Raw genomic sequence first — 144,179 nt, 5'->3', positions numbered from 1 at the left:
AACGCTGAGTACTATGAATAGTACGAGAGTGCGGTTGGAACACGAATGAGGTCCGGGCCCCTGCGCTGCTAGCTTTGTAGGACGGCCGCGGACCCGAGCCTAGAGCTGAGGTGGCGACAGCTTCGCTCGCAAATATTGGGAGCGCTGCCTAGCCGCTGTCGTCTACATCTATGCGTTCCGGGGGGGGGGGGGGGGGCGCTTCTAGGATACCAAATCCTTCTTCCCCCCCCCCCCCCCCCCGAAATGGAGACCGCGGGCCTGAAGTGCCCTGGATGATGTTTCAGAGGGTGAACTGGCGTCCTAGTTGGTGTCCCAGCGGAGGAGCACGCCAGCTGGAAGAAGGAAAGCGGGACATCAACCAGTGGGTAAAAGGACGGCAGTATGGGAGACAACTGTTGAGACGATGGATCCTGCAGTGAGCAATCAACCTCCATACCCACTGAAACTGCCAACGTTGCCTTGAAGTGCAAATTGTAACCATCTGGTTGAGGGATTTGCAAGGTAAGCCTTCCAACTTTGAGTGACCCACCAGAGGCGGCATAGTCAGTAGGTGTGGACAGCGTTGGTTGGTGTGTCGATGCTCCAAACCCCTTTGAGTATCAACTGTCATAAGGCGCCGTCCATGTGTGGCCATCATCTTAGCTGGCATCCACATAGGTTTTGCTCCAAATGAAGGCACCCTGTTCGCTGAACCTGAGGGCTCTCGTGCAGCTTGTCGGATCCGAGCTTCCCAGGGCTGAGGAGGTGGAGGAGGAGATGAGGCTGTCGCCCATAAAGGAGCTCTGCCGGGCTGCAGTCATGGACAGGTGCTCAGAAACATTGTGAGTGCTGCTGCAGTGTTGGATGTGCCCATTGCTTTCAACTTTTGTTGGTTAAATGTACGCAACATTTGCTCCATTTTGCCATTAAGGATGATTGAAAAGGTGGGCTAAACAGTTGTTTAATACCACTGGCCTTGCAGAACTGTCCAAAGGCCATCAGCATAAATTGGAGCCCCTTGTCATACATGAGGATGAGGAGAGTCCATAGATGGCTAGAATCTGGGTAAGTGCATTGAGTGTGGCTGTCGTGGAAGCCATGCTATCCACATATGTGTAGTTGGAATAAGTGTCCACGATAATAAGCCACATAGGGCCCAATAAAGGACCAGCAGAGGCCAGGTGAATGCAGCCCGTTGGATGATAGGGAGTGGGCCAGGGGCTAAAAGACTGAAAAGTAGCAGCTTGATGTTGGGCACATACAGAACAGCTGTGCACCGCGGCCTCCATGTCTTTGTTCACTCCTGGCCAGTAGGCATGTCACCTGCCAAGGCTTTCATCCATGATACACCTGAATGCCCACGATGGAGGAGTTCCAAGATGCAAGGGCGTAAGATCGTTGGAGAACATGGTGGGTATCTATCTCTACATTCAGCAGGAAAACAGACAAACGATGAGAAAGGCGAGCCGAGGCCTAGATTCTGGAGCAGCACATTTGGAAAAACAATGGGACAACTCATGTAGCACATAGTGTGTGACATGCCATAAGATAGGGTCACGTCAGGTATATACAATGATGAGATTAGCAGTAATGGAAAACCGATCCAAGGTGTGGTTGTTCCGTGTCAATGTGGAAACACAAGATCTTCTCTTAGTCAGATACCAGATATGGTCCAAGCATAGACGAGAGAGCACATCCGCGTTCACATGTTTTGCAGTAGGCTTATACTTAATGGTGTAATTGTAAGACTAAAATAAGAGCCCAATGCTGGAGCGTTAGCAAGGGTTTGTGCTCTTTAATGAAGGTAACTTAGTCTCAAAGAGGTACATGTGGAATTTCTTAACGTCAAAGATGGTCGCGAAAGCCACTTTCTCGATCTGTGAGTAGTTTCTTCAAGCACGCGTGACTGTCTTCGATGCATCATCGTTATGGTGCGCCAGCACTGCACCAATGCCATAGGAGGAAGCATCAGCAGCCAAAACAAGGGGAAATGACAGAGAAAAGGCCGTAAGGCAGGGGTGTCGAGAATATCATGTGCTTCAGCTTGCTGAAAGCATGCTTATAGGCAGCTGACCACTGGACTGAACACACGTCTTCTGCAACTGGTTAAGTGGGTGTATAATGTGTTCTGCCAGTGGGAGGAGCTTAGAATAATAACATACTTTACCCACAAGAGCCTGCAGCTGCTGTAGGTTTTGGGGAAGTGGCAGTCAGTGGACTGAACCCATCTTTGTTGAGCAAGTGTGCAAGCTATTCCACTTGCTCTTGAGAAAAACTGGAATTTTTTTAGGCAGCCCTTGAGCCCTCCATCATGCAACATAATCAAGAGGGTGCCGGGGTTGTGCAGATGGTCTTGGCATGTGGTACCCGTATCTATTAAGTCATCTAAGTAATTGGTGCTAGTGGGAGTGGATATGGTTAACTGTTTCAGGTATCTCTCGAAGATTGATGGAGCAGAAGGCATCCCAAATGGCAAATGTTTGTATTAGTACAAGCGAAAGGGCACATTGATGACCATAATGCATTGTGATTCCTCATCCAGTGGGATCTGTAACTAAGAACTGGTAGGGTCTATCTTATAAAAATATTCACTGCTGACAAGCTTTGTGAGGAGGCTCTCCTGACATTGTGTGGGGTAGATTCCACATGCGTCTGGGCATTGATTGTTAACACAAAAAATCCACAGAGCCAGAGGGAGTCATTTGTTTTCTTAACCACCACTAGGCATTGTGGCCCAAGCACTGGTTTTGACAGCTTCAAATAGGCGATCGAGTTCGAGCTTAACCTCCGTCCATGGGGAGACCCAACAGAAACAGGACACTGCATCTGGACGTAGAGAAATATGTTCCTTGAAATTGGTGGCACACGAAAGAGCCACAAAGGTCCTCAAGTTCCTGGAAGGGAACCATGTCTGAGACGACCTCAAATTCGTCCATGATGATGAACCCAAACAGCTAGAAGGCTTTCAGACCGAAAATGTTACCATCCAAGTGACTATTAGCAAAAAACAGTGTTATCGGCCATGTCACCTTCTTGTACACTGGTGTAGTTGTAAACTGACCTCTGAGAGGAATTGAGCTGTCACCATATGCAACCAACGTGCAGGAGGGTAACCGAAACAAGCATATATTGGGACTTTTATATTTGGAGCCTCATTCTTGTGTCTATTTGTAAACAAAGCGCATTCTTCTGTATTGGAGACCCATAGGGCCATCAAGTCTTCAATCAAGGAATTTGCATCTGAGGTTTTGCAATGTGGGTTTGTGCAAGTTGAATACTCCCTGCACATCCATCACCCATGAGCACTATAACAGACCAGGTTGCTTTTGGTATTGATTATATTCAAGATGCGTGAAACTTCTACGTTTTTACTTAAACTGCTGAATGCTTACTGAATGTTCTTAAACTGCTGAGTGAAACTCAACGTACTGTCTCGTTACTTATTTTTTATCATTTCAACACTGACCTACAAAAGTTTCCCTGACAAATACAACTCAAACTTATCCTATTCATTTATTGCCCATAATATACAAACGCAACGCAATCTGCAAATAACTAACACAAAAGAATGACCCTGAATTAGAAGAAATCCTAAAAATAACCTACACTTTTTATAAGTCATTTACCTCACAGAGAACCTTCATAACATGAACTACAGCAAACAGCAACTACAGCCAGGTAAATAAAAGGATTCTAACTACTGTAGGTTCTAACTACTAATAGGCATGTGGTTAGCAAAGGAATGATTTTGTTGCAGAGCAAAAAATGTATTTAGCAGATTTTACCTTAATCATGTGACATCGAGTTCCGAAATTATAAAATCGTCAATAATTCCATTTCCCAGACATTAGCAAATACATCAATCATCATTTTACAATCCTTTCCAACCAACACTAAATCTCCATGACGGAAACACGTCCAAATCGTCTGCTTGCACTAACACTACTAACCTCCCTCACTGCTAACTATTAACTCTTAACTGCGAGTCCGTCCAGCCACAGAGTCTCTTAGCAAGGGCGCAGAGCGCTGTCAGTGATATTAATGCAGTCTATAGCGCTGCCAACATACAAACATATAAACAGGTTACTTACAAGCGATGCAACCACATGGAAACATTGCGAATAATAGCTCCACAGCAACGAACACAACTCGTCAAATGTGAGTACAAACAGATTTGAGAGGGGAACCAACTTCTTTAATAAGAGAAATGTCTCTGAGGGTGAAACCAGGTTGGTAGGTAGTCAGAGAGCGCACAGGATAAGGTTATGATTGTGGATGGTGCCATAAACAGATACTGTGAGTTGCACAATCAAACACACAACTTTATTTTTATAGGAACCACTCATTTATACATTGCTTTAAAAGGTCACAATTAAACAATACAGTTGATGGCCTAGTTAAAGAACTTGAGATGCCTTCTGGGCTGAAGGCCCAAAACCACACCAAAAACAAGAACAGCTGAAGGTCTGGCTTAGAAAACAAAAGCAATTAAAAATAGAAGGTAATTTTTTCCCTGTTAAAATAAACATGCAGTTGAAAGCAACTAGTGGCTGAAGGCCTACACTACACATCTGAAGGTGAACTATAATTAAAACACATTAATAAACAATTTTTCCAACCAAGAAATTTCTTTCACCACAGAATGCCCAAAAGTCTAACTAAAGAAATATGAAGTTATTGCACAGCTGAAGGCCATGAACAAATTTGGAACAACGGCTGAAGGCCTGAACAACAAGTCAAACAAACAATTTAAAATAAACCCCCTCCTTCTTATGAAAAATTTTCCTTTAAAGAATACACACAACTGAAGGCCTTTATGTAAAATTTAAAAAGAACTGAATTAATACATGGCAGAAGGTCTCACATAATACTTCAGACTAAAATGAAAATCACAATCTAAAACAAACAGAACAAGTGGTGCTCAGAAGTGTTCCAATGGTCGGCCTGAGAAGGTAGCTCAAACGCAAGGTGAGGTGAGACAGGCAGCCAAGAGTTGAAGTTAAATAATCGGGTGGCAACCCAAACTAGGGACGGCCCAAGGACTGAGAAGCAATTTAACCAATTCCATTCTGTCCGACCGACGGCACAATGATGGAAAATATCGGCCGAGAACGAGGATACGAACAGCACTACGTCTTCAGAAATTGGCGTTTAAAAACAGCCAAGGGAACAATAACCACTCTAAGCAAATATGAACCCAACGGCTTAAAAGGCTGTCGAACTACACGCCGTGCCAGACAGCATCAACACGACGAGGAAAGGCACACTGCCGGAAAAGTACGTTAATGACCAGGGCAGGTAACTGGGGCGTTGACGGCCCTAGGGCAGAAAATACCACTGATGCACTTCACTGGTAAGTAACAGTCAGTTTAATAATTAATCACAATATAGGGAGACGGCCGCAAAATTTCGCCAACCCCAACACATCCTACGTTGCTGCTAGCCCGAACGGCCCAGGGAACAACAATCTGCAAATGAACGAAGAGATGTTACAGTAGTTGAGACATCATAACAGGTTAACTAATCACTCAACTTCAGCGTCCAGGTTCTGTGGGCAACGAACTTCCGCGCTCTCACAGCTAGATCCTCACGATTCGACAGTGTGTGCACGCTGCCAGCAGTCCCGGCCTGGTCTCACGGCGTGGTGAGTTCCTCGCTGATCCGTCCCAACCGACTGACTAGCAGACACCACCACCACCCGGAAATACTAGTGGTCACACCAAAGATAGTACAACAGTACTAGTATCGATAAGCGCTGCTGCTGCCACTCAAGGAGGCAAGCCAGCAACTTCGTTACGCCAGTAAATAAGGAAGGAACAAGACGCCACTCAATGTGACAATATGCCAAAGAACAAACGGCATGAACGCGACCCGCACTCGGCTTAGAGGGAGCTCAAGAAAGGAACAGCATCATCAGAAACAGAAAAGCAGCGAAGTACCGTTTCAGCTGCAGCAAATGTATGTCCCAATCTTCTTTGGTGTCGTTGAACGGCGGAAACACAGGAGGCCGGGACTCCACCTGGGAAGCTACCAAAGCCTGAACAGGTATTGAAGCCCACACCTGCAAGCGCTTCGGCAAAAACTGGGTTAGCTGACGTAACAAGTCGGTTTGCTGCTGCAACTGCTGATAGAATTGCTATTGCAACTGCTGCTGTAGGAGCAACTTATGCTGCTGTTGTTAAATGAGTTGCACGAGTTTCACGTCCACATCACCAATTGTAGTAACCGTAATCAGACATGACCAGAAGCTACTGGCCGGTCGGCGGTGAGTCGCCGAAAACCACAGAAAACAACGGTGGTGGATGAACAATGAAGGCAAGCGACAGAATGCCAAGTCTGGAGAGTGAAGCTATTTGAGACCCTAGACGTAGCAGTATCAAGAACCAAGTAACGCTGAATGCACTGAAAGTGCGAGAGCAGAGTCGGAACACAAATGAGGTCCGGGCCCTTGCGCTGCGAGCTATATAGCGCGGCCGCGGGCGCCGATAGGTCGGACGTGGGGCGTGGCCCGCTGCTAGCGCTGAGGCGGCGACAGCGGTGCCCGAAAATACACTAATGGCCAATAAAACTGCTACACCAACAAGAAATGCAGATGATAAACGGGTATTCATTGGACAAATATACTAGAACTGACATGTGATTGCATTTTCACTAAATTTTGGTGTATAGATCCTGAGAAATCAGTACCCAGAACAACCACTTCTGGCCGTAATAACGGCCTTGATACGCCGAGCATTGAGTCAAACAGAGCTTGGATAGCGTGTACAGGTACAGCTGCCCATGCAGCTTCAACACGATACCACAGTTCATCAAGAGTAGTGACTGGCGTATTGTGATGAGCCAGTTGCTCGGCCACCATTGACCAGACGTTTTCAATTGGTGAGAGATCTGGAGAATGTGCTGGCCAGGGCCGCAGTCAAACATTTTCTGTATCCAGAAAGGCCCGTACAGGACCTACAACATGCGTTCGTGCATTGTCCTGCTGAAATGTAGGGTTTCGCAGGGATCGAATGGAGGGTTAAGCCGCGGGTCGTAACACATCTGAAATGTAACGTACACTGTTCAAAGTGCCGTCAGTGCGAACAAGAGGTGACCGAGACGTGTAACCAATAGCACCCCATACCATCACGCCGGGTGATACACCAGTATGGCGATGACGAATGCACGCTTCCAATGTGCGTTCACCGCGATGTCGCCAAACACGGATGGGACCATCATGATGCTGTACACAGAACCCGGAATCATCCGAAAAAATGACGTTTTGCCATTCGTGCACCCAGGTTCGTTGTTGAGTACACCATCGCAGGCGGTCCTGTATGTGATGCAGCGTCAAGGGTAACCGCAGCCATGGTCTCCGAGCTGATAGTCCATGCTGCTGCAAACGTTTATCGAACTGTTCGTGCAGATGGTTTTTGTCTTGCAAACGTCCCCATCTGTTAACTCAGGGATCGAGACGTGACTGCACGATCTGTTACAGTCATGCAGATAAGATGCCTGTCATCTCGACTGCTAGTGATACGAGGCTGTTGGGATCCAGCACGGCGTTCCATATTAACCTCCTGAACCCACCGATTCCATATTCTGCTAACAGTGATTGGATCACGACCAACGCGAGCAGCAATGTCGCGATACGATAAACCGCAATCGCGATAGGTACATTCCGACCTTTATCAAAGGCGGAAACGTGATGGTACGCGTTTCTCCTCCTTACACGAGGCATCACAACATTTCACCAGGCAACGCCGGTCAACTGCTGTTTGTGTATGAGAAATCGGTTGGAAACTCTCCACATGTCAGCACGTTGTAGGTGTCGCCACCGACGCCAGCCTTGTGTGAATGCTCTGAAAAGCTAATCATTTGCATATCACAGAATCTTCTTCCTGTCGGTTAAATTTCGCGTCTGTAGCACGTCATCTTCGTTGTGTAGCAATTTTAATGGCCAGTAGTGTATTAGGAGCTTCGTCTAGCGGCTGTCGTCCAGATCCATGCGTTCTGGTGTGCTTTCGGTCTCATTGGACCAGGGTATCAGATATAGACAGTCATAAGTAAGAGTCGACTATGGTAATTTCCCTAGTATTGGTCAGCTAAGATCGTAACCTCGTTACCTGTCCATTAGATGTGCTGTATACCTATCAGGCGTTACCTCATTTCGACTGCTTTGTTATCATATCCGATCAATGTGTTACTAGATTCCCCTAGAAACTGGAAAGCGGTGAACCTTCTAGAAACTGAGTGAGGATATATAAAGATATATATAAAGTTTACTACATGGCGCTAGAAAGCACAATTTGATCAAAAAATAATATTTTTAAAAAAGTCGTAAAACCAAAATATATCAAACATCACATCAATACTATGTCGAGCTTATATAATGTACGTTTCTGTTATTCATAAACAACTTCCACACTTATCGATAAGTTGCCTTTAATCATGATAATGAACGGTCTATTGAGTACAAAATAATAACAATAATTATATATTTTTTTGTGTTTGTGCATGTAAACTGTAGTTGCATCAAAAGCAACTACTTTGATCAAATAAAAGCGCATAAGTTAAGCTAATTACTAACTTTTATTCCCTGTAAAAAAATTAAAAAATTTTTATTCCCTGTAAAAAAATTTATATTTTGAAAAGATATGAAATCCACAATGGACTAATACTGAACGATCTGTGTTTCTAATTATGTGCAAGACAAACAAAAAACAGAGAAGTCGTCGGCTTCTAGTCTCTTTCTCAGGCATTCATCTATGTTTCCTTCTCGGCCAATGCTACTATACTACCGGTACTCCTACAATTTATTACGTCATTTTCCGCTGTACCGTACCTATCTTACAGTATTCTTGGAAGAGCGCAACTCGAAACACATTTAAAGACGCGAATAAGTTTCAGCTGCATATCAAGCACTTCAGTTACACGTTCTGTAAGTGTTACAAGATGCCTGTATTTCGCGAATGAACGAGTCCTAGTATGTGTTCACTAAAAGGAGTAACTTTCACGGACAACAGGAGAAAACTGGCCTGTTTTATCGGATTCGATCACTCCAATTTCCATCAGATATCTGTGTCTTGAGGCGAAATTTCTTCGCACAGAAGGAGCTTTTATCCAGCGATCGTAAAATGTGCCTTCAGCGAATGCAAAGGTTTCTTTACGACCTCCTGTCTCAGCAAGTGCCCCGCGTCAGTAACGGTTTCGGCCGAGCTGCAAATTTTCCGGCAGACACGAACGGCCGCCTCTAGCCCTTACGCCGACTGAGAAAGGGGACAATTTATTGTTATCGTCACCGGCGGGCGAAATTTATAGCGGCTAATGAATGGAAACAACTGAGTGCTAATAAAACTACGATAAAAATGTCATAAAACACAGCTGGTCGGCACGTCTTCCCGGACTGAATATAACAGACCACCGTCCTGAAGACGTGCCGTCTGACTTGTAGGAGAGAAACTTCGCAGCTTTACCCGAATAGTAGTACGAACAACAGTGCTACGAGCTGTCATTAAATAAAGTAGTGTACGGTGTGCGTGTTAACATTTTCTGTTTTATTCATACCGCACACCGGCAAGAAAAGTGACCCAAGTCAAAAACAACAATTTTTAGTATATGTCACTGAAAAGTTTGTGTGAAGCGATCCAACGTGCATGATAAATGCTACATCTCTGTCCCGCTATTTGTCCACTTGAGGACAGTTATGTCACTTGCAGGCTACTTCGTGATTAGCCACAGCATGAACAGTGCCTCTTCAGCGTTGCTACTAGTAATGTAACGTGTGCGCGAGTCATTCAAGAAGAGCGGCACATTGTGAATTGTGACACTTTTCGTTTATAAGGTAAGTTGAACGTAATTTTAATATCACCGATTATTACAATCTATGCACGTATATAGGACATTTTAATGTAAGATACAGACACCGTATAAACATAGACATGGTAATAATCAGTGCTATCAAAGACTTTTATAAATGTGTATAAACAAGACATCGTAATAATCAATGATGTGGATGACTCGATGGGCTAAAATGACGATAATAAAAAAATGTTTGTCTCTGTGCGGGAATCACAACTGTGAGTGTGTATCAAGTGATATAAAAGTACTCTAAGTGGAGAAGTGTGCTCCAGGTAATCTTTTCGTGGAAACCACATATGAGCAAAAAATGCTCGCAGATCACTGTCGACAATACCAGGAGAAAGAAACTGAACATCGCTGCAATGCAGTACATTGCACCGTACAAGGAAAAGAATGGAAATTTCTCGCATAAATAAAGCTCACAGAGCATCCCTGTATTTCTACATTACAGAAGGCCACTTACGACTCTATGTTTTCGTAATTTGTATTCTTGAATTGTACTTAATTGATGTTCCTAATTAAATTGTATTAATTTTCATAAACTATAATTTTGCATTTTGTATTTTTATTTAACTTTTTTTAATATTTTATTCTAACTGTAATTATAACGCCTGATGGATGTTCCAATGTCGTATTATATTACAGTTGGTAAAAAAAATAATTTATCATTCGTGGTAGAAAAATGACAAACAAAACAAAAACAGAAAATTGTTTTAGAAAAGCAAAAAAAGTGACACAACACAAAGAACTAATTAATATGCACCTAATAACACTTCATATTCGACGAGAACAGAACTACATGTCCATATTAGTGTTGTTTATAATATAAAGGAATTTATTATCAGAAATACTTGCTTGAAATTTAAAGGGCACTTATACTATTTCAATATTTGTTTCATAGAATTATTTAAGTCGATTTTTGTCAAGTATTGGGTTTTTTAGTTGCGTCTCTGTTCTTGCCGTGGTGCGATGTGTAATCACATACCCGAAAGTCACTGTCAAGCAAAAGACCCCATCGCATACCCCTCACATTTAGTGGTAAGGTAGTCCAGCGGATAACCCGTCAAATACTGAACGCAGATCAAGCATCAAAACAGGAACACGATGTACTGAACTATGAAAAAATAAAGCAAAATATACACAGTGAAGATATAAGTTGAACATGTGCAACATCGATCGAGATTTCGGAGCCACATCGTTGTGGTTATGTAGTCACTATGTTGGCCTGCGAAGGGGGAGATCTGTGGTCGAGTCTCCATTTTGGCTCATTATTTTTTTCTCACAAAATTATCAGCTATCCGTCTGGTCATTGACGCGTCTGTTCGCTAGATTCAAACTGGTGCCTGTGTCGTGATGTAATGTACGTCTGCAACATCAAGCTGTAAGGAAAGGACCTCCAGACGTACGTACCTCCTATTTGCTCTACATAAGTACCACATGTTACGATTTTTGCGTTCGGTTTTGAAAGTTTTATCTCTTGAATTCCTTTGTTATAATACAGTTCACAACCGCTAATTTGTTGTTTTCATTTCCGTGAGAGGCATATGCGCCATCTCACTTGCTCTCGCTATTCGGCACATTTACTTGTGACGGTAATATAGTCTTATCCCACATGACTTATATTCTGAACCTATGTATAGTATGACAATTGCCAAGACTACAGAAGGACAACAGACACGTCAATGGCCGGACTGACAGTTCATAATTTTGTGGGAAAAAAAATAATGGGGCGCAATGGAGACACGAACACAGATCTCCCCCTTCGCAGGCCAACATTGTGACCACATAACCAGACACGAACACAGATCTCCCCCTTCGCAGGCCAACATTGTGACCACATAACCACAACGAGTTGTTCTTTCATTTCTATTTTGTTTTGTTTCACAGTTCAATATACCTTCTTTCTGTTTCAATGCTGTGTTCAGTTTTTGATGGATTATCCACTGAGCTATCTTACCACTAAATCTGAGAGGGGGGCGATGGGAAGTTTCCCTCGTGAGTAGGTAAGAAAACGCACAAGCAAGAGTATGGATACAGTGTCTCATGGCTTGATATTCCTGGCAACTTATTAATGCTGGTTGGTGGTCGCTGTTTGATATAGGCAAGATTTTTAGTATAGAGAGAATATTCGAAAGCTAAACGTCAATATAATCTATTCAAAAAAGTAGTGCCTCCTTTGTGTTTTTTGGTCGGAAACGTCTCTCTCATTGATGAAATCTTCTCAGGCTTCCAGCAGCGTGGCTGCGTTGAAATTCCGCGATGTTTCGATGCGTGTCACTATTATTATTTTCTAGCAAAGTATCGAGATTATGCGGGCGTCCAATATCATAGGTGTACACAGTCCGCTTTTTACCTGCCCATGCTTGCCTGTGAGAAAGGCAGTCAAACAGCCGTACGTTGTCACCAGAAGGGGCAGGCTGCTCTGCCCCATCCGAGCCACACTATGCCTAGACCAAGCAGAGTTAAGGAGTCTTGCATGCCTGCCAGTCTTCCCGCTGTGCTACGCTACGTAGCAGTTTATTCTGTACGCTTTCAAAAAATGTTCAAATGTGTGTGAAATCTTATGGGACTTAACTGCTAAGGTCATCAGTCCCTAAGCTTACACCCTACTTAACCTAAATAATCCTAAGGACAAACACACACACCCATACCCGAGGGAGGTCTCGAACCTCTACCGGGACCAGCCGCACAGACCATGACTGAAGCGCCACAGACCGCTCGGCTAATCCCGCGCGGCTGTACGCTTTCACTGTGCTGTTATGAGCAGGGTTTCGAAGTCGACGAAAATGCTCCATTATCATAAGACAAGGCTCTATGGAAAATATATTCATTTGTGCTCATTATAGGCCAGAAACTGGTGGATTTTTCTTTTTCCTATTTCAGCGTATTCAGGCTTATTTATTTACTTCGTTATGAATGGTTTTCTCTGCGATTTCACCTTCTTTCGACCAGTATTGACTATTCTCAATTCGAATGGTCATCAGGTCACCTCTAATACATGTTTCTCTCATAATGAGAACCATCTCTGAGAGTCGAGAACCTTTGCATCCAAGAACCAGCAGATATCTATAATACTGCAACGTCAACTAATGTAAGTTTTAGATATGTTATATAATTATACCAATATTTATTATTTTTTTCTTGACGTGTATTGCGGATTCGCTGAATTCATTGTGGCTAAAATAGTTCATTCTAAATTCTCCATTTTAGCAAACACAAAGTTCATTTTTCATATAATATTAATCTAAAAAGTATGAGGCCGTATACCAAAAACAAAAAACCGCAATAATATTGCCGTGGGCGGAGCTTGTGTATTACGCATTTTTGCCCCGCTAGGCGTATAGAGCGCAAGTTACTGTCAGTTCAGTGCCACCTGTGTTGTCGACCTAACTTGTTCTATTCATCTGCAGTGGCTGTTTCTGCTAGCGCTATTTTGTTCTTGTTTCGTTTTTTACGATGACAAGTTAAAGTGAAAACAACGTGCAGTTGTGAAATTTTGTTTCCTACTCGGTAAAAATGCTGCTATGGGAAAAACTCAAGTGTACGAGTGGTCTGCTCGATTTAAAAATGGCGAAGTGCCGATTGATCACAAACCTCGTTCTGAACGTCCATCAACTGCCCGAATGAAGAAAAATATTGAAAAAATTCGAGAGCCTGTGCTCACAGACCGTCGACAGGCAACTGATCAACCGTCAGAGATTAATGTGTTATCTTTGAACTCGGTTCAGCGAATTGGGAATGAAAAGCGTTACTGCCAAGTTTGTTCCTCGGGTTCTGGTTAACTATCAAAAGGAACTTCGAGTTGCAACATGTCGTGCTTTGAAACAACGGCTTGAAACTGATCCAGATTTTCTGTCAAAGATCATCATTGGTGATGAGTCATGTGCTATGATTACAACTCAGAAGAAAAGCAACAGTCAAGCCAATGGAAGACGTCATCGTAACCCATCCAAAAATATGTCGTCGAGTCAAATCGGACATCGAAACAATGCTGATTTGCTTTTTTGATGCCAAGGGCGTAGTTTAGAGTTTGTTCTCCCCCCCCCCCCCCCCCAGATCAGACCGTCAATCAGCTCTTTTATGTGGAAGTTTTAAGAACATTACGAATAGTGTTCGTCAAAAAAGACCCGATTTGTGGCAGATAGTAGACTGGTTCTCCCACCAAAAAACAAATCTGCTCACACCGCGATCTCTGTTAGACAGTTTTTGACTAAAAGAGGCATGGTCCCGCTACCCCACACACCTTTTTCGTATGACCCGGTTCCGTGGGATTTTTTCTTATTTCCACGCATGAAAAGGGGCGCGAAAGGACATCGATTGACACCATTGAAGAAGTCAAGAAATAAAAGAAGATGACTACGAAAAACGTTTGAAACAGTGGAAGCACCATTGGGATAAATGTATTAGTTCTAATGGAGAGTATTTTGAAAGAGTAAGGTTGGTTTGTAAGCAATTTGAGAATATTTTAAAAAAGAATTCCAGTTTTTTGGGGCACCCCCTCATATGTATCTGAAAGGAGGAACTTTTCTTTCATACTAAACTTTCTCCGCACAAAGTTGCATACCACCAAAAAGTGGTTTTTACTATCCACTCAGCCATTTTTTTCCTATTTCAGTCAATGTTTGCTCTAAATTTAGAATGCCCATGTACTGCTAAACGGCTTCAAGTCCTTCACACACATTTCCACACTTCGTCCTCTTTCAAAATATTTATGGAAGGAGGAAACTGCTAGTCAAATTTAGAAACGGGGCCTTTACTCGAGGTCCCCAAATAAGTGTTTAGTAACTTTTTACAGAATTTGCGTTGAGACAACTACCAAGTTATTTCAAACTGTCTGATAAACAAACAACAACTTGTCCCCTACTGGACGTGGGCTCTGTTTCGTAACTGGAATATATTTCCCATCCTTAATATTTCTCCTCACTCTTCTGTAAGTGGGGATTGTTCATTTTCCTGGTTTCACTGTTATAATAAATGAGCTGCACAGAAACTACCTGCACAAACATATACCTGTCTGATCACGTTGGATGAATACTGCAAGATATGTAACCAATTCTTCACGTTAATTTCCTCCAAATGACTCAAACACAAATCTCTTGTCATTATTCTTATATCAGTGTATCCAGTGCCTCCCAATATTATCAGAAATATTTAAATTACTATTCCAGATTCAACTATTTTTGGTTCATTGGGTAATTCATCAGCCATAAAATTACCATCAAAGTGCTTGATTTTTGACTGTTTAGCAGGTTTTTCTATATCATAATTACTTAATGCCTTGGATAAAGCACCGATTACTTTTTGGAAACTTTTTTGCTCCAGAACCCTCCTTCACCATTGACATATTGTATCTTTCTTGTTCTTCCAGTTATTTGCCATCTTTCTTCTTATTTCTTACTGCAATTCCAGCAGCAGCTGCTCCACCAGCCAATGAGCCAGCAGCCACCGAAAATGGTAGTGCAATAGTCCAGAACCTTCGTTGTTTTTTTTGTTAGATATTCAATAATTTTTTCGCCACAGTTATATTTAACGTTATAAGCAATTTTCCACCAGTTTTTTATTTGTCTCTTTTTTATGCAATAGTTAAAAATTATTAATACTATGTAACTGTTCATTATTGATTTAGCTTTAGTTTTGCCGCTAAGTAGCACAGAACAATCAACACTGAAATTATTAATTTATAAATAATAACATTTTTATCAGGATAAAAATTTTTCAAAAACGCCTACCATTATCATCAACATCTAAACCCCTTCCAAATTTTCGTTTTCCATGTATTATTCCTCTAACTGCTGCAGCTAACTTTTCTGCTAATGAAGCATCACAAGCATGTGTTTTCTCTTTTCCATTTAGTTGAAGCTCTACAGCTACATCCACATGGATACTCTGCAAATCACATTTAAGTGCCTGGCAGAGGGTTCATCGAACCACCTTCACAAGTTATTTATCAGCTTCATGCATTTTCTCTAAATCTTTATGACCTCTATATCCAGTATCATGTTGTTTACATGCTACATCTCATGGATTAATTCCTTGATCTACTCTGGTTAACCTTTCATCTAATTTGGTTCCAGGACCACAGAATGTATAACATGTTGAGATACATTTCAAATGCAAGCTTCTTGACAAGTGTGTTTACTAACCCTATTCCATGTTTTTCGCTCTTCTGGAATGTGTGAGGGAAATTATTGAAATAGCTGATCAAATAATGAATTTCTTTTGGATTGTTGAAAATAAAATCACTATAAGGGGGCTGTTTTAGTTATTGCCCAGGATGCTAATTAGGTTAAATATTTGTCAGGATTTGTAAGTGGTGGGTGCTTGAGGTACTGCAATATGCGAACATGAAAAGTAAGTTTTAACAGTTTTATTAACAAAGGCTGATTATAAAATACACATGCTATGCGCACCCATCATCACTGTGTCTGACATCGTAATTACGGTCATGTCGAAAGGCTCCATGGTGAGCTAAGAAAGAGACATGTTCGCGCCCGAGGCCACGCTAGTTAATACCGTGCGCTGCAGACGATGGCCAGTGGCTTACTCGCCCATTGCACTGTGGCCGGACACACATGTACTGACCAAGCAAACTGTCAGCATTCCAGACATGTCAGCTGGCTAGCATGTGTTAGATACCGTACAGCTGCATACAACCCGTAGACCCTTACATCACTAAATTTATTTCTCAATATTCGTGTTATGCCATCTGTTTCATTATGATAATTTTTATCTCCAGCCAATTCATCTCCATGAATGACTGCTAAGCTATCAATTAATTCAGGTACATCATTCATCAAAATGTATTCCACTGATTTGCCAGTATATTTTAATGAGATCTTCATCTGCTTTTGGAACTGAATAATTCAAATAATCTGATTGTGGTTGTTTTAATTTTTAAAAACGAACTTCAACAATATCTTAAATCAGATTATTATATTTAATTCCTCTACTTGATTTTCTTTTATTTGGATAATTTTCAGTATAGAATGTTCCTGTATCAAATAATATATTAGCATAATTTGATAAATAGATAGAATCAAATTTTGTATTTATATTGCCTACAGTAAATTTTTTTTAAAGATATATTGATCCATCTTCATCTCTATATTCTCTGTCCCCAATAATTAATTTATGTTCACCAAATTTTGCTATTAAATTACCAATATATGTAAACATGCCAACAGGTTTTAATCCAAAAACTTTATCCTCACTATTGTTAATACACTTCAACATTCTTTCACTTACACTTATGTTTTTTTAACATTTAACTTTTTTATTCTTTCCTCCCCCCCCCCCCCATGAACCATGGACCTTGCCATTGGTGGGGAGGCTTGCGTGCCTCAGCGATACAGATAGCCGTACCGTAGGTACAACCACAACGGAGGGGTATCTGTTGAGAGGCCAGACAAACGTGTGGTTCCCGAAGAGGGGCAGCAGCCTTTTCAGTAGTTGCAAGGGCAACAGTCTGGATGATTGACTGATCTGGCCTTGTAACAATAACCAAAACGGCCTTGCTGTGCTGGTACTGCGAACGGCTGAAAGCAAGGGGAAACTACAGCCGTAATTTTTCCCGAGGGCATGCAGCTTTACTGTATGATTAAATGATGATAGCATCCTCTTGGGTAAAATATTCCGGAGGTACAATAGTCCCCCATTCGGATCTCCGGGCGGGGACTAGCAAGAGGATGTTGTTATCAGGAGAAAGAAAACTGGCATGCTACGGATCGGACGTGGAATGTCAGGTCCCTTAATCGGGCAGGTAGGTTAGAAAATTTGAAAAGGGAAATGGATAGGATAAAGTTAGATATAGTGGGAATTAGTGAAGTTCGGTGGCAGGAGGAACAAGACTTCTGGTCAGGTGACTACAGGGTTATAAACACAAAGCCAAATAGGGGTAATGCAGGAGTAGGTTTAATAATGAATAGGAAAATAGGAACGTGGGTAAGCTACTACAAACAGCTTAGTGAACGCATTATTGTGGCCAAGATAGATACGAAGCCCACACCTACTACAGTAGTACAAGTTTATATGCCAACTAGCTCTGCAGATGACGAAGAAATTGAAGAAATGTATGATGAAATAAAAGAAATTATTCAGATAGTGAAGGGAGACAAAAATTTAATAGTCATGGGTGACTGGAATTCGAGTGTAGGAAAAGGGAGAGAAGGAAACATATCAGGTGAATATGGATTGGGGCTAAGAAATGAAAGAGGAAGCCGCCTGGTAGAATTTTGCACAGAGCACAACTTAATCATAGCTAACACTTGGTTTAAGAATTATGATAGAAGGTTGTATACATGGAAGAACCCTGGAGATACTAAAAGGTATCAGATAGATTATATAATGGTAAGACAGAGATTTAGGAACCAGGTTTTAAATTGTAAGACATTTCCAGGGGCAGATGTGGACTCTGACCACAATCTATTGGTTATGACCTGTAGATTAAAACTGAAGAAACTGCAAAAAGGTGGGAATTTAAGGATATGGGATCTGAATAAACTGAAAGAACCAGAGGTTGTACAGAGTTTCAGGGAGAGCATAAGGGAACAATTGACAGGAATGGGGGAAAGAAATACAGTAGAAGAAGAATGGGTAGCTTTGAGGGATGAAGTAGTGAAGGCAGCAGAGGATCAAGTAGGTAAAAAGACAAGGGCTAGTAGAAATCCTTGGGTAACAGAAGAAATATTGAATTTAATTGATGAAAGGAGAAAATATAAAAATGCAGTAAATGAAGCAGGCAAAAAGGAATACAAATGTCTTTGAGACATAAGCAGGGATGGCTAGAGGACAAATGCAAGGATGTAGAGGCTTATCTCACTAGGGGTAAGATAGATACTGCCTACAGGAAAATTAAAGAGACCTTTGGAGATAAGAGAACCACTTGTATGAACATCAAGAGCTCAGATGGGAACCCAGTTCTAAGCAAAGAGGAGGAAGCAAAGAGGAGGAAGGAGTATATAGAGGGTCTATACAAGGGCGATGTTCTTGAGGACAATATTATGGAAATGGAAGAGGATGGAGATGAAGATGGAATGGGAGATATGATACTGCGTGAAGAATTTGATAGAGCACTGAAAGACCTAAGTCGAAACAAGACCCCGGGAGCAGACAACATTCCATTAGAACTACTGACAGCCTTGAGAGAGCCAGTCCTGACAAAGCTCTACCATCTGGTGAGCAAGATGTATGAAACAGGCGAAATACCCACAGACTTCAAGAAGAATATAATAATTCCAATCCCAAAGAAAGCAGGTGTTGACAGATGTGAGAATTACCGAACAATCAGTTTAATAAGCCACAGCTGCAAAATACTAACACGAATTCTTTACAGACGAATGGAAAAACTAGTAGAAGCCGACCTCGGGGAAGGTCAGTTTGGATTCCGTAGAAATGTTGGAACATGTGAGGCAATACTGACCTTACGACTTATCTTAGAAGAAAGATTAAGGAAAGGCAAAACTACGTTTCTAGCATTTGTAGACTTAGAGAAAGCTTTTGACAATGTTGACTGGAATACTCTCTTTCAAATTCTAAAGGTGGCAGGGGTAAAATACAGGGAGCGAAAGGCTATTTAAAATTTGTACAGAAACCAGATGGCGGTTATAAGACTCGAGGGATATGAAAGGGAAGCAGTGGTTGGGAAGGGAGTAAGACAGGGTTGTAGCCTCTCCCCAATGTTATTCAATCTGTATATTGAGCAAGCAGTAAAGGAAACAAAAGAAAAATTCGGAGTAGGTATTAAAATCCATGGAGAAGAAATAAAAACTTTGAGGTTCGCCGATGACATTGTAATTCTGTCAGAGACAGCAAAGGACTTGGAAGAGCAGTTGAACGGAATGGATGGTGTCTTGAAGGGAGGATATAAGATGAACATCAACAAAAGCAAAATGAGGATAATGGAATGTAGTCGAATTAAGTCGGGTGATGTTGAGGGTATTAGATTAGGAAATGAGACACTTAAAGTGGTAAAGGAGTTTTGCTATTTGGGGAGCAAAATAATTGATGATGGTCGAAGTAGAGAGGATACAAAATGTAGACTGGCAATCGCAAAGAAAGCGTTTCTGAAGAAGAGAAATTTGTTAACATCGAGTATTGATTTAAGTGACAGGAAGTCATTTCTGAAAGTATTTCTATGGAGTGTAGCCATGTATAGAAGTGAAACATGGACGGTAAATAGTTTGGACAAGAAGAGAATAGAAGCTTTCGAAATGTGGTGCTACAGAAGAATGCTGAAGATTAGAGGGGTAGATCACATAACTAATGAGGAGGTACTGAATAGGATTGGGGAGAAGAGGAGTTTGTGGCACAACTTGACCAGAAGAAGGGATCGGTTGGTAGGGCATGTTCTGAGGCATCAAGGGATCACCAATTTAGTATTGGAGGGCAGCGTGGAGGGTAAAAATCGTAGGGGGAGACCAAGAGATGAATACACTAAGCAGATACAGAAGGATGTAGGTTGCAGTAGGTACTGGGAGATGAAGAAGCTTGCACAGGATAGAGTAGCATGGAGAGCTGCATCAAACCAGTCTCAGGACTGAAGACCATAACAACAACAACATTCTTTCCTTTTCTTCATATTTATTGAATTCAGCCTGTATTTCTGATTCGCTTACTGCATAATCTCCATTATCACAATCATATTCTTTAATTTCTTGTCTATCTCCAAATTCCTGTGGATGTGCATAAGAAATCATTTGTTTTTAAGTGCCTCTGTTTTCTTCAATAGCTTTCAGAACGTCATCGTGTGAACCTGCAATTCCTTGTTTTGTGTGTTTGATTGCATGTATAACCAGTTGCTCATATTTTTTATATTTTTCATATTCTGTTCCCCATTGTTTCTTAAATGTTTAAATGCTACTTTTCCTCTTTCTTTCTATTTTGTATAGCTTTTTCAACACCTTCTCGTTAATATTTCACAAACATTTTAATAAAGAAAATCTATTAATAAAATATTCTAATGTTTTACATTCTTTGTAAACATTTAAAGAATGAGTTAAATAATTAATATTGGTTTTAACATATTAATTAGGTAACATGTCTTGCTCATACCCCTATAAAGAAACAACAACCATAAGTATCTGGTCCACATTGAGCACCATCTGTAAACCATGAACAATTTCTATAATTTTGACCATACTTAGATTCAACTTCTTCCAATTTCTCATATTTTTATGTAATCAAGAGTTCCTGTAAATTCATTTTTTAGTTCAAATAAAATACAATCACCATGGTTTTCTAATAGATGCGTACTATCTTCCTTTAAACTACTATTTAATTAAAATAAAAAATGTTAGTTGTTACATAGTTTTAATTCTATCTCTGTACTTGCCTTCTTTAGCTTTCCTAGTCATCCCTAATGTTAAAGAAACCAAATTGATTCCAATTCCAACATTTCTTTAAAATTTTCAATCTCCACCAACAAATTCATAGTTTGTTGTTGTTGTTGTGGTCTTCAGTCCTGAGACTGGTTTGATGCAGCTCTCCATGCTACTCTATCCTGTGCAAGCTTTTTCATCTCCCAGTATCTACTGCAACCTACATCCTTCTGAATCATAGTAAGTATGATTTATATTTGTGTCTAAAATATATTTAAAAATTATATTATCTCTGAGTAAATGTTTAGGTATTTTTGTATATAGTTGATGTAAATGAAAGGAGTCTATTCCTTTGTGTCTACCTCTAATAAAATATTCTCGAGCTACACCCTGATTTTGAACATTGAAGTCATCAAATACTCCAAGTAAATTACCCTGAAGTCATCTAATGGTATGATATGCTTATTATTTTCAATAAAAGTAGTAATCATCTCATTATTTTTATCTTCCACTTTTTTACATTTTTTTATCAATACTGGAAACGTTGGATGATCTTAACTTTTAGAGTAAACATACAAATGTTTGATTTTATTCCAGTTCACCATTGTGGAGCTAGAAGATAGCTGTCAATCATTAATGTAATTTTTCCACAACAGTTGGTCCACTTACTGTGCATCAAATAGAATTTAGTAAAAGTTTATTGTGTCTATCTTTTGATTCCTTCTCTGGAATTGTTAATTCAGGTCCCCAATCTGTTTTCATTCAGATAGTAAAATTTAATAGTAGTAAATGAATCGCCTGTTTAAATTGAGTCAGCAGTCATCTGTTCTCAAAAAAAGAAAGACTGGCTATACCTGTGCATCCCCCTCCACTAACCACTGGTAGCCAATAATATTCATTCTCTTTCCGAGCAACCTAAGAGAGAGCTAGAACTAGAGAGCGATAATCTCGCACCTACATCCTCCACTGTCGTACGTCGTAACAAATGAATTATTCATTCAAATCTCAGTTTTATTTCTTTTTCCTTGCAGCAGTGTAGCTATGAATGTATATCTGTAAATGTTTAAGTTCAATTTCCGGACAAGTCAAGTGACAACAAAAAATGCGAAGTGCTTCACAAGCAGGTGAAGCGGATTATTTACTTCATTTATAATTTTTTTCAAATGTGAATTTATAAGCAGGTATCATACTATCGATATTTGAAACACAAGAACGGATTCCAGAACCATGTGGTGTCAGCAAGAGAACTGTAAACAGAATTATAAACGAAAGTGTCAGAGCTGTAGGAACTGTAATAGCAGTTGGTTTCTTGTCACCTGGAGAGCGTCGAAATCTCAAGGAACTTGTAACACAAGTGGATGGTTATGAACAATAATGTTTTAAAGAGCTCCATTGAATGATGAATACCCAACATCACAAAAACGTGTTACAGTTATGCAGGTGTCAATGGTAAGCTCTTCGCCAATGTACAGTATTATGTGTTAAGAAGAGAGTTTTTAGTTCAGAGAAGTGACATAGGTGCAGCACGAACTATATCCCATATAAAGATTAACGAGAAAAGAGAAGGAAGTAGTTCAACAGTGTATTACCTTCATGAAACATGTGTCAATTAGAATCATTCGAGGAAAATCTCCTTGGAAATGAGTGATGCTACTTGCGGTTTTAAAGTTCTCATAGGAAGAGGACTATCAGTCGGAAATTAACGCTGTCAGTTTCATGGCACAATTCACAATTTTTGTCATACCTTGCTTTGAAGCCAGTCATTGCCAGTTATAATTCAACTATTGCAGAGAAAACATCAAGTACAAACACCAGAAAATTGATATTTTTACCTGGCTTAAAAATAAAAATATTAAGCACAGTATAAACCAGACTCGTGCCAGTCTCCTGCAGCTCATTAATTTATACAAGTCTCATGTCAAAATTTACAAACTTGACTTTGTTGCGCGTGTATGGAGTCACACACTTTTGCGTTTACCCACGTGCCACTATCAGTGCATCCCCATGGAATTAATTTGGGCAATGGGTTTTAAGGCTATGTGGGAGAAACAACAAAACATTCAAGATAGCATACAGTGAATAACTTGTGCATAAGGTTATAGACAACATTCCACCTGTAGTGTGGGTACAGTCTGTGCAGCATGCTGAAAAGCTTCAGAAAGAAGAGTTTCACAGGGAAGTGATGATGGGTATAAGCCTTGATCCCATCTTCATGAATTTACAATCAGATTGTTTGGAGAGACAAATAGAATTGATGATAGTATTACAAAGTAGACTTTGGAACAAAGTAATAATATTTCTTAAAGACTCGTGGTTTAAAAAATGAGTTGTTAACATATCAGTTGCATACATAGCAATGAGAACTCTGTAGCTTTTTTCATTAGGACTTTTTATCCTTTTAATTATGCATCCTATAATGTTCAATATGTTGCCCAACGAGAGGTTAAGCTTCTCCCACCATGTTTTATGCTCTAATAACACACTAAAATGTAGCTGAATTTCCACATGTAAATCTCTGTCATTTTCAAGGCACAAACGGGATAAGGAGCTAAAATGACAGTAACTGTTACTTGTAGAAATATCGGTAGTTTTTTTGTGTTATCGGTCAGCATTCCCTGGAGTTATTTGTGTATGATGTTTAATTGTTTGCTTGTTCAATGAATTATAAATGCGGTCTCTCACTGTAATGTCAAACGCGTTACTTTACACTCACAGTGCCTGTTAACAGTGAAAAACATGACAACATGTCGACCATTTTTATGACAGTCTTTTACGTTACTCTTTTCTACCACTAATTCTTTTTTACACACAGTGATTGCACTTAACTGTAGTCAAAGACATCCAAATGCACACACCTTATACTTTTCAAAAATTCTATTGAGTAGAAGCACTGACCAAGCAAATATAATGATTTCACTTTGTGCGTGAAGTTAATTTTGTTGTGTATTAAATTTTTACTTATAATGCAGTTCAAATTGGAGTAAATGATAACTACTGGAAACAGATTCAATGACCTTTTCGTTGGACAATTGTCATTTTGAGAAAAATGGTACTTCACAAAGCTGTGTCAGCTGTTCTCACCTCCTGACGTCATGTAGAGTAAATCTGTGGAGCAGTGGACACAGTGTGAATTAATGTTTCTTTCATAACGATTGATCGATACTGACTTAATGTTTATTATTCCTCTCATAAATCTGAAGGTCTTCTACGATGTACCATAGGCAAATGAGACTGACTCTTGTCCACAGCAATGCAGTTCAGCAACATGAACTTCCTCTGCCTGCTCTCTGCTGCTGCACATGCACAGTTCTCATTGCCCCCATGCTTCCTTTCCGCTCTGCCTCTATATGTGGAAGTGCCATCCTAGGTGACAGGCTGTGTAGTTGGTTTTTTAACAGTCTTTTTGACTCCAAATGTTACATCAAAAAATAATAAACTCTATTGTGATGAAGAAACAATAGAAATTCCTGTCGGTCAACATAGTTTAAGACCTTTATAAAAACTTATTCATACAGAAAACCTAATCTAGCCATCAAAGCAGATGAGAATTTTAATTGAGTTATTATTGAGGATGATGGTGAATTATATATGGAGATAAAAGACAGTGTCAGAAGTGAGTTAGGAATTAATAATAAACTATTCCTGCTAATGAAAAAACTGTTGCTAATAATATTCCTAAAATAAATCCATTTAAATTAATTAATATTAATTTTAATTTAGCTGATGGAATGTTTGTAAGAAATGATGATTATTTTCATAAAGAGACAAATATTAGTGCTTAATTTAAGCCTAAAGTTGAATTTGGTGCCCTAATAATTTATGAAGTAAATTATTGATAATTTATTGGGATTTAGAAATAAATATTACTGAGGAAACTGATAATTTGATTTACTCCAATGGTGCTACTGTAACAGGTGTTTTAGGAATATGGTAGATTAATAGATTGTAGTTGATAACATGGAATTTCTAAAGGCAGTCGTTAAATGTGAACCTGAATATGAACTTCAACTAGGATATAAACTTCAACTACACCAAGAAAGACTCAGAAATCCAAAAATACCAATATCTTTCTATAAATTACAAACTATAGACATAGCTGGATTGAGTGGTACAAAAAATTTTGATCTAGATATCAAAAATTACTACAAGTCAGTATAATTTTATATTCCTTATTTTATTTTTGTTGTGTTTTAAACTAAACAAAAAATAATCATTTGATTGATTCTTCATTATACGATCATGTTAAACTTCATAAATTTATTTTAAAAATGGAAGACAAAAATTACTTTGACAAAAAATGTAGATTTTAGATCCAACAAACAAGTTTTTGAAAACTTTCCAGAATGAGATTTTCACTCTGCAGCGGCTAAGCCATGTCTCCGCTATATCCTTTCTTTCAGGAGTGCTAGTTCTGCAAGGTTCGCAGAAGAGCTTCTGTAAAGTTTGGAAGGTAGGAGACGAGATACTGGCAGAAGTAAAGCTGTGAGTACCGGGCGTGAGTCGTGCTTCGGTAGCTCAGATGGTAGAGCACTTGCCCGCGAAAGGCAAAGGTCCCGAGTTCGAGTCTCGGTCGGGCACGCAGTTTTAATCTGCCAGGAAGTTTTCTATTTCTCGTCTTCTGCCATGTTCACTGTTGCCATAATCTCGGAGATGTTTTTACTTGCCGCCATTCTCTCTGTCACTTACCATTATGTTTCCGCAACATACGGACAGTGGCGCTTACCATTAACCTCGGCCCTGACGTCTGTTGAGTGAATTTGGAACTACTAGTAAGATTACTGCATTGTGCATCCCACCGCAAAATACACGGCAATGGCGCTTACCATTGTGTTCCCCCGAGCAGCTCATATAGTATACTTTCAAAACCCCTTATGTTGTTATAATTAGCAAGTTTTCTCTCTATGTGCTTTTCACTGACTGTATACTTCTGATTGTTTCCATTCATTAGTATTATTTTCAAAGCCATTTGATCGGAAAACCCATTATCTGTTACTTCAGTATTATAGCCACAGTTTTGTTTGTTGCTAAATATTTTATCAAGTGTTGTATCTGCCCCTATCCCTGTACGTAATCATTTATATAAATAAGGACAAGAGAAGATCCAAAACAGATCCCTGAGGTACACCCTTCACTACTGGAAGAAATTTTGACTTTTGATTATTTACCTTGTTGTTATTGTGGTCTTCAGTCCTGAGACTAGTTTGATGCAGCTCTCCATGCTACTCTATCCTGGGCTAGCTTCTTCATCTCCCACTACCTACTGCAACCTACATCCTTCTAAATTTGCTTAGTGTAGTATATCTTGGTCTCCCTCTACGGTTTTTACCCTCCACACTGCCCTCCAATAATAAATTGGTGATCCCTTGATGCCTCAGAACATGTCCTACCAACCGATCCCTTCTTCTAGTCGAGTTGTGCCACAAACTCTTCCCCAATTCTATTCAATACCTCCTGATTAGTTATGTAATCATTAGCATTCTTCTGTAGCACCACATTTCGAAAGCTTCTATTCTCTTCTTGTCCAAACTATTTATCGTCCATATTTCACTTCCGTACATGGCTACACTCCATACAAATACTTTCAGAAACGACTTCCTGACACCTAAATCAATGCTCGATGTTAACAAATTTCTCTTCTTCAGAAACGCTTTCCTTGCCATTGCCAGTCTACATTTGATATCCTCTCTACTTCGACCATCATCAGTTATTTTGCTCCCCAAATAGCAAAACTCCTTTACCACTTTAAGTGTCTCATTTCCTAATCTAATTCCCTCAGCATCACCCGACATATTTCGGCTACATTCCATTATCCTCGTTTTGCTTTTGTTGATGTTCATACCCTCCTTTCATGACACTGTCCATTCCGTTCAACTGCTCTTCCAAGTCATTTGCTGTCTCTGACAGAATTACAATGTCATCAGCGAACCTCAAAGTTTTTATTTCTTCTCCATGGATTTTAATACCTACTCCGAATTTTTCTTTCATTTCCTTCACTGCTTGCTCAATATAGAGATTGAATAACATCGGGGAGAGGTTACAACCCTGTCTTACTCACTTCCCAACCACTGCCTCCCTTTCGTGCCCCTTGACTCTTATAACCGCCATCTGGTTTCTGTACAAATAGTAAATAGCCTTTCGCTCGCTGTATTTTACCCCTGCCACCTTCAGAATTTGAAAGAGAGTACTCCAGTCAACATTGTCAAACGCTTTCTCTAAGTCTACAAATGCTAGAAACGTAGGTTTGCCTTTCCTTAGTCTTGCTTCTAAGATAAGTCGTAGGGTGAGTATTGCCTCACATGTTCCAACATTTCTACGGAATCCAAACTGATCTTCCCCGAGGTCAACTTCTACCAGTTTCTCCATTCGTCTGTAAAGAATTCGCGTTAGTATTTTGCATCCGTGACTTATTAGACTTATTGTTCGGTAATTTTCACATCTGTCAACACCTGCTTTCTTTGGGATCGTAATTATTATATTCTTCTTGAAGTCTGAGGGTATTTCGCCTGTCTCATACATCTTGCTCATCAGATGGTAGAGTTTTGTCAGGACTGGCTCTCCCGAGGCAGTCAGTAGTTCTAACGGAATGTTGTCTACTCCCGGGGTATTGTTTCGACTCAGGTCTTTCAATGCCCTGTCAAACTTTTCATGCAACATCGTATATCCCATTTCATCTTCATCTATATCCTCTTCCATTTCCATAATATTGTCCTCAAGTATATTTCCCTTGTATAATTCCTCTATATACTCCCTCCACCTTTCTGCTTTCCCTTCTTTGCTTAGAACTGGGTTTCCATCTGAGCCCTTGATATTCATACAAGTGGTTCTCTGTTCTCCAAAGGTCTCTTTAATTTTCCTGTAGGCAATATCTATCTTACCCCTAGTGAGATAACCCTCTACATCCTTACATTTGTCCTCGAAACATCCCTGCTTAGCCATTTTTCAATTCCAAATGGTTCAAATGGCTCTGAGCACTATGGGACTCAACTGCTGTGGTCATAAGTCCCCTAGAACTTAGAACTACTTAAACCTAACTAACCTAAGGACATCACACACATCCATGCCCGAGGCAGGATTCGAACCTGCGACCGTAGCGGTCGCACGGTTCCGGACTGCGCGCCTAGAACCGCGAGACCACCGCGGCCGGCTTTTCAATTCCAGTCGATCTTGTTTTTGAGACATTTGTATTCCTTTTTTGCCTGCTTCATTTACTGCATTTTTATATTTTCTCCTTTCATCAGTTAAATTCAGTATTTCTTCTGTTACCCAAGGATTTCTACTAGCCCTCATCTTTTTACCTACTATGTCCTCTGCTGCCTTCACTACTTCATCTCTCAAAGCTACCTATTCTTCTTCTACTGTATTTCTTTCCTCCATTCCTGTCAATTGTTCCATTATGCTCTCCCTGAAACTCTGTACAACCTCTGGTTCTTTCAGTTTATCCAGGTCCCAGTTTTAATCTACAGTTCATAACTAATAGATTGTGATCATAGTCCACATATGCCCCTGGAAATGTCTTACAATTTAAAACCTGGTTCCTAAATCTCTGTCTTACCATTATGTAATCTATCTGAAACATGTCAGTATCTCCAGGCTTCTTCCATGTATACAACCTTCTTTTATGATTCTTGAACCAAGTGTTAGCTATGATTAAGTTGTGCTCTGTGCAATATTCTATCAGGCGACTTTCTCTTTCATTTCTTAGCGCCAATCCATATTCACCTACTACTTTTCCTTCTCTCCATTTTCCTACTACCGAATTCCAGTCACCCATGACTATTAAATTTTCGTCTCCCTTCACTATCTGAATAATTTCTTTTATTTCATCATACATTTCTTCAATTACTTTGGCATCTGCAGAGCTAGTTGGCATATAAACTTGTACTACTGTAGTAGGTGTGGGCTTCGAGTCTATCTTGGCCATGAGTTCACTATGCTGTTTGTCGTAGCTTACCCGCACTCCTATTTTTTTATTCATTGTTAAACCAACTCCTGCATTACCCCTATTTGATTTTGTATTTATAACCCTGTATTCACCTGACCAGAAGTCATGTTCCCGCTGCCACTGAACTTCACTAATTCCCACTATATCTAACTTTAACCTATCCATTTCCCTTTTTAAATTTTCTAACCTACCTGCCCAATTAAGGGATCTGATGTTGTGACTTGGCAAGACAGCCAAGCCACTCGGAGGTAGCCGAAAGGCACGCGTTTAATCTCACGCAGACTGGCGTGAGGTCTGGAACAAGGTAAAGTAATTGAGTCTAATAAGAAAAGAACGTAGTTCTTGGAATACTTAACTTTAATCCATAATTGGTGTACATCACTCTTGTTGATACGTTAATAATAATCTCAATATAAACTGGTAATGGCGCCTTGCTAGGTCGTAGCAAATGACGTAGCTGAAGGCTATGCTAACTATCGTCTCGGGAAATGAGAGCGTAATTGTCAGTGTAGCATCGCTAGCAAAGTCGGCTGTACAACTGGGGCGAGTGCTAGGAAGTCTCTCTAGACCTGCCGTGTGGTGGCGCTCGGTCTGCAATCACTGACAGTGGCGACACGCGGGTCCGACGTATACTAGCGGACCGCGGCCGATTTAAAGGCTACCACCTAGCAAGTGTGGTGTCTGGCGGTGTCACCACATCTGACATTCCACACTCAGATCCGTAGAACGCCAGTTTTCTTTCTCCTCTTGAGTAGTCCCCGCCCGGAGATCCGAATGGGGGACTATTTTACCCCTGTAATATATTACGCAAGAGGACGCCATCATCATTTAATCATACAGTAAAGCTGCATGCCCTCGGGAAAAATTACGGCCATAGTTTCCCCTTGCTTTCAGCCTTTCGCAGTACCTGCACAGCAAGGCTGTTTTGGTTAATGTTACAAGGCCAGATCAGTCAATCATCCAGACTGTTGCCCCTGCAACTACTGAAAAGGCTGCTGCCCCTCTTCAGGAACCAGACGTTTGTCTGGCCTCTCAACAGATACCCCTCCGTTGTGGTTGAACCTACGGTATGGCTGTCTGTATCGCTGAGGCACGCAAGCCTCCCCACCAACGGCAAGGTCCATGGTTGACTGTTTTATATTGTCCAGGTAGTCAGAGAGCATTAAAGCCAATTTACAATTGCCATCACATCACATCAAAAAATTTCCCAGTGCATTTCGGATGGCGGCATTTACACAGGCCGACAACGGCACTGAATGCCACGTCAGATTCGTGACGTTGGTGTGCGAGAATTGTGTCGACGTTTGCTAACATCGTGAGTTAACCAAATTTCGATGTGATCACTCATGTCATAGTACTGGATTTTGTGCTGCTGTATCTTCTTAATTGTTTATTTTGTTATTTTTCGTTCCTATGGTGGCAAATTGCTAATTTTCCATGACGACTTAGATATTTTTCCGTAGAGCTCTCTTCCATAAGTGAGGCCATATACCAAAAACGAAAAAGATTTAAGTTTTACAATAACTTTTTATGTCACAAATAGTATCACATAACCTCAATTTCACCTGCTGGTATTGGGCTAAGCGAACTGATGTGACCACACGCTGACGTGATGACGACGTCAAATGATGTACTGGTCCATTGCCACCTAGTGTCAATCGACTTCCAGATATAGAGCATTCTCTCGCACTCCTTAGTGGTGTTTTTTTATGAGAATGCTGTGGAAGTCCATATCATATGCTTTGCTAAGGTCTAAAAGTGTTACACAGATTTCGTTTTTTTCTTTCAAAACATTTCTATATTTTTGTTGCCATGCCCCAGACTGTTTTGGCTACAGAAATGCTGCATCTCAGGGCAGGGCCACACATGTAACAAATGGCGAATACCAAGGACCTAGCATCGAGCAGTCTAGCAACAGATGTGCTCATCATGACATTCACCAAATAGTCACAAAATGACGAGTACATTGTGCGAAACATGTGCACCTTGTTAAGTAATGAGCATTCTGGGAACAACGAAAGTTCGCCAAGCTGCAGCTGCTCTGTGCAGGTAGATGTGGATGGTCATTCTGAACTTGTAATTAATAGTTCAGATGATGGCTCTTGGCAGTATGTTGACTAAGAAAAAGAAAAATCTGAGAAGACAACAGTGTCTCTGAACCAAGGCAGAGAAATATGTCATCCTATTTTGACATAAATATTTGCATTAACTTCTTCTTCTTCTCCTGTGACTCTACAACTCATGATAAGTCTTGGCCCTTTCAAGTATCCCCTTCCATTCATCCCTGCCCCTTGCAAAAATTTTACATTTCCTGTAGCTCATCTCCCTAAGGTCTTCTATGACTCCATCCTCTCATCTAGTTCACCAGGTCCATTGTGTTTACACAGCTTTCCTTGTAAACTCTTTTGGTATTTTCATACCATTCATCCATGCCTCGTGTCCAGCCCACTTCAGTCTAGAGGACCTCACAATTCTTCTAACAGGCTGATCTTTGTAGATAGTGCATGACTCATGGTTGTATCTCATCCTCCATCTTTCCCTTTTGCAAACTCGGCCAATTATTCTCGTGAGTATCATCTCTCAAATGCATCCAGCAATTCAGCATCCCTTGCTGTCGGAACCCATGTTTCAGAGATGTCTGTAAGCATTGGTATGATCAGTGTTTTATAGATGGTTAGTTTCGTGGTTCTAATCAGGAGCACTGAAGATAGCTTTGTTAAGGCCAAAAATCTTTATTGGTTGCAATTAGTCTCTGCTTTACTTCATAGTAAGTATTATTTTTGCTTGTGATCGACATCATCAGTTGTGTGTTCACATATTGCAGGTGAAATTCACAGTAACTGCTTCTTACTGCTAATTTACTTTATATCGACTTTGAAACATTATCATTTTATACAGAATGTCTGTATGTAGGTATAGATGTGCTTGTATCAAGAACTGACAGCCATCAGAGAATGAAAAATAACCAGTTGGCACTGTTTCTCAGAATAAAAATAATCATCCACAGCAAGCGGTCATTTATGGAGAATTTCACCTAGTGACCCGAAAATGCACAACAGCTGTTACATATATAAACACTGTTAGTTCACTATGTCAACAAAAATCATAAATAACAGTCCTACATATCCCAATAAAGTACTACAAAAAATAATGTACCATACTTACATAGAAAATAATAATGAGCTACAAAAAGTTCTCAGTTTATTTGATGCAGCAAAGTCGGATAAAATTCCAAGATTTTGATGATTTCCTCCATCATTGTCGTCTGAGGCTGAGACTGACCATCGTCAGCTGTTTAGCTTACAATTTTATAGCCAGAGGATGGCATCTTATTGACTGCATTATGTCATGATGGCAACTTGGAAATGTGGTGTACCGAAGTAGCGCCATTTCTTTCCACAGATTCTGTTTCCACACTCTATCCAATGTTGCTTGTAGCATCATCCATCGCATCAGGTGGTAAAGTGCAAGAAGTCTTCCTCTGTACTCTTTCTTTATCAAGTGTACACTTCTGCACACTGCTAAATGCATACCTGATGTTTCTATTGGACCAGAAAGTATAATTTCAACTGCTTCACTAATCACAGAGTTCCAATAGGTTGATGCGAGAGCAAGTGTTGTCGTTTCTTCAGACCAGTCAGATGCTGTCCCCTGAGTATGAAGGTGGAAGCCTCGCAATTTCAAGACAATCTGTCTTAGCCCCCGACGATGACGATGGAGGCAATGATCGAAAGCTTCGGATTTTATTAGAATTTGACACGGCAGGTAAACAGAGAACTTTATGCGCAATAACGAGTAATGGTTGTTACATGCCTGTTTACCGACGAGCACTTGCAGCAGCACGAATCTGCAGATGTGGATCCAAAGTACTGCTTGACGAACATTCGCTCCCTTTGAAGTGAGACAGAGGAGCAAAACGCACCAGGTATGGCGAGCACTGGCCTATTGGTGCTCAGAAAGCAGCAAGTGATCCTACCAGACTAGATGCCATTCAGTAAGCAGACGCTCGGTAATCGCCTTAAAACCATATTAGATTCAACATATAGACTCATTTGTTTATGCAAGCAGTGTTCTTTTATTTTTATGTTTTTTTTTTGTAAATTACAACGTAAATGTCCACTTCATTCAAAGGAAATAATAGCTTACACCATGCACAAACTTATGGAGCCCAGCAACAGGTTTTCTACAGTGTATCCACCAATACTTTTTCCAAAACAATGGTTGTTGAGCACCAAGACTGCACATTCAGCCACTTGAAGACACAACAATAAGATTTTTTTTACTTTACTTATCCATAATGTGTTTGGGATTTCGCCATTTTCAGTTGACCTGACAGAAATCTTTCCTTTGCAGCATTTTGACTGATATGGCTTTAATACTGCAGTCAATATTTTTTCCGCGGCGAATGTTTCTACATGCTTGTAAGCACTCTGCTAGAAATTGTACACTGGTGCAGTGTTGCATTTGCCAAGCTTAAGGCCTGTCGATACACAATGATATGTCTGCACAAATATCTATGTAAATGTCTGTGTATGCAATTAATTACTGCTAATTTGATGTGTGAACGCACCAAATTCAATCCAGTCTACTGTTTATCCACCATCTGTCGGTGTAGAAAAGAAATTTCAGCAGCAAGCTATTAAGCATTCGCAACTTCAATATTTATTTCATTTTTTCAGAAATTCGCAATAGAGGAAATTTTTTTGTAGTTTATGTTGGCAAAAAACATACATCAAAAAAGTTTTACATCACCTGGTTCCCAGAACTCCTGAAGATAGACGTTGACTGTGGATATTTTATCACAGACACAGTCCCTCTGACTGTTCAGAGATGTCACTAAACCCACTCAAAGATGTAAACAACCTTGCATGAGCAGTGCCTATTAGATGGAGAGGGTCTGACAGCCGATCAGTTCCAGTCATGCCACCAGGAAGGAGGTACACAGTTCGTGTTGTCTATAGTTCAATCATGTCAGACGGTCAATACCGCGGTTCCATCACGTCCACTTTGTTACTTTGTGCCAGGAAGGGCTCTCAACAAGGGAAGTGTGCAGGCATCTCGGAGTGAACCAAAGCGATGTTGTTCGGACATGGAGGAGATACAGAGAGACAGGAACTGTCGATGACATGCCACTTTCAGGCCACCCAAGGGCTACTACTGCAGTGGATGACTGCTACATACGGATTATGACTCGGAGGAACCCTTTCAGCAACGCCACCATGTTGAATAATGCTTTTCGTGCAGCCACAGGACGTCGTGTTACGATTCAAACTGTGCGCAATACGCTGCATGATGTGCAACTTCACTCCCAACGTCCATGGCGAGGTCCATCTTTGCAACCACGACACCAAGCAACGCGTTACAGATGGACCCAACAACATGCCGGGGACGTGTTTAGAGGCAACCCAATCAGGCTGAACGCCTTAGACACACTGTCCAGCGAGTGCAGCGAGGTGGAGGTTCTCTGCTCTTTTGGGGTGGCATAATGTAGGGCCGATGTACGCAGCTGGTAGTCATGGAAGGCGCCGTAACGTCTGTACGATATATGAATGCCATCCTCCGACCAATAGCGCCACCATATCGGCAACATATTGGCGAGACATTCATCTTCATGGACGACAATTCGCGCTCCCATCGTGCACATCTTGTGAATGACTTCCTTCAGGATAACGACTTAGCTCGACTAGAGTGGCCAGCATGTTCTCCAGACATGAACCCTATCAAATATGCATGGGGTAGATTGAAATGGGTTGTTTATGGACGACGTGGCCCACCAACCACTCTGAGGGATCTACGCTGAATCGCCGTTGAGGAGTGGGACAATCTGGACCTACAGTGCTTGATGATATTGTGGATAGTATGCCACGACGAATACAGGCATGCATCAGTGCAAGAGGACGTGGTGCTGGGTATTAGCGGTACTAATGTGTACAGCAATCTGGACACCACCTCTGAAGGTCTCGCTGTGTGGTGGTGCAAAATGCAGTGTGTTTTTATGAACAATAAACAGGACGGAAATGGTGTTTATGTTGATCTCTATTCCAATTTTCTGTACAGGTTCGGGAACTCACGGAACCGAGGTGATGCAAAACTTTTTTTTATGTGTGTATGTTTAAAAAAATGCAAACCAAGTGCAAGAAAGAGGAAGACCGATCAAAATGTCTAGACAGTGGTAGCATAAGTGAAGGCAGTTTTCGCATGTAAATTTACTCGCTAGCTGCAGAGCATACCCAACGACTAGCGTAATTATTTGCGGATAGACTTGGAAACACACAGTTATCTTTTGATGCTTATGACCCGTCTATAACGCGAAAAAGTACTTATGTGAGGAGAGGAATTTCTCCACTTCAGCGGCTGATGCTGATGTTGAGGTTCCTGGCAACAGAAAAAAGCTATAAAGAGTGAGATTTCGCTACTACAGCCCCGAAGCAAGCATTGAATGAAATCATATCCAATGCATGTGATACTATGTATGCTGTCCTGAAAGAGAATTTCACAGAGAAAGTAAAGTACCAGTATCTGAACTCCGTAATACATCAATTATGAGAAGTTACAGATAATATTTTTACAGGTCTAGACGTGCTTGAAACTTAGCAGAGTCTTAGAAATCTTAGGTGGGGCCAATGAGTTGTTGTTTAGTTTGTTCCTGAGTCAGGATTTTCATTTCTGTGCCTGAAGTCTTCCAACAACCTGTGTAGACTTTTGTACCAAAATATAAAACTCCAGTCTGATCTCTGGACAGGGATTCATAGTATATCTCGAAAGTTTTACTTCTAGTATTGTAGTAGTGAATTCTATAGGTTGTCTCTGATTCACTCTGGTTGTAAACCACATAATATTTTTTGTAAGAAAAACAAGTTTAAGAATTCTTGTGCCCCTGAAGGCACTGCTGTAACATCTTCAATTACGAACTTCATACGGCATTATTAGTGCACTTTCCTTTAGAATAAAGGGGGCGTTTTTGGTACACTGTTACGTAAGATTATAGTATAGGACAGTAGTGAGTGAAAGTATACTAACAATTAGTTTTGCAGATCAATGTAATGAGAGAGACTCTCAGTGCAAAGCACGCAGAACTGCGCATTTAGGTTTCGTCATCCACAAGCTAGCGCCATCTCAATTTGATGAAAAGATTTCCATCAGTAGCATCTAGAAGAGGAATCGGGTAAAACTCGGTGTTAATATCGGCAATCGCTCCCTTCATTTCTTACTTGTATGATTTTTGTGGAGTAGATTAGTGAATAGGGTTGCAAAAGACATTTTGTAATTAGTTTTACCTACAAGATAAACAATAAATGTGTTTCATATGAGCCACCTTCATAGGAATCAAGCAGAAAGCTGAGGAGGTCAAAATACCACAAACTTGGCTTTCTTATCGTCGCCCCCAGCTTCAGATCAAATATATTTCTTTACTTTGCTTAGCTCTTTGCGGTGCATAGTCCGCAGCGAATTTATTATTTCTATTGCCTCTTCGCTGTTTGGTGTAGGGCCAGTCGCACCTAATTTCTCTAATAAACAGTTAAAAGCTGCAGTCTTCTTGTCTCTGTCGCTGATTCCTTGTTCTTAATTTTCCACAGTAGTGTGATTTCTATACAATTCAGTAAGTTCAGCAATGAACACTCTAGAACATCCATGCATGTCTGCCACTTTAAAATTCACTTCGGGACCACAGACGAGAAACACTCGACTGATTAAACACCTGACTCAAACACGTTTCGCTCGTCAGATTTGCCACGATCTTCTGTTCACACGCTAGGATTTGTGAGCGCAGATATGGTTGGTGCCCCATAGACTTGAGCAATTTCGCTCAACCTCCAACTTCAGCTTTCCAGTTTGCGCAAACTTCCGACAGGTCGGCGTAGATGTGATTTCTACAGAAATTTGTGCAGACAGATCGTTGCACGTGAACGGGCCGCCTTCAAATAAAGTGGCGTATCTCCGACGTTATCTAGTTGAGTGACATATCTTCCAGAGCCTCATTGAAGAACTTTGTATTCGACGCGGAACGTGAGCGCTGAGCGTTGTTGGGAAGAGCGTAATTAAAGCAGTGTTAACTCTAAATCCTCAGTGAAGCGAAAATATTCGCGGAGAGGTAATTCCAAGTCTCTCATTCCGAACCACCAAAGCTGAAGAAATGGTAAAGCATGATTATTATAGTATCGTAATGAAAGAAGCACGTGTTTCTTTCCCCCTTTAAAAGACTCATAACAGTGTTTATTTACTTGAATACTTTTTTTTTAGGTCGAGGAGGTTAATCCAAAGGCGTACCCTTTGGCAGATGCCACACTCACAACGAAGATCCTTAACTTAGTGCAACAAGCCATGAATTATAAACAGTTAAGAAAAGGCGCTAATGAAGGTAAGCAAATCCCAACTCTGATTGATGTTATGAAGTCGTAAGTCACTGGCAAATTTTAGTGTTCCACAAGTGTAAACACATTTGGTTCAAATAGCAACAGAATATATTAGAGTTGCACGTGTATCCTCACGCGTTACACATAGGGGGTACACGCGCTGATCATGAGAAAAGTACGTATATTTGAAGGAAACATGAAGATATGAGCACAACCACAAATCACGTGGCGTCAGTCTGGCAAAAAACTAAAGAAAGAAAATAAAAGGCGTTTCGGAACTGAGTGCTGGCGGAATTTTTTCTGGCCTCAACATTTTGAGGAAAATCCATTCCACAATTTCATTGAGCATGTTCGAAAAATCTATCGTAATGCTGCAAATTAACTTGAGGTAGCTGTTTTTATCTGATCTGTGATTCGAGCTCTAATGTATATCTGTACAAAATAAACAAATGATTTTTTGGGAAAATCTTGTTATTGCAGCTTGTTTGCTAAACAAAAAGTTTTCGAAATTCCGTGCATACGTATGCAATAGATTATTTTTGATTAGAAAAATGTTTTAGACAGTTAATTGATCTCTTTTTCATCCATATGGAAATAAGTACTTTTTTGGTGACGAACGCATCAGATATGACTGTAACACACAATTTCTGAAATAAATATTTTTGGTATTCTGTGCATATATATGCTTATACCTTCAGAAACAAGCGTTTCCTTCAAAAATAGGTACTTTTCTCGTGATCAGCGCATATACCCCCTAAACAGCATAAGTGCCGTAAACAGTCACTAATTTGAAATTAAATATAGACACAAAGAGTAACGCAAATCAGCTTTTGCAGAATTTCGTTGTGCTTTTTTTTTAATATCGAGTTTTCTGGTGTTAGGTTTTGGTTGATGTACTTTTATAATAAAATTTAAGGTCAAAAGGTACAATTATGTAGTGTCCATATGCCCCAGAAAGAACAATGTTCTTTCGCACTAGAATACATGTCTAGCACAAAACCATGCTCATTTTAACTGTTACTTAATTTAATTATTTTTGTCATTTGTGTCGTCTTAATAGATATGTGCATAAGTTGTTCCATGGTTGTGACTGCTAATAAACTGGTACGTAAAATATATGAAGGAAAAGATCCTACATCTATCATCTTTATACCTATAGAAAACTGAAGGAGATGTGGGACTGGGGTGTAAAAATAATACATGGAAATAGCCTCCACATTATTCCCATTTGTTCGTGAAGTTTCTGCAAACATTGGTTTCTGAATATTATTGTGTGATGCTCATATATTCAGGGACAGTGCTGTAAATATTCATGCAGGTTGATATTTTATTTGCAGAAATATTGAAACTGTTATTCATCGTTTCATCTTACACAATTAAGAATAATATGTGAAATTGCTGAGTCCCTTGGTTAAGAGAAGAGCGTCACTGTGAATGTAGGAAGGTGGAAGAAGCCAGTACACAAGTTGGGTGGGGGAGGTGTGTTGTGTACAAAAGAGGGAAAGAAGTAAGGTGAGGCAGTGGAAAACTGGTTAGCAGAGGATTAGGCCAGGGTGTTTGTGAGAGCATGGGATATGCTGGAGAGAAAACTCCCACCTGCAAAGTCTAGAAAAACTAATGCTGGAATGGAGTATCCAAATGACTCGCACAATGTAGTTGTTAAGTCATTTGTGGTGTTGTGCGCGGGATGTTCACTAATTGGATGGTAAAGTTTGCAGTTTGGCGGTGGCCGTTTATGTGAGTAGATAGTTGGTTCCCCATATATGTTCATAGAGAAGGCTGCACAGTAATTGCAGCATAGCAGGTATATAGGGTGTTGCAGAAGGAATAGTAAAAATGCAGGTATATGACAGGAATGTTCACTCAATGCAAAATTGTCTCGTAAACAGGAATTCTAAAATGCATATCTTAAAAGCTATGAACATTTCTTCAGTAGAAGAAGTGAAGAGGCAAAGATAAATAATTGCACATAGCTTTTAAGGTATGCATTTTAGAGCCAATTTTATTAGACTTTTTGCTTCACTGTAACTTCGTATGATATACCTTAATACAAACTGACCATTCTTCCAGGGATACACTGTGTAACATCTTGCTTTCACACATGGCCCTGCCTTCCATTGGGTAGGAAATACCTGTGACTGGATTGCAGTAGGAGAGGTGATGTGTAGGTGTAATAGACAGGTCTATGGTGCAGAGATGGAATAGGGATGGGCAGGGATATTATGTATGTTGGGAGGGCAGCGGAACATTCCTTAGGGTGACGTATGTAATATTGGGTGGGATATCCCTCATATCTGGGAATGGCGAGAGTTAGATCCATAGTATAGGACGAGGTTGAGCTTTCCAAGGTCAGGCTGAAACTGGATGATCAGTTTCAGCCTGACCTTGGAAAGTGTGTTGTTTGGTGGCTGCTTAATAGGTTTACTGGTATAGAAGGACGGGGCAAGGTAAATCTGTTTATGGATGACCTGGATAGGATATTGTCAATCAGTAAAGGCTCTGGTAAAGTTTTTGGTATATTTCGACAACTCCTGCTTTCTATAGCAGGTACAGTGTTCACATGTGGTGAGGCGGTAAAGACGACTTTATGACATTGAACTGGTGACAGCTGTCAAAGTGGAGGTAATGTTGTTGCACTTTATGTGAACAGATGTATTTATGTAGCCATCTAATAGGTGGAGATAGACATCTAAGAAAGTGGACCATGAAGCAGATACGCGAGTAGATGTAGAGGTTATGAAGGAAAGAGCAAAGATTGTCGCTGCTTTGAGTCCAGATCATGAAAATATCATAAATGAATTTGAACAAGGCGAGGCATTTTAGGAAGATATTATCCAGGTGGCCCATATATAGGTTGGCATGGGATGCTGCCATGTGAGTCCCATAGCAGTATCACAGATTTGTTTAAAGATTTGGCATTTGAAATTGAAATCATTGTGGACCAGGATGTGGTTGGCTAGGAACATTAGGAAAGAGGTGGTAGTTTGTGTCAGGTGACGTTAGGGGAGGTAGTTTTCATGGCCACAAGGCCATGTATCAGGTTGTCACTTCCACAGCGAACAGGGAGTGTGGTGGTAGCGGACAGGAACAGTGGAAAGATGGTTAAGGAAGAGGGTGATGTCATGCTTCAAGAAGTGGGCGTTGTTTTTAATATTGGATCTGAGGTTATGGAGAATAGTTTAGAAGTTTAGGTCAATAAAGCCATAGGTTTGTTCTGCGAGAGCATTGTAAGCAGCATCAAAGGGGTGATCAGTAGGGTGCTGTTTGGAGAGTAGGTAAAAGGGGGTGTGTGTGTGTTGGAGGGAGGGGGGGGGGGTGCTTGTGTGAAGAGTGAAATGGAATCTGGTTTTGGGGTGAGTCTAAGGCATTTAGAAGTTGCTGGAGATCCTGGACTTCTGTAACGGGATCATTGTCATTTGTTTTGTATGCAGAGGTGTCCAGAAAGTTGTCAGACCTCCAGCCACATGTTACTAAGATTAATGACCACTGTAGTGGAGCCTTTGTCTGTGGAAAGTATAAGGTTTGGACTTGTTTTCAGGTCACCCATAGCAGTGTGTTTCATAGGGATGATGTTGGATTCACTGGGGAGGTACTTACGGAAGGAAGCTGAGGCCAGGTTAGAGGTGAGGAATTCCTGAAAGAGTACTGAGGAATGAGTTATGTGTAGGGGAAGGAGATGGGAACTTTCTTAATCCAGGTTCTTTGTGGGGTTTTGGTTGGCTGTTACCATTGGGGTGTGTGGCGAAGAAATGTATTTACTGTAGACTGCAGGTAAAGGACAGATCTCCTTCACAAGTCCAGCAAGGTTGAACTTTGGGTTTGCTCTAAAGGTAAGACCTTTAGAAAGTACTGTGATTTGTGCTTGGGTTAAAATGGAGCACATCGGCTGCAGGTAAACTCAGCCAGACATTGAAGAGGAGTAACTGGGACACCTATTTCAGATGGTGCTGGGAAATCTGTTGCAATCGTTGAAAGGCAATAGTCTTTTTCAGTAATAGAATGAAGGATTCTGTGGTCAGAGTAACAGGATTTTGTGAAAGGAGTAGAGGCCATAAAGTGTGGTTTGAGCTTATGATTATGTAGCAACAGATAGGTAAGTGTGAGGGACTTAAGGAATTGGAAGAAGTGAAGGTCCTTGTAGGATGGGTGACAGCCAGGGATGCCAGTTTTAATGTTGGAATATCATGTGCCAGACAGTATTTCATAAAGAGGATGTGTGATTGGAGTTTCACCCAGGCAGAGCGGAGTTTTTGAAATTAGGTAGAATGGGGAGGGATTTGTGGTTGGATGTCTGGGAGACCAAAAGGTTGACTGAAAAAGTAGCTAAACACATAATAAAAATAAAGTCTGGTTGATAGTCACTGGTGACATTTTTGTGATCTGGACTCGAGAGAGGCAACATTTGTTATTTTCTCCATAACCTCAACCTCTGCTCTCAAATCTGTTTCACCTAGTCTTTCTTAGTTCCAACAGACAACCTTACTACATTTCAATCTCCACGTCTCGGATGGCTTGATATACATCTGTTTCATGTGAAAATCTCTTCTTCACAGCCTCGCCACTTCTAGAAAGCAGTAGTAGATGGAGTACACCAGTAACCTTACTAGAGTCTTTGACAGATAATACCCTGTCCAGGTCATCCATTAACATATTTCCCTTACCATCACCTCTGACAACAGTAAACCAGTTAACAAGCCATTGTTCAGCACTCTTATCACCCAGCCTCACCTTGGCTTTCCCCCAGCGGGCTCAAGGTTCTTTCTTGAGTGCACATGGGTCCCCTAGCTGTTGTAGCCCATTTGTCCATCCCTGGCTGTATTTCCTTCACTGTGCTCCTCCCTCCCCATCCTTGCTGCTTTCCCACTGCCCCCTTCTTCCCTTCTCTCGGTGTTCTGATTTATGTCGACCTGGCTACCTGACTCCCTGTATTCTTTGCAAGTTTGTTTCTCTTGCCTGTTCTTTCATCCTTTTTGGTGTTTTTGTCCCCCCCCCCCCGGGGGGTGGGGGGATTTGACCTCCACTTATAAATTTGTCTTTAGTATGAACTATTTGAGGAAGAACTCCCTCCCTAGCATCTAAAGTGGGGACTCCTCCTGCCTTCCCACTTCCTTCCACACCGTATGCACCCCCTCCACACCATTAGGTCACCAGCACGTGCAGCCAGTCCATCTGGTGGAACTGTTAAGTAACAATCTGGTTGATCCCCCTGACAACAGTGATTACACTACTGATACCTGTGCAGTTGCCTCGCCTTGTATACCAAGGAGTGGCTGCTTGTCATCCTTGAGCATCAGAACTCCCGGCAACAACTGCCGTGATAGACAGCCCTTGCTGTGGCTGGTATGCCCATGGGGAGAGCCCATGATCATAATGGGTGGTGTCAGGATGGATGCTTGGTGCATGAAGCATATCCAGCTGCAAAGTGTCTGTATATGTGTGGATGGATATGTGCGAGTGTATACCTGTCCTTTTTTCACCGTAGGGTAAGTCTTTCCGCTCCCGGGATTGGAATGACTCCTTACCCTCTCCCTTAAAACCCACATCCTTTCGTCTTTCCCTCTCCTTCCCCTCTTTCCTGATGAGGCAACAGTTTGTTGCGAAAGCTTGAATTTTGTGTGTGTGTTTGTGTTTGTTTGTGTGTCTATCGACCTGCCAGAAAGATGATGTGACTTACCAAACGAAAGCGCTGGCACGTCATACCATATATATATATATATATATATATATATATATATATATATATATATATATATATATATATATATATATATAGAAAGATGATGAGACTTACCAAACAAAAGCGCTGGCAGGTCGATAGACACACAAACAAACACAAATATACACACAAAATTCAAGCTTTCGCACCAAACTGTTGCCTCATCAGGAAAGAGGGAAGGAGAGGGAAAGACGAAAGGATGTGGGTTTTAAGGGAGAGGGTAAGGAGTCATTCCAATCCCGGGAGCGGAAAGACTTACCTTAGGGGGAAAAAAGGACAGGTATACACTCGCACACACACACATATCCATCCACACATACAGACACAAGCAGACATATTTAAAGTCTATTCAGACACCCGTGTCTGAATAGTCATGACCGCCACTCTCCACACTCGCCAGATTGCCCAGTTTAAAAGAGAGAGAATAAGATGCAAGAGTAAAAGACCCTGGGTCACCTATCTTATGCTGAGGCTCATCAAAAATGACAGACTCCACCCAGTGTAAATTTCTTCAACTTTTGCTGCTGCCCTACTACTTAGGCACCCTCCAGTGCTGGAAGCCTGCTACCACAACTCGGCCATGAGACACACCATCTATGCGCTCCAAGGTCGCTTGCTCTCTTTTGGTCCCGGATCTTGCAGAAGCCTGCTGTCCCTCTACACCCTGCCCCCCTCATCCTCCAAAAGAGATGATGATGATGAAAGACATGTCCTAGAAGACCATCTCCCCCTCGTGACTTTAGTCTGACATCTTATTTATGGAAGTCACCCAATCTTCCTCAGTGACGCACAATGCCAGAGTGACATGACCGTCCCTCGGCTTCTTTGTGTCTAACATGGACCCTCACCACATGAAAATCCAGTTATCTACCGAAATCACGAAACCTTATTTCCTTTTATTTTGCATTTTGTCTTGCTCTTAAAGAAAAGTACTTCTGTGGTGATCACATTCAAACATCTTGTGGTTATCAAGCGTTCTGTCGGAACTGTGCCGGCCCTGGGATATCATCTGGAGGGGTCTACACTTTAATGGGTCACACCAATGTCATTAGTAACTGCATCCCCCTGTGTACCAACCTGGTAGCAATAGCGGTATGAGTGCGAACAACTCAAGCAATCACGATTTTAAATATCTATCTCCCTTCGGGTAGGCCGCTTCCTTACATTGCACTGCATACCTTAGTACAGTAATTAAACACACACCAAACAGGCCGTGAAGGCCCAACGGTGCTGACTGGTTGTTGTCATACTCAGCCCATAGGCGTCACTGGATGTGGTTATGGAGGGATGTGTGGTCACCACACTGCTCTGCCGGTCATATGTCAATTTCAGAGACCAGAGCAGCTATTTCTCAACCGAGTAGCTCTTCAGTTTGCCTGACAAGGGCTGAGTTCACCCCACTTGCAAACAGCGCTCGGCAGACTGGATGGTCACCCAACCAAGTGCTAGCTCAACCTGGCAGCGCTTAACTTCGATGTGACGAGAACTGATGTTACCACTGCAGAAAGGCTGTTGGCGTAATACAGTAACTCCTGCCCCCATATCTCCTCCTCAGGGTTTTCAGTGCACACCACCTCGTAGGTGGGGAGTGCCACTGTAACAGATGGGGTCTTCTAGTTGACCAACTTATTACAGACTTTGATTTAAGTCTCCTCAGTGACTGCTCCCTACCCACTTCAGTCCCACACATAGCACCTTTTCTACTATCAATCTCAAGATCTTTTCCCCTGCTCTCATGGCTTCTCTGCATTGGTCATCCCATGATGGTCTTTGTGACAGTGGCCACTTTCTGGTGATTCTACCATTCCCCTGCCACTGCCAGGCAGACAGGCCCCCACTTTGGGCATTCTGCAGAGCCAGTTGGTCTTTATATTCATCTTCTGTGCACTTTAACACCTCTCTTTCAGATTGCATTGGTGTGATTGTGCAAGACATATCTGACACTATCCTTCATGCTGCTGGCACTGCTATCCCCCTATCCACAGGTCGCCCAGTACCTTGGGGTCCAAGGAGGTAGCAGTCAATATCCAGAGCAACCGACAGGTGCTGCGGTGATTTAAATGACACCCTTCACAGACCAATCTTGTTGCTCTTAAACACCTCTGTGTTAAGGCTCATTACTTTATTAAGCAGGGTAAAAAGGAATGCTGGGAGTGCTGTTTCCTCACTGGGGATGCCTCTTCATCACAGGTTTGGTCCGAGCTCCGTAGCCTTCTGGGGTGCCAGTGACAATTAGCTTTCCAGGGCGCTCTGTGTACTGATCCATCGGTCCTTGCAGAACATCTCGTGACACACTTTGCTACAGCATCAGTATCTTTTTCATATCCTATTACCTTTCCCAATAAAAAACAAGAAGTTGAAACTTCTCTCTGTTTCAACATCCACTTTTGTCCTTGAGTCAGTGTGGCTTCCAGGAAGGATGATCTACAGCTGACCACTTACTCAGACTGGCAATCCAACTGGCTTTTACTAACTGCCGGCAGCTTGTCGCAATCTTCTTTGACTTACATAAGGCTTACTACATTGCTTGACACCATCACATTTTAGTTACCCTCGATGGCCAGGGCTTTTGTGGCCCCCTTCAGATATTTATGCACAAGTTTTTATCCTATCAGCTCTTCTGGGTTCAAGTTGGCAACTCACTCAGCACCCCTCAGATCCTGGAGAACAGTATCCCAAACAGTTCTGTGTTAAGTGTCACGCTCATCACCACCATCAGTGAGCTTGTGCCTTCTGTTGGGCCTCTGGTTACCTTGGTGTTGTCTGTTGACAATTTTTGTATCTGGTGTAGCTTCCACTCTGTAGCATCTGCTAGACGCCACCTCCCAGGCACCATCTGATGGGCCTCTGGATGGGCCCATTCCCGTTGCTTCCAGTTTTCTCCCTTGAAAACATGGGTTATGCATTTTTGCCTTAGACCTACAGTACACGCCGGTCCCGACCCCCAGGGGGTCCACAACTCTTTTGTGGACACGTGCGTAGCGAGCACGGGACCCCGAGCTAATGTGGCCCTCCTTCCTTTCCGGGCTGCATCCCTTCCCTTTCCGCATCCTTCCCCATCCCCCATCTTCGCCCCCCCCCCACCTCTGGCTCTTTCCTTCCCTTTCTCCCCCTCTGGGAGTATGGTTTGTGCCTACGTCCGGAGACGGACGCTCGAAACTGTTCCAAATTCCTTGCTTTCTACACTTGCAAGTCCTCGTCCTTCCTCTGTCCTTCTCTTTTCCTTCCCACTTCTCTTTGCCTTTTTCTCTGCTGCGGCGTTTGAGACCTCCTCTTCTTTCCTTTCCCTTTCTCATTTTTCCTCCCTGTGCGTGTCTGAAGGCCGACCCACGCACTTCCATGCGTAGCCGGTGACGGGGTAACGCGTAATTCCCCGCCCCGGGTAGACAGGTAGGACACGTACGTACCCCCTGGTAACGGCCAGGCCCAGGGAGGGGTGATTACCCGAGCTGATACCTTCCGAAAGTGCCGATTGGTCCCTCCGTCCGTTTGTCGGGAGGTGTGACCTGAGGTGTGAACAATCACCTAAGGCGGGTGTGCCCTCAGTGAGGGCCCCCACAAGGGAGGAGCGCGCCATCGGAGACGCCGGTAATCATGGGGGATTCTTCCGCAATGGTTTTCTCACCTTCCACTATGTCTGCTCACAAACGTAAGTTCACTGAGTCTCAGCCACAGACAGTTCTTCCATCGTTGCCACAGTTCCTTGTTGTTTCTCGGTCTGACGAAGGTCACGACTTTTCCACGGTCAACCCTTTCATTATTCAGAAAGGTGTCGACGCAATTGCAGGTCCTGTAAAGTCTTGTTCCAGATTACGGAATGGCACCCTGTTGTTAGAAACACACAGTGCCCTCCAGGCACAAAAATTGCTGCATACTTCTCTGCTCCACATCTTCCCTGTCCGGGTGGAACCGCACCGTACCTTAAATTCCTCGCGTGGAGTCGTTTATACACGCTCCCTCGATGGATTGACTGACGAAGAAATTCAGCATTACCTGTCTGACCAGGGCGTAACGACTGTTCATAGAGTTATGAAAAGGGTTGACACGAACATTATTCCAACCCGCACTGTCTTCTTGACATTTGACAAAGTTCAACTCCCATCGAAAATCAAAGCAGGCTATGAGATAATTTCCGTTCGCCCTTACATACCAAACCCTACGCGTTGCTATCGATGCCAGCGGTTCAATCACACCAGCCAGTCCTGTTCCAATCCGGCCAAATGTGTTACGTGTGGCAAGGATGCCCATGAGGGTGCTTGTCCACCTCCATCCCCTCGCTGCATCAACTGTATGGGTGACCACGCTGCTTCCTCTCGAGATTGCCCCGTTTTTAAGGACGAAAAACTCATCCAGGAAATAAGAGTGAAGGAAAAGGTGTCTACCTTTGCTGCTCGAAAATTATTCGCCAGTCGACAGCCCACCGTGCCTCAGACAGGAAAATACAGCACCGTCCTTGCTTCCCCTCGGCCAACAAAGGAGGCGGCCACGCAGACTTGCGACCTCACCTTTAGTACCACGGTCGTCAGATCGGCCAGCGCAAAGATCGCCCGTTCAACCTCACCACTTTCGCCTGCCCACTCTATGGCTCACCCTTCGTCGGGTTCTGCTAAATCTCGAGCCCAAAAGTCAGACGCCAAGTCTTCGAAAAAAGAGCATACTCGTGAAGAGTTTTTACGTACCGCAACTTCCCAACCATCGGTTCCTCCTTCCTCTAAACATCATACTTCCAAGAAGGCTACAAAGAAACCCAGTTCCTCTCCTTCTCCGCCAAGGCGTGTCCCATCTACAGCACCACCTGGCGGAAATCGCCCTCGGCCGTCTTCTGTGTCGCCGAGGCGCACTGCTGGTGGCCGGTCAACTGGCCGATCGCTGGTGGCAGGAGCTGCTCCTGACCAACCTATGGATCAGGATCTTCTGCCTTCGGCTGAATGCCATTCCATGCTGTCGGTCGCAAGCTCTGAGCAGTCGTTGAGTTGACAGCACCCTTGGTCACATTCCTCCATTTTCTGTTCACCCTATGTCCATTATCCACTGGAATATCCGCGGCATTCGAGCCAATTGGGATGAATTGTCGATCCTCTTACGATCCTACTCGCCGGTCATCTTCTGTCTTCAGGAAACAAAGCTGCGTCCCCATGACCGCTTTGTTCTCCCTCATTTTCAGTCCGTCCGATATGACCTCCCCTCTGTTGAAGGCACTCCAGCCCATGGAGGACTCATGATTCTTCTCCATGATACTCTCCATTATCACCCAATCCCCTTAAACAGTTCCTTCCAAGCTGTCGCCGTCCGTCTTTCCCTTTCTGGATACACGTTCTCTCTTTGTACTGTATACATTCCATCGTCCACACCAATGGCACGAACTGATCTCCTTCATCTTCTTGGTCAGCTTCCACCCCCCTATTTGCTGGTTGGGGACTTCAATGCCCACCACCCGCTTTGGGGATCTCCACATCCTTGTCCACGTGGCTCACTATTGCTAGACGTCTTCCACCATGTGGATGTAGTTTGCCTCAACACTGGGGTCCCCACATTTTTGTCTGCCTCCACGACAAATTTATCTCATTTGGACCTTGCGGTCGGTACTGTTCCGCTAGCTCGGCGCTTCGAATGGTTCGCCCTTGATGATACACTCTCGAGTGACCACTTTCCATGTGTCCTTCGACTGCAGCCTCAACTGCCATATATGCGCTCGCGATGCTGGAAGTTTGCCCAAGCCGATTGGACACTTTTTTCGTCTCTAGCGACTTTCGATGACCGTCGCTTTCCCAGCGTCGACGATGAGGTCACACATCTTACCGACGTTATTCTTACAGCTGCGGAACGTTCAATACCACGCACCTCCGAATTTCCCCGGCGCCCCCCAGTTCCTTGGTGGAACGAGGCATGCCGTGACGCAATACGTGAGCGATGACGTGCTCTTTGCAATTTCCGTCGCCATCCTACTTTGGCCAACTGTATCCGCTATAAGCAGCTCCGTGCGCGATGCCGTCGCGTCATCCGCGATAGCAAGAAAGCAAGCTGGAAATTCTTTATTAGCTCATTTAACACCTTCACTCCCTCCTCGGAAGTTTGGAGTCGGCTTCGACGGTTCTCAGGCGCGCCTAGTTTCTCCCCGGTCTCTGGGCTCACTGTCGCACATGATATCTTAGTGGGCCCCGTCGCAATTTCTAACTCATTGGGTCAGCACTTTGCTGAGATTTCGAGCTCTTCAAATTACCCGCCAGCGTTTCTCCCGAAGAAACGTGCAGCGGAAGTGCGACCTCTTGCTTTCTCCTCTCAAAATCACGAAAGCTACAATACTGTTTTCTCCATGCGGGAACTCCAACATGCCCTCTCTTCTCGCTCCTCCGCCCCAGGACTGGATGGCATCCATGTCCAAATGTTGCTGCATTTATCAACCCGTAGTCTGCGTTACCTCCTTCGCCTTTATAATCGAATTTGGACCGACAGTACCTTTCCCAGACAATGGCGGGAAGCTATTGTCGTTCCCGTTCCGAAACCTGGAAAGGACAAACATCTCCCGTCTAGCTATCGCCCCATTTCTCTCACGAGTAGTGTCTGTAAGGTTTTGGAGCGTATGGTGAATTACCGTTTAGCTTGGTGGCTGGAATCCCGCAGTCTTTTAACACCAGCCCAATGCGGATTCCGAAAGCATCGTTCTGCAGTTGACCATCTTGTTGCTCTCTCCACTTATATCATGAACAATTTTCTCCGGAAACGCCAAACGGTAGCAATCTCTTTTGATCCGGAGAGAGCATACGATACCTGTTGGAGGACAGGCATCCTCCGCACACTGTTCTCTTGGAGCTTTCGAGGCCGGCTGCCCCTTTTTCTTCGCGAATTTATGACAGAGCGCACATTTAGGGTGCGGGTGAACACTACCCTCTCCCGTACTTTCTCCCAAGAAAACGGGGTACCCCAGGGCTCCGTGCTGAGTGTTGTACTGTTTGCCATCGCCATAAATCCAATTATGGATTGTCTCCTTCCTGATGTCTCGGGCTCCCTCTTTGTGGACGATTTTGCGATCTACTACAGCTCTCAACGGACCAGCCTTCTTGAACGACGTCTTCAAGGATGTCTCGATCACCTCCACTCTTGGAGCATCGAAACTGGCTTCCGTTTCTCACCCAGTAAGACCGTTTGTGTTAATTTTTGGCGACGTAAGGAGTTTCTTCCGCCCTCCTTACATCTAGGTCCTGTCAACCTTCCGTTTTCAGACGTCGCTAAATTCTTGGGTCTTATGTTTGACAGAAAACTGTGCTGGTCCTCCCATGTTTCCTATCTTTCGGCTCGCTGTCTGCGATCCCTTAACACCCTTCGTGTCCTGAATGGTACCTCCTGGGGAGCGGACCGAGTGGTCCTTATCCGCCTCTATCGCGCCTTAGTGCGCTCGAAATTGGATTATGGAAGCATAGTCTACTCCTCTGCTCGGCCGTCTATTCTTCGGCGTCTCGACTCTATCCACCACCGTGGATTACGTTTAGTGTGTGGAGCTTTTTACACTAGCCCTGTGGAAAGCCTTTATGCTGAGACTGCTGAACCTCCGCTGTCCAATCGGCGAGCAGTCCTTCTGAGTCGTTATGCTAGCCATCTGTCTTCCATGCCTGCTAATCCAGCCCATGACCTTTTTTTCGACGCCTCCTTTGATGTAGGGTATGCAGGCCGCTCCTCCTCCCTACTACCCCCGGGAGTCCGCTTCAGTCAACTGCTCCCTTCTCTTTCCTTCCGCTTTCCTAAAACCTTCTTGACAACTTGGGGTACAGCACCGCCTTGGCTCCGTCCCCGGATCTGCCTGCTCCGTGACCTTTGTCGATTTCCCAAGGATGGTACCCCCTACACTTGTTTATCGTCGGGCATTTGCTGCTCTATGTGCACAAATGACGGATGCCGCATTTATTTACACCGACGGCTCGAAAACATCGTTAGGTGTAGGGAGTGGCTATATAGTTGGCGACACCCCAAATCACTTTCGGCTTCCCGACCAGTGTTCGGTTTATACTGCGGAGCTTTACGCTGTTCTCCAGGCTGTCCACTACATCCGCCGCCATCAGCGGATACAGTACGTAATCTGCTCAGATTCTCTCAGCTCTCTCCTTAGTCTCCAAGCTCTTTACCCTGTGCACCCTCTGGTCCACCAGATTCAGGACTGTCTGCGCTTGCTCCACCTGGGGGGCGTCTCGGTGGCATTCCTCTGGCTCCCGGGACACGCTGGTATCTGTGGGAATGAGGCGGCCGATATAGCGGCGAAGGCTGCAGTCTCTCTTCCTCGGCCAGCTATTCAGTCGATTCCCTTCACCGATCTACGGAGCGTTTTATGTCGCAAAGTTGCTCATTTATGGCACGCGCATTGGTCAACACTTCCCCATAATAAATTGCGGAAAGTGAAAGCCCTTCCTTGCTCTTGGACCTCTTCCTCCCGAACGCGTCGTCGGGAGGAGGTAATTTTAGCTTGACTCCCGATAGGGCACTGTCTTTTTAGTCATCGACATCTTTTAAGCGGCGATCCTCCCCCACTCTGTCCCCACTGCTCTCAGCTGTGGACGGTAAGACACCTTTTAATTGAATGCCCCTATTTAAATCCGTTACGCTCCCGTCTACAGCTATCGCCTGATCTATCGTCGATTTTAGCAGATGACACGCACTCAGCCGACCGCGTTCTCCAGTTTATTAGTGACAGTGAAATGACATCAGTCATTTGAAGCCTTTTTTGGGGACAACCAACCCCTTTCTGTAGTGGATTTTGAAGCATTCCTTCTGCTTTTAGTTTCTCCAATTTTATGACTTTGTTCCCATTGCTGCTGGTTTTCAATTTCGGTTTTTTACTGTTTCCTAAGTCACGGGCTGGGCGCTAATGACCATAGAAGTTTTGCGCCCTAAAACCAAAAACAAAAAACGCCGGTCCCGAAATTTATTTAGGTGACCAGTGCCTAGATATTGTAGCAGTCCCATTTCTTGGGCCTTCTTTTTGATAAAAAGTTGACATGGCTGCCCCATATTTGCCACCTGAAGACTAAATGCTTGTGGAATCTTAATGCTCTCCGCATCTAGGCCCACAAGTGTTGGGGTGCAGACTGTGCAGCTCTTCTCCATCTTACTGTTCTCTGGTTTTGTCCAGACTAGATCATGGCTGTCAGGATTATGGCTCAGCGGCTCTTTCCACTCTGAAACTACCTGACCTTGTTCATTATTATGCAGTGCATCTGGCTATCGGTGCCTTTCACACTAGTACTGCAACAGCCTCCTCGCAGAAGCAGGGATTCCCCTTAACAAATACGAAAGTCAACTCCTGGCTTGCACAATCGCCATTCAATAATTACCTGACCACCCTCGAGTGGATTTGCTGGTTGGAATGTGTCTCACTTTCATCTGTCAGTATCTCCACTCTCTGGGAAGTGTCCTGTGGTACCTCAACCATAGATTAGGACTGATCTGTTCCAGGGTCATAAGGTCTCTGTTGTCATTAAGTTATTCCTATGTCCTGTATGTTCCATCCTTGAATACAAGGTACTACCATCTTCTACACTGATGGTTTTTTGACAGATAAGGTGGGATATGCTTTTATATCTCCTATTGACATGCAACACCATTTACTGCTGGGATTGTGGAGTGTCCACAGCATAACTGATAGCCATTCACAGGGCCGTCCATAGTGTTTTAATATTTACCAACTCAGTGAGCAGCTTGCAGGCTATTGACTGATGCTAATCTCGTCACACTTTGGTCACTGCTATTCCACGACCTCCTCTCTCCCATTGGCTGTGCCGCCTACCTACTGAGTTGTCTTTCTCTGGGTCCCAAGTCATGTGAGCATCCCAGGGAATTAACTGGCTGGCTGTTTGGTTAGGTGGGCAGATACTTAGCCCTATTGTCTTTCGTGATTCCAGGTATGCAGATTCACATAAAACCTCATTTTGCTCAAAAGTGGAATGACATCTGGTTTGCTGCTGCTCTTAATAATAAATTCAACACAATCAAGGGGACTACTGAAGTTTGGCACTGTTCCTTCCGCTCCTCTCAAGAGGAGTCCACTGTCTCATGCCATCTACGCAATGGTCATACTAGGCTCATCCATTGTTTTCTCTTGCATAACAAGCCACCCCCTCAATTTGGTTCTGGAGCCAGATTGACAGTATGGCATATATTGGTAGACTGTCCCCTCCTTTTGGGCCTTCGTACTAAATATAGCCTTCCAAATACCTTGTCTTTAATATGAGCGGACGATTCAGATTGTCGAACTGATACTCAGATTCCTTACTGAAAGTGGTTTTTATTTTCAGTTATAAGGTTTTGCTTTCCTCCTGGAGCAAGGGCTGGGTTTTTGTGGTTGGAGCCTCTTCGTGTTTTTGAGTCTGGGACCCGGGACCCATTACCGTTCCCCCGTGCACAGACAGCTCTTTTTTCCCCTATGTTTTTCCAGCTTTTAGATTTGACCTACCCTTTTATGCCTTCTACTGTGTGTGTGTGTGTGTGTGTGTGTGTGTGTTCAGCTTTGTAGTTTGACTCCTTCTGATTAGATCCGCCCGCTTTTCGTGGACACATTTATCTTATGCACTAAACTTTTGAAGTTTAGTCCCATAACCCCCCTCCTCCCATTAGTCAATCGCTCACTCTAGTCTTGAAAAGCTTAAACACATCATTCACTAAGGCTTCGACTTCTCGTCATGATGTGATATAAGGGATAGCCTACCCGACATCCTATCAGTATCGGCCAAAATAGTGTTCTGTTGCCCACCCAAATTTCGAAGTATTCTTCATCCATCGTGCACCCTGTGGATCCATTTCCTTGCTGTCCCCCCCCCCCCCCCCTCCCTTGCCTGTGACCCCCATCCTGCCCTCTCTCCATTTCCCTTTTCTTTCTGCTCACTCAAGTGGTTATGTTAATATACACAAATGTAGAATTTGGGGCAGTGAAAATCCACGAAAATCCCTGGAACGTGAATGTGACAGCAGAAAATTGAATGCATTTTGTGCATTGAGCAACAGCAAAGTTAATGAAACTTTGTTTTTCCAAGCAAAAACGATCAATGGAATAGTAGTGTGCATAGATATGTTGAAAACTTCTGAATCCCTCAGATGGATGTTGATGACAAAGAATGCAGAACAATGTCCAGGATTTTCTAAATACCCACTACGTCTACTCTTAATAACTGGCTTAGTTTGATGAAGAGGGTATGCTGGAGCCAGTTGAAGCCACTTCTTGATTACATCCCACAGAGCTACTAAATTTTTGGGACATTGACTGCTAAGTTTCACCCATTCCAAATAGTCCCAGGCATTTTTTTGTGAGATTAAGGTTTGGCGATGTAGCCAGTTAGTTGGCGTGCCATAGGTTGTTACGATGTTAATCAAACCAAGCGTGCAGCCCTTCGAACACGGCTGTTACCTCAGAAGGCATGAGTGTCCACAGCATACTCACCACGAAGATATAGAAGAAGACACAACACTATAAGTGTTGAAGTAAACACCCTGTTTCCTGTTCTTGGTACCTTGAATGAGATGAATGACTTGGTCCAGGTTTTAATATGAAAACACCCCTCAAAGCATCACAGAACTACCTCTGACCTGAACTACATCAGCACTCTGAGAGTTAAGTAGACCATCAGAGCACTCTGTGCCTTGCATCATTTACAAAATTAATCAGGTCCTACTTCTTGGAGCAGAATTAAAGCACTTTTCTTCATAATTAAATCTCACAATTTTTATATGATGTTACTTTGTACTTTTTAAACTCAGAGTGGGCAATGATAATTGTATTAATTTGTCTAGCCCAAGCTTCCACATAGGTTTAACCATGATATAGAGTCGTTCGCTCAAAGTTTCATGGAAGCATATAATAATATCAATTGAAGTATAAAAAGTGACACACTACAAAGCAATTATACCTGCGGTTTTTCACATTTCTCACACTTGCCAAACAGTCTCTGTAAAAAATGGCAAGTGGCCAGTCACGTAAGACTGGTCTAATGCAGATGCCCTTCTTGTGTTTGACAATGCTGTAGTATGCATAACAGACTGCAGTTTGTTGCAGCTGCTACCCATTGTCTTTGACTAAGCCTTAAATAAGTATGGTGCAACATTCCACCAAAAGGTTTAGCTGATTTGAAGTATTTAGTGTCCAGGGAATTATGAAATGTTAAATGTCAGCTTATTGTGTAACATTAAAGTTTCAGCAAAATTAAACACAATAATCATAAAAATAGCCTGTGATGTAATTCTGACTCAAGGTAATTATTCCTTAAAAGTAAATTGCAAAAAGGAAGAAAACAGCATTTATACAGCCTGGAAATGATGGCAGAGCAAATGGGTATGCTCCACTTAGCTATGTTTCAAAATCTAAGTTGGCTTGAAGGTCTGTTAAACTTGGCGATTCAAGGAGATGTATGCCAAAATTGACACAGCAGCACAGTTTAACTTGCATTTATGCTTATTTTCAACATAAGACACCCTTATCACAATACATATATTCAATCTTTGTAGGTGTAACATCTGTTTCTGTTCCTATATGTTGTCTTAATTTAATTTTGTTTCAGCTACAAAAACTCTGAATCGTGGACTGTCAGAATTTATAGTAATGGCTGCAGATGCAGAACCATTAGAAATTCTGCTTCATCTACCTCTTTTATGTGAAGACAAAAATGTTCCTTATGTGTTTGTGCGCTCGAAGCAAGGTAATTTCTTACTCGTATCAACTAAATTTGCAATAAATTCATATACCTTTATAATATATTGACTTCACTTTGTGTGAGGAATTCTAATTACTCAGGGTGTTTCACAATCCAAATTACAGGCTTCTAGAGGTTGTAGAGTGGACTTTGTGCCGATCACTTTCCAATCTGGTGTGTGTGTGTGTGTGTGTGTGTGTGTGTGTGTGTGTGTGTGTTCTGCATTCTCAGTAGTCAATATCGGAATACTCTCCCACCATTTTCTGTTCCTTTATTCGTTCTTCGTTCCATCTTCTCCTATTGTTCCTCCACTTCAGCGTTTGAGGTTCCTCTTTTTCTTCTTCCTCTTTGTGCACTTGTGAAGGCCGGCCCAAGCATCTGAATTATTAACAGGTGACTGGGTAACGTGTAATTCCCAGCCCCATGTTGACAGGTAGGGTTCATGCCTACCCCTGGTATAGGCCAGGCCCAGTGTGGGTTGTTTGCCTGCGCTGCTACCTTCCCAAACTGTCGATTGTTCCCCCCCCCCCCCCCCCCCGTCAGGTGTTCTGGAGGTGTGAACAATCACCTAAGGCGGGTGCACTCCTTGTGAAGGAGGCCCCAGTTGGAAGGAGCGTGCCATCAGAGATGCTGGTAATTGTGGCAGTTTTCTCACAGTGAGCCAATCGTCTTCACAATCAGTGCCTATGAAATGTAAACAGAATGAGGCTAACGATTCAAAGAGCCTCCTAGTAGCACCATAGTTCCTCGTTTCATGTACTGAAGATCAGTCCTTCACTACAGTAAATCCGTTTATTATTCAGAAAAAATGCTGATGCAGTTGCTGGCCCTGTGAACTACTGCTCTCGTTTACGCAGTGGCACTTCGCTTTCGGAGACTTTTGATTCTGAAGCACAACTACTGCTTGCAACTACACTTCCCCATGGCTATCATGTTCGTGTTGAGGTCCATTGAAAACTGCATTCTTTCTGTGGTATTATATACACCAGGCTGCTCGATGGGCTGACAAAGGCAGGGATCTAAATGTACCTCTTATCAGGATGTCATTGCTGTCCATCAGGCCTCCTTAGTGGCCACAAGCACCCTTTCTCACTTTTGATAGTGGTTCGTCCAAAAAGATCAAAGCAGGTTATAAAGTTATCACAGTCAAACCTTATGTGCTGCTACCAGTGTCATCGTTACAACCACACTTGAGTCCTGTCAACATACAGCCAAATGTGTAACCTATAGTAGGGATGCTTAAGAGGGCGATTGTCCACCTCCATCTGCCCGCTGCATCAACTGCAATGGTGACCATGCCGCCTCCTCCCGCGATTGTCCTATATATCTTGATGAGCTGGCTGTCCAGGAGATCTGGGTGAAGGAAAAAGTACCTTACCCGGTCGCTCGCAAGTTGTTGGCTAGTCTGAAACCCTGTGTTCTACCATCTGGCACGTACAGTACTGTTCTTGCTACCTCACTCCACGCAGACATGTGACCTCAAATTCTGGATTTGTTTGCTAAATTTCAAGTGCACGTTTTTATCTTCTGGCGTGTGTGGCATTATACCGTAATAAAGAGCCAAACGTGAGGTCATACAATATTAGTGCACCAAGAAAAACTGTGTCGAAAACTGCACTGAAGAGCTTAATATTCGGTGTATTGTTAAGTGGGAAATCAGAGACTTTTCTCCCCTTGTCCTCATATGGAAATGAAATCCTATGCTTCTTTACAGAGCATAAGGAACGGTGTGGAAAACCTGCACTGCCGTACTAGGCAAGGTCCTAATGGAGGTGGTTTGTCACTGCCTTTCTCCATCCATAATGGGAATGAATGAAAATGATTGAGATGACACACCACCACCCAGTGCCGGTGAAAAATTCCTGAAACACCCCCCACCCCCACCCCCACCCCCTCTCCCCAATCGAACCCGGGATCCCGTGCTCAGGAAGCGAGAATGCTACGGCAATATCACAAGCGGTGGACTTGTCCTTGTATACAACGTGTGTGTGTGTGTGTGTGTGTGTGTGTGTGTGTGTGTGTGTGTGTGTACACACACCACGAAATGTTTCTTTGTTACATCCAAACAGTAAATTTCCAGACATGGGTTCATTATCAAAACTTCATACAACCTCTAGCAGCCTGCATCTTTCATAAACACCCTTTACCCAACTGCCAGCAAGTTTGTTCTGAAGCAGACTGTCAGTGAAATGCAGTTAATATTCATAATTACGCAATAACTTCAAGTGTATTTCCCTTTTTGTGCAGTTTGATGCATTTCTAGTATATTGTCAGTGTAATCTTCTCAAAAACACCTAAAGTGTTCTTTGTGTTGCAGCTCTGGGGAGAGCGTGTGGTGTGTCACGTCCTGTCGTTGCGTGCTCTGTAACTGTTAATGAAGGCTCACAGCTGAAACCACAAATCCAGGCTATCCAACAAGAGATAGAAAGGCTCCTTGTGTGAACATGTTTATGTAATTTTGTTACAAAGCATTCATTTTATATCTAGTTTCATAAATAAAGTTTAAAAAAATATGAAAGTTATTTATTTAATTTGTAAAAATGGGCATAACATTAAACTTCCAATTTTCATGCCAACGCAGTTGTTGAAATTTCCTCAATTCATAGCGAAAGGATTCAGCAATTCTTTGTTGTGTCTCATTCTCTGGAAAACGATAAAACCAAGTCTGCAATTGTTCAGAGAGCTCAGAACTGTTTGTAAATTCATAGCCATTAATTTTGTGCTTCACCAGTTCATGTAAGCTGAAAGGAATAAAAAATTTAATTAGTATCACATTACTTCCATGAAATGAAAATTAATCGTCTGCAGTACAAGTTGGTTCCAGTTAGACATTTTATGCCATATTAATTTAATCAAATTGTTTTTAATTCCACAGATTTAGAATTGAGTACAATATAATACATTTTTAATAAATATAAACAGGCTTACCAGCCATAACTGTAGGCACAAACAGGAAGCCCGCAACCAAACATATCAACTACTTTCATTGGCAAATCCAAGCCACTGGATGATGTGTGAAGACATACACCTAGGTCAGCACTTGCTGAAAGAGAAAATGTATTATGGCAATCTAACCAGAATTGTAAATTCAGTAACATACGAGGGGGGACCCAGAAGAAACCGGACTTGGAGGGCGCTGCCACTGGTAGACGTAGTGCAGGGTTTTCACGCTAGATGGTGTTCGTATAGACCTTCATGAAACAGCTGTGCAGACGGCGTCAGTGTACAGCTGAACGTGCAAGTGTGGTATTGTTTTTCTCTGACCGTTGGCGGGTTACCTTTTCGAAGTCGTTATGGCAACTTTAAAAGAACGAGTGTGTGTGAAATTTTGTTTCCTGCTTAAAAAAACTGCAACGGAGGCACACCAAATGCTTCAGGAAGCTTTCCAGGATGCTATGAGCCGCACACAGGTTTTTGGGTGGTTTGGGCGCACTTTAAATGTGGTGAGATGTGTGTTGAAGACCAAGCTCGTTCTGGACACCCTTCAACATCGCGAAATGAGAACATTGAAAAGGTCCACCACACGATCGACTAAATTTCGGCAGAGACAGGAATCAGTTGGAGCTCGTGCCAGCGGATTTTGAGTGAGGATTTGCACATGAGACGTGTTGCTGCTAAATTTGTTCCGCACATTCTCACACAGGAGCAAAGAACCATCCGCATGAATGTGTGTCAGGACTTGAAAACAGAGACTGCACGTGATCCAAACTTCTTGAACAAAGTCATTACAGGGATGACCTAGAAACCAAGCAAGCTGTCAAATGTGAAGACGATGATCATTGTCTTTTTTGATGTTCGTGGAATTGTGCACTGGGAATTCGTACCCCCTGGCCAGACTGTTAACCAGCACTTTTACTTGGATGTTATAAGGCGTCTGCGAGAGGATGTGAGGAGGAAACGCCTGGAACTTTGGCGATCCGGTGACTGGTTTCTGCATCACGACAACGCTCCAGCACACACGGCCTTATGAGTGACCCACTATTTGGCATCTGAGGTGGTCTGTCATTCCCCACGCTCCGTATTCGCCGGACCTAGCCCTTTGCGACTTTTTCCTATTTCCACGAATGAAAAAAAAATGCTAAAAGGGGAGTAAAAACAGCTTCGCAAAGGGCACTGGACAATATCAAACTTAAAGAGTTCCAAACATGCTTCCAACAGTGTAAAAAGGTTCATCAATAAAATTTTTATGACAATCCGGTTTCTTTTGGGTCCCCCCCTCGTACAAATCATGTCAGGCATTTAAGATCCATAATGATTTTGATATTTCTGTAATACATACTGAACACAAGATAAATTACCATATCTGCCCAATAAATTTTTTCCCAAATTTGTCATTAAAAAAACAGGGTTGTTATACTCCCAGATTAAACTACTGCTGCCAAGGTCAACATTTTTTGTTTGGTAGTGTGTATGGTATTTGTAGGGGTCATCTTATATTTAGAGAAGCTTTGGGTACTGAGTTCAGGTGCACATTTATTTTGAATAATTTGGAAGGGCAGAGCTCAACAAATGATCACATTCCAAGAGGATCAACACTAGCAATCACATGACACTCGCACGCCACTAGTGCCAGAAACTACACTGTTGTCCAAAATTAAAGCAACAAACTGCAATTTCCCTGTCTTGTGTCTAATTCATGGTATAATCATATAAAATGTCAACTGATGTCCGTACAATTGTGTTTCTACATGGAATATGGCATTCCGGTCAATGGATAACCACACTAACGATAATGTCAGGGCACCTATCAAACGTGATAGTGTGTGCCAGGTAGTTCCACATCCACAATAGCTGTGTATAGTCGCAGACTGGTCAGTATGGCACAAAGAAGGTCCCTACCAGACACTCTGCTGTGGAGAGCCATAAGAAGAATTGTAGCAGGACAGTCGCAAACTGATGGGGCCCGAAGATTATTGTGAATCATTCTGTTGTTTCTCAGGTGGGGCGAAAATATAGAGCGACTGAAACAGTACCCCAAAGATAGCAAAAAAGAGAGGACCATTAATTGGCAATAAAGGCACGATGGTACTGCCTTAGTAGTGCACTGCAACTTGGTCTGAACTCGCAGCATTCAGTGGACACGTCGTATCGTGATAACGATGTACAGAAGACTTTGTTGGAGACCTGTATGTGTACCTCTGATGCATCTTCACAGAAGGGAACATCTTAGAGTGAAGTCGTCAACATGCCATCTGGAATGTCGAACAGTGAACCAATGTTCTCTTTGCAGATGAGTCCTGAGTTGGTGTGGAGAATGATTCTCAAAGCATTTTCATCTGGAGGAACACGATTTCGGGACCCAAACATTGTGGAAAGAGGCCGATATTGAGGATAATCCTTAATGGTGTGAGCAGAGATTATGTGGACCATAGAACCCCTCTTCATGAAATTGTACAGGTGAATCGGCAAGGTTTATCTGTTGCTGGGTATCGCGACAAGATCTTGGGACCTTATGTGTGGTTGTTCCAAGGTGGGGTAGGCTCAGACTTTGTATTAACGGGCAATGACACTCGACCTCTTAGAGAATGGGTGGTTGATGTTTTCCTGGAAACAAAGATGGTGTGGCCTGCTCGTTCTCCAGATTTGAACCCCATAGATCATATGTGGGTCCACTAGGGAACAGTGTGCATCACGTCAGCATCCAGCAACCCCTCTCCTAGATCTGTGAGCCAGCTCTGCAGGAAAAATTGGTGTTATTGTCTTAACATAAAACCGATGACATCACTCACAGCATGCCCCGTCGTCGTCAGGCCTGTATTGGCGCGGGAAGTGGTCACACTCCATGCTGAGCACATCAACCAGTTTCAGGAATGTGTGTGAAAATCCATTACATTGGAAAAAATAGACATTTTTGTCTACCATTATGCAAGTTGCAGTTGTTTACATTGTTTTTCTACTTTACTATCAAATGTTTACACTGTTTTGTGACAAAATAAATGTAGCCTTGCAAAATTTTCATTTGTTGCTTTAATTTTGGACACTAGTGTATGAACTAGCCACAACAGTCTGCTGCCCTGATTAAAATTTGCCAGTTTTGTAAAACACACGAGGAAATTGCGTTAATTATCATCTTAACTTCTGTTGTATTTGAACAGGTTTGCAATAAACCTCATACCTCTATTCAATGTTTATTGCTCTTTAAGAAAAGGTAACATTCAAGAACGGAAATGTCCTTCAAAAAACCTTAGTTGCTTCAGAACCCAGACCAGTATTGTATTTAGTTATAAGATAATTCTTATAATTTACTAAGTAGTGGATTGCAAATGAGAAATTCGGTCACTATTCACATATCAGAATACCACCAGGTAAAAATGTTACCAGCTTTAGAACATAGTGACATTCAGTTGAAACAAGATCGAAAATTAATCGAGAATGAAATGTCTGATGAAGGAAACAAATCATATTAAACAGGGTGCAACTGTTATCATGCGAGAGTGCAAAAAGGTGTCACTAGATTATGGGACAAGCGAAAGTTCGAGAATGGGACTGCATTGTAATTGTGATCATTTATCTATTAGTTGTTGCTGCTGTTACACATGATTTGCACACTATACAATACTGCAGTCTGTTTTTTCACAGTTCCTCAAGCTCAGCACTACAGAATGACTAGAAGGAGAACAGTGACACCAGCTTGGCTAAGAGCCAGGATGATTGCAGTGTGGGGAGCAAGTGGCAAATTTTGTCATGTTGCCAACCAACTTTGGTGGGTGTTTTTTCACATCTACCACATTTAAACTGCAGTTTGCTTGAATCAATTTGTAGTCAATCAAACTGACTTTATATAAAATACTCAACAATAGTACTAATTTCTGCAGAAGACTGTAAAGTCTAGATAGCGACCAGTGGCATACTTACGTATTTCTTGATGCAATGTCATCAACACTAACCATAACATATGAAGACAATGAAATGGGGTGCATCAGGTGGTTCTACAAAAACCAATAAGAGAGCAAGGGGCAGGGGATATGTTTGGCAGCAAGAGACAATGTAACATGCTCACATCATTATAGAAGCAAAATTCGATACATATTCGGGAAAAACAGTTGTGTTCTTAGGTCACACCCTAATGACAGCCTCAGAAACAACATGTTCAAAAAAAAAAGCAGCCAAATACTTTGGACATTGAAGACATAAATTTAACAGCTGTTCCATTAGGGGGGGGGGGGGTGACAGCGGCAGCACCAGTGGCGGCAATGATTAAAAATAATACCACATGCTGCAGGGTTAGAAAGCAAAAAAGGTAGAAAAGAAAATATTCCAAAAGTTAATGTAAACCATTTATTTTTGTTCGTTTTATTTCTTGTAGTATCATGAAAATGTAGACAATCAATAAATTGTGCATGTCTAAAACACGTATAATGTTAACTTTCTGGCAGATACTTTGCCAATAAAACAGTTTGTAATCCAACTAGTCAGAACATGTCAAAAATAATTTTTTTCTGAATAAGTGTCTTGAAGGGGGATCGTCTTATATGCAGAGTCATCTTACACTCAGGTAAACATGGGATGTATTTTTAAAAGTTGCACCCAGCTAATAATCACATTAATATGATGATATTTATATTCACATCAACCACATCATTTTTATCTCCTAAAATAAAACACAGTATTTCAGTCCAGAGATAGTTACAAAAATTTGCACAGCTAAACCACCCTCTCATATGAAGGCTAAACACAAATGAAAACACTTATGGAATGTATATAGATGTATACAGAGTGGTCCATTGATAGTGACCAGGCCAAATATCTCACGAAATAAGCATCAAACAAAAAAACTACAAAGAACGAAACTCGTTTAGCTTGAAGGGCGCTATGGTTGGCCTGATAGATGACGCTGCCATATATCAACTCCGTTTTTAAAAAAATTTAAACCCCCATTTTTATTACATATTCATGTAGTACGTAAAGAAACGTGAATGTTTTAGTTGGACCACTTTTTTCGCTTTGTGATAGATGGCACTGTAATAGTCACAAATGTATAAGTATGTGGTATCACGTAACATTCCGCCAGTGCGGACGGTATTTGTCGTGATACATTACCCGTGTTAAAATGGACCATTTACCAACTGCGAAAAAGGTCGATATCATGCTGATGTATGGCTACTGTGGTCAAAATGCCCAATGGGCGTGTGCTATCTATGCTGCTCGGTATCCTGGATGACATCATCCAAAGGTCCGGATAGTTTAATTTAAGGAAACAGGAAGTGTTCAGCCACAACCTGCAACAAATGATGATGCCCAAGTAGGTGTTTTAGCTGCTGTCGAGGCTAATGTGCACATCAGTAGCAGACAAATTGCGCGAAAATCAGAATCTCAAAAACATCGGTGTTAAGAATGCTACATCAACATCGATTGCACCTGTACCATATTTCTATGCGCCAGGAATTGCATGGCGACGACTTTGAACATCGTGTACAGTTCTGCCACTGGGCACAAGAGAAATCACGGGACAATGACATATTTTTTTGCACTTGTTCTATTTAGTGATGAAGCGTCATTCACCAACAGCGGTAACGTAAACTGGCATAATATGCACTATTGGGCAATGGAAAATCCACGATGGCTGCAACAAGTGGAACATCAGCAACCTTGGCGGGTTAATGTATGGTGCAGTATTATGGAAGGAAGGATAATTGGCCCCCATTTTATCGATTGCAATCTAAATGGTGCAATGTATGCTGATTTCCTACGTAATGTTCTACCGATGTTACTACAAGATGTTTCACTGCATGACAGAATGGTGATGTACTTCCAACATGATGGATGTCCAGCACATAGCTCGCGTGTGGTTGAAGCGGATTGAATAGCATATTTCATGACAGGTGGATTGGTTGACGAAGCACCATACCATGGCGTGCACATTCACCGGATCTGACGTTCCCAGATTTCTTTCTGTGGGGAAAGCTGAAGGATATTTGCTGTCGTGATCCTCCGACAGCGCCTGATAACATGCGTCAGCGCATTGTCAATGCAGGTGCGAACATTACGGAAGGCGAACTACTTGCTGTTGAGAGGTATGTCGTTACACATATTGCCAAATGCATTGAGGTTGACGGACATCATTTTGAGCATTTATTGCATTAATGTGATACTTACAGGTAATCACGCTGTAACAGCATGCGTTCTCAGAAATGATAAGTTCACAAAGGTACATGTATCACATTGAAACAACCAAAATAAAATGTTCAAACGTATCTCCGTACCCATATAACATTACAAGCATTTTTTTTTTTTTTTTTTCTTCAAGAACTGCTTGTTGCAGCTCCACTAAAGACATTTCCAGTAAATTAGGATTACAGTGACAAGTTATTTTATCAGCAGCTGGAAAGACAAGAATTTACTTCAGCAGTTCATTTGTTGTTTATAGTGCGTAGGTACATCATCAGTTTAAAAAATGTCAATCAACCTTTAACAAGCTGACCGCCGCACACTTAGCGCTTCAGTGACAGGTGTTTCACTGTGATACCAGGTACATGGCGTCTGGCATGAGGTTCTGATGTGACCAAACAGCATTGGATTTGCGGTTGTGTTGCGGCCAGCCGGCAGTCAACTCATTAAAGATGGCAATAGCAACACAGTGTAGCTTAGGAATGAATGAGCTTGTCTCGTGTAACTTCAACTTCTCAGTGCTTATCTCGTAAAGTGTGTCTCATGAGAATCTCAGTAATGTAAGCAAGCTTCTAGTGTCACTATTCTCCTGAACTGAGTCACAGACCTGATTATTCCATTAAGTTTAAAGGTTCCTTCATTTGACCAAAAACAAATCATATATATTCATTCTCTTCATATGTGTTTCAACAAAATTCAATTCGGCTATCAAGATCATTCTCATTCAGAGCAAGGAGAATGTAAAGCTTCCACCTCAGAGTCCACAAAATTCTGGGAACAGTTGTTATGCTGACTGTTGAACATCTTTCTTCCACTACATTCCTTCGCAACATACACCATTCCAGCAACTTCAAACTTGTCTCAGATTCTATCAACTGTGAACTATGAAACTAGTTATGTTCCAGATTCAATTCTCCAATGTTGCTGATCCTCACAGTCTCTGTTTTCCAGTAATTCTTTAGCACCCACTTCCATTCTTCAATTTATCAGTTTCTCACTGCCTTAGTTTCAAAGAGTGTATGTGTCATTTTTGAACACACTGTAATGCGATTGCTTTTACTGCAGGAGTTTACGATGTTCCACAAAATTCAACAAATATTAATCAAGAGACTGGAGTGTACAGTATGCTTAGTACCACTGTCCTGATGGATGATTAACAGTGCAAGACATGTGTGGCAGAAGGTTCTTAATGTACCACAGTTTCCAAAGTAAACCTAATTTTTTAATACATGTGTGTGTCTGCTTCAGTTTATCAGTAGTTCATTTTGCCAATTATTCCTTCAGTGAAACGTAAGTTTCTCGATTTCACCCCAACTTATTATATGCACCCAAACAAGGACTGACTTGTCTTTGTAATTTTGACTGGAATTACTGTACATCTATGGACTGCAGATCTGTGTATGTTTGGTGTAAAGTTTCTGAATTTCATTTTCAAATTGTGTTCCAAAAACAACTACTTTTTAATGAAAAACATCCTATAATGAATAGTATTACATATGAACATATAAAGACGGCTTTTAAGGCTAAAAATAATAGGTTAGAAAATTTTGAAAATCACCAACAATAAACTCCCAAGTATACACCTGCACTGGACTGACTAAAATATCCTGAACCTGAAATCAATTTTTAGCTTCTGTGTAGCTCTCAAGTCTAACCATGTATTTCACAACAGTTCGTGGAGGAGCTGGCTAGAACACAGTGGATTTATTTATCTTGTAGCAATGGCGAGCAGTTGCCGCTCAACTGACAAACTGTCGTCACCTTCAGTGTCTAATGAAGTAACATTACATTCTTCTTCACTATCTGAGCTGCTAAATTCAATGTCAGACTCACGATCACTATAGTAATCCATTTTCAAAGCACTGCCTGGACATCAATATACACTACATGATCAAAAGTATCTGGACACCAGGCTGAAAGTAACTTACTAGTTTGTAGCGCCCTCCATTGGTAAATGCTGGAATTCAATATGGTGTTGGCCTCCTCTTAACATTGATGACAGCTTCCACTCTCAAAGGCATATGTTCAGTCAGGTGCTGGAAAGTTTCTTGAGGAACGGCAGCCCATTCTTCACCGAGTGCTGCACTGAGGAGAGGTATTGATGTCAGTCAGTGAGTCGTGGCACGAAGTTGGCGTTCTAAACATCCCAAAGGTGTTCTATAGGATTCAGGTCAGGACTCAGTGCAGGCCAGTCCATTACAGGGATGTGATTGTCATGTAACCACTCCGGCACAGGCTGTGCATTATGAACAGGTGCTAGATCATGTTGAAGGATGCAGTTGCCATCCCCGAATTGCTCTTCAACAGTGGGAAGCAAGAAGGAGCTTAAAACATCAATGTAGGACTGTGCTGTGATAGTTCCACGCAAAACAACAAGGGGTGCTGGCCCCCTCCATGAAAAACACGACCACACCACCCACCGCCTCCGAATTTTACTGTTGGCGCTACACACACTGGCAGATGACGTTCACCGGGCATTCGCCATAACCACATCCTGCCATCAGATCGCCACATTGTGTACCATGATTCGTCACTCCACACAGTGTTTTTCCACTGTTCAATCGTCCAATGTCTACGCTGCTTGAACCAACCGAGGTGTCGTTTGGCATTTACTAGCGTGATGTGTGGCTTATGAGCAGCCACTTGACCATGAAATACAAGTTTTCTAACCTCCTGCGTAACTTACATAGTACTTGCAGTGGATCCTAATGCAGTTTGGAATTCTTGTGTGATGGTCTGGATAGATACCTGCCTATTACACATTACAACCCTCTTCAAGTGCTGGCAGTCTCTGCCAGTCAACAGACAAGGTCGGCCTGTACGGTTCTCTGCTGTACGTGTCCCTTCACGTTTCCACTTGACTATCACATCGGAAACAGTGATCCAAGGGATGTTAGGAGTGTGGAAATCTCACATACAGACATACGACACAAGTGACACCCAATTACTTGACCACATTTGAAGTCAGTGAGTTCCGCGAAGCGTCCCACTCTGCTCTCTCACGATGTCTACCTGGCAGCACAGTGCACCTAATATGGAAAATGTATGTTTTTGGGGGTGTCCGGATACTTTTGATCACATAGTGCACACAGTAAATATAATATCTAGTGGCAAACACAATAGCAATGCTACAAATGTAGTACCAGTGCTATCCAGCAGCCAAACATTTACCAATGAGTGCTGAAATAGATGTAAGTGGGGTCCCCCCACCCCTCCGCGAAGGTCTCTTCTCGAGGCACTTGGATAGACTCACGATTTTAAGTTTCTGTCAAAAAGGAGTTCTATGTAATGGATTAAAAACACACTATTTGATCAAAAATAACTGGACACCTATTAGTGGACGTTAATACGCGGCGTGTCCACACTGTCTCTCTATAACAGCTTGAACTCTGCTAAGGAAACATTCAGTCAGCTGTGCAGGAATAGCAGTACATTACTCTTCAAGAGCCAAAACTGTAACATAGGGGTGTTGGGGACTTGGATCCAGAGCCAAGCTGACGTTCTAACTCAACTCAAAGGTCCACTGGGTTCAAGTGGGGGATATGGGCAGGCCAGACCATTTCAGGAATGTTACCATACACAAACTATTGTCTTACAGATGTCGCATTATGACAGGGCGCATTGTCATGCTGCTACAATCATCTCCAAACTGTTCCTCTATTGTACACACTATTGTAAAATATGTTCATATCCTTCCACATGTTGTGTTCTCAAAATGGCTCTGAGCACTATGGGACTTAACTTCTGAGGTCATCATTCCTGTTGTGTTCTCTTAGCTGGAATAAAGGGAAGACATCCACACCATCTCCCTCATATTTCACAGATGGTAGGTAACATCGCTAAATCCCAAACCCTTCCATTAGACTGCGATAATGCACATTGTACTTCATCACTCTAAATCACTCATGTCCAGCCATCCACAGTGGCATCACTCTTGAGAGCACCTCAAGCTTTGCTTAGCATTGTCTACAGAAATGAGTGGCTTATGACAAACTGCTCAACTATTGTACCCCATTCTTTTTAACTCCTTGTGCACAGCATTGTGCTGGCTGGACTCGGGTAGCATTTTGGAACTTGAGAAATTCCTTCCACTAACTCCCAATTTTTTACAACCACTCTCCTCATGCTCAGTATATCAGGGCTAGCTCTGATTGTTCCTTCGTGTTTCCACTTCACAACTACATTTTAACGTGTGACTGGTGGCTTTGAAGGGATTTAAATGTCCGCAAATGATTTCTTACTCAGATGACTTCCAGTGACTTAGACCATGTTCAAATTCACTGGGCTCTCCCATTCTGCTGTTACCATTATCCTACTGCCACGACACTAGTCCCTGCCTCCTCTTGTACTGATGGGTCTGCCTCTTATTACATCAAGTGATCAATTCCACATTACACAGGGGTATCTGGATACTTTTGATAAGATACTGTGAGAGACATCTGATAGAAAAAATTATTAAACTTCGTTAACAGCTGCATAAATTATTTTTGTGTGATTTATTTGATTTGGTCTTACTGAGCAAAACCTGTTCTGTTCATCTTTGTAATCAAAACAAAAAACAAATCAGTGCAAAATGAAAATAAAATGTATTTGTTTTCTTTATTTTCTGGAACATAGGACATGGCATGAATATGTAGGCTAGGGCATCATTACAGAATTATTTTTGGCCAAAAATTCACCAACAAACAACACAATGTTCTAAGCATTTTATCGTGGTACAAAAACTGTCAATTGTTACGCCACAAATTCACACGTATTCTTCAGACTGCTTCGCACAAAGAGCATTGAAATTTTAGCTAGTACTCTTTATTGATTGTGTCAGCTTTTGGCAAGAGAACACGGTGCAGTATACTGTTAAAATCGAATAACACAGCGCGCATAACCTTCACATTTGACCGCACTTGTCAATCATTTTTAGGTCTTGATAATCCAGAATGCTTCCACTGGGATGATTGAGTCTTTTAGTTTCAACATCATATAGTTGTTTTAAGTAGTTCGGCATTCTTTCTGGCTTGATGTAGCAACTCCTGACCAGTTTGCATTTGCTGCTGCTGTTGTTCAAAATAAAAGCTGTGGAACAAATTTACCCAGAACGTCTGCCCGTGCCATGATCCAACTGTTATCCTAACATCAAAAGCAACTTCGACTGTGATTCAGCACTCGCTCATACCTGTATTAATTTCTTTCACTTTTTCTGCAATTTCATCAATTGATGTGCTGGGGCATCCAGGGTGCTCATCACCTTCAGAATACTTATATCACTCGTACACCCTTTTTTTACTAATAGCAGACTCACCAAAAGCAATATTTAAGATTTCTCTGCTCTTACACAGGGTGTATATGCAGACAAGGAAAAAATATTCCCAGTTAAAAAAACACTTTTGCCCAGGTGAAAACACACTTTTTCCGTGTTAAGTGACAGTATATTTTCCCTCAGAACTGCAAACTTATCAATCCGTTGAATGGTCATGGTTTTATACACAGGCGTAGAATTTCCCAGCACTTTAGAAAACGAAACTCAGGGAAAAAGACACATTTTAGAAATATGTTTGATGTACAGCAACATGTATGCTGCTTATTTTCGTATTATGGAAGTATACATTGGAATTCCACCACACACTGCATGCTGCTTTCTGAATCATTGAAATGGAGAGTGCGATGTGCTTTTGTAAGCCAGTCATAGCTCATGTCACGTGATCTCGCCAGCCGATGACAGCGGATATTCAGAGCATAGGTCACGTGATGTAGTCAGGCAACAGCAACACACAAACAGGGAAAGTTAATAGTTTGAATTAATATAAATAGTGTTGCTACAAGAAAAGAAAAGCTTTCACATGTAATATTGGTCTCTAAGGTTAATAAGCTGCAAGAGAAGCTAAGCTTTCGCATATAATGTTGATTTTTTTTTTTTTTTTTTTGCGCGTGTTACACTTTAAGATATGTCACACAAATGTGCCAGTAAAATTTTTAATAATGATAGAAATGTCTGATCTTCAGGGTTTGAAATTCTTCTAAATGGCTTGTCATCAAAGAGTTGATTTTTAAATCAGAGTCAAACGCTCTGTGATTAAGAAATTCGTGGTACATTCTCGCAAATAGTTCAACTTACGTAAAATGATATTTACTTTGAAAGTAACGCTTTTCAAACCACCATTCGCAATATTTTCCTGCAACCTGTAAGAAATAGGTTTGTTTCAGCAGTTGCCAGAGAGCACAGATAACAGGTGACACTGCGCTTGCGCAGCTACCATGACATAGGAAGCCCATATGTACGTACGTGTAAAACATTGAAAGATCATACTTTATGTCATAAAAGAAACAAGATATCAGAGGATACTCCAAGATCATCGGAATTTCGTGAACCATACTAAGATGTGCACATTTAAATTCCATACTTAAAGTGCACACTCACATGTCCAGATTCCCAATGAAGTAGACCACCTCCTGATATTCAGCTTTTCAGTGTGGTTTTCGGGATGTAAATTTTCTTGGAGCACCGGTAGTGTATTATATCATGTTTGGTTCTTTATTATGGCACAATGCCATACATGCTAGAAGACGAAAACGTGCACTGGAAATGCAGCGAACAGTTGAAACTAGCCAGTACTGTGGAATTAAACATTTTGTTTCAAATACATTGACTGACTCTGCGGAACAGGTTAATAAAAGTCAAATTTCTTTAGCAAACAGACAAAAATAACTTCATTGTTCTGCAAGGTGATTAATGCTTGACTGTCAGAAAGGTGGAAATAAAATAAAATCTGAAACTAATAACTTATTTCAGCCTTCCATAGTTATGTGAATGTATTTTAATTCACTTGATAGCTCCCAGCCACAGACATCCGTTTTGTTTTCATTTGACGTGAGAGTATACGAAAGGGAGACAGCAAAATTACTAAATGTAAAAACGGGTCACATGGAGACTATCCACTATAACTCAGACTGCTCTGCAAATCAGCCCCGGATCTGTGATATTTGCTAACCAGGTCAATACTAAAAAAATCAAATTTTCAAAAATATGTCCATCTTGTAGTGCACATCTTTCTGAAAAGTCTGAAACATAAAACATATGTGTTTGAGGAAATGTAACATGTTATTTGGTCTTAATAGTGCCAAAGTGCAGTGCCACGCCTCTTCATACAGCATTCTTCTATCGCACATCACTGTAATTCATTCTGTGGCATTGAAACGTGTATATTTTGTACTGGATGCCATCAAACTATATTCAGGACAGTGGAAATTAAGATGTCCTGTGGTGCCTCTCCTGCTCCCAGTCACCAGGTTTGACATCCTGCCCCTTGCTGTTGTGTGTGACAAAATTAAATACAGGATACATAAAACCAATGAAGACAAAAGACAAACAAGAAAGTACACATTTCTTCAGTCCGTAGATCCTAGCATTTTTTCTCTCTAATTTTGCCAAAGCTTTACATGGCATGCTTTCCTTGCTGCAAAAGAATCTATTACGGTACCTCATCAAAGTTTATCACACGTTTTGCTACATGAAAAATTGAAATGTCATTATCTAATACTGAAAAAGCTGTTAATACAAATAATACCCACGACTGGTGTGGTTTCTCGACCTGATTATGTCTATTTTGTTACCGTCTGCTAGATAAAACAAAATAGGCCTTTCTAATATTGCAGAAATTTTGTAACACACACCAAATAAATGAGCTGTTTTGGCGCAAATGGTCATTTTTATAACACAACAGAATATAATTCACGAAGTACCAATATCAAATGACTATTATGCCTACTACAAGCAAAAAGCTTTATGTTAGGAAATAGTTTCACATTTCATTCATACGCACCCGTTTCTCAAGCATAGGATCAAAAAATAGTATTACGACATTTTTATATGAATTTGGAATCATCTTATTCTTCCATAATTTGTGTGATGTCCCCGTTTCTTCTCCTTCCCCGTTCTAACAATCATCACCAATTCTGTAGCTATTCCTGCCATTGTCAAAATTTGTTCGCCGATTAACTTCACTAACCTTGCCAGAATCACAGGTTTAGCTATCCTGCTATTATTCTCCGGTTAGGTGTTATTACGTGTTCGTACAACACGTTTTCCATGGTAGTTCCAGAATTGAACTTAAGCGGCTGCTAGCCGTAGTCTGTACAACTGGTCTTACTAGTGTAGCGATCTGGCCAAATATTTTCTGTCAAAATTTCATTTCTTGGGTACACCGAAAAGATAATACGTAATCTTTCTCACCTGTTATTCCTATGTTAGTTGTTTATTTCCATTCTAGTAGTCTGAATCTATGGATTTCAATAGTAACAATGTTGATCATTCGCAAACCCAATCAACCACATAATCAGACAGCGATTGGCATTCATCCGTTCGGTTTTATTCCGCTCAGCTCGTATAGCCCCGCCCCCTTCTGTCAGTGGAAAGTTTATTTCTAGATGCAACGAGTATTCTCCTGACAGACACATGTACACTATGCGCGCATTCAAAAATCAACTTATGATTCTTTCAGAAATCAACTTAAAATGTCTCACAGACTGAATTTTTCTATTTTGCATTTCAAACCAGAATTTTGCAGAAGATGTATAGTTTCTTGACTTCCTGTCATTCATTACACTTCTTATAGGTGGCCTTTGTAAAAATTTGATTTTTTTTAAACAAAGCAGTATTTTAAACACTTCGACAATTAAAACAAAGCAAAATATGGAGTATGTATTTATTTTATGAGTTACAAAAATAACAGCAAATAGTTAGCTCTCTACTCACATACAGATTTTCATCAGAGGGATTATATTACAAATTGGCAATATAACTAGGGGGAAAAATCCAACATGACTTACGATAAATTGTGTGCGAAGTCAGCTTTCAGTTTATGACTCATCTTTGCACTGTAGAGCGAATATTTCAGTCCATAAGTCTATGAATGGAGAAACTTTGCCACATTTTACTTCTAATATTACAAGTAAAAACTAAATACTTGTTCTCATGCATCACTGAATCACACTTTAGTCAATTTCCACCTGCAAACACTTCACGCAGACCTTCCTGGAACACTCCAAACAAATCAGAACACCACACTGTTGACATAGATACCTTGTTTTCCTCCTCAGATGAGGAGGGCAAAAGGCACACGTTTTTCTATTTTCGAATCCTTCTTTCAGTGTTTGAGGCTCATCTTGTAAGTGAAATATTCTTCTGATGGTGTCACTTAACTCTCATGGCAAGCGTTCAATAGAAATTCTACGCTTCATATGAGGTTCAACTACGTCTCTTGCTAGAGTCTTCATGAAGTTCAATCTCGTCATTACCTCTTCCTTTGGACAAGCTTGATGTACCACATAACAATTTACATGGCAAGCAACAACTACTAATTTGAAGAAAATGGCCAAAGGCGATCTCCTTGCTGGCGACTTGACAAATAAGCTGCACACCTTTGGTCGAGACAGTCCACACCACCTTTTGTTGTGTTATAAAACAGGATGATCTCAGGTTTTCCTGATTCAGGATCATTCTTTACTGAATGGTGCATAGAAGATATCAGTAGTGCAGCTTTGGACTTCTTGGGCACGAAGGAAACCAAAGTCGTGTCTTCTGTAAAACCGTAAACAGATGTCTTCACACCACGTTTCTTATTAGGTAAGAAGTTCTGTGGGATCTCCTTTTTGTTCTTTTTCAGCATACCAACGTATGTGAGACCTTTTTTTGAAAGTTCATTGTCTAGTTCTACTGATGAGTACCGGTTGTCAACTGTAACATTTCTCCTTGTGTTTTCAATGGGTTTCACCAATCGAAGAACAGCCTGTGTGGGAACACTGTGATCTTCCTCAAGGCTATGAAGGGTGTGACCGTCGCTGCCTTTTCCAGAATATATGTATGCATTGTACAAGTAATTTGTACAAGCGTCAGTCAAACACTGAACTTTCAGGCAATACTTTGCCGGTTTGTTTGGCATGTACATTCTAAACCCACACCTTCCACAAAAAGGAACAAGCATTTCATCGACACACACTGTTGCACCTACAGAGTAACAAAGTTGACTGTTTTCGATGAAACGGAAAAAGATTTGTGAAATTGCTGCTGCTTTGTCTATTTTCTTTCTTTCCACCTGATCATCTGGATTGTCAAATCGTAATGCAGACAATAAAAACAGAAATCTTTCTTTGCTAACAGTGCATCTGAAAACATCTCTGCCTGTTCCATCGGCAGCAAACAAGCTGTAAACAGACTCGTTCCCTGACTTGAAAATGGCTGAAAACACTAATAGACCAATTAGATCCTTCAATTCAATGACATCAACATCTTGTAGATAGGATAAGCGATTGTTAGCATACTGTGCTCTAAGCTTAGATATTTTCAGATTTGTCCATCGAATGATTTCGTCTAGAATGTCTGGTGTAAAGAATAGTTTCCATACCTCCAAAACAGCAGGGTTTTCTCCAAGACTTTTCGCCATCTGTCGTAGTCCAGGAAGCTGCAAGATGATGATGTGTTGCCTTGTTCTTACTTTAGCTGGTGGCTGCTTTTTTCTCCATCAAAAACATCTATTCTTACCGAATAAGTGAGCTCCATCGTCACCAGCTGTCACGTTTTCATCACTTTCGGTTTCCTGCTCTGAATTAGTGTCATGATCACTAAATATCTCAAAATCAGGGTCATTATCACTGTCATCAAAGTCTTAATCCGAAGATTCAACGGGGCGATCTTGAACATCAACATCTGTCTCACATAACACACGTTGCACAGAAGGCCCAGCTTTCCCCTCCATGGAGAAACAGTAGCATGCAACAGTAGCACGCAAAGACTATGGTACGTCTGTGAGACCTCTCAAGGCTAATAATTACAAAACAAAGAGCAGCAACAATGCAAGAATGCTGGCATGTGTAACTTGTAGCCAATAGGAAGGTACACGGCAGAGTCCATTTGGCTTTACAGGAGTGTAAGAAATATCTCGACACAAAAATTAGTAGCGGTCTGAGAGACGGTCGATAGTAGTTAAGGGTTAATGTAAACAGTTGTGAATTCACACTCATCGGAGGCAATTTGTTGTTATGAAGCACTGCATAGTCTTCCTAAAACCTCTGACACATTTTGCTGTTGGCAGACGCTTGCATGAGCAGTGTGTGTCGTTGCTGTATATGGCACATTTCCTTTGCAATTTAAGCTATTTTCGTTTTTTCTCTCGTTTATGTTTTATTATTGAAGTATTATTCTGCAGTAGCAGGATACAGTAATATCCTTTATTGGAGTACCGGTTCTTACCAGTCAAAATTACAAAAATTTATGAGAAAACTCAAACAATGAAAAATTCCCGGAATTCTAAAAAATTCCCGGGTTTTTCCCAGTTTTCTCTCGGATGAAAAAAAAAATCCCAGGTTTTTCCTGGATCTCCCGGTTGTCCCAAGTCGTATACACCCTGTTACAGCAAAATTTAATACAAATTTTCTGATCCACTTCTATAATAAATAATAATCAACGGTGCTACCAAAACACATGTAACCTTTTTGACAGCTGACAACAGACTAGGTAGTTGATATGGATAACATTCTACACACAATTTTCTGATATATTTATCAACAAAATGCCGAACATGTCATGCAAGATAGACTAATGCAACATGAGAAATTACAAATTCTTTCTTCATTACATTTTGAACACTCCTCATATAATAACAACTGTTGCCTTTCAAGCCCGTCAAAGAAAGCTTCTACCTCTTGATGGGAACACAATGTAAGAATAGGACTTGAATTGTGTAGAATAATTGCACTACACTGCACTGAAAATGACACTGAAATACACACATCAGTTTAAGAGCAGATGTTAGATGAACATTCATTTTGTTCTATATTTGTAGTAGATAAATGACTCCTGACTTATGACTTCCATTACTATGTTAATATAATTTACTTGATAACATTGTATTTCAGAAGAAAACAATCAGCTTTTATATTCTATGTACAGTTAACTTATCCATCTAAAAATAAATACTGCATGGATGTATCTGCATCTTGTATCGCCATGGATTTAAAGCAGTGCCGCAGAATGGCTGGTACAAGGTTCTGAAACAACCTGTAGAAGCATTTTGTGACGTAGCAAGGTAGGCAGATTGGGACTCTCTACCTCTCTCAAAAGTTTACCGGCAGGTACAGCCACGGCCATTGACGACATAAAGTTCCTGCTGAGTAAGCATTCTTGACTCTTCACTCACTGCAGTACTGAGGAACTCACACCACAGCTTCATGCACAAAAAACTCTATAGCAGGAACCAGCCATCCCTTAATTATTACTTTTTAACTGGACAGAGGCACAGCACGGGTGAATTTAAAAATATTCATTTATGTTGCTATTCGATGATTACATCTCTTCAGTTTTGACACAAATAGGGAATTAATTGTATGTAATAGAGAACATGTTCAAACGTCCAGCTCTGCCCAAAAATACCACCACATACAAAAATTATTAATTGCTTTATGCGGTTCCTTAGCTAAGATTTAATTATCATTCAATAACTTAGAAAAAGTAGTGATCTGCCCAGAACTGGTCATCTGAATAATGATGTGATGTAATACAGGGTGATTCAAAAAGAATACCACAACTTTAGGAATTTAAAACTCTGCAACGACAAAAGGCAGAGCTAAGCACTATCTGTCGGCGAATTAAGGGAGCTATAAAGTTTCATTTAGTTGTACATTTGTTCGCTTGAGGCGCTGTTGACTAGGCGTCAGCGTCAGTTGATGCTAAGATGGCGACCGCTCAACAGAAAGCTTTTTGTGTTATTGAGTACGGCAGAAGTGAATCGACGACAGTTGTTCAGCGTGCATTTCGAACGAAGTATGGTGTTAAACCTCCTGATAGGTGGTGTATTAAACGTTGGTATAAACAGTTTACAGAGAATGGGTGTTTGTGCAAAGGGATAAGTTCTGGACGGCCGAGAATGAGTGATGAAAATGTAGCATGCATCCAGCAAGCATTTGTTCGCAGCCCAGGAAAATCGACTCGCAGAGCTAGCAGAGAGCTGCAAATTCCACAATCAACTGTATGGAGAGTCCTACGAAAAAGGTTAGTTATGAAACCTGAACGTCAACTACCCGAGGCGATGGATCGGCCGCCAGGTAGCCCGTGACAGAGCACTTCATCACTGGCCTCCAAGAAGCCCTGATCTTACCCCCTGCGATTTTTTCTTATGGGGGTATGTTAAGGATATGGTGTTTCGGCCACCTCTCCCAGCCACCATTGATGATTTGAAACGAGAAATAACAGCAGCTATCCAAACTGTTACGCCTGATATGCTACAGAGTGTGTGGAACGAGTTGGAGTATCGGGTTGATATTGCTCGTGTGTCTGGAGGGGGCCATATTGAACATCTCTGAACTTGTTTTTGAGTGAAAAAAAACCTTTTTAAATACTCTTTGTAATGATGTATAACAGAAGGTTATATTATGTTTCTTTCATCAAATACACATTTTTAAAGTTGTGGTATTCTTTTTGAATCACCCTGTATATAAAAACATCACAAAGAAATGAATGAAAAGAAATTAAAGCTTTGACACATTGGATTACCTTTGTAACTTTACATTTATCACATTCAGCGGCTTAAAGTTTTCTTTTGTGTTGTATGTTTTGAAGTGGGGCTCAATTGCTTTTGTCCTCCTTTAAAATTGAAGATCGTAACTTACAAAGTGACAATGAAATGGTGCATACACCCTTCTCCCTCTCCTCTTTGTCATTAGACAGTATTTCGGTTAGTTTTGACTTTGAGCTTTCACATGATACTAGAACAAATTTGCAAAAAAAGCTTCTTGTACAATTTAATGGTTTTCACAATTTTATTCCAAATCTACATCTTTTGGAAGGAATTTATTGCTTATGGAATAATTTCTTTTTAAGCACAAGGAGACTTTCAGCTATACTTCATTAATAACGGTATTTACTTTGTAAATACAATGTGTTGTCTCCAGAGAATCACCTAGTGACTTCTTTACAAGAGGCTTGAAGAGACATAATGTAACAAAACAATCATCATAGATCCACAGTAGTGATCATGAGAAGATTTCAATTGACTTTTCAAAAAACGGATTTCTCTCTTCTATAACAAAGTTTACAAAATGATGGGGGCATGAATACATTAAATACTCCAAGATTTGAGACCTAGTATTTTCATCAGTAGTAATTCCTGCCTTCTCCCTGTTGAAAAAATCCACTCCATCAGCTGTGTAGGTTGGTACGTATAAAGATGCACTGTCCTTCCACTGAACCAATAACACTGACTAACAAATGCTTGTTATCACTTTTGATATGTTCAATAACTCCTGGTTGCACTTTAGTCTGTGCCGCAAAAACAACCGATGACATTGGCTCGTTACATGGCAAGTATTGCATAAAATTATGCAATTGAATGCAACCACGTATGTGTAATGGCACTATGTGGCTGTGTGTGATGTAGAATGCTGGCAGTGTAAAGCAGCATCCAGTCACTGTTAGTTGGTTTACTGTATTAAGAAAAGCACTGTTGCAAGTTTCGAAATTATTTACTCATTATCAGATGGCTTACATGCCTTTATCGGAATGTGGGTGATGGTTTATAGATGAATTGCGGGGAAATTACCACCAGGAACACTTGTCTTTCTCTAATGAATAACACTTATGTTGTTCTTTTTTGTTTTTCACACACACGCGCACACACACACACACACACACACACACACACACACACACACACACACACACACACACACACACACACACACTCATGGTAGTCTTCGTTATTACTGAATAAAGTGAATTGGTTACCTGGCCAGGGTAGCAGCACTGTCATGTTTATGCCCTAGAAGCAGGGAGGGGAGGCAGTAAAGATGCCTTTTTTTTCTGCTCACTTTTGCACATGCACTTAAGATTTCCACCAGCTCAACTACGCATGCAAAATTTCCTCGTAATGGAAGCCATACATAACTGCACAATGCTTGCTGGGTTAGGTGGTAATCTCTTGCACTGTTTAGCAGATGACAGGTAACTGGGTTCCATTATGTTTCACTGTGTAGTATATTGAGGTTATGCTTTAAGATGATTTAAATGTCTGATGAAATTTATAGGGGATTACAGACAATGAAGTCATGTGGAATGCCACTTCTGAATATTATTTGAATAAAAATTGGAGATGTGATGTGTAAGTGTCAGATATTAGGAAAAACGTGTCAATCATATTATTGTAAAGAATTAGATACTTGTCAAAGTAGAAAAGCAGAGAAGCAGCAGCCTACAAATTTGTGAAAAGCGTTTATGAAGACTGCGGACAAATATTCATGCTATGGCAGCTTAATAACACAACAACTGAGGAACCTGACATCTGTAAAAAAGAAAAGGTGGGGTATGCACAGTTCATCAACAAACTACAAGAAATTAAAATAGAGACTTATGGTGCAAAAAATGTAAAACTTAGAAAATACAACTTCCATTTTAGTGGATTCTGGAGTCTGTGACATTTCTGAATTTATCGAGTCTGAGGATGTTTATCTAAAGTAATCTTTTATTATTAAAGTTGTGTTAAGAGCTTTGTTACATAATAAAATACAAATCATATATTGAAAGGGAATTAACTTTCACTTAACAACTAAGAACCTTCGTTGAGTATTTCTCAGTTTCATAAATAACCACTGAAATGTTTTGTTTTTAATTGCAAAATAATTAGTATATAAGTTGCTGGTTACCAGCAAAAGACGTTTTATTGCCAGCCTTACCACTGTAGTTTCTCAAGCAGAAAATCTAAAATCTCATTGTGAACTGAAATTTGCAAACAAAGCGTCATCGTTGTTTTGTATTTTCCGTACCTCTGTTATTTAGACACTTCTTCCCCCCAAGTGTCTTTGGGTTCTCATTCTTGGTCATCTTTTCACCTCAATAAATGCAGAACAAACTCCCGAGCAAAGAAGAGGATGCATAGCAGACTGCTCTTGTTTGCTAATTTCAGTTACTCAGCCTTGTGAGGCAAACTAAAAATCTGCTTGAATATAAAAGTAGTAAAAGTGATGCACAATGTTTCATTATTAGCAGTAAAACCATTAATTTTTGGAGTCACAAAGTGAGGGGCTTAATGTATTATGGTTATGGAGCTTACTTTGCAAGATTCCTAACCAATTCTTGCAAGAATTTGTCAGAGCAATAAACAGGAGAAGGCTGGTAATCCTCAATTAATAGTACAGGTTCTGCTTTACTTATCACTATGTATTTTTAATTTTTTCTGTTCATTTATATATGATAATCCAAAGTTCTCCTGTTATTGTCACAGAGGTGAACTGAATACGAAACAAAACTCTGCAATCGCTACATTGTGTGTCACTGATGTTTGAGAATACTCTTCACATACTGTCACTCGGCAACATTTATTCACAGAGTAATGAGTACAAGTCCATGGTTCACCTAAATAAACTCCTTGCCACTGTAATTCTGAAGCTTCATTTTTCACAAAATACCTAATGTAGTATGCTCTTTTTGCTAGTATAAAGGGCAGCCAACTGAAAACGAAAGAGATGGGGAAAAAAGCTAAGTAAACTGTTTATTATTTCAAAACTAATCACCATAAGTGTTAATGCATTTATCCCACTTCCTTCATGGAAAAATGTTTGCGACTGCCTAAGGAAACAAGATTGTACTCTGTTGTGCACCTCTTTGTCCAAAGTAAATCGACTGTCACCAATATCTTTCTTCAGGACTCGAAAAATATTGAAATCACACGGGGGAAAATTGGGACTCTATGGACGATATGAAAGGCTTCCCAGTAAAACTAATGCAGCATAACAAACAACTTTAGCAACATGTGGGAATTTCAAGTGAGCTGCACATGTTTCACTGGGAAGCCCTTACACATCCTCCATACAGTCCTGATCTCTCCTTATACAATTTTCATAATTTTCAGTCCTGAAGAAAGACATTCATGGCCTTTGAATTGCTTCAGACAAAGAGGTGCACACTTGTGGACAATCACTGTTCCGTAGGCAACAGCAAACATTTTTCCATGAAGGCACTGACTCTCTTGTCTCACAGTGGAATAAATGTATAACAGTTAAGGCAATTATTTTTGAAATAATAAACAGTACTCTTATTTTCTTTCCATCTCACTTGTTTTCATTGGACTGCCACATATATGTTCTCTTTTCCACACTAATGACTTGTCCATTCAACCACCTATCAGAGTCAAACCCCCACTGAAAATAGAACAGTTTTTCTCAGAATTTCTTTGTTAGCCTGGAAGTCCAGTTCTATGTGATTAAAGCTCCGAAGTTGTTGCAAAGATAGTATTTCCTTGTATTTTTCCTAATATTGAAGAAATTGCTGTCTAATAACCCACTTGTCTATATTATCATAAAATATTTACTGTAGGCATTTTACTTATTCTGCTTTGGGGCGGATACTTGCATCTTCCTTTGCTCAACACTGTGCCCCCCCTTCTATAATGTGCACACCACAGACTTACTTAACATTTGCTTGCACATTCCACTGCCTTCTCTGTTCACACTGTCAGTAAAATTAATTACATTAACAGCAACTTAGTGTGGCTTCAGAAAAATGTCCACAATCACTTTTCACACTCGCACTATGAGATAACAAGATACATTACTTTGAATTGGAACATGGCTGTACCTAGTCGTGCGATCAAGTTAGTTGCCGCTAAAATCAGATAAACCAGTCCACCTTGGTGAGTGATATTATTCAACATTGTTAGGCAAAAACACAAAACACCTTGAAGTACCCAGCATTTTGACTATTATCAGTTGAAAATAAATAAATTTGCTGTCTTCTGATGCAAACTCCATTCAAAATCTTTGGATGTCTGATGAAGCGCATTTTCACTTAAGTGGTTATGTGAATAAGCAAAAATGTACTGGGCTCAAGGAATACCTGCTCAGCCTCACCAGCACCCATTACACAGTCTGTAATTTACAATATGGTGTGCAGTGCCATGTCCTGGACTGATGGGCAGTTACATTTTTTTTAAGATGACACACTGCTGTTCCTGTGAGGTCTGAAAGTCATGTCAACTTACTGGCAGTATTTCTGGCTCCAAGACTCCACACACATTTCCAAAAAACCTAGTTCTGCTCAAGACATTACACCATAAAAACCTATAGCAATTACACCGAATGTGTATAAAGAAATAAGCAGTCCCGTACAACATATTATGAACCTCAAATAAAGTTTTGCAAAGTTCTTTCATCTTTTCTAATTATTTAAAATGTTTGTGTTTCTCTGCACCACGGTGTACACAACATCTGTTGCAATTAGCAGTTCCATATTTATTCAGTCACCGCTACTACACCTATTGAGACACAGCTACTTGACCCATGAGAAAAAGTTACACATAACAAGATGCAATATACCTAATGCACGTTAAGTATTTCTTAATCCAAAAATGTGTTATTTGTACATTTTTTATTATACATACCAAGCAGTGTAGGATAGTCTTCAGGCTGCAGCCATGGTGTGATAACTTTTACATTCTTCCACTGTTTATCAGCAATTATTGTTTTATAGTAATCTTTAAGTGGCCCTTTTCCTGTGACTGCACACACTAAGTAAGGATAAGATGCTGTCTCCAGATTTCGTGCATCTTCGTATTCTGCAAATAAAATTAACTCTTATTTTAAGTAATTTATTACTCACATATGAAAGCCATTATTTTAAATAATTTATTAGTTACATGTGAAAGCCATAACTAGGGAATCACAATTCATTTGTTTATGATCTACTAAAACAAACAACAAATCCAAATACACCTTTTCCACTTGCACAGTAAAGAAAAAGTAGATTCTCAATCGGCACAAAACATTTCTTTACTGACTGGCATATTTTGAGAGTAAAGATTTTGTTTCACGTCATCTCCCAGATTTTCTTGATGTGATAAATTAATGGTGTGCTATCTGGTGTTCAGCCGCATTTTTTATTTCATTTTATGCACAATATTTCAGAGACCAAGACCAATCTAGTCATCTACAGTTGCTACAAGCTGTGCTGTAATGTGCACGTGCTACCTGGACTCCAACCAGTTCTGCGAAACAAACATTCCTTCAGCATTTCCCATCTGAAGTGGATGAGATATACAGCAAGATTTTAATAAACTGAGTGCCAAACCTCAAGCTTTGTTCACATTGAATCCTTCATCCCAGTTTATTGGGCCTTCTGACATCTTCATGTCAATAGGCTTTTTAATCACACTGTCCCAAAATCTTAGCATCTGCACCACAGCATTGGTCTTGTCAAAATACATTTCGTGATTATATTTGAGATCTGACTTGCTTGGTTGTTTTTGTCAGTTGTGTTGCTAATATTCCTTGCACAACTTCCCGACTGTTCTAATCATCTGCACCATGTAAGGCTTTCTACATTTGTATGGAAGCTACACAGCCAGGTTTTTGGAGACATATACTCCCTTGAACATTACAAAAAAGGTCTTTGTTGATGGGAACAAAATACAAGGGTGGTTTGAAAGGTTCTCAGAATCACCACGAGAGGTCAGTGCAAGCACAATGAGTTGTTCATGTGATATTCATTAGACTGTTGCCTGTAAACACGTGCCATGTCAGTGCCCTTGGCAGAGAGCTGTGACAGTGACGTGGCTCTGTTGTTGTTCTTCCTTAGTGATTTGCAAAGATGGAAAAAATTGAGATTCGAGTAGTGATTAAGTGCTTAGTAAAGAAAGGTATGAAAGCAAACGACATCCATGCTGATTTCCAGAATACACTGGGGGACTCTGCTCCTTCATATTCAACTGTTGCCAAGTGGACAAATGAATTTAAATTTCGTCAGGAGAGCTTAGATGATGATCCATGCAGTGGTTGGCCAAGATATATCACTAATCCAGAAATCATTGCAAAAGTGCACAAAATGGTCATGGAGGACCGCTGATGAAAAGTGCGTGAAATTGCTCACACTTGCCAGATTTCATCTGAAAGTGTATATCACATTTTAACTGGAGAATTAGAAATGAAAAACTTATCTGCAAGATGGGTGCCATGGCTCTTGACACTGAATCAAAAATGCTTGAGAATGGACATATCAGAACAATGTTTGTCCCGTTTTAGGAGAAACGGACAATATTTTTTTACACCCCACTACTATACCCCAAAGACAAAACAACAGTCAAAGCAGTGGGAACATCCTGATTTCACCACCAAAGAAAGCAATGACAATTCCTTCAGCAAGAAAAGTCATGGCATCAGTGTTCTGGGATGCGAAGGGGATTCTGTTTGTACATTATCTCCCCACTAGGCAAACAATTACTGGAGAATACTATGCTAACCTCCGGGACAAATTGCAACAAAAGATACGTGAAAAAAGGCCAGGTTTAACAAGGAAGAAAGCCATCTTTCTTCAAGACAATGCGCACCTGAACACGTGCCGTCGCCATGGCAAAATTACAAGTACTAAGGTATGAATTGTTGCCACACCCACCTTATTCACCTGATATGAATCCATCAGACTTTCATCTCTTCCCAAAACTGAAAATTTTTCTTGGTGGACGAAGATTCACTTCAAATGGAGAATTGATAGCCAAAGTTCACAACTATTTTGCAGGCTTGGAGAAAACTCATTTTCGAGATGGGATCAAGGCACAGGAACATCGTTGGACCAAGTGCATTAATCTACAAGGAGACTACACTGAAAAATTAAAAAAGTTTCAGTGATGAAGTATTTTTTTTCTATTCTGTTCTGATAACTATTCAAACCACCCTTGTATCTTGACTTGAGTGCCATGTTTATGAAAAATCTACCAGTTTTTCCAGAAATTGGGCCAGTGTAAGGTGATAAGCAATTCTTGGCTTCTCTTTCTTTTATCACTCCCTACCTTATCCAGAGTCATTGTTGATTCTGACTGCAATGGCCACACAATTTGTCAATCTGTGTGCCCATTACTTTAGAACGCTATTTGTAGGTGTAACTACTGCTGCAAACGAATCAGTCAAAATAAGACTGGCAGACAACATTATAAACAGAGACGAGGGTTACCCTTTAAATAAGGTTTGGAGCATTGTTTTAGCTACATTAAAAAACTATGGTAGCTGACTCAGATGGTACAATTTAATGACAGTAGTAGTCAAAAGTGATTCATCTTTCTGTCAGCTTTCACCTTTGAGATGTTGTACTTTCGCTTGTGTAAGGGGGCAGCAGCGATGATTACTAGAACACGTGCTGCTGGTCTTCCACAGCATACAAAAGGGCCACCATATTTTGTATGAATCAGTTCTGGGAAAATCCAATTATCAAACAGCATCCTCACCCCAAGGTGGCAGCAAGATGGACTGTGAAAATATTGTGTCTATCTGGCAGCAGACTTGACAAGAATATCAGCACTTAATATGCCGGGAAAGTCTACGTAGTCACACAATGGTTTGAACCTGGTGGATTCTAGAGACTTTGCTTTTAAAGTCTCCCATGTACTGGTTAGCCTCAAAAGGTGATAATAGACAACCCAGTGCCACGGGACCAGTTTTTTCATTATGTTTTCCAGGAAACAGGAAATAAGTTTGTATGAGAATGCTTAAAGAATTCAGCGACAGTGAAACAATAGTGGAACTTTTCCATGATTAATTCCAAGGATTCAGAAATAGGGACTCTCAAAAAGCAGGAAAGAGGTAAATCACATTGAAACTGACCACAATGTTCATTGCCCAGTGCCACAACTGACTAAGGCAGTGTACAAAGTGAGTGGAGTTACGAATGTGGTGTTTCCTGTTCCCCACATATTCACTGAAAATGTGTTTCAGATATTTTGTTAGCTGGCATGTAGGTATGACAGTATTATGAGTCTTAGAGGAATACCTTCCTTGTATATCCCAGCATAGCCACATAGTTGTGGTGGCACAGCTGCTCATGTTATAAAACTCTAAATGACCTTACCTGGCGAGAGTTACTAAATGAGAAGAGTCATCATCTTTCTCTCAGTCTTAGTTACAGGACTCACATCAATCTGTCTGCATGCAACATCATTCAAAAGTCTCCTTGTACCAGATGTCTGACACGAGGGCCATAGTGTTGTCCTCGCTGGCTGCAGAAAATTACAGTTTCCTTCTCCTCCCAAAGATTTTACCCACAATTATAATTCGCTATGGCAGTCTCAAACCCTCGCTGCTGTTCAAGAACACATCTATGCCACCTCAATAAGATTTATATGGGTTATTGCATTTATTTTCAACAAGAACATCCTTAGACATCATTTTAGCTTGCTTCTATCAGTACCTTGTCTCCTGCCTCCCAAACTTCACGTAAGTTCTCCTGTTCACATTCTGTGCAGTATGGAAAGTAGGAGACAAGATACTGATTGAAGTAAGGTTGTGAGGGTGGTTGACGAGCCATGCTGGGTAAGACAGCGAAGCTGGTAGACCAATTGCCTGCGAAAGGCAAAGGACCCAGATTCAAGTCCCTGTCTGGCACACAATTTTAATCTCTCAGGAAGTTTCAAATCAGCGGACCGTCCACTGTGCAGTGAAAATTCATTATGACAGTGTCTTCACAATTACAACTAATACCCACAATAATACTGATTGTACACAAACTCTGCGTAATTCATTTAGATATTTTCTCAGCCAATTAATTAAATAAAGAGCTCTTAGCTGCTCTTTAAAGATACTATTCACAGAAAGCTTTTCATATACCTTGCACACAGTCAGAAATAACGAAGAGAAGTGGGGGAAAAAAACACCATATGTGCATGATTGCATGATGAGCGAGATCCAAAAGTCAGCCATAGTATTATTAAATAATGCACTAAGACAAAAAGAGAAAATGTAAGGCTTTCAGTTATGTTCACTATATTACAAAACAAAAAAGAATTGTTTATTTCATTTTGATGCAGATTTTAAATTTGTAAACAATCTGAATATTTCCACATAATTCCATCTTACCTGTAGACGATTAACATTTCACTCTAACTGCATGGTATATGCACATTTATTTACCTTGTAGTGCAGACAACAATATAGAAAAGTCTTCGTCTTCTGTCCAGCTGGTGCTTGAGACTAATAATGCAGGGCGATCATGTCTGAGAAGTACTTTTCCATCTTCAGTCATCTTCGTAAATGCTGTTGCAGCATTGACACAATCATCATTACTGCCAAAGACTGGATATATCTGAGCCAACTTTTGAAAGAGATTGTGTTTTTCAATATCCGTGATGGGACGAAAGTGGTGAGGAGGCCTATCATAGTGTGTTGTTGCCCTAAGAAAAGAATAAGATTTGTTTCTTTAATTACAAGATTCTGTACTTGCTACATTAATATACAAACGAAAGCATTTACTACTAACATAACAAAAAATGGGTGTCATTTACAGTTGAGTGTTTAGTTAACCTCAAAGTAACATTTAGTGATTTTATTTCGCTGTAGGAGTGACCGAAGTGAGAAACAACAAGAAGCAGGAACTATGCTTTTCCCTGATTGTACTCATGTGAAAATCACCTTAAATATTATATGAATTGTGATACCTCTAAAGGACTTTTATGGAAAGGGGGGGGGGGGGACTTGTCCAGAATGAAAATGAAAAAAAAATGACATTAAACAATATTACTTAGTAATTACCATGTAATCCTTCATCATGCAAAGAAAAAACTGAACCATACAAGAAAGAAAGCACCATTTAAATGCAAGCAAGATACAAGATTTGAAAGCCTAGAAGTGGCAGAGACAGCAATTGGTAATTTAGACATAATGAAAATGAAATAAGGATTACAAGCATTGACGAAATGAAGATACACATGGCAAAGAAAAGGAAGGATGGAGCCAATTGTGTAACAAAAGAAAAGTACAAAGAAGGTGAGACATAAATAAATGTTATGAATGGGGAAAACAAAGCATGTAACATGCTGCAGACTATGGAGAGCTGTTAATCTGGTGGAAAAGTATTTAGAGATTGTCTTTTCACATGCTGGTACATACACGGTTCACCTCATACTAGCTCTCCATTTGATTAAGTTGATCATGACAGTAACTGGGTTGGTATCGGTAATAGTACGAGAGTTCTTTTGACAAGTTTTGCAGCAAAGGCAGTTAGAAAGACATGAATAATCTTGCTAGTAAACACTGTGAAGAGGAGATGCAATCTGACCAGACTGTCGTGGAGATTTGGAGGGTTACAGAAATTTGCATTTCGTGGAGAATGCCTTCTGAAAATCTCTGTCAGAGAAGTGGTTGATGCATTCCAGCACAGTATAACATTGTCATAACAGGCACACTTTTTTGTTGCTGTTGGAATAAATAAATAATTCTTGGGATGGCCAAAATAAAGAAAAATATTTTCTCATGAAATAGGCTGTCATAATAATAATTTTTAAAAAAAGCATGCCTGTATATCTCAGAGTATTCAATAAGAACAATGACTATGAAATAAAGGGGTCCAGATTTGGACCCAATCCGAATATAGTTTTGATCTGTCAAGAAGTTTCCATGCAAAGTGCTCTATGATACACAGTGAAATATTCATCCTAGATTGCTGTTACTTGGTCGAAGTAATAAGTACTGAAATACAGAGCTGGCCATCAGTAAGACACCAATCAACATCACAGATGATATGAACGTCTGTATTGGAATCAGCCAAGAGCCTACTTCCCAAAACTTGCAAAAATCCTTCTCTGGTCAAATCACCAAAAAAAAAAAAAAAAAAAAAAAAAAAAAAAAAAAAAAAAAATGGTGTAAGAAGGGATTCAGCATGCCTCTTGTGGTTGTAGATGTGGCTTCTTCATTTGCCTACTCCTCAAAGGTGACACAGTTACTGACAAATAATAATCGTTAAATGGTTTCATGCTCACTAATAACCACTCTCTCTTCAAGTATCAGGGGCATTGCGTGTTTCCGGGATGGATTTTTGCAAAATACTTTAATAGTTGATTCCACCAACCATTTTTTGCAATTTGCCACAGGAAAGAAACCCTGGTTATGCAAACTAGTACTTTAGTAACTTTTCTGATTGTCCTGCTTTCCACATAGACATAAAAATCCATATCAAGTCTCCCAGACTGTGTATCATTGGCCAGTGCTTTGCATTATAGGTTTTTAGTCCACCTCCTGGGCATCCAGGGAACACATGCAATGCAACTGTCTTGTTACTTCAGTCCTAGTAATGAGGTTTTTTACATAGTCATCCTCAGTATCAATCAGTTGAAATGGGAACAATGTATCCACTGTTGTTTCAGCCTCACAACCACAGACCAGAAATAACTGTGAGAAACCTGTAGAGTCTTGCTTCAGTATGTTATATGCAAATGTCATAGTAGGCAGTATTGTATCACAATCTTTCAGTTCGATATCAGCATTTATTGAGAGTATATCTGTCAACATCTCATTAAAGCATTACGTGAGGCCACTGATCCGTGGATGTCACACAATTGTCACCACGATTGTCTCTGGTACTAGTCTTAGCTGGAAAACTTTTCCACAATCGCAGATCATCACACGGGGTACTCTATGCTTCAAAATAATGTCTGTTACAAGGAACCCTGCAATTTCCAGAGTTTCAGCGGTTGACACAACTTTAGTTCCAGTGTAGCATTTGAAGTAGGCTGTGCAGATTGATATCTGTTGATTCAGGATTTTGTTGACTTTAGGGACTTCGCCAAGAGATCCATTCCAATCTTGTGGAAAGGTGGTGCTGCTGCTGATGGAACTGGTATCAGATTCCATGAAGGTAATTGTAGCACATGCTTCTGTCACTGGCATTCCTTACAGTGACTCACATAGTGTCCAACAAATCAACAGAGACTTGGTCATGAATCCCAGGTTGTCATATGTTGGATTGTTGTGAAAATACTTCAGGATAGCTGGCTGTATACGACATGGAAAGAATAGCAACCATTTGCACCCCATCAGATCGTAGTTCCTCTAATACAATCCTGTTTATTAATTGGAATTCTCCTTTGGTCCACTCTTCCTCCAAAGGTTTTATAGTTTTGAGTAATGATGGATCTTCCCTCTCTTCAGCAGCAATGACATTTAATGCAGCAATGGCTAAGATTTTGTCCACGTTATCATATGTCACAAAAAGGCTTCCCTGAAAGGCAGTTGGCATCATTGTACATTCATCTGCTTTGTATGCCACTGTGACAACTTATCCCTGAAGCCACAGAAACCTTCTAGACAGTCAACTTGATAGATCCTTCAGCTAGTCTGCTAGCACAGAGAGTTGTGGTCCATCATAATGAGGAATGGTTTACAAAATAAATATGCCCAGAGCATGTTGATGGCCAACACAAATGCAAGGCACACTTTCTCAGTTGTAGAGTTGTTCATCTCAGACTTGGAGAGTACCCTGGAAGCACAAATTATGACCTTTTCGGCACCTACATGAATTTGTACTAAAACTGCACCTATCGAAAAACAATCAAAGAGAAGTTCTGTCTCAGCATTCTCATCATACAATGCTAAGACTGGTGAAGATGCTAGCACCTACTTAAAAACAAGTAAATATATTTTTTAACACTGTTCCAAGAAAATTGGCCATCTCCCAGTAGTTCTTGTATGGGACATGCCTTGGTATACAGGTCTTTTATGAATAGCCCATAGCACAAGCATATTCCAAGAAAACTTCTCACATTACAAATCTGTCGAGGATTCAGACAGTCCAAACAACATCACTTAGAACTCACAGAGGTCATCTTGCAATACAGGGGCAATCTTTTCTCAGTCTGCTCTGTCAACCTTGATTTGTCAGCAGCCCGTCTCTGCGTAGCCATACTTGAGAAATACTTCAGTTCTTTCATCCATTCTTGGGTGCCAGCAATGTGTGGCAACAAGTAGAGATCTCTTCTTGTGATTTTGTTCAGCCATCAGTAGTCGATGCAAAAATGCCATTTTCCACAAGGACCACAGGAGAGAACCAAGGACTCTCTGAAGGTTCAACAATGTCATCCTTTAGCAGTTTCTCCACGTCATCTTGAATTACGTGTTGTTCAGCTGGCAACACACTATATGAGTGCTGGTTAGTTAGTTAGTTAGTAACATGTTCCATGGATCATTTTGCACGATGGATCGTAATGATGCGGAACGAGTCATTAAACATTCACAACACAAATTAATTTGTACATACGATTCCAATAAAAAAAAAAAATATACAGACATTTGTTAGTAGTTCCTGCCTACCACCTTTTACACATTACAATCATAGAAATTCTTGTAAAGAACAGGAGGAGTTGTCAACGAGACACTTTCTCAGTTTGTTATCAAATTTTATTTTGTTGTCTGTCAGAAATTTTATATCTCCGTGTAAATGACCTCATTGTTTCTCCTGAACTGTAGTGGATTATTTACAACAAACTTCACGAGAGAATAAATACAATGTGGATGCCCAACTCCTTAAATAGATCTCTACAAGATGATCATGGGTGAGCACCACATATTATTCTCACAGCACATTTTTGCACAATGAAGACTTTCTTTCTTAAAGATGAGTTACCCCAGAACATTATTCCATATGACATTACTGAATGAAAATACGCAAAATATGTCGGCTTACTGATTTGTCACTCCCAAAGATTTGCAATGATTCTAAGCACAAAAGTGGTTGAACTAAGTTGTTTTTGGAGTTTCAAAATACGAGGGTTGTACCAAAAGTAAGGTTCCCATATTTTTTTCACAAATAGACAACATTGTTTATTGTTATTAATTTATACATTGTTGAAAAGCTTACATTTTTGTCTACTTTTCAACATAGTCTCAATTTTTTTTTTGACACACTTCTGAAGATGGTGCTCCAGCTTTTGTATTCCTAAGTCAAAGAAGTCTCCTGCCAACAACCCACTGAGGAAGTGCTCGGACTTCATCGTCGCTCTTGAAGTGTTTGCCACTAAGTGTTCCTTTAGCTTGAGGAAGAGGTGATAATCGCTGGGGGCTAAGTCCTGGCTGTACGGGGGATGGAACATAGCAGTCCACCCAAATTTCTTCAAAAGTTCCTGTGTTCGATGAGTGACATGTGGTCAAGTATTGTCATGAAGAAGCACTACTCCCTCCTTCAGTCGTCCACTCCAACGATTCTGGATTGCTCGCCAGAGTTTCGTCAATGTTTCACAATATCTGTCAGAGTTTATTGTTGTCCCAGGTTGCATGAAATCGATGAGGAGTACCCCCTTCTGATCCCAAAACATAGTCGCCATAACCTTTCCTGCCAACTGCGTTTGTTTGAATTTCTTTGGTGGCGGTGAACTGGAGTGACGCCACTGACGAGATTGTTGTATTGTTTCGGGAGTGTAATGAAACACCCACATTTCATCTCCTGTGACGATAAAGTCCAACAACTTCTCCCTGTTGCCCTCCCCCTCACATTGTTGAAGAAACTTCTGAGCACAGTTGAGGTGTTGCTCCTAGTGCCCGTCAGTCAGCATCCGAGAGATCCAGTGGGCACACACCTTGCGATAATCCACATTGTCTGTTTAACTTCTTTCAACTGTGCCATGGGAAGCTTCAGGAATGCAGTCAACAAGTTCACGGACAGTGACCCTCTGATCTTTGAGCAGCTCAATGTTGATCTTCTGGACAATCGCATATGAAACGGTGGTCTTCCACTCCATTCTTCATTGTGAACTTCCGTGTGAGTCTCAGCAAAAGCCCTGCATCATTTGCAGACGTGCTGAATGGACATGCACTCTTCACCATAAACCTCAGACAGTTGCTGATGAATCTCCATGGGCGGTAACTTCCTTGCATGGAGAAACCGGATTACTGCTCAGACCTCGCACTTGGTGGAAGTGGCAATCAACACTTCCATCTCCGACGGCTTCCAAGTTAACACTGAGCAATGTAGCGAACTTCGGACGGGCGGGCTCGAGAGTGGTGGAATCACTGTGCACGGCACCATTGTCGGATTTAACCTAGCACCTTCCCTCAAGACTGTAGCTCATTGGGAACCTTACTTTTGGTACAGCCCTTGTCCCCCCCGCCCTCCCCCCCCCCCCCCAATTTAAATTCTCATCAGTATGGACCCCTAAGAATTTTGAAGTTTCCACCCTATTTATTATTTCCTCACCATGTGTTACACATATTACTGGTGTAGTACCTCTAGATGCACAGAGCTGAATAAGTTGCGTCTTTTTAAAACTGAGGGTGAGACCATTCGCAGAAAACCAGTCAATGATACTTTTAATAACTTTGTTTATCATTTCTTCTGTTTCTATATGTATGCTTGGATCGATTACAATACTAGTGTCATCTGAAAAAGAACTAATTCTGCTTGTATACTAGATGGAAGATTGTTTACATATTTGGTGGATGATCCCCAGTGCTAATATGGTGTTTGACCATAGGTGACTTGGTATGCCTTTTTTTCACTCTGGATTTGAAAGAATTCACCAATTGGTGCAGAGTGGCTACACCCTATGTTGACATAGTTCCTCAGTCAGGTCGGACAGTAGCTACCAGTTCAATAGTAATTTACTCCATTGCATTGCCTGTAGTGGTAGGGAAGCTTGCACTGGTTTGATAGCTCCTCTGTGCATATCTTTAGGGGTGAGTTGTGGTTGCTCATCATAATTGGAAACCCAAATTTCTCCTAGTGCAGCTGCACTGCTTATGATCATTGGCAGTGCGTACATTGTGTTTGTGAAGCTGAGTAGCTTTTCGCAATCGACAAAAGCTTCATAGTTTAACTGAGTGTCTAAACTGATGATTGGAACTTATCTTGTTGATGAAGGTAGGATAGCAATGTCTGCAATAGCATACAACCACCTAGAGCAACATTTCTTATGTATGCTTGTTGGAATAGTTTCATCAATCTCGAGCTCTGACCTTTCACAGTCTATGACTGCTTGTGATCCCTGCAAGAAGTCCCATCTGAGAATAACATTATGACTACATTCTGTTAAACTGACAAATACCAAGGGCTGTGGTCTGTCTTAGTAGTTATTCTTGCAATATATGAATTTGTTGGTTGGATCTGTTCCCATTTGTGCTCTTCAGCATAATCACTTCCTAATACGTAATGTAATCTTTTTTAGTTGGTGGTGATAAGCATTCCACATTACAGAAAATTATACTCCCGCAGTTGACTAGTGTCTGGACAGGTTGGCCATTGATGATGATGATGATGATGATGTCAAAGAGACTTCCCACATGGATTTTTATCTGTGGCAACCTCACTTCCATAGATACTCACCTCGCTTATTTTCCTGAAGTTAATAGGAAGGCGAGATGCTGGTACTCCAGTACGGTGATGGAAACAGCTACAGCACACTGGAAAGTGACCTTGTCCAGGGTATGGCAATGGGCTTCATCTCACAGGTCGACAATAATCATGTGGAGTCGAATGGTGTGAACAGAGCTGCTATGATGGTAGATATCTCACAGCACAACAGTTCTTGAACACTCATCCATCTTTCTCTGCAACAAAGTACAGAGTGTCCAGTGTGTTCACAGTTGAAATATACTGTAGTGTTATGCTCCATCCTACAAATGTCTGTTCAAATGTGTGTTCTTCTGTGTGCATGTCAGACTCTGGGTTGTCATTTAACAGTTGCAGAATGAGCCTGAGTTTGCCATGACCATTATTCGCAACATGTTCAACTGGTGGCGTAGACTGGTACCAAAGGTTGATACCATTTTTCTTTACCACCGTCTATAATCTCCCAACATATGAGGTCAACAATCATTGTGCTCTGTCTGACATTCTGGCTGCCACAGATTGCTATATCTCTTCTCTTAGTACCTGGCATATGAGAGATGAGGTCATGGTGGTCTTCTACAATTGCCACAGGGACCACATTCAGGAGTCTGTGTGGCCCTTTCATCCAACTCTTTTTGTGTTGCATTTCCTCAATGTGGTGGTACCACTTGACAAATTCCTCTGTTCTTGTGACATCTCCCAGAAGAGCTTGGTACACGTCCTCAGTGGCTTATTTCATCGATTGTGAGATTTTGTTAGCTTCTGTCATATTTGGATTCAAAATGAGGCACAGGACCAAAACTTTATGTACGTAAGATTGTGTTGTTTCCCTACGGTACTAGGCCCTGTTCTTCTGTATTTCACAAAAAGGATTCCTTGAAAGGCAGTTGGTGACCCTGTGTATGCATCCACTTTTGTATGTCACTGTGACTTTGTATTCGTGAAGCATATTGCAGCTGCTGATTGTCAGCAAATATCTTCTTCAGTTTAGCCTGGAAATTGTCCAGCTATTGAGGCTTCTCTTCATATTTCTCGAACCACTGCTGGGCTCTGCTATCCAAATAAAAGTACACATCTGCCAAACACACCAGGTCATGCCACTCACTGTACTTGGTAACTCAGGTGAATCCTTTCCTCCATTTCTCCAAGTCCTGGCCAGTGTCTACAGAAAACAATGATAGATGCCTGATGTGCAGCTGGCTTACTGGATATTACACAATAGGCTGAAATTAAGAGCTCATAGTGACTAACAAATGAACTTACTCATTTGCAACTAATGGGATTTTAGGAGTCATCAAGAAGTTCCACTCACAACACAACCACAGATATCAATAGCTTCAAAGGTACTTTTCCTCATCTTCCTTGCTCTATAGAGAAGTGCTCATGCCACTATTCCGATCTAAAACAACAGGCACTGGCATTCTGTCATGCCTTTTCATTTTATAAAATCCAACATAACCTGTAGAGTTCATACCTAGTTCAACACCTATACTCTGCAAAACCACTGAGAAATGCATGGCAAAGAGTAAGTCCTACTGTACCAACTATTAAGGTTTCTTCCCATTCCATTCACATACTAAGTACAAGGATGAAAGATTGTTTAAATTCCTCTGTGTGTGCTGTAATTAATTCAATCTTGTCCTCAAGATCCCTGTGTGAATGATAAGTAGGCAGTTGTATATATTCCTAGAATCATCATTTAAAGCCAGTTCTTGAAATATTGTAAGTAGGTTTTCTTGGGATGGTTTACATCTATCTTCAAGAGCCTGCCAGTTCAGTTTCTTCAGCATTTCTGTGACACTCTCCTTGGGTCAAACAAATGCATGACCATTCATGCTGCCCTTCGCTGTATATGTTCAATATCCCCTGTTAGTTTTATTTGGCTTGGGTCCCACACACATGAACAATATCCCAGAATGGGATGCATGAGTGATTTATAAGTAATCTCCTCAGCAAATTGACTGTATTTTGCCAGTATTCTATCAATAAACGGACGTCTACCATCTGCTTTACCCACAACTAATCCTAAGTGATCATATTTCACATCCCCACAACGTGTTACACCCAAGTGTTTATAGAAGTTGGCCAATTTCAACTGTGATTCACTGATACTGTAGTCATAGGATATTATGGTTTGTTTTTTCATTTTGTGTAGTGGACAATTTTATATCTAACATTTAAAGCAAGTTGCCAATCTTAGTGCCACTTTGAAATCCTGTCAAGATCTGTCTGAATATTTATGCAGCTTCTTTAACACAGTATTTCACTATAGATGACTGTTTCACCTGCAAATTGTCTGGCATTACTATTAATATTGTCTGCAACGTCATTAATAAACAACATGAATAGAAAGTGTCCCAACACACTTCCCTTGAGCACAATCGAAGTTATTTCTGCATCTGATGATGACTCTCCATCCAAGATAACATGCTGCATCAATCCTACCGCAGATTCCTCAGTCCAGTCACGAATTTCACTTGATACCCCTTATGAGTGACCTTGTAACAGTAAGTATAATTGCGGTACTAAGTCAAATGCTTTTCAGAAATCCAATAAATACTGCATCCATTTGACTACCTTGATCCATAGCTTTCAGTATGTCATGTGAGAAAAGTGTAGGTTGGGTTTTACATGATCGATGTTTCCAGAATTCATGCTGGCTGGCATGGAGGAGGTCATTCTGTTTGAGCTCAGAATATGTTTTAAGAATCTACCACAAACTGATGTCAAGAATATTCATCAGTAGTTTCATAGATCAGTCCGACTAGCCTTCTTGTAAACTGGTGTGACCTGTGCTTTCTTCCAACTAGTGGGCACAGTTTTTTGTTCAAGAATTACAGTTAGAAGAGGGGCTAACTCAGCTGCAAATTCAGCACAGAAACTGGAATTTTTCCAATTTTAATGATTTCAGCTGTTTCTCAACACTACCCTTTGACATTCCACCTTCTTTGGAAGATGTAAGAACTTGCTAAGAAAAGAAGATTACGGTTTAATACCCTGTCAACAAGGAGGTCATTACTGATGACATGTGTCCCCTTTGTCTTTGCTGTATTTTATTTATTTATTTATTTATTATTGTTATTATTATTATTTCAGCCAACAACATCACACAATTATCCTCGTCTTTTAAAAAGTGCCTACTGAAATATGACAAAGGAAGAACTGAGTACTCTACTCCTTAAATTAATGCAGAGAGTGCCAGAAATTAATTTCACATTTTGATAGCAATAGAAAGCAATCAAACCACAAAAACAAAACCTCATTCATTTTTAAATAGTATATAAGCTGCATTTTTCTGAAAAATTTTAAAGATCCTATCATTCATAGCCTGCTGTTACTGATAGTAAATAACTGAAACCCATTGCAGAAACCATCTACAGTGTTGTGGTTCACTGGGAGTGGAATGGCAGCAGGTTTCTTGTGTTGCCTCCTTCAGTTGCCCAACAGTTCCACAGTATCGTGCAAAAATGATGTTTTAGGTACTCTATGAGACAAAAATTTTACATTATCAAAGTGGATGACTAGATAACCCACACCACAGCTGTCACCATGTCAACACCTATATGAACAGCGAACATTAATCGCAAATTTTAAAGTGAATAATGTGGTCAGTAGTGACACTATTCTACTGAAATCACATACTGTCTCATTGTCTATCTGACCTGGACCACAGGAGGTTCAAGCCCCATCTTGTTGAGCTACAGATTATTTCTCACACCATGATCTCAAACTCAAAGATTAGTTTCATTGTGGAATGCTGTGAGGGCAGTTTTCACTGAATGATAATTTTCATAGATCAAGTTGTCAAAGATTGTTTTGATTGTGACCTACTAACTGTCATGTTCAACAGCCACAATATAACTCTCTTTTGATCACAGTTGGTGCCAGTTAATGAACTCTAAAATATCTGAGGAATGCACCATGTGTTGCCGACACAGATTCATTATTCTCAAAAGACATTTTGACATGGAGACCTACTCTCGGCATCCAACTGGAGATAACATACTTCTAAATGTTTGTGTTAATTCTGCCATAGCCTGGTTAAACAATCAAAAAGTTAAATACATGATACTGTATTTGTGTGGCCATAGTGTCCGTAGTTGCTTTATGATTCATGAGGGTATTTTTGATCTGTCGTTGCAACTACAAAATGCATGATTTTTTTTCCAGATCGAAAAACAGTGCGCGGTGGTCTAGCGGTTCTAGGTGCTCAGTCCGGAACCACGCGACTGCTACGGTCGCAGGTTCGAATCCTGCCTCGGGCATGGATGTGTGTGATGTCCTATTTTAAGTAGTTCTAAGTTCTAGGGGACTGATGACCACAGATGTTAAGTCCCATAGTGCACAGAGCCATTTTGAAAAACAGTGCATTAAAAACAGGTTGGTTTGTACTTGTGGTGATTTTTTGGCTGCTTTCTCGCTTTCATCGGGAAATGCCGTCTACTAGCACATCATTGTTTTTCTGTGTTAGACACCGATAATTTTCATCTACTTCTTATATGTTCTGCAGCACTATGCATTTCTCACAACACACTTTTATGCTCACCACTGTATTCTATTTGTTTTCGTACTTCAAGTATGTGTTGTTGTTTGTCTTTTGTAGTGTTGCCAACATAACCTTACCACTACTTTGTCTTTGATCTACAAATATTCTTTTTTAAATTAGATTATTTTATGTTTGTAATTCTATTTAAAAGTATGCTTCTGTGTATTTATATACAGAGGAGAAGGTGAGGAGCAAGAGGTGAAATGAAACTGTGAATGGGGGGAGGGGTGAAGGATGAAAAGGCTCTTTTCTTTTTTCATGTGATTTCGTCAATTATTCTATACAGAGTCTGGTTTCCAATATTTATCTGGTCATTGAGCAACTGTTTATTTTGTGTTAATGCTTTTTGTATGTGGAAATTTTCTTGGAAAGGAAGGAGGTGTCTGTCTTTACTGATTTTTATGATATTCATATCATTTCCGATATTGCTTGGTCTATGGTGGTCTATTCATCCTTCACCCCCTCCCACTCTCCCACAACCCTCCCCCCCCCCCGCCCCCATTCCACCCCCATTCACAATTTCATTTCACTTCTCGCTCCTCACCTTCTCCTCTAACCCACACTCCATCACACTGCTATAAACTTATGTCCACTCATCATGGTTTCTCCTTAAAAAATAAAGTCTCATCACTATTCCTTCTCTACTCTTACACAGTATATAAATACACAGAAACATACTTAAATAGAACCACACACATACAATAATCTAATTTAAAAAAGAATATTTGTAGGTCATAGACAAAGTAGTGGAAAGGTTATGTTGGCAACACTACAAAAAACAAACTTCAACACATACTTTAAGTACGAAAATAAACAGAATACAGTGGTGTGCATAAAAGTGTGTAGTGAGAAATGCATAGTGCTGCAGAACATCTAAAAAGTCGACAAAAATTGTCAGTGGCTCACACAGAAAATCAACAATGTGCTAGCAGACGGCATTTCCCAATGTAAGTGAGAAAGCAGCCAAAAAATCACCATAGTACAAACCAAGCTATTCATAACGAACTGTTTTCCAATTTAAAAAAGCAAATCAAAATGTAAATAAACTTAATTACAGACCACTGATGATGCTTTACCTCAATAAAGCAAAACACATCTGGTGATAAAAATCAAGCATTTTGTTGTTGCAACGACGGACCAAAAATACCCTCATGAACACAACACTGTTTCTGTGTGCTGCATATGATATGACAACAAGTTCTCTCCAGTAAATATAAACAGCAATTATTCATTATTCCTTTATTGTTTAAGGTATGACTGCCTACAAACAGCAATTCTTAACTTTAAGTGTGGTTTCTATGAACAAAAAAAATTTTAATATGTTTTTCTGGTGCTGATGGTAAGATGATTTCACAATTAACCTTTACACATAAGATGTTGATGTCCTGTATTATTTATTCCATAAACTGGATTTCAGCTTACAAAGACATAAATCATCTGATGACAGCCTTGAAAGCTGAAAATCAGTTCACAAAATAAATAAATATTGTGGAACATTACCAAATCTGTGTCTTCACTGTTAATCACAAAACTTTTATTATTAACTGCCTTACAGAGAGATAAAATAATTTGTACCACAACAAAACTGGAAAGATGGTAACAGATATTGGAATGAATAACACGTGGACATAGATTTATTTGAAAAGTAAGACCTCATCTACACATAGAAGACCTGCAACAATATTCACTCTGTATCAACATCATCATATTGTGATCCAAACAGAAAGCAGGACTTACATTATTCCCCAGTTTTCTTTGAGATCTGTCTTCATGGCAGCAGTGACACATATATTTCCATCTGATAATTTTCCATATGTTCTCTCAAATAATTCAGATATACGGACAAGCTTGTGGCTTTTTCCCAGGGTTAAGGCCATGATTGAATAACCATAGTTGTGCCAATCTATGACATAATTTGCCCTTACACACAGTGAATAAAACCAACAGACAGCTAGTGTTGGAACAGCAGGAGGATTCTGTACTAGGACATGATTGGAACATTTCTTGAATAACAAAGCAAACAAAAGTGTCAGGCTCTGCCATATTACTTTCAAGGCATATAACACCATACGGGGACAATCTGAAAGTAAGGAAATAAGAATGATCAAGAAAAGAATATTACGTGAAAGAAAATTAAATTATCTAGTCACTGCAGAACTAAAAGCATGCAAACACTAGTAATACTGTGAACATTATAACTTAGTGTAAAAGGAGGCTGTCAACTGGTTTAGTTGTACAGAAACATTTTACTGTCCTGTTATCCACTGAAAATGTACAATACTTGTTAAAGATGTCTCCCAAAACGTAAAACAGCTGAGCTATTCCTCCCAAATTTTATATGAGTAATGACAATTACACTTTAGTGCAAACAGTCAAGTAGGATTAGTTCACTATCAACTGCATTCTCTCTTTTCCTCACGAACAAGCAATAAAATGAATTCACTATTGCATCACTGATAACCAATCACTCTCATTCTTTAAAATTACATAATATATCAAACACTAAGTAATTCAAATTATCACCATCATTTACATAACTTGTCAATGAAACAGCATATGCGAATGCTACGTCAGAAAATGAACCTCACAATTCAGCCACAACACAGCTCATTCTTTCAGGCACAATATTTCTTAATTTTGAGAGACTGTTAACCCTTTTGGACCAGTGAAGGAATTGCCCATTTGTAAATGATAATTCTTTTTCAGGTGTCCACTTGAAGATGTAATAAACTGGTTAAGTTTGATGGTTCTAGTCAACTACGAACTGCACACAAAACACAGGCATAAACAAAAAAACTAGAAGCAAGAAAAACAAAATTAATTATAAACACACAAAAATAACACAGTGAACAAAAGGCAAAATAAATCACAAGTAACATAAAGAAAATGGTAAAGTATGCTAATTATCAGCATTATGGCATTTTCACCCCTGTCATTGTGAACATTTGGTGTAGTAATGTTTCTTATTCAAAACATATCTCTTTACCCTTCTTCCATTTAAAAAAAAAAAAAAAAGAAGAAGAAGAAGAAGAAATACACACAACATTTCCGTTCAGTCACATAAATAATGTTGAGTGCAGTGCCCAATATCTATACATAAAACAATGGAAGTGAACTCAATGTTGCAACACCGGCAAATGAAGTGACTGACATTCCTGTCTTCCTATATGAATTAGTAATAAAAAGAGCTGCAGGATCCTAGAATAAGCACACTGCACAGCATTATGCACTGCAACACAGATGTACTTGTACAAAAAATATCATTAAAAAGTTCCTTCAAATATTTGCATATATAATGATGCAATCAACAGTCCAAAATCTAGTTAATTCCATAAAGAATGTTAGTATCTCAGTTACCACAGCTATAAGAACGCTATATATCTCAAATGATGTTGCCAAAATTGAAACTATAATAAAATAAGGGCAGAAAAATACATATTTACCTTCTGCTATCAACAAATACATAAATACTATCAAAAGAAGGATCTCTTTCTATTCAGCAAAAAAAGAAAGTATTTGTATAAAAATAAAAGTCAGTTGTCAGATGCACAGATATTTTTATTTCGCAAAATAGCATGGATACCATGAACAGCATACAGTCATGTTTTTAAATGTCATCCATGAGAAGTAGCAGAAATATTTGTTCTACCTGTAAGAAAAGCAGTAATTTCAAATATGCCAATATTTTACAGTAATACTGTCCACAATGCTATTAATCAGTAACACAATTTAACACATGTAGACAAGGAAACATTGAACAAACATTTAGTTACAGAACGACTGATGTTTAGAAAATGAAGTATTTAACTCAGTATACCTAAATTAGGTGTTATCTAAGTAACATAAGACATACAAAATTTTACTTGCTATTGCAGGAACTGAAATAGCTGATCAAAGGTGCAGTTAATAAACTCAGTTCTGCTATACAGCCAGTTCAATCAGGTACATGTCATCACATCTCATTGAAAAATAATTATTGACCTAAAATTTAGTTAATGGAATACATTTACACCCAGTCACAAAAACTGACAACAGCCAGGAAAACGCTGTGCTGACCACATGCCCCTCTGTATCTGTATCCAGTGATGTCCAAGGGCTGAGGATATACAGCAGCCAGTCGCCACTGTTGGGCCTTTAAGGCCTGTTCAGATAGTGTTTTTTTAGTAATATTTATTATTATATACACCTTTCTTCCATTCAGTGTGTATCATAAGTCAGCCATTTTTGATTAAATAACAAGCAAATAGTTAAATATATTTTTTGTTGAACAGCTACCATTAAATAATCTGCCAGGTCTCAAAAAACACCATCACAATGGATAAGTGAGAAAATTTGTTCTTTGAAGAAGATGTGTCTAACCTCTGGTGCTTCAGTAGTTGTGTTTGTCACTACATAATTAAGAAGAAAGAGCACTTGATCTTAAAACGCAAAGCTGATCTGGAAGGAACACAAGCAAAATTAGAACAGTTGAGAGCTGCAGTTCATAGCAGTAAATTTAAGAATAGGATAGGATAGGATAGATGACTGGACTTTGGTCAAATCTGGCAAGAGGTTCAGGAGGTTCTGCAAGTCTCCTAGTTTTAACAGGGGATATTGAATATGTGCATAGGAGGACAGCATGAATGGACACAAGCTTGTCTGACCTGTGGAAGAAACTGAACTGGCAGACACTTGAAGATAGATAAGAACTATCCTGAGAAAGCGTACTTAAAGTTTTAAGAAGCTTAAAATGGTGACTCTAGGAATGTGCTACAAACACCTACAAACTGGTGCCATAAATATTGTGAGAACTAGATTAGATTAATTATACTGAGCACAGAAGTACTTAAACAGCCCTTCTTCCTGCTCTCCGTACATGAATGCAACAGAAAACCCTAAAAACAGGTACAATGGGAAGTACCCTCTGCCATGCATTTCGGTGTGTGTGTGTGTGTGTGTGTGTGTGTGTGTATTATTTAGACACTTCCAACAGCTTTGCTGTTCTGGAGACTGTAGACAAAAGGGTGCAGACAACCCAAGGAGTTCAGGTACACTGGCAAGAAAGTGAAAAAAAGTTCCAAGGCCAGCAGTAATCTGAGAGTTAAAAAGACCAAGAAACTCCTTCTGCTATGGAATGATCATGGGAGGATAATGTCTGAATTGGAACAGAATTCCATAGGTAGCTAACATTTTGGACCATAACTTTAATTTCTCAATCAAGAATAACATCAGGCACCTCAATGAGAATCTTCTCGTGCTAATGTGAAGAGTATCACTATTTGCATGATATGACAAGACCTGGACAAATTGTTCTGTGGAATGTGTGTAAATGTGGAATTTCACAAGTCACTTAACAGAGTGTGAGGACACATTTGAATGTTCCCAATAAGAAGCTACTTGTGTGACTCCAACATTATTTTCATTACTTTTTTCTCTTTTGGGAGGAGGGAGTTTAAATGTTTCTCAAAGACAGAGCTGCTGAATAACTACTGACCAACATCAGAACACTCAGGGGTAAAAAAAGCAATTGTACTGAACATGTCCTTATCACTGATTTTTTACCACTAATAACAGGGGTCCACTTTTTGTTAGAACTTTTTTTTTTACTGGTATATGTTTTGGTCATTCAAGAAATTTCACTTTCATCAAGTATGTAGTTGTGCAATACCTAATAGCCTTGCAGTGAACTCTTCTTCATGCTTTAGTTATTTCATGACAATTGCGATGTTTGTGGCAGATATTCTGATGATGGGCTGTGAACAGAATGAATAAGTAACAAAGTTTTAACAACTTGATTCCTGTCATTAGCAGCCAAATAGAGGTGATAAGGCCATGCTCAGCAGTCATAAAATTGCTACAAATGATGTTTGTACCTTCATGATGCAAGTAAAACTGGAAAACAACATCTTGAACAGCCCAAAAAGGTGACAAGTGTAACAGATTTGGACTTTTCCATCAAAATATAAGATGATTGTTAAATAAGAAGGATGAACTTATCACATCACAACAGGAAACTGAAAAATCTTAAAGGATTTCTACAGTTGCATTATACATAACAAAAAATCATTTGGAAATCAGAGAATCTGAACAAACAAACCTATATGCAAGCAACTTACTATCACTTTATTGTTGTTGTAGTTATCTTCAGATGAAAAACTGGTTTGATGCAGCTCTCTAAAATAGCCTACCTTGAGTGTATCTCTTAATTTCTCCATCCAGCCTCTTAATACCTGCATAACTGCAGTCTACACTCATTTGAAGCTGTTTACTACAGTCACACTTTGGCCGCACACTACAAATTTTGCCCACCAAGCTTCCCTTCATTACCAAATTAACTATTCTTTGATGTCTCAGATTGTGTTCTATAACCTGTACCTTACTTTTTTCCATTTGTTGCACAAATTTCTTTTTGCTCAACTTCAATTCAATACTTGTTGCTTAGTTACCTGATCTATCCATCTAGTCTTCAACACTCTTATGAAACATCGCATTTCAAAAGCTTCTGTAAGGGCCTGGGTTGAGACCCCTACTTTGTCGGGAAGATGAAGCATGGAGTGTGGTAGGGTGCTAACGATATGACATTAGCGAAATAAGAATTTATTACATTAAGGCTACAATCATGTAGCCAGGCCAGCAGCAGTGCAGCACGCAGCCTTACAGCTTGCTGACGCTATCTCAGCAATCTCTGGAAGACATCGTCCTTCAGTGTCTGGCTTACTTAACCACATTGTAGGGTGGGCGGCAGGCTGCATTGGCAATCCACGTAGCCCTTACGACAAGTGTTTGCTGCCAAAAATGCAGATAGCATTTTTACCAGAGAGTTCTCATAGACGTCGAAGGGATGTGCTCGGGTAATTTCTCAGCAATTCTGCATGGTTTAGACGAGTAAGAGCATAGCCATTCCACAAGGCCAGGGATGTCAATGATTGCTTACACAAACCTTCTTAATGCTGCGACAAGCCGACAGTGCGCCAAATGCCATCAGTTTAGCTCAGCAAGCCAGAGGTATAAGTCTCCAAGTCTTCTCCTCAGTGGATGAGAGGTTGGCAGCTCACAGCGACTTAGTGCAGCAGACCAGACAGGTAGCAGTCCCAAAGACAGAAGTCATCTTGGCAAACAGTAGCAACACGTCACCGATTCGGCCTCGTAGCTGGTTTGCATCAATGTAAAGCTGGAGACAAGGGTTCAGAAGTGTGAGTATTAACTACTGAAAGCCTGACGCAATGATGTTACGTCTGCCCGGAGATGACCAAATTCACCTTCTTTCCCGGACTCATCAGCAGTCTTCATCATCCATCTGTCCACCCCCGGTAGCTGAGTGGTCAGCGCAACAGAATGTCAATCTTAAGGGACCAGGTTCGATTCCCTGCTGGGTTGGAGATTTTCTCCGCTTAGGGACTGGGTGTTGTGTTGTCCTTATCATCATTATTTCATCCCCATTGACATGCAAGTTGCTGAAGTGGCGTCAAATTAAAAGACCTGGCGAATGGTCGACCCAACAGGAGGCTCTAGTCACATGACATTTTTATCACCATTCTTTTTCACAAGAATGGCTTTCAGGGCTTCAGCTTGTTGCTCTTCTGCCATGTCAGATAGCACTTCTACATAATGCTACACTTCACACAAATACTTTCAAATAATACAGCCGAACACTTAAATTTAAATTAGATCTTAATCTATTTCTATTTTTCAGAAAATCTTTTCTTGTTATACTCAGTCTGTACTTTTGGACTCTTTACTTCTGCCACTGTTCGTTATTTTGCTGTCCAAGCAGCAAAACCATCTATTATTTTCAATGTTTAATTTTCTCTTGTATATGGGACGTTCAATAAGGAATAGAACTTTTTTCTTTTCTGAGAGCTAGTTGGTTTTATTCAGGATTCCAATACATACTAGGATTGATTTCATCATTTGGAAGTTGCACATGGTTCAATTTGCACAGTGCAGAGATTTTTAGTGTGTTTAGGTTTGTCATCAGGGATATTTGATGTGCATTCAATGGCGTATTTTACGGATTATAAGACGCTACGGACTAGAAGACGTACCTTAATTTTTAAGCAATTTTTTTGAAAATTAACAATTTTTCCCATTTTTATTATTAGACTGCAACATCATACTAAAAAAATTCTTGGTTTATAAAACCAAATTGACCTTTAAAATGCCTGAAAATTGTCATCTGAACTTTCTTCTTCTTCTTCTTCTTCTTCTTCTTCTTCTTCCTCCACTGTAGCACTAGCTTACGAGCTTGTACTTTAATCATTTTTGTATTAATTTCGATGTCATTTTGATGATTTCCTTGAATCCATTTCAATATGTCATCCCCCATTTTTGTTCATTTTGCATTCAGTCCTCTATTCGCACATTTAGCTTTCCTCTTTTTTTTCAGTTCTTCTTTACGAGGCCACCAATCATGAATGGTTTTTTTCTGTTGGTGAAGGGCCGAAATGTCACTCAGCTGCTCTGTTTCCACATTCTTCTGCATATGTTATTACTTTCAATTTATAGCCCGCATCATATGAACACCTTTTACTTTTTTCCATTACAAAACTAGCTACTAACAAAATTATTGTACTGTTACTAATAGCACAAATCACTTTCATTTCATTTCAAGTTCACTGGTGCCATAGACAGTAATGATGCAGCATAGGCTAGACAGTGTTTTGGATTTGTGACGGCTTGGTGTGAGGGAGACAGAGCTAGCTAGCTCATAATTCCCACAACGCATGTTCATTGCATTGGTGCACTTTTGCTGCCAGTTGAATCGAATGTTGCCAGATAGAGAGAGGTTTCCTCCGGCATCAAATATATGGCCATTTTTCAAACTGGTGGGAACTTTAAAACAAACACTGGACATTTTTGTACAAATTTCGAGTATAAGGTGCACTTGAATTTTGGAGGCAATTTTTCAAAGAAAAATGTGCGTCTTATGGTCCATAAAATATGGTAAGTAATGCAACACTTTTTTTTTTTTTTTTCAGAAAGCAGGTTGTTTTTATTTATGATTCCAATACACCATATTATACCCCACTGTTTTGGTTACAAAACCCTATTTTTCAACATAATCTCCATTCCATGCGATGCCTCATGCCACCTTACTGGGAGGGCCTGTATGCCCTCATGATACCACCCTACATATCAATGTCAGAGCCAATGTTCTACTGCATCAACAACCTCCGCAACATCCAAGTACTGCTTCCCACAGAGTGCATCCTTCACTGGACTGAAAAGATGGAAGTAGCAAGATGCAAGATCCAGATTGTAGGATGCATAAGGAAGAACAGTCCAATGAAGTTTTGTGATCTAGTCTCAGGTGGACAGACTTGTGTGAGATCTTGTGTTGTCATGGAAAAGGAGAAGTTCATTTGCAGCTTTGTGATGAAGAACAAGCTGAAGTCGTTTCTTCAATTTTGTGAGAGTAGCATAATACACTTCAGAGTTACTTGTTGCACCATGAATGGTGACATCGAATGCAATAACCCCTTCAGAGTCCCAGAAGACTGTCATCATGATTTTACTAAATGAGGGTGTGTCTTCAGACTTTTTCTTCAGAGGAGAGTTGGTATGGTGCCACTCCATGAATTGCAATTTGTTTCCGGTTCGAATTAATGAACCCGCGTTTCATTGCCTATGATGAGGAATTAGACAAAACATTGTCATGATCGTCCTTGTAATGCAAAGCAGTTCCACACAAGTGGTCCTCCATTACTTTTTATGGTCTTCTGTTAGTCAGCATGGAACCCAACAGGCACACAACTTTGAGCACCCCAATTGGTGGTCAAGTGCATCAGCACTACCAACAGAGACATTCAGTTGTGTAGTGAGGTGTTCTATTGTGATCCGTCAATTACCCTAATGTGTGCGTCTGCATGTTCCAAATTGCAGGTGGCAAGCTGTGTGGAGCTGGCTGGCATGCAGGAGGTCAGACAGGCTTGTGCGAACTTGCTGCAATCATGACAGACATCTCACCCAACGATTCACCATGCTCTGTTCACCACCAGGTCCCTCTGCTTGAAACACACCTCAGTTACACATGCTATTCTGAAGGCTATCGATATGGTCACCACCTATCGTAACTAAATGAAACTACAGGGGCTGAACTGAGAATATTCGATGGTGTCCCAAAACAAATCCCGCATTTTTCCATTGACACTGGCCAAGAAAAAAAACTATTGCATTACTTATTCAAGACCCCTTGTAATTATCGCAACATTACCTGATTTATTTTGATTTAATTCCATTATGTAACATTGTTTTACTTTTGTTAGTGTTCATATTACAGCCTCTTCTCAAAACAGTATTCATTCTCTTCAGCTGACTTTTCAAGTCCTTTGTTGTCATTGAATTACTGATTTCTTAGGCAAACCTCAAATGTTTTATTTCTACTCCCTGAAATCTTGATTCATTTCCCAAACTTTTCCTTGGGCTCTTTACCATTTTTTTTTTTTTGGGGGGGGGGGGGGAGAATAACATGGGGTACAGGCTACAGACATATCTCTCCCTTCCACAATCTCCTTTTCATTTTTTTCATTTTCTTCAACTCTTATAAAGGAAGTATGGTTTCCTTACAAGTTGTAGATAATATCTCTGCCTGCATTTCATCATGGAATGCCTTGAGTTTATTTTTTCTTCTCCTTATTGTCTGTTTTCTACTTGGTGTAATGAATTCTTCTCTTGTGCCAACATCTTTATCTCAGAGTAGCACTTGCACCAACAGCCTCAATTACAGGGTTGGGCAAATAAAAATGCCCAGACGAGTGGATATGATTGGGTGTAGATCTATGCATATAATCACACTCCATGACATGCACACCATATGTACACCTGTCACACCATCCACACTGGTTCACAGTATAGTGCGGGCTATGTCAGTTTGAGTGGAGCAGTGTGAATGGAACTTAGTATTCACAGTGGGACAGTGGATTTTTGTTGTTGAAAGTTACGTGATACAAGTCGTGGAAACGGTATGGTCAGCTGTTTGCTGAGAAGTTTTTGGTGGCACTTTGACACCATTACAGTGCCATGCAATGCTTAGTGCGAAAATGGCGTCAGGCAGGATCTGTTTTTAACAAATCAAATAACATTCCAAAACATGTCCACACACCAGAAAATGTGGTTGTAGTTCACAAGAAAATGCTTCAGAGTCCCACCAAATCAACCTCTGGCTCTGAGCACTATGGGACTTAACATCTATGGTCATCAGTCCCCTAGAACTTAGAACTACTTAAACCTAACTAACCTAAGGACATCACACAACACCCAGTCATCACGAGGCAGAGAAAATCCCTGACCCCGCCGGGAATCGAACCCGGGAACCCGGGCGCGGGAAGCGAGAATGCTACTGCACGACCACGAGCTGCGGACCCAAATCAACCTGATGCCTGTTGCAAGAGACCAGCATATCACGTCGATCATGTGGACAAATACTCCATCTGAACCTGCACAAGTGTCCCTACTGAGTGTCTGTTGTTCATGCATTAAAACCAGCAGATGCTCCTAAGCATCTCCAGTTTTGTGAGTGGCTATTCATTGAGACAACAATGAATGACTTGGACATGGATCTGTTCCTTATGTCTAAAGAAGCCTGGTTTCATCTGAGTGGTTTTGTCAACTCACAGAATCACTGGTTTTGGTCAGCGGAAAACTTCCATGAAAAACCAATGGTTTAGTGTGTAGTACCAGCATGCCGCATTATTTGTCTTATCTTCTTTCATCAAACACTGACTTCGGCATGTGACATTGCCAAGATTTCGAACTATTTGAGGCAGCATTAATGGAGGAAGGAAACCCCAACAGTTACTTCCAACAGGGTGGAGCAACTGCCCATACAGCCAACTGAACCCAGGAGCACATTTACACAATCTTCATGCCTGACGGAGTTTTTAGCAGAGGTCAGCCTGGTCGCAGCGTGCAATTATGTTGTGTGGGGTGCTCTCATGTCTAAGTTTATTGCAAACAACCATCATAGTCTTCAAGAACTGTAGTAGAACATTTCAAATGAGACTGAAGCAATTCCAGCAGTCCAACTTCGATCTGCCTTCGGCAACTTGCTGATCTGGGCAAAAAAGTGCCAAGTGATGAATGACTGTCAATTTCAACATCCGCTGTAGTTGGTTAGTACTGTATTTCCTTTCTTCAGCTGTGTTCTTTGTACCCTGTAACTCTGTTCTCCATGCTCCTTTTATTTGCCCCAACCTGTACGTACTGGATATTCCAAATCTGTCTTCCTCTACAGTTTTTACAATCTACAGCTCCCGCAAGCACCATGAAAGTTATTCCTTGACATTGTACCCAATTTGATAGCATCCTGTCCCTTCTACCTGCGATTTTTCTGCATGTTCCACTCCTCATCAATTCTGCCACACAATCACCTCATTTTTATTTTATTATTCCACCTAATTTGCGACATCCTTCTATAGGAACACATCTCACACACTTTGATTCTCTTCTTTTTCCAGTTTCCCCTTAGTCCATAATTCACCGCTATACAGTGCTGCTCCAAATATACATTCTCAGAAATCTACAAATGTTATAAATGTAAATTGAATTCAATATCTTCTGTGTTAGCCACGGATTTCTGCCTGTGGCAGTTAAAAGAAACAAGGAGTGAGTATTTACACAAAAAGTGGAAGAAAGCACCAGGCAATAAACCTAAATAAGTACTACAGGGTGGTCCATTGATAGTGACCAGACCAAATATCTCACAAAATAAGCATCAAACGAAAAAACTACAAAGAACAAAACTCGTCTAGCTTGAAGGGGGAAACCAGATGGCGCTATGGTTGGCCCGCTAGATGGCGCTGCCATAGGTCAACGGATATCAATTGCATTTTTTTTAAATAGGGGGAGGAGGAGGAGGAGGAGGAGGAGGAGGAGGAGGAGGAGGAGATTACTGTTTCACATCCCGTTGACAACGAAGTCATTAGAGACGGAGCACAAGCTCGGATTAGGGAAGGATGGGGAAGGAAATCGGCCGTGCCCTTTCTAAGGAACCATCCTGGCATTTGCCTGAAGCGATTTAGGGAAATCACGGAAAACCTAAATCAGGATGGCCGGACGCGGGATTGAATCATCGTCCTCCCGAATGCGAGTCCAGTGTGCTAACCACTATGCCACCTCGCTCGGTTTTTAAATAGGAACCACCATTTTTTATTACATGTTCGTGTAGTATGTAAAGAAATATGAATGTTTTAGTTGGACCACTTTTTTCGCTTTGTGACAAATGGCGCTGTAATAGTCACAAATGTATAAGTATGTGGTATCACGTAACATTCCGTCAGTGTGGATGGTATTTGCTTCGTGATACATTACCCGTGTTAAAATGGACCATTTACCAATTGCGGAAAAGGTCAATATCGTGTAGATGTATGGCTATTGTGATCAAAATGCCCAACGGGCGTGTGCTGTGTATGCTGCTCGGCATCCTGGACGACATCATCCAAGTATCCGGACCAATCGCCGGATAGTTACGTTATTTAAGGAAACAGGAAGTGTTCAGCCACATGTGAAACGTCAACCATGACCTGCAACAAATGATGATGCCCAAGTAGGTGTTTTAGCTGCTGTCGCGGCTAATCCGCACATCAGTAGCAGACAAATTGCGCGAGAATCTGGAATCTCAAAAACGCACGTGTTGAGAATGCTACATCAACATCTATTGCACCCGCACCATACTTCTATGCACCAGGAATTGCAAGGCGACGACTTTGAACGTTGTGTATAGTTCTGCCACTGGGCACAAGAGAAATTACGGGACGATGACAGATTTTTTGCACGTGTTCTATTTAGGGACGAAGCGTCATTCACCAAGAGCGGTAACGTAAACCGGCATAATATGCACTATTGGACAACAGAAAATTCACGATGGCTGCGACAAGTAGAACATCAGCGACATTGGCGGGTTAGTGTATGGTGCGGCATAATGGGAGGAAGGATAATTGGCCCCCCATCTTATCGATGGCAATCTAAATGGTGCAATGTATGTTGATTTCCTACGTAATGCTCTACCAATGTTACTACAAGATGTTTCACTGCATGACAGAATGGCGATGTACTTCCAACATGATGAATGTCTGGCACACAGCTCGCATGCGGTTGAAGCGGTACTGAATAGCATATTTCATGACAGGTGGATTGGTCGTTGAAGCTCCATACCATGGCCCACAGGTTCACGGGATCTGACATCCCCGGATTTCTTTCTGTGGGGAAAGTTGAAGAATATTTGTTATCATGATCCATCGACTACGCTTGACAACGTGCGTCAGCGCATTGTCAATGCATGTGGGAACATTACGGAAGGCGAACTACTCACTGTTGAGAGGAATGTAGTTACACGTATTGCCAAATGCACTGAGGTTGACAGACATCATTTTGAGCATTTATTGCATTAATGTGGTATTTACAGGTAATCACGCTGTAACAGCATGCATTCTCAGAAGTGATAAGTTCACAAAGGTACATGTATCACATTGGAACAACCGAAATAAAATGTTCAAACGTACCTACATTCTGTATTTTAATTTTAAAAACCTACCCGTTACGAAAAGTTTGTCTAAAATTGTGAGCCATATGTTTGTGACAATTACAGCACCATCCATCACAAAGTGAAAAAAGTGGTCCAACTATAACATTCATATTTCTTTACGTATTACACGAATATGTAATAAAAAATGGGGGTTCCTGTTTAAAAAAACTCAGTTGATATCTGTTTGACCTATGGCAGCGTCATCTAGCAGGCCAAACATAGCACCATCTGGTTTCCCCCCTCAAGCTAGACAAGTTTCGTTCTTAGTAGTTTTTTCGTTTGACGCTTATTTTGTGAGATATTTATCCTGGTCACGATCAATGGACCACCCTGCATATTGAGCAGCTCTTTCGATGCTGTGCTTAAGCCATACACTTATAAACACAATAGAAAAAATGGGTAATCATTGTATCTAATTTTATTTTGGATAATACTGGTGTCTGACTTTGAATTGTCCCCAAAGTAACATCCCAAACAAGAATGTAAATCTGGTTTTATCCATATTTCACAGTTGAGGACATGACTGTATTCAATACACAGGAAGTACGAATGATACTGCCTTCAGTCACAATTTTTCTGGTTTTATTGAATCACAGGATTTGAAATGCACAGTGTGATTGAATAAGATACGAAGAAATTGTTACTAAAGGCATTACCATTCGTTCTTCCAGTATAAAGATATAAATGCTGAATGAGTCACATTACCTAGGAGGAATTTACTCTATTGCCAAGGACACACAGTGGATGAGAAATTTAATGTTATTTCCTAAAAATATTCTCACAGCACTTTGAATGCAGCTGTTATTTACAATAGGCCAGGAAAAATTACAGTGGAAACTGAGAGCGAGGATAACTAACATCTGGGATCAAAGTGTCTTGTGCCAGGAAGAGAGTTTTGTTTAACATGGATTACCAACTCCACTCAAAACATAACGGCTACAACTATATAAACACTATGATCAAAAATACAAAGAACAAAGCAAAGGTAGTTTGAAGTACTATTAGAAATGAAATCATGATCCCTTAGCCCTACAGGGAGACAAATGCAGATGCTAGCCATGCCTGCAATTTACACTGTTATATTTAACAACGAATGGCAACTGTGTAGTGTCCTCAAAACGTTTCAACTGTCAGTTATGATCACAACAGCACTCTGTACAGTTGTGAGTTCATTATATCTGAAACCAGTGCCAAAGTTCTAGGTGTTTCAAGAAGGACTATATAAAATATTTATAAAGCATGCAGGGAAAGTGGAAAAGTATCATCTGCTAAGTCATAACACTGACAAAAGTGTCTGTTGAGAGATCATGAAGGGCAGTTATTGAAGAGGATTGTGATACAAAATGAAGCTACAGAAGTCACTGCAGCGTTCGTGAAACATGCCAGCAAAAAAAAAAAAAAAAAAAAGGGTGTGTGGCAGTGATATTTTTCATGTCTGGTGCAAAGTGATATCAAAAGTGCGCGAGAGTTTTTTTTGGTCATGTGTTGTTTTTTATCTTTGCCGTAAGACTATAGGATCTCCTAGTTTTTGTTACTTCTCTGTTGTTTTTTCTAGTTTCTTCTCATTGTGAGTTTTCACGAATAAATATGTTTTCGTTAAGTCATGATACCGGATGGCTATGCAATTATTTGTTGTAGGCAAGTCGCCTACATAATTGGTTTGTGGTCTGTAAACACAGTCACTGGTCTAACCTCTATTTGTGGGCGGAAGTATTGAATTGCTTCGTAGATCACGAACAATTCTCTGTCATACGCGCTCCACTTCTGTTGTGCAGCCTGTAAGTTTTTAGAGAAAAACCGTAGTGGTTGCCATGCCCTTCTACACGCTGGTGCAGCGCCGCCCCTATTGCTGACTGGCTCGCGTCTACAACAATAACTAGCTGTGCGTAGTGAACTGGGTGAGCGAGCAACACTGCTTTGCTGAGGCTTGCTTGAAGATCATTAAATGCTTTGTCCATTTATTGTGCCCACTTAACTATTCGTCGACCTTTGGCGTCGTGTCCCTTGAGTGCATCAGTGTGTGGTGCTTGCACCGCAGCCGTTGCTGGTAGGTGACGTCTATAAAAATTTATTAATCCCATGTATCGTCGTAGCTCTTGGTAGTTTGTCGGTTTCAGAAGGGCCTGTATCGCCGCGATCTTCTCTGGCAGAGGCAATATACCTTCTGATGACACAGTATGGCCGAGGAAAGTGACTTGGTTCTTGTGCATGATGCATTTATTTTCGTTTAAAACGACTCCGTAGTCAGATAGACGCTTGCGAAGTTGACACAGATGCTGTTCATGTGTTTGACTATCCGGAGAGAAAACCAAGATGTCATCAAGATAAGCAAAGCAAAACGTTAATCCCTTTATCACCTCGTCGATAAATCGCTGCCAAGTCTGTACTGCGTTCTTAAGGCCAAAAGGCATAAATAAAAACTCGAATAATCCAAATGGTGTAATCACTGCTGTCTTCTGAACATCTCTTGGAGCCACCGGTATCTGGTTGTATGCTTTCTTGCAATCGAGGACGCTAAAAATTTTCGCGCCGGCCAAAGCACATGGTTCGCGGTAATGGAAAATATATTTCTACAACAAATATAGTCAGTGATCACGTCGGGGTCACCAATTATGTAGGCGACTTGCCTACAACAAATAATTGCATAGCCGTCCAGTATCATGTGTTGACGAAAACATATTTATTCGTGAAAACTCACAATGAGAAGAAACTAGAAAAAACAACAGAGCAGTAACAAAAACTAGGAGATCCTATAGTCTTACGCTAAAGATAAAAAACAACACATGACCAAAAAAAAAACTCTCGCGCACTTTTGATATCACTTTGCACCAGACATGAAAAATATCACTGCCACAGGTGCTCCAGAAGCAGGGAACTGCAATTCCAAAACCACTCATTAGAGATACAAATGCCTGTACAGGAAAAATGTGCTGCCGAAGCAATAAAACCTAGCTGGTTTAAAGCAAATAGCTTACCCCTTAATCTTACAAAAAAATTGCTCATACTATGCAAGTCCACGCAAATAAAAAGACTAACAGGCAGGGTGCCAACTTATAAAAAATATTGGGAGGGGGGGGGGGGCACACTGGGGGTCTTGCCCCAGGAAATTTTCTAAATTTTAGATGAAAAATAGTGAGTTTTACAGTTTTTTAAAGCATCTTAGAGTCATATGATCAACATTAGAACCCCAAAAACTGGACTCTTGATAACTCGACTCTCTGGGAAACTCAACAAGCCTGACAATTTTTTGGCTTTGAAAAAAGAAACAAAACAAACACGCACAGTATTTTCATAAAAAGCTAATTTAATTTGTAATAATAATAATCATGCTTATAGACTATTACAGAGCAGTGAATATATAGCTCTGAAAAGACTGAAATTATATTTAAATAAATCCTAAACTATCATTAAAAGAATAAAACATAAAATATTGCTGTCGCACAGTAGTAGTACTTTGATTAATAAGTGAAATAGCTAATTTAAGCTTACTTTGAATAAGGCTCAGGGTTCATTAAATAAAAACAAGATCTCAAACTTAACGCTTTAATACAGTTATAAAGTTAATAAAGTATGCCTAATGCTTTCAGTCAAAAAGTATGTAAATAGCGGGTTTTAATTGGGTCTTACACCCAAAAATATTTAAGTACTTGAAAATAGCTAATACAATACTATAGTAATATAGTAATACAGTACTAAACTAGTACTAATATTTCGAAACTGGCAATTTACCATTATGTATGTATTTAATTCTCTATTTTATAAAGATTTTTAATATTGCTCTAAACGCCATTATTAGGTTAGAGTGTCATTAGACAGGTGCAAATGTCGACCGTCTGACTGGATTACTGAATATGAAGTCGTTGATGACTGGTTGGATATCCAATTCATCCAAAACATCTCGGTGGGCATGAAGAATAGCCGAGTTGTTCAATTGCTTCTGTCCCATTGTTGATCAGAGATATGACTTCAGGTGTCTAAGAGGGCTAAATGACCATTCTGCTGTTACTGTCATGATTGGAACTACTTGAAGAAGCTTAATGCACTTGACATAACATTTCTCCAACCGCAGGCTCTTGTGTAATGTACTTTCAAACATCACGCATGTTTTTTAAGACCAGTTGTTTTTTATTAGCGATATCGGCTAACATATTCAAGTGTGTGTGCAGTCTCTCAACGTCTAAGTCATTTTTGAAAAACTCAGTTGATTTTTCAAATTTGTTATACCTCTGTTTACTGAAAGCAACCACTCTTGTTCCACTGCAATGACTTGTGAGAGTCCAGTTGAAGCAAACCACTCAGTATGCAAGATTGCACCGCTTCACAAATTTCAATGTAAATAGCTTTGTAGTATTCCTTTTGGGTTTTGAAAGAGTGTGGTGAGGTGGCTTCATTGTTTTCATACTTCTTTGGTATACTTTGATTCAGAGGAAGCGAAGGATCATCAACTTGTGAAGGTTTTTATTTTAAACACAATTCCCAAAAGTGGTAAAAACTATCACGCCTTCCATTCAACATACAAATCAAGCCCTCATGTATTTTTTCCAGATCAGTAACACTGAGATGAGAGCATTGAATTTTTTCATTGACATCCTCTACTGGGTTCACTGCATGGCAATAAAGAGGTAAAAAGAAATAAGTCTTGAATTGTAACATTGACTAAAGGTAGCCCACAGATTTGTAACATGCCTCGGTTTTGTCCTCTGCAGTAAATGTTTCAAAAAACTCTAGAAGAGTTCTTCCAAGTTTTTCAATATTCTCAAGATACTAGGAGCTCGCATAGTCCATCGAGTCGGGCAAAGGGTTCGTAGAGCAGCTTGGTCGTTGGCGCTCTCACAGCGTACTCTTCTGAAAAGGCCCACCATTTTCTTGGATTCCTTTATGGTATTTATTAAGTCCTTGGCTAAAGCGATAATATTCCTCATAGGCATAAGATGGCGGAGACTGTCTACAACTGCCAAGTCTAAACTGTGAGCAGTGCAGTGCACATAATGTGCTTTTGGTTGTATATCCAAAACTAACGTTTTAGTCCTTTGAACTTACCTCTCATATTCAAGGTGTCATCATAGCACTGTCCTCTTAAGTTACCCATTGACAAATCATGATGAGCAAAAAGTCTTTTAAAATACTAAACAGAGTTTGTGATTCAGTGTTGGGAATCTCGTATAAGCCAATAAAGTCTTCGCTGATGATTAAAGAATCATCGTCAGTACGAATACAAAATGACACTTGTTCATAAATCGAAGAATCACTTGTTTTGTCAACCATAATAGAAAAATGTTCACTCTTCTTGATTGAAGCCAATACCTTTCTCAACACAGTCTTTCCTAGTAGATCAATGATCTCATTTTAAATATTGTAGAACGTCCACTTATAGCCCGAACACCCTAACAATCTTTAAACTCGGGTATGTCATTCTTTTGGAGTTCCAAAAACTGAAAAAGATTTGAGTTTACATCTTCGTGCCCTCTAATTGCTAGTCCTTGTCGGCATAGAAATTGCATGGCAGTAAAAATTATCTCAAGGGCTAAACAGCCTTTCTTCATATCATTATCTAACTGCTCATTAATTGGGACGCCACACTTTGGTTAGTGATAGAATTTAGTTTCAGAACACCACCTTTATGCGTAAACATATTTTCATGAAGACGGAATTTTTCCAAAGCCTTTTTCCAGTTAGAAAACCCTACAGAAGTAAATGCATCTTCTTTTCCTTTTTCAAAAAAAAATTATAATAGATTTTTAGCATTTGCCTCTTCGCAGGTTTTGCAAAAAACTTTTTCGGTAGATGCTTCATATTCTATCCATGTATATTTTATCAACCAAGACTTCTGAAATGATCTTTCCCTATCGGATTGTCCAGGTTTTGGCTGTGAACGGTTCTCGCCTGACGCCAACGAAGCAATTGATGACAATAATTGTTGGAGGTTGACTTGCAGATTCATCAACTTCTAAGTGCGCCTTTTTGGTAACAAATTTATCCATTGCAAACTTCATTCACAATACACTAAGAGATTATGGGAAATGAATAAAATATAGTCATATAAAATAGTCCACTAGACACTAAAGTCAGAACACTAAACACTGAATGAAACTATCCACACTGAATGACTGCGACAGCAGGGTGGGCTTTATATAGCCATGGCGTCATAATGTCTCAACGCGCCAAGGCGATGTGAGGTGGAGAGTTCCAGGCGCTTCTGCTCCAGTCCTTTTGATGCCAAAGCGGCTGCATTGCTGGCCCACCAGTGCCAGACTTTACCCAAAAGTTCACGCACCGGGACAAATTCAAAGTGTGCCCGCAGCACCGTACCACTATCATGATTCACACCACTCGTTTTCAGTTAACCTGCTTACTACCATAATAATTATTTGTTTTAACTCATTACTGAATATATTTTAAAAGGCAGCTATCGTCAAACAAAGAAAATAAAAAATTTCAACATAATTTTGTGATTTTACAAAGCATAATATACCTAACAATCTTAAATTATTTGGGTGGGGGAGGGAAGGCTCTATGCCCCCCCCCCCCGAAAAAACAAATTTTTGAGGGGGCTCGGACCCCCTCAGGCCCCATGGAGTCAGTGCCTGTGCCAACGGGTACCAGTAAAAGAGATCAATTGGCATACACTTGATGAGACTCCATGTGCAAAGTTCCTTGACATTTAGATGGATAATAAACTGAGATGGCACCAGCATGTGGATAAGTTAACCAATAAACACAGTCACACCTGCTTAGCACTTAGAAATCTTTTCATTGTGCTGGCCTGCAAGTAGGTTTGCTAGGATACTTCTACTGAATACTCACCTATGACATAATGCTTGAGACAATAAATTTAAGATCAGAAAGTTTTTATTCAATATAACTGTGTAGTAAGAATGTGTGTTAGGTTGGAAACAAAATATCTTGCTGAAATCTCATCTGGGAGCTTCACTTACTGTATAATGGCATTTATGCTTAATAATAAGAGTGAATTTAGGATGAACCATAAAATTTACAATCACAACACTAGATGTAAAAATAATTTTCACTTTACAGAAGTAGCCAACAGGAACTGCTTTTGCACACATTAACTTGACTTGTTCCACATCCCTAAAGGTTCTCCTTCATGATTGGCTTTTTGTAACATGATGCACGAATGAATGAATATGTTATACCATAGTCACAATATTTCTGAAATGGTACAGATTCCCTATTTTCTTTTAGAAGAATTTTTTTATATTTATACATAAAAGCACAAAAGTCCAGATTGAGTGCAGGGAGGACACAAAATCTCCTTGAAAGACATAGTAAATTGCATAATGAACCTCACAAACATCATGGTTATGGCACTAGTTACAGCACTTTCTGTTAATGAAATAAAGTAGTCTCATCAAATGTAAATGAAAAATTGTAACTATGGTGATCAGAAATGTAAGGGCCTAAAGCACATCATCAGCAACTGGGAAACTGTAGTATTTATAGTATTTAATTATGCTTCTGACATCTGTTGATTTTACGGTGAATCATGTTTATCTGTGCGGTGAGATCACATAGTATATATGAACATTCATGAAAATCTGTCTAACCGGTTTCTCTGAAACTCACTTTAATGTAGACTTGCCGATGATATGATTTAGGGCATAATGGTTCTCAGTGTCTCAAACAGACTGCTAAACCAGTAAGCTTTCAGCCAAAAAGCCTTCTTCTGAATTAGACAAAGCACGCACCCCACCCACACACCCACACACAAAATTACTGAGAGAGGGTGGTCATGCTGATTGGAGTTGCATTTGTGTGTGTGTGTGTGTGTGTGTGTGTGTGTGTGTGTGTGTGTGTGTGTGTGCGCGTGTGTATGTGTGTACTATCTAATTCGGAAGAAGGGATATTCCACATAAAGTAGGACACACTTATGATTTTTAAAAGTTTAAAATTTGGTACATTTTATATATTGCTTGGAAAGGCCGGATTTTTATTGTATGGCAACAATGGTTTGTTGCCAATTATTGCTTTTCCTCCACAATTTGTAGGCAATTTTGTAAGGCCATATGTTTTTCATGAGATGAGAGTGTGAATTATTGGAGATTTTGGACCTTCGTTTCAACTAATTGGAAGGTAATAATTAGCATTTACATTACAGTTACATACCGTAATGTACTGCATAAACAGTATAAAATTGAAGTATGTAAATTATAGATTAGGATAAATAATATAATACAACAGCATGAACTTTAATATAACAGCTCACTTCATCTTGTTAAGTAATTTACTTCTTTGTGTGAATGCGTAACTAATATCACTATTAAAAATTTCCCAATTTCATCCAATATTGTAAAAAACAGAAAATTAAATTTTTAATGCAAGTCACATAATCTGAATCACTGTTATATTTTTTTTAAGGTTAAAAAAAACGAGATGCCTTCAACAGCACAAGAAAGACAGAAAAGGAGAAGGGAAAAGTTAAAGAGTGAAGGAAAATACGAAGAATTTAAGAAGCTGCATCTGGAAGACACCAGTAAAAGTCAACAGAAGCACAAAAAAAAGTTCCTACAGTTGAGTCAACGTAAGCAACATCTGTTATTAGAAGAAAGAAGAACCAAAACCACGGAGAGAGTTAGAAAACACATGCAATGTAAGATGCAAAATCAGCAGCCTTGTAAGGCTGGTTTGTCACCGAATAAGGCACATAGTGCTCAGGGTAAAGCAACAGCTCGAGCAAATCATTCCTTGCCATCTTCACCATGGCATAAAGTCGTAGTTGTTCGTAAGTTGTTCAGTGACTTATGTGGAAATTCATCAGATGGAAAGTTAGAAACATGCAGTCATGGCAGCAGTCCACAAAATAGAGACCTCAGTTGTGAAACTAGACACCTGGTAACTGGTTTCTACTGTCGTGACAACGTTAGTTGCCAGTCACCATGCAGGAAGGACATAATAGTGGTTAGAGATAATAATGAGAAGAAGATAGTTCATATTTATCACTTAGTCATGTCCACCATGGAAACATATGAGGCATTCAAACAGGAACACCCTGAAGTTCAAATTGGGAAATCTACGTTTGCAGAAATACAGCCACCACACGTTCAGTTAAGCAGCAAACTGCCTCATAAAATATGTCTGCGTTAATAACGTGATAAATGCTATCAGCAGCTTTCACAAGAAACATGATAATATTCCAACTTACAGCAACACATTTGTATCAATTATCATATGCCAGCCACCCAGTGAGTTTTGATGGTAGAATGAATGAAACACATGTCAGAATGGTAGAGGTTTCAACAAAGCCCATTAAAATCGACACGTTGGAAATTGTGAATTTATCATGGTATGTTTGAAAGATGGAAGAAAAGGTTCTAAAATTATTAAAGTCAAAGAATAAGGCTCTACAGCTGATACACTATGTGGTCAAAAGTATCCGGACACCTGGCTGAAAATGACTTACAAGTTCATGGCACCCTCCACCAGTAATGCTGAATTCAATATGGTGTTGGCCCACCCTTACCCTTGATGACAGCTTCCACTCCTGCAGGCATATGTTCAGTCAGGTACTGGAAGGTTTCTTGGGGAATGGTAGCCCATTCTTCATGTAGTGCTGCGCTGAGGAAAGGTGTCGATGTTTGTCAGTGAGGCCTGGCACAAAGCTGTCATTCCAAAACATCCCAGAGGTGTTCTATAGGATTCAGGTCAGGACTCTGTGCACGCCACTCCATTACAGGGATATGATTGTCATGCAACCATTCCGCCACAGGCCGGGCATTATGAACAGGTACTCAATCATGTTGAAAGATGCAATCGTCAACCATGAATTGCACTTCAACAGTGGGAAGCAAGAAGGCGATTAAAACGTCAATGTAGGACTGTGCTGTGATAGTGTCACACAAAACAACAAAGGGTGCAAGCTCCCTCCATGAAAAACACAATCACACCATGACCCCACCGCCTCCGAATTTTACTGTTGGCACTAGACACACTGCCAGATGGCAATCACAGGGCATTTGCCTTACACACAACCTGTCATTGGATCGCAACATTGTGTACCACGATTCGTCACTCCACACAACGTTCTTCCACTTTTCAGTTGTACAATGTTTACACTCCTTACACCAGGCAAGGCGTTGTTTGGCATTTACCGGCATGATATGTGGTTTATGAGCAGCCGCTCGACCATGAAATCCAAGTTTTCTCACCTCCTGCCTAACTGTCATAATATTTGCAGTGGATCCTGATGCAGTTTGGAATTCCTGCGTGATGATCTGGATAGATGTCTGCCTATTACACATTACATCCCACTTCAACTGTCGGTGGTCTCTGTCAGTCAACAGACAAGGTCGACATGTACACTTTTGTGCTGTAAATCCCCCTTCAAGTTTCCACTTCACTATCACATTGGAAACAGTGGACCTAGGGATATTTAGGAGTGTGGAAATCTCGTGTACAGACATTTGACACAAGTGACACCCAATCACCTAATCACGTTCGAAGTCCGTGACTTTCGCACAACACCCAAATTCTGCTCTCTCACGGTGTCTAATGGCTACTGAGGTCACTGATATGGAGTATCTGACAGTAGGTGGCAGCACAATGCACCTAATATGAAAAACGTACGTTTTTGTGGGTGTCCAGATACTTCTGATCACATAGTGTACAGTGAAATACGTAATTTCCATAATTCCTAAGTTTCTTCTTCATTCTTACACAGAGAGAGCTCAGTCTGCATCTTATTGTCAGCAAAATGAAATGGTTCCAAGCCAAGATACTGAGCAGTTTGTATTGCTGCATATTGACTTTGCTGAAAATTACACTTGTGTTTATCAATATGAGGTGCAAAGTGCACGCTGGGCACAAGCACAAGTTAGTATTTTCACTGTGTCATTGTGGCATTCAGGTTCTCATCACCCAATTGTTGTTGTTTAACCCATTCCAAGGATACTGTGATCGTGTCCATTAGCAAGGTACTGTCAACTATACCTGAAAACGTGAAGGTAGTTTCAATCGGGTCACATGGATCTGCTTCACAATTCAAAAATAAATATATTACTGCTGCTGTACCTCAACTTCAATCGTGCCGTAATGTAGGAATCTATTGCAACTTTTTTTTGCTACATCCCCACAGTAAAGGAGCTGTAGATGGCATTGGTGCAGTTGTGAAATGGCAAGTGTGGAATGCAGTAAAAAGGCAAAAATTCATAGTAGGTGATGCATCAACTTTTGCTGAGGAACCTGCAAGTACCACAACTATGCAGGTTTTTTCATGTGTCTACTGATGAAATTAAAGGAATCAATGTGAAACTCAATCTGGCTCAAATATTTTCTTTATCACCATCAGTACCAATCATAAAAAGCATTCACTGTTTTCACTATGGGAAAGGAGTACTACAAAAATATATGCTGTCTCCAAAAAATTTCCCTGCTGCCGATCATCATACTGAAGAGAAAGTGTAAAAATTAAAAACTGGTAAAAAGCAGAGTATGGTAATAAATTCTATGCTGGAGAGATACGTGCAATTTTTGGAGTCTTATCTAATCAGCACAATGGAGCATGCTGGTCACTACTGGAAATGGCCTGCAAAATGTGATGAAACACTGTACACAAAGGACAAAATTATAAAGAAAATTAATCCCCTGATGTTGTCAATGCAAAAGGATATTCTCAATTCTCTGAATTTTAATTGAATTTAGGCCTACAGTTTATTTGCCCAGATGTAATGCTCTTATAATTTTTCATAGTGTTTAAAAAGTGAAATGTTAATGTTAAGTTTATCTTATTTGGTAAATAATGTCATATTTTTATTTCACTGCTCGCAGGAAAAATTTTTCCAACAATAAGTAGCAAGTAACATGAGTCACATAACATTGAGTCACACACTTTTTTTATTCAATATATTACAATATTTTACATGGTATAAATATTTTTAGAAATCTGTAACTGTGTTGCATTTTCTGTGTTAAAAACCAGATCCATACTCCTAATAGTTTGAAGACACTTTTGACCTAAATTGTACATTAGCAATAGGATTTACCAAATTTGTAACATAAGTCACAATACAAATTACTTTCTTGTTCTTTAATTTCAATGCTCTTCACTGCTTAAATATTAATTCAAAATCTTTGCCTGAATAACACAATGCATGATGATGATGATTATTATTTACAAAAGAAAATATATGTTTATATAATAGAGGGAAACATTCCACGTGGGAAAAATATATATCTAAAAACAAAGATGATGTGACTTACCAAACGAAGCGCTGGCAGGTCGATAGACACACAAACTAACACAAACATACAAACAAAATTCTAGCTTTCGCAACCCACGGTTGCTTCGTCAGGAAAGAGGGAAGGAGAGGGAAAGACGAAAGGATGTGGGTTTTAAGGGAGAGGGTAAGGAGTCATTCCAATCCTGGGAGCGGAAAAACTTACCTTAGGGGGAAAAAAGGACGGGTATACACTCGCGCACACACACACACACACACACACACACATATGGATATGTGTGTGTGTGCGAGTGTATACCCGTCCTTTTTTCCCCCTAAGGTAAGTCTTTCCGCTCCCGGGATTGGAATGACTCCTTACCCTCTCCCTTAAAACCCACATCCTTTCGTCTTTCCCTCTCCTTCCCTCTTTCCTGACGAAGCAACCGTGGGTTGCAAAAGCTAGAATTTTGTGTGTATGTTTGTGTTAGTTTGTGTGTCTATCGACCTGCCAGCGCTTCATTTGGTAAGTCATAATATATGTTTATAGATTAATAAAAAAGTCAACATAATTAACCACTGATATCAAAACGTAACATGAGTCACCATGGAATCTCCCAGAAGGCTTTTTGGCCAGTTTAGCATTCTTTTTGTTGTGCCTGTCTGCAATTCATCACTTCCACTGTATGGCAAGTAGATATTTATCTTTTTTATAATACTGCAATTATTCCATCCTGGATATTCCACAGTTAAGACTTGCATAGAGGTGGAAAAAGTATAAGTTTCACTAACAAAGTGGAAATAGGTGGAACCTAGCAATATCAGATGCTGCCCTTTACCCACTGTAATTGATGTGGCATGTTATGTCACACATCCGTAAAAAGAGCAGGAACAGAAAGATCACAAATTTATTTTGCTCTGGAGTCATTCTCATCTGTAGAATAGCTCAGTGTCTAGCTTAGTTTTTAAAGTGGCAGGCATGTTGGGAGTTGGTAAACCCAATGGACTGTACTACAAGATCTCAACTGTGATGATGTACTGATCTGTAGCATAGCTCCAGGCCTTGTTTTGTTGAAAAGTGACAGTCTGGTTATCAGATGACGATGCCCACAAATGTGATGCCATAAGAATACTGGGTCAAGTGAACAACATGAGCCATCGGTATTTACTTTGAAGAGTGACATCATATGTTATGTGGATGGTATCTGTCTGAAAATTTTAGTTGTAGACGTCGCTCACATGTTTAGTTCTTGTGGATGATGGTTTACACGGCTTTGTTTACTAGCACTATTTAAGTCTAGTTGAGATGGCAATCCAATGAAAGGAACAATGTTCTAGTGTGTTGTTCATTACACCTCCATATTTTTATGAGGGAGTGGTGACAGATTGGTCGACTGATGACCTCCGAAGTTAAGTCGCATAGTGCTCAGAGCCATTTTGACAGATTGAACTGTAGTGTAGACCAGAGCTCTAGTTTAGACTGGCAGGTGATAGTTCAGTTGTGAGTAGGTGAAGCCAATTGATGTGTTATGACAAAAGATCATTCTCGTAAACGAAGTCTGTGGTGACAAACTAATCTGTAATGTTGCCCGGTGGTTAGGGCAGGTTAAAAGTGACAGGTTGACAGAGTTGGCAATGTAAATGAGTATGTAATTACAATCTTTTTTTTCAGGTCCAGTGAACATACCAGCACCAAACATTAAGTTTCTATCCACAAACAGAAATAGAACAAAACACTGCTTATGTTTTTTGAGGTGGAGCTCAACATCTAAGAAGGTGACTTTTTGGGTTGAGTAGGACCAGGTGAAGCAAATAGGGGAGAAGTTGTTGAGGTTCTGGAGGAATGTGGATAGCATGTCATCACCTTTGATCCAGTTGCGCATATATGCACTCAGCATCTCCGCTATATCGTTAGTAGCAGCATTCTTCCTCATAATATTGTTACATTCCATCCTGGATTTTCCATTGTTCAAGTTTTTAATTAGTTTAGAGGCATTAATCAAAAGAACACTCCTGGTCTAAAACTGGGAAGTCCCATTAGTTTATCAAATTTTATTTTACCAATGTTTTCAAATAATTTTTGATGTCAGCCACTGATTGTTCTTTATCCTCTTATCTCACATATGTTAATGACCTCACTGTCTATCGGTGTCGTATCATGCTGTTAAAAAACTGCAGAAAACTATAGGCCTTGTACTGGTGCATATGTTACACATATTGTATTTCAGTGAGTGGCTCATGTCCACCATTTTGATGATGTCTGGGTCAAAGTAGCCAGAGGGTATTAAAAGGTTCAACATTTCCACAAAGTGAAGCACCTGTTAGAAACTGTATTAATAAACCAAATCTATTAAACAATTATGAAATATTTGAGTTTACTAAATCTAAAACTGAAACGGTAAAATTAACAGAAATTCTGCTGATTCTGCCGATATGTTAAAGAGTTGTTGCCTGCTTCCTACCGAAAGCTGAATTAATCCTGCCTATATTACTTCAGTTATATGTATTATAAAACAAGGGTTAACACTGTGCCATACAAACCTAGGCCTATTCACGATCAACATTACATGTTTTTCAAACAGCTACTGGAATGTGAAAAGTAGAATTTGGAATAGAATGGTCTGTAAGAACAAATGCTTTAAAACTGTTATTGTACAAACACTCAACTGAAGAGGAGGTGGAGGATACTGGTGTTTAACGTCCCATCGACAACGAGGTCATTAGAGACAGAGCACAAGCTCAGTTTAGGGAAGGAAATCGACCATGCCCTTTGAAAGGAACCATCCCAACATTTGCCTGAAGCGATTTACAGAAATCACAGAAAACATAAAACAGGATGGAAAGACGGGGGTTTGAACCATCGTCCTCCCAAATGCAAGTCCAGTCACAGATAGACACAACAGAAAGACTGCTATATATTTGAGCTTTCAGCCAAAAGGCCTTCTTTGAACACCAGAAAGACTGCTATACATTTGAGCTTTCAGCCAAAAGACCTACTTTGAACACAGAAAACTCACACACAGCTACCCAAGCACAATCTGCACATACACATGATCATTGTGTCCGCCCACTGAGACCGGACAGCACACAGAAACTGCACTTGATGGTTAAAGCAATCTGTGGGTGATGGAGTTAAGGCGAAGGCCGTTGGGGGGGGGGGGGGGGGGTTGATAGCAGAAGGGTGGAGGAAGGCGTAGTACTGCTTGTGGAACAATGCTGGGATGGGGTGAGGGACAAGATATGTCTTCTAGATGTAGTCGAGAGGCTTGACGACGGGAAAGAGGGTGGGAGGGGGTGGGGGAAGGAGGGCAACATGTCACCGCCCACAAGCAGCACTAAATCTACCTCCACTCCTAACCTGCTATCCCTCCCCCTCCTCACACCAGCCTCCTCCTTACCCCCACCACTCACATATTGCTTCTCCCAACACAGCTGCTGTGCACAGTCCAGACTCAGTGGCCACACACAGTGGTCATGTGTGTGCAAGTTGTGCTTGTGTGAATTTGTGTGTACCTAAGAAGGCCTTCCGGCCAAAAGTTCAAATGTATAACAGTCTTTTTGTTGTGCCTCTCTGTTAATCAACATCTCCTTTATTTGGCAAGTAACAATCTATCCTTTTCATAATACAGCTGTACAATACTATTAGGACCTACATGGTTTAGTGTCTGTGGGTGACAGACAAGAAATTCAAAGATTCAGAGTTAAAGCCTTAGTTTCTTCTAAAATTATATGCTTCACTTTGTATAACTTACCCTCTGGAAATTTTATGTGTGTATGAAAATTGCGCTGCACTTTCGATTTCACAATCAACCACAGGTGCCTGTTCTCCTGTCTGATCAATGACTACAAAAGCATTACGTACAATTACCTTGGGGTTTATGATACTTGCAGCATAGGGCTACCACTGATGTGGGTGTGATTTCAGTTGTGTTCAAAACATAAAAATAAAATAACTATGAACCAACATTGCTTAGAAAAGAAAGAATCCACTGTTTATGATATGCAGTGGCAGCAACTCGACAGTGTTTCCCTTTACTGATAAGAATTTCCTTGTAAGCATAACAAAAATTTTGAAAATGTATAGTACAGCAGTATCACTTACAGATTTTCAGAATCAACTACGATGTACTTGTCAGCCAAAGTTGATTATTTTAAGACACTCCTCAAAGACATGAACTAGAGTGACGTATGCAGTGTTCACGACATGAATAAAAAACACAAGATTGTTATTAATTAAGTCCTCACTTGCTTTAATATTGTTTTCCCCTAAAACCAACCCACATTAGACCAAAGTCTACAAAGAATCATGAATTACTCAAGGAATAAAGGTATCATGTAAAACAAAAAGGAAACTGTATCTGTTAATCTGAATCTGATCTGATGTTGATTCAATAGCTCATCACAACACACATTGTAAAACTCTCGGCAGTAATAAAGACATCAAAGCAAATGCATTATGAGAAAATGATCATATCAGATAACAAAATAAAGACAATATGGAATATACTGAAGGAGGAGAATGCTAGAACCAGACATGAAGAAGAGCAAATAGCATTACAAGTAAATGATAAAATGGTAACATGTGTGCAAGATTCAGTAGACGCTGCCACAAAATATTTCACAGAAGAGTTTAAAAACAACTTCAATAATACGAATACGACACACTCTACACCAATAGAACTAATGTGCATCATAAAATCAAAATATTCAATTAGTTATGATAAAATATCAATGAAGTTAATTATTAGAGAGTGTACTTCTGAGGTTAGTAACATATTTAAGTTATTTATCAATGGAACATTTCCTAGTGGCTGAAATAAGCTGAAGGTAAACTTTTGTTTAAGAAAGCAAAACAAAGAAATACCATCAAATTTCCATAAATCTCTAAATCTCAGTTTTGCCAGCATTTCCAAAAATTTTAGAAAACTTAACACAATCAGGCATCTTACCCATATGACAAACAATACAAGGCATTGTCAAAGTCGCTGTTTGGATTTCTAAGACGTTCAGATATGGGGTAGAATACCTATATACTGCAAGAATGTACTTAATTCATTCGACAAAAAAATTACAGGCTACCGATATATTTTGTGATCTGTAAATGGATTGTGTAAATCATACAATCCTTTTAAGTAAATTACAATATTACGGCATAATAGGAAGTGTTGCAAAATGATTCAAATACTATATCCTTGAAAGGAAATAAAGGGTGTTAACAGGAAAGAGACGAGTATTATGCTATCCAGGTCATCCAACTGGGGACTAATTACATGTGGCATCCCACAAGGTTCCATCTTAAGGTCCTTACTTTCTCCTATGTACATCAATGACCTTTCACCAGTAACATCTGCAGATGCCAAGATTATTTTGTTTCCAGATGACACAAACATTGCAATAAATACCAAATCAAGTAAAACATTTGAAAGATCGGTTAATAAAATTTTCATAGACATTAATAAATGGTTACTGGCTAATTTTTATCACTAAACTTATAAAAAACACACTATATGCATCCCACCTGTAGACCATTTGCCTAAAATATAACAACAGACAGATAGAATTAGACAGTGTTAACAAGTCTTGGGATTAAAGCTTGATAATAAGTTCAACTTGCAGGAGCATGTCACAGAATTTCTGAAGTGCCTAAACAAATCCTGGCTAAAGTGACGTATTGGACCACCCCTACCACCCCCCCCCTCCCCCAGAAATGGTGACAGCCTGATCTGTAGCGCAGCCCGAGGTCTATGTTAGGTTGGAAGATGACAATTTGGTTGAGAGTTGGTGTGGCCAACAAACGCAAAAGCAGAAAATCTGATTGTCGTAAAAAATTGACCAGTAGTGACTTATAATGTTTACGTCTGCGGCATACTGAAAAAAGGAAGGTGGGATCCACAAGTTACTCAAATTTCTATTTGCAACATGAATTCTTACATACATATGAGGTATAAAAGAACCAGCATACTGCGCTGACTTTCATTCCATAATGTCACACAGGTTTATTTTTTACGATAATTGATGAAGCCATGCTACAGTTCCTTGCGTCCAAAAGCATGTAGTACGAATTACTTGTGGTGTAAACTCAAGACCAGCCTGCAGAAGCTTGTTTAGGGTACTAGAGATACTAACTGCTGATTACCAATATAATTTGTCCATGGTGAAATTTGTCATTAAAAATATATCCTTTACTCAACCAAACAGCTCACCCCATGGAATCAATACGGGAAATAAGCCCAAGTTCCTCAAAAATCTAATGTCACTTACTTCGGACCAAAGAGAGTGCACTGTTTAGGAGCACACATTTTCAATAACTTGCCGGCAGATATGAAAAATTTAAGTATTATTAAAGGTCAGTTTAAGATGAATCTCAAAGGATTTATTTCTTAGCAGAACCATCTGATGTGTGTACGTTACTTGTGTTGTAAAATTATTTCTCTGTTTGATGATGCACGGCTAAAATGGCCTAAGAATTACCGAATGTCCTTCAGTTTACTGAAGATTTAAAAGTTTTTGTCAAGTTTTTTTTATAAGGTTTTACATAAAAGTACGCTTAAGACTTTTCCACATCCATGACATCGTTTGTTTTGGGATCTGTTGAAGGTACATTAGCATATTCGTTTTTCTTTGTAAATATTCATTATGTATGATTGTTTTTCTGACATGTTCTGCACCCTGCAGGATCTTCTCATTATGGATCTACTGGAACGAAAAGTAAATCTAATCTAAAGTGCAGTATAAATCTAATCTAAAGTGCAGCAGCGTTGAGAAGGCGACGTCTTCATTGGCCTGTCGCTTACAATGTAAAAGATTTTTCTGGTTTATTCGATAGATTGATCACTTAATTACGTTCGCTTGGGGGAGGGGGGTTCTTAGAACGATCTTCCTTTAAAGTACTTTAAATTCAACGAATTAATATAAGCTTTGTACTTAGAAAAAGACATTAACAGCTGGAAGACACCACATGCAGCAAATGAAATGCACTATATACGTACGCCTGAGGAACTCCGGGCAAGGTCTCATGTAGTGAAAATTAACATGTGAATTCTCTACCAACTCCTTGATCGGTTCTGAACCATCATAACCAATAAGATCAACTTCAAATCCTTCTTTGGCAAACGACAGCGCATGATACTGCATCCTTGGGCTTCTTCCAATATCACCCAAAACTACAACCGCGACATTTTTCCGCGCCATTTTAGAACTTCTGATACGACATGCCCTACAACAAAAATAAATCGTTCTTTTCTGCTTGAGTTCTGTCTACCAACACGCGTCACAACAGTCCACGAGCACATCAGCGTCCTGTCAACGTAAACAACTTTTATGCCACCAGGGAACTTCGAACGAAGTTACGATACCCATACGCACAGCTAAAGTGGCGCCACTACTCGTAGATACAGTGACAGTACAGTCTAACATAACAGTCACGCCTCGATTTTGTTGCCTACCGAGCCAGCAGCGCTCCAAGCGGCCAGTAAGTTAAACTGTGAGTTCGGTGCGATCGTGAAAGCGAGTAGTGGTTGTTTATTTTGATTTCTACAATGGTTTTTACAAGCGGGAGCATTTGTAGCACAATAAATTGCAGCAACAACAGGAAGAAGACACCACAGCTGTCTCTTTTTAGGTTTCCTAAGGCTCCTGAGAGGTATATACAGTACCAACATGTTACTAAACTGTATTGTCAGGATTCATTTGCAAACTACATGTGTATTAATGATTAATGTTTCGTTTTAGGAGCAACAAATGACTAGTTAATAGCAGACGATAAAGCACCCAGTTTTCCTGTATACTAATATTAGGTTTCGTTCGCTACATTTCGAACAAAACCAGTCCATGAATACAGACAATAATAAACTCGTGTGGAATGCAGTACCCACACTGTTTGACATCCCAAATAAGCCACCTAAACTGACTATGAAGAGGAAACTGCCACAGAGTTTCGACAATCCATCTAAAGCTGTCAAATAGTCCTATGACACAGAAGCAGGCAGTTCAACTCTCCATGTATCACTGCCAGATTCGTGTGGATCGTCAACGCACATGACGATGAAGTGGTTAGATACTCACTGAACTAAATCTGTTCCTAAGTATGGAATTGCTGATAATAAATTAGTAATTACTGTTGCACAGTGCGTGTTAAGTGTCAGAATCTGCAGATAGGTAGACTTCGAGCAAAACTATTACAGTAAAAGAAAAATGCCTACAGACAGCGACAGAAACTGTATCAGAAGGATCAAGTGAACAAGGACAAACGAATGTTGAAGTCTGTAGGTATGTATTTCATTCACTTCTGTTGTTAGTCACTTAATTTCCTTTTCTCCCTTCGTGTGATGACATTTTGTTAGCACCTTATTCACTGACAGAGTGTTTGAAAATTATTCATATATTTGGTTTTGCGTGAATTTCTCCCACTATTTGGCAGTTGCTTGTCCCACTTAGAATAATATAAAGATGAAGGCTATACTTGTGGCAACAGGCGACAATGACAAACACAGTATGCCTACATAACGATAAATGAGCTGTCGTTCGCTTTCGCATGTAGAGGTACATGTCTGTGCTTCTTGCCGGCCGTGGTGGTCTCGCGGTTCTAGGCGCGCAGTCCGGAGCCATGCGACTGCTACGGTCGCAGGTTCGAATCCTGCCTCGGGCATGGATGTGTGTGATGTCCTTAGGTTAGTTAGGTTTAAGTAGTTCTAAGTTCTAGGGGACCGATGACCACAGCAGTTGAGTCCCATAGTGCTCAGAGCCATTTGAACCATTTTTTTTTTTCTGTGCTTCTTACGTGTGAATCTGTGTCTTTATATTCTTTTGATATCAACATGGTAAGTTGCATTTCTATCCAACGTCACAAGTGTTTCTTCACGAATGTGTTGTAGCTTGCAACTCGATTCATGGTTTTAGTCCATATTTGTGCTAATTTTAGAATCATTTTACAAACATATATGCCTTCTGATACCACACAAACCCTCGGAGGCAAGAAAATAACTCATATGTTTCGTAAATTACGTAGGAAATTGATGCAAAACAAACATTATGCTTACGACGCGTCTGACGTTCACCTTACTCTCCGCTTGGAGCGCTAGTGTCCCTCCAACTGTCAAACGGTAACAACTTTTACAGCAATGAGTGTCGCGACTGTTACGTCAGACTGTGGTGGCGGGGAGTTGTGTGAACCAAAACTCAAAACATCATTTTCTTATCAGAGACTAAACTTGTATATAAATTGCCAAAGGAGACGAAAAAATTACTAAAATAGATCTATTTCGAACGACAGCTGAAAGCAATGCTTACTGCACAATTAAAAATTACTTGTGGACTCAGAGTAGTGATTGATAATGAAAGGAAAGAGCTGTCACATTATAATCCATGAGCTAAGTCTATTGCTTTTACAAAAGTACCATGCACAAGGAGATTACCGTGCATGATAGAAATCTCTTTTCATTCTCCTGAGCTCGTGAAGCATCGCCTACTACACATACGCCAGAGCCATCAATATGACAATATCGTGCACTGTCAAATAAATGCCCAGATGTGCAGATCGGACATCCCGTTGCACATTAAAAACGAAACTGTTTTACTCCCTAATATGTGCTGTTGTACATTTAATACGTGAATACAATAAAGACTTATTGATATCTTCCCATTTTTGACAAAATGTTGTTTTTAGTGAGCATTGAAAATTATGAGAGACGAAAACGGAAAAATGTGCAGAAATCAAGTACCTGGAGGGACATATCGTATGCTCAGACATAAACACAATGCTACGATTGATATATCTACATCTGTACTCTATGAACTATTGTGAAGTGGATGGTAGGGGATATGTCCCACTTTACCAGTTATTAGGGCTTTTTCCCTTTGCATTCACGTATGGAGCGTGGCAAAAATGACTGTTTAGATGCCTCTATCGTGCTGTAGTTAATCCATCATATCCTCACGATCACTATGGGAGCGATATGTAGGTGGTTGTAGTATATTCCTTGAATCATCATCTAAAGTTGGTTCTTGAAATTTTGTTAGTAGACTCTCTCGGGATAATTTCTGCATATCTTCAAGAATCTGCAAGTTCAGTTCCTTCAACTTCACACTGACACTCTCCCTAGGGTCACACAAACATGTGATCATTCATGCTGCCCTTCTTTGTACATGTTTGATATCCCCTGCCAGTACTATTTGGGAACAGTCCCAAACACTCTTAGATGGGTTGCAAGAACGATTTGCAATCAATCTCCTTTGAAGACTGATTGCATTTCCCTAGTAATCTACCAACAAACCGAAAACTAGTACCTCCTTTACCCACAACTGAGCCCATGTGATTATTCCACATCATGTCCCTGCTCAGTGTTATACCAAAGTATTTGTATGAGTTTACAGATTCCAAATGTGACTCAATAATATTATATTCATAGGATACTATGTTTTTTTTTTAGTTTCGTGAAGTGCACAACTTTACATTTTGTACATTTATAGCTAACAGCCAATCATTGTATCACTTAGAACTTTTATCAAGGTCTGATGGAATATTTGCACAGCTTCATTTAGACCGTATTTCGTTGTAGATAACTGCATCATTTACAAAAAGCCTGAGGTTACTATTAATACTGTCTGCAAGGTCATTAATATACAATAATAATAGCAAGGGACCCAATATATCATATGTGCAGAGAGTTGAATCAGTATCACTATTCCCATTTCAATCGACAAGAAAGGACTTTTAAAAAATGATGACAATTATGAAACAAGAATAAACCATTATGCAGCTGTCAAGTATATGACAGCATGAATGGTACACATATACATAACACATCAAGAAACCTTTTTTCCATGGCAACAAATGTAAAAGATGATGACAAATTGTAGTCATGTATTAAAATGCTAAAAAGGTATGTAGTTCCATGTTGTATAAGGGCAATATAATAGCGACATTGCATGGTGTAGTGATATAACATCTTATTTTGCATTGTTAATACACAATGGTAAGACATGTTTGCATTACAAGAAGGCATAGAACATAGACTGTACTGTCTCCCCACGCAATGGGATCAAAGAAAGTACACTCCTGGAAATGGAAAAAAGAACACATTGACACCGGTGTGTCAGACCCACCATACTTGCTCCGGACACTGTGAGAGGGCTGTACAAGCAATGATCACACGCACGGCACAGCGGACACACCAGGAACCGCGGTGTTGGCCATCGAATGGCGCTAGCTGCGCAGCATTTGTGCACCGCCGCCGTTAGTGTCAGCCAGTTTGCCGTGGCATACGGAGCTCCATCGCAGTCTTTAACACTGGTAGCATGCCGCGACAGCGTGGACGTGAACCGTATGTGCAGTTGACGGACTTTGAGTGAGGGCGTATAGTGGGCATGCGGGAGGCCGGGTGGACGTACCGCCGAATTGCTCAACACGTGGGGCGTGAGGTCTCCACAGTACATCGATGTTGTCGCCAGTGGTCGGCGGAAGGTGCACGTGCCCGTCGACCTGGGACCGGACCGCAGCGACGCACGGATGCACGCCAAGACCGTAGGATCCTACGCAGTGCCGTAGGGGACCGCACCGCCACTTCCCAGCAAATTAGGGACACTGTTGCTCCTGGGGTATCGGCGAGGACCATTCGCAACCGTCTCCATGAAGCTGGGCTACGGTCCCGCACACCGTTGGGCCGTCTTCCGCTCACGCCCCAACATCGTGCAGCCCGCCTCCAGTGGTGTCGCGACAGGCGTGAATGGAGGGACGAATGGAGACGTGTCGTCTTCAGCGATGAGAGTCGCTTCTGCCTTGGTGCCAATGATGGTCGTATGCGTGTTTGACGCCGTGCAGGTGAGCGCCACAATCAGGACTGCATACGACCGAGGCACACAGGGCCAACACCCGGCATCATGGTGTGGGGAGCGATCTCCTACACTGGCCGTACACCACTGGTGATCGTCGAGGGGACTCTGAATAGTGCACGGTACATCCAAACCGTCATCGAACCCATCGTTCTACCATTCCTAGACCGGCAAGGGAACTTGCTGTTCCAACAGGACAATGCACGTCCGCATGTATCCCGTGCCACCCAACGTGCTCTAGAAGGTGTAAGTCAACTACCCTGGCCAGCAAGATCTCCAGATCTGTCCCCCATTGAGCATGTTTGGGACTGGATGAAGCGTCATCTCATGCGGTCTGCACGTCCAGCACGAACGCTGGTCCAACTGAGGCGCCAGGTGGAAATGGCTTGGCAAGCCGTTCCACAGGACTACATCCAGCATCTCTACGATCGTCTCCATGGGAGAATAGCAGCCTGCATTGCTGCGAAAGGTGGATATACACTGTACTAGTGCCGACATTGTGCATGCTCTGTTGCCTGTGTCTATGTGCCTGTGGTTCTGTCAGTGTGATCATGTGATGTATCTGACCCCAGGAATGTGTCAATAAAGTTTCCCCTTCCTGGGACAATGAATTCACGGTGTTCTTATTTCAATTTCCAGGAGTGTATATGCCTTGGAGAGAAATCACTTGTCAGTGGTGTTACTTTGCGTGTAATTCCCACAAGATGCTCTGAACCCTCTTACCCATCCTGCGGAACAATGGAAGGAAGGAACTGAGGTTATCAGAGCACTGCATGGAGTTGAAAATACTGCAGCTATGTGGGTGGGTAGAGCATGCAGCCGAGGCAGAATTGTTGCACAGCAATCAGTGTTATGGGCGATCTGTTGAGGTCACGTTGTATGAACCATCGTTGCTGTCTTGGTGGTCAGTGCAAATCGAGAGGTGGTAAACTTGAGGAAGCCATCGGAAGAGAGGTATGATGAGACGCCAGCTGTGTCAGCGTCTGCAGGTAGTATGTGAGAACAGGTGAACTGGCAACTCATGGACCCATTCTCAGTATGGTGTTTGGGATAGTTGCCTTTGAAGACGAGAAGGATGTCTATTAATTTGATACTGACATCTTTAAGTTGAAACTCGTTGGTGTCCATCGTGATTATGAAGTTGGCGATGGGCAGAGTGTGTGTGTGACCACATTGTCGAGGAGATTGGCGGGAGTCGATGCTTCAGCAGTGATCAGATCATCAGGAAGGTTCCATGCTGGCTTCAAGCGATTTATTGAAACCTTGGTAGGTTTTTAGGATTGCGAATGTGTGTGCACTGCATTTTAACAGCTTTTGTGGGCCCATATAAGGGGGCTGCACCGTGAGGCTGTGGGAGCGTGATTTTTAGGCGAGCAGTGTGTTCTTTAAATCTCATGACAAGATCAGGATGTTCAGTGGTATCCACTGACAGTATCTAATGCACGAAATCGGTGGGAAGGGCGAGTGATTTGCAATATAAGAGTTCAGTGAATGTTGCGTTTTGTTCTTTCTTGTGAGTAGTATGTATGCCTAGCAGCGCCCACGGCAGTACTTCTGTCCAGTAACCTCCATGGCACATTAAAGTAGCCTTTAGTGTGGAGTGCCACCATTCTACTATACAATCCGTTTGGGAGCAGTGGGCACCACATGGGGAGCACACTACACGAAGCAGCTATCGACCCTGGTCAGTGGTAATGGATTCAGGACATTGGTAGCAAGAGGTTCAGGTATGGAGTAAGGCCCTAGCAGTAGATTCTGCTGACATGTCACATAGGGCAACAGCTTCGATCTTACGTGTAACGCTGTCAATCATTGATGGTATACACTGGTAACCATCGGATTTGGGTAAGTCAGTGTGGTTGTGTTGCAACTGTTCTTTCAGTATGCTAAATTCTACAAGCGGTAGTTGTGCATATCGTCCTACTTTGTTTCTCTGGCGAGGTATACATGTGCATATCCATTCTCTGCAGTCTTTTTTGATGTGTGTCCACACAAAACAATCGGTAACTAATTTTGTCGTTGCTCGGATGCCATTATGTGCTAAGCTGTGCATTTGATCGAAAAGAAGTTTCTGCAACTGCTGTGGTACAAGAGAACGAACTCGTTGCTGTGAGCCATCACATAATATCTGCCGTGTTGTGCCTGGATTGAAGTGATTTTCAATCTTGAGGTTTGCTGCAGTGTCACTGAGCAATTCTTAGGTTTGTGCATCTAGTTCTTGTGCTTCTGCAAACTCGTCTTAATTAATTTGTGTGGATATGACGTTGATACGATGGTAATTGGCGAGACATTGTCTATACCTTTAACGTGACAATCATTTGTCGGGAATTGAGCAATGCAATAGAGGTGCCAGAAGCGTCTTGAGGATAAATCTTTTTACTGCTTACGGATGGAGTCCGCTACTGCCCTGTGGTCTGTGTAGATGGTTAAAGCTCAGTCTTCGACGTCGCCTTTAAAGTGGTAGATTGCCTTGTAGACTGTGAGGAGTTCACGATTCTAAGCCGACCATTTGTGCTGTGAGGCAGTGAGCTTCTGAGAAAAGAATCTGAGGGGTTGTTGCATGCTTGACACCTCCTATTGAAGAATAACGCCTATTGCAAAGTCATTCGCTTCCATCGTTATTCATAACTGTGCGTGAGGGAGTGGCTGTGCCAGAGTTGTCGCCTCAGTAAGGCAGTCTTTTAGTTTTTCGAAGGCTGTCTACACAGCGATACTCTACTGCAGCTTTAGTTTTCTGTTGGCGTTTTCACTGTTTAGTGCTTCTATCAGTGGGGCCTTTAAGGTGGGTGCCTGTGGCAGGTGGCACAAGTAAAAAGTTATCATCCCTAGGAAACAGAGTAGTTCATGGAGTCTTGATGACAGGGTAATTGACAGATGAGTTCTGTTCTTTGTTGCGTTAAGCTGATGCCGATGGCAGAAACCACGTGACATAGAAAAGTAACTTTGTCTTGTTTTTGTACTTGACTTTTTCGTTGGTGTCGTTATTTTGCAAGAATATGAGAAAGTCATGTAAGTACGCATAGCAGAAGGGAAGTTCGAAGAGGATGCTATTGTAGAATCTTTACCACATTTGAGCTACCATTTTGAGGCTGCATAGCATAAAAAGATATTCAAACAGGCCAAACGGTGTAATGATTGCCATCTTCTGGATATCATCTGTGTGCATCGGAATTTGGTGATAAGTCTGCTTGCAGTCCAACATGCTAAACACAAATGTGCCCATGAGGTAGTGGGTGAAGTGCTATCAGATAGCTTTCTATGTTAGTATATGCGTTAAGGATTCTGTAACCACCAAATAAGTATAGAGTATCGCCTTTTTTTAGACGCTTGCTTGATGTGTGAAGCCCATGAGCAGTCTGAGGATTGAACTGTCCCAGCTGTTATGAGTTCATCACTCATGCAAAGTTTATCAGGTGTGAGCTGGCGTGGGTCTGTGCCAAACCAAGGGGCCTGGCATGGTAAGGTTTCGATGCACTGTATTGTTGGTAACTGTGCATTGGAAGAAAGTCACACATAAATGGGCCTTGGGAGGCTGAGATGAGAAATGGGTAGGGGAGAGGTAAGGCGCACATCTGCAAGAGATACGTTATTGACCTCATTGGTATGTGCAGGTAGCATAGGCAGTGGCATGAGTTGTGAGGTGGGTGGAGGGGTGGTGAGGCAGTATGGTGTTGCAGATCGTGAAGACGAAGACATGGTTTAGTGAGCACGCTGGATCACCTGTTGCAGCGAGTGGTTGTCCATTTGGAGGCAGAGAGATTCTAAGCATTCTTCGATATAACGAAACTGGTTTCATTGAATTTGTTCAAGTGTGCGGCACATCCAAGGGGTTGGCAGCAATTTTCATCTGTATCAGTATTGTATCGTTCTTCATTATAGATAACTGTAGGAATGTTGTGTCACTTTGGAGGGAGGTCATCGCTCATGACGCCTGAGACTGTGCGGGCAGTGACCCACTGAATGAGCATACCTTTCACTGAAACTGATAGTATCCATAATGACAGAGCAAATCAGCTACAGCTCTGAGGGTGGTTTCGGTAACTCCTGAAACTTCAAAGTTCCATGGAAATGTCGTTTTGAAGCCAAGGTTCAATGTGTATGTTTCAGAGCTGTAAACAGTAATTGTAGGATTGTTCACTGCACAAAGTTGAACAGCCATTGCTGTGGAGTTGGCAGTTGGAGGTGCCATGCTGCCGTCCAAGCCAGAGTTGATGAAATAGTATTGTTGTCCCATCAGGTTGAGGATGTAGACCTTGCCAGTATTTAAGGGGAGTGTGATATATAGCTAAATAGTTACATGTTCCATTGATCATTTGAATGATTCTTTTATCGAAATTATATGTAATGAGTCAGTTTACAGTATATTTATACATTATTACTGTTAACATTAATGAACACATTATCATTTTATTCCTACTCATGCAATTATACTTAAAAACTTTCTTTTTACTTACTGCCAGAGTTAAGTAGAAATTCATCAATGGAATAGAAAGAGTTGTCCAGGAGAAATGATTTTAAATTAGATTTAAAACTTACTTTGCTACCTGTCAGACATTATATGTTACTGGTCACATGATCAGCATTTTATTGCTGAATATTGAACTCTTCTCTGCACCACTGACAGCTTAAACAATGGGTAATGAACATCATTTTTCCCTCTAGTGTTGTAGGCTTGTACTTCACGTTCTCCTCAAATTGTGGTGGATTATTCAGGATGTATTTCATTAGCAAAAATATGTATTTAATGCACTTAAATTGCCTAGCTCCTTGGAGAGGGACCTGCATGACGTCCATGGGCGAACACCACATGTTATTCTCACTGTTCGCTTTTGTGCAACCAAGACTTTCTTTCTAAGTGAGGTGTTACACCAGAAAATTAATCCACACGACATTAATGAGTGGAAGTACTCGAAAACATCAGTAAGTTGATATATTTGTTTCCAAGATTAGCAATTATACAAAGAGTAAAAACAGCTGAACTAAATTGTTTCAGAAGCTCAGTAATATGCTTCTTCCAGTTCAAACTTTCATCAGTATGTAAATCCAAAAATATGGAGCATTCCACTCTACTTACAGAATGCTGCTCATGTGCTACATCAGTTGTACAGAACTGAATATAGTGTGGTTTTGCAAAATTTTGGGAGAGTCTAACAGATTCCGAGGAAGGTAATGAAAACTATGAGGAATAGGAAAAATGCAGGAGATAGTAAATGAAACATTTTGAACTCATTATAGCATAGCCTCTGGTAAAAAAGGAGTATAAATAGGCTATCGATACACAATAATAAAGAAGCGTGATCTGCGCTCTCTGAATCGAAATAATTATGATCTTTGTCCATTTGTATAAAAAGAATGATCGTTTTTTGTTTCATTGTCTTCTCGATTCTGATGTTCTAGTTGATGGACATTTACTGTTCACGGTCTGTAATTCATACAATTATCTGTAGCAATATTAGAATTTGTTTGAATATATACAAAATTACTGGTTATAAAATGTGTTTTTGTCAGTAGTGAGTACCTTTCCTGAATATGATTTAGTTATGTAACAGTTAAATGTTGCCCTGGCCATTTTTGTGTAGGCTCATTGTTGTAGTGTCGCCATTAATGATAAAAATGATATAAACTCTTTTAATAGTCCTTTCATGCTAAAAGTATTAAAAATAATAATCGCAATAAATGGAAAATGGCGTCTTGTAATATTTTCCAATTCATATTAGGCCAGAGGTACAGTTTTTTTATTAACAGGAATTTCTATAAATGCTTACGCAGTCATTGCACATAGGCAGCTATCCTGGAGCATCAAGCTTCACAGAAAAAAAACTAAATATTATGTTTAATGGATTATTGTGTAATATTAAAGAAAGAGTTTTAATCCATTGTAAGACGGATGTCGTCATGCTGGGATACATATGATATTTCTGGCGATAGCGCCCTGAGAAAATTTAACCGTGGCTTTTAAGAAACACAAAAGAGTATTTTCAAAACCATTTCATATAATAGAAATAACAGCACAGTTATCGTTGTATGAATTAACAGCATTTTCAAAAAGTTATACAATATCATGTTTTATTTAATTGTGCACAAGATGTTCAAAAAGTCTACCATAAACTGCAAT

The 144,179-nt window shown here is 40.6% G+C and overlaps 2 protein-coding genes across 2 annotated transcripts; one reads left to right on the top strand and one right to left on the bottom strand.

The window, feature by feature from the left end:
* The first annotated feature begins 37,053 nt into the window (after positions 1-37,053).
* On the top strand, positions 37,054-58,329 carry LOC126251425 (NHP2-like protein 1). The gene is made up of 4 exons (XM_049951841.1): positions 37,054-37,213; positions 37,318-37,435; positions 55,680-55,817; positions 58,129-58,329. Exons 1-4 carry the CDS (start codon positions 37,211-37,213, stop codon positions 58,251-58,253), a joined length of 384 nt encoding a protein of 127 aa, XP_049807798.1. The 5' UTR covers positions 37,054-37,210; the 3' UTR covers positions 58,254-58,329.
* On the bottom strand, positions 58,320-133,569 carry LOC126251424 (chitobiosyldiphosphodolichol beta-mannosyltransferase). Its single transcript, XM_049951840.1, has 6 exons — positions 133,225-133,569; positions 101,306-101,648; positions 87,843-88,102; positions 83,333-83,506; positions 58,740-58,854; positions 58,320-58,552 (listed from the first exon to the last, which is right to left on the bottom strand). The coding sequence occupies exons 1-6, from the start codon at positions 133,424-133,426 to the stop codon at positions 58,339-58,341; spliced, it is 1,308 nt and encodes a 435-aa protein (XP_049807797.1). The 5' UTR covers positions 133,427-133,569; the 3' UTR covers positions 58,320-58,338.
* Positions 133,570-144,179: the final 10,610 nt, after the last annotated feature.

Source organism: Schistocerca nitens, chromosome 4 (assembly GCF_023898315.1).
Source record: "Schistocerca nitens isolate TAMUIC-IGC-003100 chromosome 4, iqSchNite1.1, whole genome shotgun sequence".
NCBI lineage: Eukaryota > Metazoa > Arthropoda > Insecta > Orthoptera > Acrididae > Schistocerca > Schistocerca nitens.
This window is presented reverse-complemented; position numbering and strand designations above follow the sequence as displayed.

Excerpts from the sequence above, each read along its gene's own strand:
- LOC126251425 (XM_049951841.1), top strand. Across the intron at positions 37,436-55,679 it reads AAGAAAAGGCGCTAATGAAG|CTACAAAAACTCTGAATCGT; the intron begins GTAAGCAAATCC and ends ATTTTGTTTCAG. Across the intron at positions 55,818-58,128 it reads GTTTGTGCGCTCGAAGCAAG|CTCTGGGGAGAGCGTGTGGT; the intron begins GTAATTTCTTAC and ends TTTGTGTTGCAG.
- LOC126251424 (XM_049951840.1), bottom strand. The coding sequence starts at position 133,426 with ATGGCGCGGAAAAATGTCGCGGTTGTAGTTTTGGGTGATATTGGAAGA. Across the intron at positions 101,649-133,224 it reads TTGCCCGGAGTTCCTCAGGC|ATTGTCCCCGTATGGTGTTA; the intron begins GTACGTATATAG and ends CCTTACTTTCAG. Across the intron at positions 88,103-101,305 it reads AAAGAAAACTGGGGAATAAT|GGCAACAACACACTATGATA; the intron begins GTAAGTCCTGCT and ends TTCTTTTCTTAG.